At 34.1% G+C, this 115,590-nt stretch overlaps 1 protein-coding gene across 4 annotated transcripts; it reads right to left on the bottom strand.

The window, feature by feature from the left end:
- Positions 1-6,791: 6,791 nt before the first annotated feature.
- PPP1R21 (protein phosphatase 1 regulatory subunit 21) lies at positions 6,792-103,456 on the bottom strand. 4 transcript variants are annotated; one of them, XM_031950455.1, is made up of 24 exons: positions 102,650-103,455; positions 96,473-96,524; positions 96,063-96,136; positions 90,954-91,022; positions 82,558-82,704; positions 74,836-74,937; positions 63,374-63,538; positions 63,166-63,224; positions 62,615-62,709; positions 62,293-62,345; positions 61,626-61,775; positions 56,364-56,465; positions 56,184-56,272; positions 49,785-49,921; positions 48,880-48,972; positions 45,724-45,851; positions 43,086-43,238; positions 42,310-42,402; positions 37,901-38,149; positions 30,286-30,318; positions 27,650-27,766; positions 24,536-24,634; positions 20,368-20,496; positions 6,792-7,432 (listed from the first exon to the last, which is right to left on the bottom strand). In XM_031950455.1, exons 5-24 carry the CDS (start codon positions 82,690-82,692, stop codon positions 7,403-7,405), a joined length of 2,211 nt encoding a protein of 736 aa, XP_031806315.1. In that variant the 5' UTR covers positions 82,693-82,704; positions 90,954-91,022; positions 96,063-96,136; positions 96,473-96,524; positions 102,650-103,455; the 3' UTR covers positions 6,792-7,402. The 4 variants fall into 4 exon arrangements, 3 of the variants coding, with proteins under 3 accessions (XP_031806315.1, XP_031806313.1, XP_031806314.1); XR_004231696.1 differs by lacking the exons at positions 96,063-96,136; positions 96,473-96,524 and adding an exon at positions 11,477-11,583 and having other exon boundaries at positions 102,650-103,456; XM_031950453.1 differs by lacking the exons at positions 96,063-96,136; positions 96,473-96,524 and having other exon boundaries at positions 102,650-103,456.
- Between the last annotated feature and the right edge of the window lie 12,134 nt (positions 103,457-115,590).

Genomic DNA, 115,590 nt, shown 5'->3' with positions numbered 1-115,590 from the left:
AAAATCAAAGGTGACCCAAATGGCAAAATGGATTTCTAGAAAAAAGTGGTATCACTAAAAGAAACTAAGAAGTCAGGAGGAGCTGATGTGGCCAAGTGGATTGGGGATTGAGAGAAATGAGTTTGGTTTGAACATGAATTTTTTAATTGATTGCCTTCATTAAGCTAATCCTGTATCTAGCATTATGAAGGATGCAAAATAATAACACAGGATTCCTGCACTCATACAGAAACAAGACCAAAGAAACTAACTTAATGGTAATTTAGGACACAAACATGTTAGTGCTAAAAGAGCTCTTAATACTTAATCAAACATCTCACTTTTTAGGCTCAGATTGATGAGGTGACTGGTTCAGTCATAGATAAATTAGTTATAGAGTTGATAACTCGTGTTTCACCAACACCACCTTTAATACAATGTTCTTTTAAACCTATCGAGGTAAGTTCTCCAAACACAAATAGAATATATATATATAGATATATAAACCATTTGTACTTATATAATACTCTGCTGTAAAAAAAAACTTTCAGTATCATTTGATCCTCATAACACCCCAGGGAATTAAGAAGAGCAAGTATCATCACCATTCTGCAGATCATCCAATTAGCAAGCATTTATTGAGTATCCATTATGTACCCAGTTCTCTGCTAGGAGTATGGGAAAAAATAGCCCAGAGAATTCTATAAGTAGGATCTAGGCTTTTTTGTATTAGTAGTATTGCACTGATTAATTCTCCTTTAAAAGACTTATCTCCCTCCTCCATTTAGAAATTCCATCTGCTTCAGTATCCAGAACTCTAGTTTTATAATGATCTCTTCACTCAGACCATTTTTGTCTTAAGGCCAAAGGCATAGGATTCCTTCCCAAGCACTAGAACTCCTTTTCTTCTGCCCATACTACCCTACTCCATTCCCTATTTCCACACTGCACCTTTGCTCACAGTATTGTTTGGATGTTTCCTAAAACATATTATTCTAGCCCTGCCAGGGTGTAGTGATCAAAGTTCCAGCAGCCATAATATATTCCACATTACCTCCAAGGCCAAGTGTAGATATTAGAATTTTTGTTCCAGTACCTGGAGATACAGCTTTGTCATTAGAGAGAAAAGAGAGAGAGGAGAGAGAAGAGAGAAGAAGGAGGAGGAGAGAGAGAGGAGAGAGAAGAGAGAAGGAGGAGGAGGAGAGAGAGGGAGAGACAGAGAGAGGGAGGGAGAGAGGAGGGGAGAGAGAGGAGGGAAGAGGAAGGGAGAGGGAGAGAGGGAGAGGGGGAGAGGGAAGGAAGGGGGAGGGGGAGGGAGAGAGGGGAGGAAAAAGAGGGAGGGGGAGGGGAAAGAGGGGGAGGGAGAGGGGGGAGGAGGGAGGGGAAAAGAGAGAGGGGGAGGGGAGGGGGGAGAGCGGGGGAATGGGAGGAGAGGGGGGGAAAGAGGGGGAGAGAGGGAAAAAGAATTGGGAGTTAATCAGAGCCCTAATCACCAAGTAAGAACAGTTGATTTAGCAACTTTTTAAGGACTCAGTGTGGAGGGGTCATCAATAGAATTGGAAAGGAATAAAAGGGAAGAGGCAGTTACAGAGGAGAATGATGTGAAAAGGGAAAAAGAAGAGAAATGTGGAAGGAGGGAAAAAAGGACTGAGAAATAAGGAACAGAAAAACAGAAGGAAGGCAATGGCAGAGGAAGGTAAAAGTAGGAGAAAGAAGGTGCACTATTTGGTGTTAAGAATAAAATATGAAAGAAAAAGGGAGAAGGGCAGTTAGGTAGTGCAGTGCATAGAGCACCAGCTATGAAGTCAGGAAGACCAGAGTTCCTGAGTTCAAATCTGATCTCAGATATGTAACACTTCCTACCTGTGTGATCCTGGGCAAATCAATTAACCCCAATTGCCTCAAAAAAAAAAAAGGGGGGGGGGAGGATAAGAAGAGAAGAGGGCAGGAAAAAGGAAAATAGGGAAAATAAAATAATGGGGAAAAAGGGAGGAAAAGTAAGAAAAAGGTAGAAGTAGAGGAAATATAAAGAAGGAGAGGAATAAAAAAATGGGAGAACATGGAAAGTAAAAAAAAAGAGCAAGGCAAGGAGGGAGTGGAATACACGTTAATCCTTTGCTCTCAATTTTTTTTGCTGTTGACAAAATAATCTATAGCACAGATGGTGCAAAGAAAGCTTTCTCCACAATTTCATCATCAGACAAGTTTAAGGTGAAAAATTAATACCAGAAAATACCATTAATAATAGGGCTTTTTGTTATGAGTTAACTCATTCATTTAAATTTGAAGAAACAAAGACTAAATAAAGTCTCCTCTCAAGGTGTTTACATGTTACTAGGATATATAACGTGCAAATATGTAAATACAACTTAATTTGGTAAGAGATCATACAGTAATAACTGGAGATTAAGGAAGATCAGGAAAGATCTCTGTTGGAAGGAGATCTAGATCCCAGAAGGAGACTAAGAATTCATAAGAGACAGAAGTGAAAGGATTTGAACACATTCCAAGAATGGAAGAGAACCTATTCACAAGTATGGAGATGGAGTATTGGGTTTAAGGAAAATCAAGTTGGCAATCTGAAGTCCAATACATTGTTTATGTGAAGGGAAGTAATGTGAAATAAGTTTGAAAAGTAGGCTGGAGCCAGATTTGGATGGTTTTAAATGCCAAGCTGCGGAGTTTGGATTTTATCCCAGAGAACAGGGAACCATTGAAAATTCTTGAGCAAGAGTGATGGATTTATTTAAGAAGTCTTTGCAACAGATCAAGTAAGAGAAGGGAGGACACAAAGGATGCAAAGGTGATTCTGAAGTTGTAGTTCTAGATGACTGAAAGGTTGATGATACCCTTAAGAGAAACAGAGGATTTTACATTCATCTCTTTGTTGAGTGTAGTGCTTACAATCTAACAGGAGTCACAAGATAAGCACACATGGGAGAAAAATCAGAAATGTACTCTTTTGTTACATGTTTTTGATAAAATATTGGAAAACATAATTAAAACTTAATTTCTTGAGCCTTTTGCTTGTACAGTTTAAATTATCAATGCCATTTAAATATTCTGAGTTTACCTTTTAATTTTATCATCTCTGAAATAAACAGTATAGAGCTTAATCTATGCAACAGTTACCAAAATATTCTGGAAAAGTCACTAAGCATTTATTTGAGGGAAATAAATGAAACTAATTTTCTAAAGACTAGCCATTAGAAAATAGTTTATCTTTTGCAAGGACATATTCTCATTGCATGTGACTCAGCACTGCTTCAAAGGTCATTCCTTTCATAAACACAAGATTTATTTCCTACTACTTTAGTGCATATTTCTAAGAGACTTTCTGGCAAAGTCCTATTGTATCAAAATGTTGGTAAACAGCTTGGACTGGACTCAATAGCAAAGCCATTATAACCACTCATCACCAGCTGTGACCTAATTTTACTTAGCTTCCTGCATCCTGACCAATTTACAATAAACAAATAAAAAATGGAAGCCTTGTTCTGTGAGAAATCAGTCCAATGCAAGATTGAAATGAAATTAACTCCCTATATTATTTTGACACCTTAGCTTTCTCATTTGTAAAATGGGTTGGATTACATGATCTCCAAGATTACTTCCAACTTTAAAGTCTATGAAAAATCCACACAATATCTAGCTAGAAGAGATTTCTCTTTCCACTCAAATTCACACTATGTACCTTGTATGCTCAGCATTACACAGTAGGTGCTATATGAACATAAAAAAAAAAAAAAAATGCTAGATCACTGATCTTGCTTTCCAATTTGCATTATAATTGAAAAGACTGACAGATAAAACAATGAGTTATAAAACATAGGAAATTAAATAATTAAGCACAAGACTGTGGTACAGACCATAAGAAGTACGTGAGAAAAATATAGAAAACACTCAGGGATGGGGAGTCGGAGGAGGTTTCTTGAAGAAGTGAGATTCAATCTCATCTTACAAAAAAGAAATAGGATCTTTGTAGACAGAAAAAAGATGGGCAGGCTTAGGAGATGGGGAGGATAGTCTGTCTTTATGTACCTGGAAGGATGTCACATGAAAGTAGGATTGGATTTCTTTTGTGTGGCCCCAAAGGCAGAGTAATCATTTCAAGTTGAATAAAGGTAATTTTGGATGTGATATAATGAGGGAGGAGATCCTATAGAGTCTCCTTCAGAGTCCTCAGGCAAAGGCTAGATGACCACTAGATTATGATGTAGAACAGACTAGACCAGATGACCTCTGAAATTCCTCCTTCCACCTCCAATATTCTGTGATTTGCTAATGCAATAGAGTAAAGGGCCCAGAATCTGGAAGACTCATCTTCCTGAATTCAAATTTGGTCTCAGACATTTTAATTCCTTTTCAGGCTTGGGTTATTGATTATTTCAATTTCTATATAGGTATGTATAAAATGGCAAGAAGAAAAATCTCCCTAAAGTGGAAAACATAAACCACATAGTATCCTTCTGTGGTACTGGGTTAAATCATATTTTTAAGCTGACTCAAATTCAACAGCATTTTATTTCTATTAACAATCTCCTTACCACCAATCCTAGTTTCCTCTCAGTTATCACTTAAAATTTTGTATAAATTTAATAGGGGATCCTCCACATTGAAGATAGCAATGACAATGGGAATTTACTTATCTGGGAATTCCCTATCCCAAATCAAATCGGATCCAGTCCCCATTCCAACCACAAAGCGATTGATTTAGACAAGTTTTAAAAATGTACTAACTCTGGAAAGAGAAGTTACAGCTTTCAAGATCAATTTAAGAATGTAAAAATTATAAGATTATTTTAAAAAATTAAATTTCACTAAATGGAAGTAGTACAGTCTTGAATCCTAAAAAAAATTATTCTCTAAAGACTTGGAGAAATATGATAAAAGCACCAAGACAGTAGTATTCCATTAGGCACTATATTCATAAAAGGTCAGATAACAGGTGGCTTCAATTACATAAAAAAATCTGATAGAGAAAGAGAAAAAAAAGTTTCTGGCTAGGGACATTTTTAGCAATTACAGCATGTGATGCTAGCTAGTTTGAAGACAAGAAAGCCATCATTGCTAAACCAACTTTCTGCTGTTGGCCTCTAATTTTAGCAAACCCAAGTACTCTGGGAAATTTTATAGCAAATAAATAACAGCTGTCTCAAGACAAACATGTCAATTGAATATGATGATTTATAAAACACAATGAACACTCACCAGGCAAGCTGAATGACCTAATTGCCAGATGATCAATTAAATGCAACAAGCACTATGCTTTCTAAATGACCTTCTTGCCTGACCCAGTTGCAAAGTGTAAAGAGAACCACAATGAAAACACCATTCTTCCCCTGTGTTCTGTGCAGTAGCTTACTTCTGTATATGTCTTTGTCATTTGATCTACTCCCCCAAATGTATTCACTCAACAATAAATCATCCAACAAACATTTATTATGCGCCTACTGAGTGCAAGGCACTGTGGTAAGCACTGCAGGGGATACAAAGACATCTGAGACAGTCCCTGCCCCCAAGGAGCTTACACTCTGGTTGAGAAGACAAACATAAACAGATGAAAAGCGAAATAAAGCAAAACACAAATGGTTTGAGACAATAAACAATATCACAAAATGTTACATGTAAGCATATTCTTCAGCATTTGCTCAACAGATTGCCTATGACTCAAAGTTATACATGAATTGGGTGAAGTTATGATCTGTGCAGAATGAAAGCATCTCGTTAAGGTGCCTTTCTTGGGCTTACAGGGGGCCTCCTTTTGGCCACATTGTTGTATATTATTTTCTATGGAAAAACTGGAATTGGACTCAAGAGATGAGTTTGGTGCTCCCACTAAAGCAAAAGATAAAAAGCTACATGAGCTTGATATGGCAGGGGGGAATGCTAGATCTGTTCTGGTTTTTTCTAACTTATATCCTGCAAATGAAACAAGGACCTCCAGCAAGTCTCCATTTAGCAGATAATTAATTCTTCTTTCTTTTTTTTAAAAAAGTTCTAATTATGAAGAGAATAGCTTTTTAGGACTATCCACTCAAATTCTTTATTTCAGTGGTTCACATATGCTACAAGCAATACTAAAAGGCTCTGACTGCAAACTAATTTCCCAATTTGTAGCTAATCACTAAATTACTTAAAAATTAAAGGCAAAGTGGCAGTCACTTTAATGGCAAGGTTTCCCACTTAATCTCCTTAAAGTCTAAGGACATGGCTCTCCAACTGGGAACAGAAACTTCCTCTATTTTAGAACAAACTATTCCCAGAGAGGGGGTGCTGCTATGCCAGATGTTTTCTCAACCACTATCAACTATATTGCTACCTTTGCCTTCATATGCTTAAGTTACAGAAGAGTTGAAAGACTCTTCTCATTAATGTTCAGTTAGAAGAATCTAAAAAAAAAAAAAAAAATCATACCTTACTATCTAACGAGGAGGTTATAGTATTGTAGTTTTAAGATACACAAATGCTGGTCTGAGTTATTCAATTACAAGAATAGAAAGAAAGGTAAACAAACATAAACAACATTATGAAGGAAGCAATAGCAACAAAGTTTGTACATAGACTATACGTGGGAGAACTGGGGGATAACAAGAAGGAATGGAAAAGGACTTAGGAGCTTTGATTCAGGGCTGAGCTAAAAGAACATCTTTCATTGATCAAATTTCATCAATCTTTTTAAAAAAATTAACTGGAATACCTAATTCAAATGACACAAAGGTATCAGAAAGACATTTTAAGGATTTGATTTTGTCATATCCCAAAAGTTTTTAATTTCCATTATTAAACATACATTAGAAAGACAGATACAATTTGCTTTAAGTATGAATTTATTGACGTCAACTTCTATAAGCTAATCATCCTAATACAGAGAGTGATTCAGGAAACAGAGACAATAATAAACCCACAAGAACTAAGTTTGAATGGTCAAAAAAATAATGGAGAGGTCTCCATAAACAATCTGGAGACTGTTTTCAATTGTAGCAAGAAACAGTGAAAAGTTGCTAATTTAAACATTTTATCCAGAAACATACATCTATTGCACTGATACCAAATCTGTTGCCAAATAATTGAGTTTGAAAATATACAAAATCTTCTTTGTTCTTACATACTGAAATTAAAGCCTAATCTTAAAAAGTGCACAGTAAAAACAGCTTAAGGAAATTTCTACAAGATTCATGGTATTGTATATTGTTTTGTATTTTATTGTTGACATCAAATTCTATATTTACCTTACTGGTTACAAATACATTCTAATTTTTTCATAGCCATATACAGCATTGACTTGTAACTAGGTCCAATAATACTTCAGTTTTTTGAAAAGGCTGACTCCAGAAATGGACAAGGATTTTCAGCACCTGCAGTTCTGGGCAGCAGCAGCATCAGAAAGGACAGTCCCTTGACTGACCCAACTATTTGTAAACTATCGACTTTTGTTCTTTTTAGAATTGCCCTGTGTGAAGAAAAACATCAACAATTAGGAAAAAAAACTTAAAAGAAAATATATTTTATAGGTAGTAAACCAAGTTCTCACATTTCATTTTGCCAAGTATTTCCCCAAAGATTTTTGTTCCTGTCCTTCTTTTCTTCCCTCTCCTGACCTTTCTTCTACTACATCCTCTCCCTTCCCTCTTGTAGGAAACCATTCTCTTATAATTCTCCTGTTTTACTTTTGCATTTTAAAATATTACTTCTCTTTTACATAGTCCTTTTGCTTGATCACCTTCCAGCTTCTGTTCTATAAGTTTCTTCCTTCAAAGCTATGTCCTAGGCTTGCTTCTTTTTTCTCTCTGTACACTTTTTCTGGAGGAACACGTTATCTCCCATGGGTTCAATTAACATCATTTTGCAAATGATTCTCAAATCAAGTCCTCTCTCTCCTGAATTGCAATCTCATATAACCAACTTCCTGCTGGGCATCCAATAGACAATCCTAACATGCTAAGTTTGATTAACATGCCCAATATGGGATTCATCTCCCTAAAGAGAACACTTTTTTCAATTTCCCTGTTTCTGTGAAAAACACTATTCTTCTAGTCATGCAGATTCACAACCATAGAGGTAGTCACCCTTAACTCTTTCCTCTCCCTTACATTCTATACCAAGAAGATGCTAAATCTTGTTCCTTCTATCTCCACGTCTTTTGCACCAAATCCATTCTGTGCAATCACACTATCACACCCCACCAATGCAGGTAGGTACTTATCACCTCTTGCCTGAATTACTACCAAAGCCTATTAATTGGTCTCTTTACTTCTAGTCACTTTCCTTCCTATAATATATTCCATACAACTGCCAAAACAATCTTCAAATTTTTAGTGACTCCTTAAAAATTTTACAATAAAATACAAAACTCACACTGACATTTAAAGCCCTTCACATTTGGCTCCAACTAATCTTCCTAGACTTCCTTCACATTTCCCTTTCACCAATTCTTTGTTTCAGCCAAACCCAACTTCAGCTGTTTTCAGCTAAATCCAAATTTTGTTTATCTGCCTGGGAACTACCACCCATACATACTCATAATGCATTCATGTTGGCCTCCTAGAATCCTCAGTTTCCTTTAAAGCTGAACTCAAGTGATATCTTCTATAGGAAGCTTCTCTTGACTAATTGTCCTTACTGTTAGTCATCTAGATCTCCTCTCGGGTACCATCCAATTCTAAATCTATGATTTTCTGCTATGTTCCTCATTTGAATATAAGGTCTCTGAAGGCCGTGTCTGTTTCTTGTCTCCAAATCCCTTATATGTAGTAGGTATTTAGTAAAGATTTGTTGAATCAGATCTTATTCAGTCTCATTATTTCAATTACCTTTAAGTCTCCTAAATCTTAATTTCTAGCCCTGACCTGTCTTGTGTTTTCTAGATCTATATTTGTAACAGTCTATAGAACAGATTACATCTGATTCTATTATTAAGTCACCAACTGATTCCACTGGTTTCTGATTTTGAGCAGTAGAAATGACCAGTCCTCTGTATTTCAGAAATTTATTTTTGAAGCTGTGTAAAGCCTTGCCTAGACCATGCCATGTCCTAATTCACTATTCTCAAAGGCATTGCCCACTCTCTATCCCCTCCCCCAGTTTGTTGCAATGTATTTTTTACCTTATCTCGACATTTAGACCTTCTCCTTTCCAAGCTGAGCTGGAAAGGTATACCAAATCTTCCATGAAATCTAGGTGATACTGCAGATAACAGCGCTGGACCCAGAGTCAGGAAGACCTGAGTTTAAATCTAGTCTCAGACACTTACTAACTGTATAACTAAATAACTTTCTCTGCCAACATTTTCTCTCTATAAAACAGAGACCACAGTATCCAACTCCACAAGCTGCAATGAGGATCAAATCAGGCCATTTTTGTAAAGTACACTATAAACCTTAAAGCATTTTACAAATGCTAACTATTATAATAAGGAAGATATTATTAAAATCTTCCCTGGTCCCCTCAGTTAAAAATATTATCTTCCTTCTTAAATTTTTCTAGAATACTACCTAGATTTTTGCTTGGCCTTCATTAAATTCTACCTTGAATTATACACATATCATCCTCACAGGAAAGTTTTTTATTAGTTGAAATTAGGGTCTGTCATTTTTCATCTTTATAATCCTAGCAATACCACAGTACCTTGAACACAGAAGGAATCTAATAAATGTTTGTCCAAATGAATTTAATGTCTCATTGAGGTCTCAAAAATTCAGTATGTCCAAAACTAAACTCAAAATCTTTGTCTTAAAACTGCTTTTCTTTATTACTTTAACATTTCAGTTCATGTTACCACCATTCCCTTAGTTTTCCACATTTTCATCCTTAAAACTATATTTGATTCTTCTTATTTCTTTTCTTCTTCTAGTCTTCAACCAATCAGTTACCAAATCTTGTCAATTCAACCTGCCTAAAGGACATATCTCAGATCCACATCTTCTGCTCTATTCTTACTAATAATTACTCATCTAGATTTATCTTCATACCTCTAATTTCTCTACTCCTATCTAATTCATCCTTCATACTGATAATGAAATAATCTGTCTAATGTACAGATATAGAACAATTTTCACCACTTGTAAGATTCATATCAAATGGAAGAAAACAATCTTGTCAACTCTGATGGAGGATAGAAGGGAGAACCGAAAGACTGAAAAGAATTCTCCTTGATGAAACTCCTCCCTTCAATGTATATATGTAAATACTCTGCATCAAAGGTTTCCTGGCATACTAGAGAGTTCAGTAATTTGTCAAGATTCACAAAGTTATATGTATTTGCCAAAATTCACAAAGTCTTTATCTAAACACAGATCTTTCTAATTCCAAAAGCTAAATTTATCCATTATAGGACAAATACCTTTTACTTCAAAATGTATTTCCAGGTTGAAAAATATCTACCCAAGAAATGTTTGGTTCATTACCAATTCTTCTAAAACAATATCAATATGATATATAGATAGTCATGTCTTATCTCTGCTCAAAATACCTAAGAGTTGCATTCTACTACTTTCAAAGTTCAAATTGCAATATTTGACAATCAAAATCCTAAACAATCTGGAACTCATCTAGCATTCCAGCCTTATTTAATATTTCTTCTTCCTGATCCCTGAATATGTCCTAGAATTTTTTGTCTATGTCTCAGCTCACACTGACATAAGCTTAGGATGTTTTTCCTTTCCTGTATGATCATACATGAATTTCTGACCATACTTTGAATCCAACTCAAATATCAATCGTTAAATAAATATTTCCCTGATCCTTCCTTTGGATAAGTATCTTCCTCTTCAAACTTTATATAATAAAGATTATTTTACAACTCTAATGTAATTTTCATGTACAATCATTTTTTATCTTATCCTTCAAGTGGCCCATGAACTCCACTAGGCTTCACTTATCCACAGTTCGTTATCATTCCCAGGGCCTATACCCTATATACATTGTGTACTTAATATTTCCTAAATCTGAATATTGTGTAACCTTGATCAAGTTAATGTGACCTCTCCTCTGAGTTTGAGTTTTCCTATTTTATAAGGAAAAGGAAAAATTAATGATTTCTAAAGTCCTTTGTAGCTCTAAGTCTTTATATATCATAATTTAATAATTTGGCTTAAAAAAAAATTGGTGCTCCATTTGAAAATCAATTCTTATTCTCTTAAGTCACCTAACATTTCTTCTGCTTATTTCTGTATATTTCACTAATTCCTTCCTTCTCACTGCTTGGAATTTCCCTTGCCATTTCTGCCCAGTTATAATATGAGAAAACTACTGACTTGGCATTTACCAAAACCATATACATTTATTTTAATCTAAATTCAAAGGGGCTTCTTAAAGCTAGAGAAAAATCTTTTCACCAGCACTCTTTTTCTTGCTTAACTAGCTCAGCCCATTGTACTAATTCTGAATAATCACACATGTTTTTATTTGAAAGAGGGGAACCACTTTAATCATATTCCTACATTTAACCATTAAATATAAGTATTTAACAAAATCAATATAAGTGAGAAATGCATACAATACAAAGAACATGTTAATGGCAACCAGAAGTTCTTCAGGATGTTTATGTGGTATCCAACGATGAGAACATTGACTCAGTAATAGTCTGAAGCTTTACCTGACAAACTGAATTAATAACAAACAGGAAAAAATAGGTATCAAACAAAAGAGACAAATCAGTATGTAAAAAACTAAAATACAATTAATAATTTAGAAGGGGAATATATGGATGGATCAAGTTTTATCAACTACTGATGTTCGATGGTTTGAGAAACAGATTGAAAATTTTTTTATAAGGGTTCTAAGATTCACTTGAAAATACTCTACAAGAGGCAGCTAGATGGTGCAATGGATAGAGCACCCGCCCGTAAGTCAGGAAGACCTGAGTTCATATCTATTCTCAGATACTTGATATGTCCTAGCTGTGTGACCCTGGGAAAGTCACTTAACCCTCAAAATTGCCTCAATTTTGCCTCAAAAATTGCCTCAAAAAACAAACAAAAAAACAATTTTTTTCAGCTTGGGCAAAAGTGCCTTTCCTACCAATAAGGACAGATCAGTTTTTAAAGAATCTATTGTTATTCTTGTTATTACTTGTTAACCAAATAATGGGAGATGAAATAGGCCCTCTTAAAAATAGTGAATTGTTTCTGTGAGGAAACTCAAAAGCTAGGCTTCCATAATGTTAAGTTGATAGTTACCATCTGAACCACCAAAACTTTTGTTCCTTATCATTAATACATTCAATAAGATATTCCTACTCCAATTTTGAACCCAAGCTTGGTTTAAAAGACCTTACAGCAAATCAGATTTTACCATCATGCCGAAATAAACAAGAATCTACAAAATAGCAAACATTATTTATGGCAAAATAGCAAGATAAAGGCCAGCAAGGAGTTGTAGATGAATTAATTTCTCCATCTCATTAGGTAAACTTGTATTAATGACATAGCAAGAGAAAACCAAGGGCATGCTAAAAGATGAGATACTTGAAATATTATGCCTCAAATCCCAGTTTTCTGAAGTATCTATTGCCTCAGAAGCTATTAAAAAAAAAAAAATCACACTCGTTCAACTCATCACTTTGCATGATGCTTTCAGAGAAACATCCACAAAAACAGTCTCCATGAAAACCAAAGGCCAAGCAAATACCACAAAATTACAATGAAAAGCAAAATGTACAAAGTAAAAATTCTTACATACTGATAACATTGATTTCCAGAGAAGTCCTCCATTAATCAATCTATTGTAATCTAAAATTAGTAGTCCCATAACCTGTGGCTAGCAAATTACCATCTTCAACTCCTCCATCTTTGTGATTCAGAGTTGCAATCTACTAAGGTATATCTATCTATCTCTCTTTTGTAACCTCTTCCCAGCATGTGGTCTTCCCTTCCATTTAGCCCCTAAAATCTCAATCCTGAAATTTATTTTCTAAGATTTCTCCCTACCATTCTTTCCATCTTTTTCTGTACTCACAGAAATTTAACTTCCAAAAAACACTTCATCTGTTAGTGTTCTCTAGTGCTAGCTGATCCTTTCTTCATGTCCCTTAAGAATATTCCTTGCACTCCAGTTACTTATAATTCATGAGGATTCAGAAACCTCTTCCCCTTTGAGACTCACACAATCTGTCAACATGGCCCTGTCCAGACAGATCCTTGTGGCTGCTGTGTTTTGGCCCCAAGGACACTCACCCTCCTTCCTCAACGAGATGAGTGTCTGGCCCAGTATTCTCCTTCTCTACTACTGCCCTTTATTAGGGAGCCTTCATATTTGCTGTGATGGCCTGACAAACATGCTGTCTTTCACTTCATCAATGTCCTCATTATATCTTCACTCTCCCTCGGCTCCTCACAGAGGTAGCCTTAGTCCTTACCACCACTTCCAATTGATGCCATTATCATAAGCCTGAATGCTAAAATTCCCTTTTTTGGTCACAATCTCTTATCTTTTTCTCTCTTTCTCTGCCTTCACTGCTCCAAAACATAGTCTTCATTGTCACTGTCCCCAATTCAAATCCATCACTCCTCCTTTGGTCTCATTTTCTTTTCAGAGTCTTGATTGCAGAATAAAAAAGTATGACGAGAAGCCATCTTCCAATCATTACTCCCTAGACTCATTCTGTTCTCATTTTTTACATCCTGTCTTCACGTCTGGGTTCAGCCCTAATCATCACCTTCTCTGCTCCTATTGCTGAAGGAAATAATGCAGTCATGCCATCTGGACTCATGACAAGTTCATGTCACCCATTCTCAGATGGGCCTTCATATAATATAGCAATCCTTTTAGTTTTCCTGAATTGACTCAGGGTCACTCACAGCCATTATTCCAAACCTTCTCTCTCAATTTTTTACAGCTTTCTCAAGTTCCTTTACTGAGAAAAACCAAGGCCATCTGCTATCTCCCTCAGTCCCTTACACCATACTCCAAAACACTTCTACAGGTGTCTCCTTTTCCTTTCCTCCTTTGCCAATGTCAATCCCTCTGATTGTCTCCTAGGCTTCAGTCTCCCACTATCCCAGACACATTTTTATCTCCTCCAGAAATCTGTATTCATACATCATTTTCATCTTCAAATCTTTTCCTTTCTACTGGCTTCCTCCCCACAGTTCAGGAATGTTCAGATACTCACAATTTGTAAAAATCCATCTCTTCACACTATTGCACTCCATTCTTCTGTCACTCTAGGAGTCCTCTGCATCATGGGCTTCATTTCTTCTCCATCTACTCACTTCTACACCCTTTGCAATCTGATTTCCACCCATATCACTCTACGAAACTCACGTTCTCAAAAAAATATAGCTGCTAAATCTAAGGATCTTCCTCCCCCCCCCCCCCCCCCCCCCCCCAGTCCTTGCCCTCTTTACCATTTTTGATATTTCTGACCACTTCTTGTCCTGACTATGCTTTTCTCCCTTGGCTTCCATGGTATTGCTCTGGTTCTTCTACTGGCCTGACTCTTCCTCCTCTCAGTTTATTCTGCTGTTCATTCTTGTCTTACGAAGAGTATTTCTTACAGGTTTGTTCATATGTCTTCTTTCTTCAGTTTCTCTCCTGATTATTTCATCAGCTCCCATAGACTCACACATCTTCAGATCTGATCTTTGACCAGAATCCCAATCTTACACAATTAATAACTGACTAGAAATCTCTATCTGGACATCCCATCAGCATATCACATTCAACATGTCCTAGATAGAACTGATCATCTTTCTCTTCAAACTCTCCTCTTCCAAACTCCACTATTTCTATTACGGACATAAGCAGTCTCCAAGTCACCCAGGTTTAGAACATCCTCAGCTATTAGCTCTTCTTTACCTCCTCTCTTATATCCAAAATCCTACATATTCTACATAATTCTACATATAAGATAGCTCAGCCTTGCAAGCATTCCTAAACTAGATAGATCAAATCCTTAAGGGAAGGAGAGGAAGGGTGGTTTTTAGAAGGGTGAATTTTAAAAATACTGTTTAAGGTAGGAAGAAATGCTGCAATGGGAAAGGGGTGTGTGTGTGTGTGTGTGTTTGAATGAATTATGAACTATCCATTTAACAGTATATATCAGTCTGGACAACAGGTATTCTACATCTATGATCAATTTGATTTAACATGAATATTTAGGCTTAAATATTTTCAGTGATTATGACTAAATTTAAGAGGATTTGTAATGTTCTAGGGCTTGATGCAATCATCACAATGTCATCTGTAAAAAGATGCATCCTGAGGCTTTCATCAACTAAAGAGAATTCCTCTGTCATCTGACTATATCCTTAGGTATCTTCCCCACTGGTGGCAAACATATTTGGCAAGAATGCATCTCCCCATTTGCCACTTGATATTAATGACAACTTTTCTTGGTCAGATCTTTCACTGAATTTTAGATGTATAATGGGCCTGGCATATATTCAGAACATCTCTGAGGGCATCTTCTCATATGAAGAAAGATTTCCTTCATAAGAATCATGATGACATATCATAGAAGAACCTTGGAAACACTTTGGAAACAAAGAGTTACTCTGTAACTGATTCTGGTCAACTACCCACATGTTGCATAGGATGCTCTGACTGACTGCAGAAGCATTCAAAAAGTCATTTTTTCTCCAGCTAAACTGTATTGGTTTGAATATTTTGCTTGTGGCATCTGGTAAGAAACAATGCTGTACTGGGAAGTTTTTAATACCTTCTTAACCCCTCCTTCCTTCCCCCCCCCCCCCCAGATCATGTAGTTCCATGAAATTGGGCCTTGGTTCTTTGCCTGCTTCAGTATCTTCATTCTAGGTAAAGAAGGAAACATAGTATATATAGAGCACTAGCTTTGAATCTATAAGACTCATCTTCCCGAGTTTAAATCTGGCCTCAACCTTAACAGCTGTGTGACCCTGGGCAAGTCACTTAACCTTATTTGTCCCAGTTTTTCAAATGCAAAATGAGCTGGAGAAGGAAATGGCTAATCACTCCACTTATCTATGCCAAGAAAACTCCAAATGGCTTACTCAGGGATGGACATGACTAAAACAACTGAACAACAAAGGAAATTAATCTACACTCTTATCCTTGGGAATTTGGGGAGTTGAGGACCATAAACCTCCAGATCCCAGAGGAAGAATCGCAAGAGTCAAAATCTATTCTGAGTTTTATATTCAGTTCAGCATCAGTGCTACAAGGAACAAATAATGACCTTTCAGACCTAATTCAGTGGGAGTTAAGTATCATACAACAGTCATGTTCCATTTGGATATAAACTTGGTTTAAGACCAACATTATATACGAACTAAACTTATTCCAAACTCATTCTTCTCAGAGACCAAGGCATAGAGAGAATGTGCCTCCAAGGAATTAGAAAAATGTTTGTACTTTTGTAATTGCTATATCTTCAAAGTAAACATTTCTTAGAGAAAGCTAAGTGATATTAAGTAGTTAAATTAAAACTGAAGTGCTAGTGACTAGTGGCTAATAGTGAGGAATACAACTGTTGGGGGCTTCAAGACACTGTCTTTAGAAAAAAGATCCTCATCTATGCATGTGTTTTGAAAATAAAAAGCTTTATATATTAAAAAAAAAAAAAAATCCTCAAGCCTTTCAGAATATACTTAGAACCAAGATAGACAAATATAGTCAGCCTGGTTCTAGATTGATATGCCAATTGGTATGCCAGAGCATATTCACTATAAATGATTTTAATGTAAGTATGGAAAATAACTTCCCTTTTAGCTGGCAATTTGCTCCATTGAACTAAACTTATTTTCCTAGTCAAACACACTAAGCACATTGGGAACCTGTATTCCCAATATGTCTTGAATCAATTGTGGAGTATAAAGATATGGTCTACTGTAGAATACCAACTATGGAAACTGCCTATTAGTTTTTTGTAACTTTCTCATAAAGATTTTGTGTAAGGGGGAAAGACTAAAAATAAGTTCCTGAGATCTTTTTTTTTTTTTTTTTAATTGCCTTTTATTTACAGGTTATATGTATGGATAACTTTACAGCATTGACAATTGCCAAACCTGTTGTTCCAATTTTTCCCCTCCTTCCCCCCACCCCCTCCCCCAGATGGCAGGATGACCAGTAGATGTTAAATATATTAAAATATAAATTAAATACATAAAAAGTATACATGACCAAACCATTATTTTGCTGTACAAAAAGAATCAGACTCTGAAATGTTGTATAATTAGCCTGTGAAGGAAATCAAAAAATGCAGGTGGGCAAAAATATAGGGATTGGGAATTCAATGTAATGGTTTTTAATCATCTTCCAGAGTTCTTTCACTGGGCGTAGCTGGTTCAGTTCACTACTGCTCCATTGGAACTGATTTGGTTCATCTCATTGCTGAGGATGGCCAGGTCCATCAGAATTGGTCATCATATAGTATTGTTGCTGAAGTATATAATGACTGAGATCTTTTTTTTTCTTCATATCTTTGATATCTTCCTCCTCCTTTTCAGCTAACTTGAGAATTGTTGAAAACCTCAACAATTTTGTCACCTCCATCATGAACCAGCTCTGACCACCTTCAAGTCTACTTCAGCTGCTTTTTCTTTTTCTCAGCTATTTCCATCTCTTCTACAATAATAGTATTAATATAGTGCTTTCAAGTTTACCAAAGCATTTCACAAACATCATCTCATTTGTGTCTCACAACAACCTTGGAAGATAGGGATTGTCATTATCCCTGGGTTACTGATGAAGAAATTTAGGCTAGCAAAGACTAGATAATTTGAGGTCAAATTTGAATTCAAGTTTTCCGACATTAAGACCTAATGTCCTACTCACTGTGCCACCAGTTGCCTCTATTAGAACTAGCAGTACTATGATAATCAGGTCTTGTGTGGTAAGGTGCTCCTTCTAAGTAGGCTTCTTCCAATTTCCCTCAACACTAGGGCCTTTCTTCTCTACTAATTATCTTCAATTTATCTTTTGTTTATTTGTACACAATAATCTGTGAGTGGTCTCCTCCATTAGACTGGGAGCTCTTAGAGGGCAGGGACTATCTTTTGCCCTTCTTTGTATCCCCAGGGCATATAATACAGTAAGTGCTAATAAGTGTTGACTAATAAAAGTTTATCATAAAACTTCACAAATTTTGGGTTTTAGCCTGTTTGTTTTCCAAATTCATACTTAAATGTTCCAAGGATGTCTTTGCCTGATTGAATTTCTAACCAAGTTAAACTCCTTTTTTCCTCTCTAGTTTCTTACTGTTTTATGAGACAATACATTAAGTCTTTCTATTATGTTTTTCCTTTAAGGTTTAAAACTGAGATTCTGTTCTAAACTGCTCTTGGTTATAATATTGTTTTACAAGAATATCAAATATTGGTTGGCTAGTTTCTAATTTAAGAATTTAGTTTAAGAAATAGTGAATGGTGATATACATTCTTCCATTCATTTCTTATTTTTAACATCAAGTTTTCCTAAATCAATGACATTGGGCTTATTTTTACTGCATATGACACTTTCTTCTTGTTTTTGCTGTTCTTGTTTCATATTAATTGCTATCTACCCTCTATCATTAATATTTTGACTACACACAGCTGATGTAAAGAAGACTCATATCAATAATGAGTTTCCTCTCAAAATATAATCAATTTCCTTTCTGTGATGTTATTTGGTGCTCAGTATTTTCAGCACCTCCTAATTCTTTTTCAAATAAAGTCTTTACAATATGTAGATGGCAAGCTTCTCTACAGACCACAAATTATATTTTCTAATACATTTTTACTATGCTTATTTTTGCATTAAATCACCAACTACCAAAGTGTGTGTGTGTGTGTGTGTGTGTGTGTGTGTGTGTGTGTGTGTGTAGATGTAAATACATAACCTGACAATCTGGAGATTATTATCAAGTTCTTCATAGAATTTCCCTTCATCTTTTGTGACAGTGGCCTAAATATTTCAGGTTTTTAATGTTGCCACTTGCAAATAATTAACATGAGCCATGCAATTAAAAACTGAGTACCTGTCTCATGAAATGATTTTTCTTACTTTGGATAAACAATCAAATCAACTCTGCCAACTTTATTTGTTTCTCCAAGAAAGGCTTACGCAGTCTTTAGAGTGAATAGCAACTTCCTTTTATGTGCACAGATATGATCTTTTTTACTTATGTAAATGTATCATAAGACATTGACTTAACCTAAGCCTAAAGAATAAAAGATTTGTGAGAAATTCAAAGGATTTCCCTCTCATAATCAGGAAGCTAACCAAGGAACCCTTGCCCTAAACTGCAAAGAATTGTCATAAAAGCACCTCTTTTACAAAAACACACAAAAGCAGTATTTTAAGGGAAGTTATTTGACCTAAGTTACTCTGTATAGTTTGTCACCAGTGAAATAGCAAGCACATTATAAGAAATAAAGATGCTACTGTACAGGGCTTCAAAGTTCAGATCTTTCTGGCATAGAATTCCACAAAGAACTTAATACTCTACTTTTAGGCATATTTTATTAAATGAGACTTTGACTTTTATATTTAACTTAGCATTAAAATGCAAGAATAAATATTATATATAATAATCTATAGATTATATCATATACAAATACACAAACACACACACACATACACAGATAGAAACTAGACTTATGAATTCAAAGATAATAGGAACTCTCTGGATAAAGAACTCTGATTAGTTAATGAAAATGAGCACCTTCTCTGCAACTCACAGAGAGTTCTACTAGAGCAGGGCTTCTTAAACTTTTTCCACTCATGACCTCTTTTTGCCCCCAAAATTTTTCTTACTTTAGATAAACAATCAAATCAACTTTGCCAACTTCTTTATTTGTCTCTCCAAGAAAGGCTTACAAGCAGTCTTTAGAGTGAATAGCAACTTCCTTTTATGTGCACAGATATGATCTTTTCTACTTATGTAAATGTATTGTAAGACATTGGCTTAACCCAAGCCCAAAGAATAAAAGATTTGTGAGAAATTCAAAGGATTTCCCTCTCACAATCAGGAAGCTAACCAAGGAACCCTTGCCCTAAACTTCAAAGAACTGTCATAAAAGCACCTCTTTTATGAAAATGTTTGATTTATATACCTATTTTATATACAAGTATATAAAATAGGTATATAAATCAAACATTTGCTGATAATAAATCAGCAAATTTCGTGGCCTCTACATTCAGTTACAAGGCCTCTTATGTGATTGAAATCCATAGTTTAAGAAGCTAGGCTCTAGAGCAGTGACTCTAAAGTGACCTCTAGAACAGTTCCCTGCTAGGAATCACAGGCTAGTATATGTTGATGAAGGAAGTGAAGTCTGAGACCAGCCCTTGTTCACTATACTAAGTTCCCTTGCTTATTCCTATCCATAAGCAAGATGAGGCATTTATGCACACAAATGCATACATATTGGTACAAGGATCTTTTCTTTCTGAGAAGAAAAAACACACACCCCTTTTACATACCTTACTAGACATCTTTAGGGTATCAATTTCTTCCCTCTGTTTAGATAAGGTTTCATTCATACTGCAAAGATGGTCACTCATCATACTGAGTTGGTCCTCATAGCTCCTCTTAGTAGTGGTCAACTCATCCTAAACAGTGAAAGAAAAGAATCAAAAGTGATTCACTTTCCAAAGCTCAATAGTATTCTCTGCATTTAGTTACTTTGAAATTTTGGAGAGCAAACTGCCTGGTGATCATGCAAACTAAGGTATGCAGATGCTGTGAAAGCAAACAAGAGAAAATGTGTTAAAAGAATTTTTTTGTGGCTTTAAAAAATGTTTTAAATCTCTTTCAGCAAATCTAGAACTAGAACTAGAAGATGAGAACTAGAAACTAAGATGGCAGAAAATAGGCATAGATCCACACCTAACACCATATACCAAGATAAGGTCAAAATGGATGCATGATCTAGACATAAAGAATGATATTATAAGCAAATCAGAAGAACATAGGATAGTTTGCTTCTCAGATTTGTGGAGGAGGAAGGAATTTGTGACCAAAGAACTAGAGATCATTATTGCTCAAAAATAGATAATTTTGATTATATTAAGTTAAAAAGTTTTTGTACAAACAAAACTAATGGGAAGCAATAAACTGGGAAAACATTTTTATATCCAAAGGATCTGATAAAGGCCTCATTTTTAAAATATATAGAGAATTGATTCAAATTTATAGTAGTTCAAGCCATTCTCCAATTGATAAATGCTCAAAGGCCATGAACAATTTTCAGATGAAGAAAGTGAAACTATTTGTAGTCACATGAAAAGGTGCTCCAAATCACTATTGATCAGAGAAATGCAAATTAAGAAACTGAGGTACTTTCCAACCCACCTGCGATTCAAAATGAAGGTATAATGATGAGGTTGAGGATGGGGGAAAAACTATAATTGTTGGTGGAGGAAAGGATCCAACCCTGGAGAGCAATTTGGAACTATGTCAAAAGTTATCAAACCGTGCATACCCCTTTGATCCAGCAATGTTTCTACTGGGATTATATCCCAAAGAGACCTTAAAGGAGGGAACCACATTTGCAAAAACGTTTGTGGCAGCCCTCTTTGTAGTGGCAAGAAACTGGAAAGTAAATGGATACCCATCAGTAGAGGAAGGGCTAAACAAGTTATAGTATTGGAATACTATTGTTCTCTAAGAAACAACCAGCAGGATGATTTCAGAGTCTTGGAGAGACCTACATGAACTGATGCTGAGTGAAATGAGCAGAACCAGGAGATCATTATATACAGCAACAAGATTATACAATGATTAACTCTAATGGACATGGCTCTCTTCAACATTAAGATGATTCAAACCAGTTCCAATTGTTCAGTGATGAAGAGAGCCATCTACACCCAGAGAGAGAATCATGGGAAGAGAGTGTGGAATACCGCATAGCATTGTCACTCTATTGTTATTTGCTTGCATTTTGTTTTCTTTCTCAGTTTTTCTTTTTCTTCCTTCTTGATCTGATTTTTCTTGTGCAACAAGATAACTGTATAATTATATATACATACACTGGATCTAACATGTATTTCAACATATTTAACATGTATTAGACTTCCTGCCAGCTAGGGGAGCAGGTAGGAGGAAGAAGGGGAAAATTTGGAACAAAAAGTTTTGCAAGGATCAATGTTAAAAAATTACCCATGCATATGCTTTGTAAATAAAAAGCTTTAATTAAAAAAAGATATGTTTTTCTAAACAGGCCAATTTGAGGTGTCTCTCTCTGAAAACACCTCCATTATTCCCTTCTGCTTCCCTGATTCAAGACTACTTCCCTTATTACCTAATTTTTCCCTAGGAAATAGACCAAAAAGTAATTGGAAACTAAACAATCTCATCTTAAAGAATAATTGGGTGAAGCAGCAAATTATAGATACAATTAATAATTTCACCCAAGATAATGACAATGATGAGACGTCATACCAAAATTTATGGGATACAGCCAAAGAGGTAATAAGAGGGAATTTTATATCCTTAGAGGCTTACTTAAATAAAACAGAGAAAGAAAAGATTAATGAATTGGGCTTGCAACTAAAAAAACTAAAAAAAGACCAAATTAAAATCCCCCAATCAAATACTAAATTTGAAATTCTAAAATTAAAAGGAGAAATTAAAATATTGAAAGAAAAAACTATTGAACTAATTAATAAAACTAAGAGTTGGTTCTATGAAAAAGCAATAAAATAGATAAACCTTTGGTAAATCTGATTAGAAAAGGAGGGAGGAAAATGAAATTATAGTCTTAAAAATGAAAAAGGAGAACTTTCCACCAATGAAGAGGAAATTAGAGAAATAATAAGGAGTTATTTTGTCAACTTTATGCCAATAAATTTGATAACCTAAGGAAATGGATGACTATCCCAAAAATATAGACTTCCCAGACTAACAGAGGAGGAAGTAAATTGTTTGAATAGTCCCATTTCAGAAAAAGAAAAGAACAGGCAATTAAACAACTCCCTAAGAAAAAACCCCAGGACCAGATGGATTTATATGAATTTTACCAAACATTTAAAGAACAATTGGCCCCTAATGCTATAAAATTATTTGATAAAATAGGGAGGAAGGAGTCCTACCAAATTCCTTCTATGACAACATGGTACTGACACCTAAACCAGGTAGGTTGGAAAACAGAGAAAGAAAATTATAGACCAATCTCCCTAATGAATATTGATGCTAAAACTTAAATAAGATATTAGCAAAAGACTACAGAAAATCATCTCCAGGATAATACACTATGATCAAGTAGGATTTATACCAGGAAATGGGGTGGTTCAATATTAGGAAAACTATCAATATAATTGGCCATATTAACAACCAAATTAACAAAAACCATATGATCATCTCAATAGATGCAGAAAAGCATTTGAAAAATCCAACATCCATTCCTATTAAAACACTTGAGAGTATAGGAAAAATGGACTTTTCCTTAAAATAACCAGCATCTATTTAAAACCACGTAAGCATCATATGTAATGGAGACAAACTGCAGCCATTCCCAATAAGATCTGAGGAAATAAGGTTGCCCACTATCACCGCTATTATTTAATATTGTCTTAGAAACGCTTAGCTTTGGCAATAAGAGCTGAGAAAGAGATTAAAGGAATAAGAATAGGCAGAGGAAACCAAATTATCACTCTTGCCAATTTACATGATGGTATATTTAGAAAACCCCAGAGATTCTACTAAAAAGTTATTAGAATAATCCACAACTTTAGCAAAGTTGCTGGTTATAAAATAAACCCACATAAGTCATCAGCATTCTTATATATCACTAACAAAATCCAAAAGTCAGAGTTACAAAGAGAAATTCCATTTAAAGTAACTACTGATAATATAAAATATTTAGGAATCTATCTGCCAAGGGAAAATCAGAAACTTTATGAGCAAAATTACAGACCACTTTTCACACAAATTAAGTCTGATCTAACCAATTGGAAAAATATTAAATGCTCTTGAATAGGGCAAGCAAATATAATAAAGATGACAATATTACCTAAACTAATCTATTTATTTAGCGCTATACCAATCAGACTCCCTAATTTTTCCCTAGTCATAGTCTATTCTATAAACATTAAACTGTTTTCAATAAGAGAATTCCATTCAACAAATATTAATCACCTTCTAAATGCAAAACACATTAGCCTGGGTATTGAATAATATTTTCATTTTAATAGATGCTTACTGAAGACAAAGCTTTAATACAAATAAGAAAGCTAATAAATAGTAAGGACTTTAGATTTGGCTATTTTGAGGGAAACATTTTAGCAGGAGTGAACTTTCAGCAGAGGATACTGTTGATCAGGGAGGATGGGGAAGAAGAAAATGCACATTAATAGCACAGAATAATCCATTTGCCAACTCACCAAATATTTGTGTGGGGCAGAGAAACAAAGTCAAAGTGTAGCCTATTAGATATTGTTATAGTAAAATGTTATCAGAGGAACAAATAACACAATCTTAATTTTTATTTGAACATTATTTAATTCAAACCATCTGGAAATGAGTTACTAAATAAGTACTTTTTAAAGCACTGACTGTCACCATTCTTGATAACAAAAAAATTGATTTTTCTGCCCAAGAAAACCCAATAAAAATAGATTTAAATTACTTTATTAACATTTCTGAACTTACCTGCAGTCTGCTAATGTTCTGACTAGCTAATTTCATTTCTTCATTCAATGATTCTTTAGACTTTTCTGCTAAAGATAATCTTTTGGAGAGTGCTCGGCACTGTCAATTTAGAAAACATTATGTCAGCACAAGAAGAAAGGTTCTCTGTAATTCATTTCAACTTAAGGTAGAATTTGACAACAAAAATTCAAATGCAAAAGCTATTTTCAAATAAAGCTCAATTCATTCCATAAATATTACTACTCTGTGCCAGACACTGTGCTAAGCAGTAAGAATACAAAAAAAGGCAAAAGACATTCTTCTAGCTTCAAGGAGCTTACAATTTAATGGTAGAAGCAACATGCAAACAAATATATACACAGCAAGTTAGGCAAAGGATAAACAGGAAATAATTAACTGAGGAAGGCACCAGAAATCAGAGGGATTGGGGAAAGTCTTCCTATAGGAGGTGGGACTTTAGTTGGGACTTAATGGAAGCCAAGGAAGTCAGTAGTCAGAGTGAAGGAGAGAGAACTGTTCTGAAGCTGGGAAATGGACTGTTCATGGACCAGTCAGGTCAGGGACAATAAATTAAGGAGTGTATGTTAAGGAGCAATGTGTAAGAAGACTGGAAAGGTAAGAGGGGATTAGGTTATCAAGGATTTTGAATGACTAACAGAACATTATGTATTTTCCTGGAAGAGAAGGAAAAGTTTATCAACCAACTCAAATGGTAAAGTTGTTGGTGCCTTTGCCACTTCCAGGTAGTTACATATAACATCTGTGGTTTCTACTAATTACTCAGCATGTAGTATTTGTTGCTTATCATGACTGAACAAGGCAAGCAGATATATCCAGGACTATTATAAGTTTCTAATCATGTAAGATAGTGCATAAGACATTAAGTATTTTTTCTTTAATTTCTATTCAAATTACATGAGCAATGTTTTCAACAGTCCCATCATCTAATCAATTACATACATGAATATACACGTATATAAACATATACATATTATATACATGAAAAAGTGGTCATGACATTCAAGATGTCTATCCTTTTCTTTCAAAGCTTGAATTATATTTGTTTAAAAAAAGGAAATGGATATAAAATTCTAATATACTACTGCTTCAAACAGGCCACATTATTAAATGGCAAACTATAAATCTGGGTACAAAACTTAATTAACTTCCTTCCAAAATTTTCTGATAAAACCAAGGAAGCCAACAAAAAAATTCCATATGAACCACATTAAGATTCAGTATTGGTACCTAAATGTTCAGACTAATCATACTAACAAAAATCTATAAGAAGTCAATACTCTTTATAAAATAAGGCAACACTAGAGAAATTTCTAAAATGTTTATACTACAGCCATATTCAACTGTTAAAAAATGTTTTAGGAGTTCAAAAGAAAAAATTTCTACCCATTCAGTAAAAAGAAGTGAAGCTTCTTCCTCTATTCCACATTCTGAACAGTTTACTAGCTTAGTCACTATAGCTGTCATTTAAAATAGCAGGAAAAGAACAAAGCCAATCAACCCTTTTCCATAAGTACATATAATTCCTTCACTCCCGACTCCTCCACAATCCACTGACTTCTTAAGCAAAGGGTATACGAGCACAATTAAAGCAAAGTTCTACATATCTTTTCTTATCAATTGCTTTTAAAGCTTTAAAAAATACTACAAGATTAAATTCTATAACTTACAAATGACTTTAGATAGAAAAAAAATACAGCAAATGAATAGAGGATATGTGAAGAATTAAAAAAAAAATAGGAAGACCTCTATGAAGTGAAGCAAAGTGAAGAACCCAAAACTAAAATAAAAATATATAATGATCATAATATCTAAAGGCAACTTTTAAATGGCCAAACAAATGGACAATAATGATACTATCATATTAACATTAAACTATATCTCTTCTTTTTTTTAACAAACAGTAAGCTTCACAATAAACCCTGCTAAGTATATGATTCAATATAATTAATATACTTAATAAAAATAGTCAATAGGCATTTATTAAAAATCTAGTATGGGTAAGGTGCTATGATGTGAATACAACTAATGTACTTTAAATACTGCTTCCTAGTCAGGTCGTGCTTACATCAGTCCTGGATCCACTTCTCACTCTCCAGACTTTTCTACCTCAACTTCAACAGATTTATTCCAACCCCATTCTTTAGATCCCCTTCCTAGCTGCTTTTTATAAGCTACATTCCTCTCATTAGAATGTAAGCTCTTTAAAGGCAAGAGCTTGTCTTTTTTTTTTTTTCCTTTTTTTTACTTGTATCCACAGGGCAATTTAAGTATAGTGGACATTATTAGGCATCTGAGTTTGGAGACAGGTAATTCAAAGGGAAAGGGAAGGGCAAGAAAGAAGGCATGAAAGCAAAGCCCACTGCAGTTTGGATGCCACACTGCTTTTATACACATCTTCCAACTCCATTTCCCCAACTCCTCCCAACAAATGGCTAAAACTTCTATAAGTGGAGTGGAAAAGAGTAGTCATCTTTGGAAGTTAGAAATGAGATAGGCAAGAGAGGGTTTTTCAATTATCGTGTGTGTGTGTGTGTGTGTGTGTGTGTGTGTGAGATGTACACTTTTATTTTTGTTAAAAAGAAAGGAATTAAAACATTTTTCGGACTAGATTTTTCCTAATATTTCCCTGAATTATTATGTTAAATGTCCATAATTTCACATTTTTCATGGTTCCACATTTCTAGGTGTTTTCTTAGTTTTAATGGTAAATAAAAATGTAAGCTCCTTTTAAAGTGTTTTGATTTTGTTTTGAAAAGTCTACATAAATGTCCTATAAAAATCACTGCTAGTCTCTCCATTGTTATCCATCTATATATACTTTGTAATGCTAAGTTATTCACACTAAAATTGCAAAATGTTCATTGAAAAAGTTTAGGATATTTCAATCTCTAAATTCAAAACCAAAGATGGTCCCTAACTGAAGTACAGAATTAGCTTTTGGAATGTGAGACAGGCAGTACAAACTATGATATGACTAAGCCGTTGTAGAATATACAACTTCTGACTTTAATGTCTTGGTCATTAACTGTGTCTGAAAAAGCAAAATCCTATAAGACTTGGAAATAACAAAAGATCCAATCACGAGCAACTTACCTCAGCATGAAAATGCACCGATTTGCTATCAGCCAACTGAAGCTGAGATGTAAGCTCCACTATCCTTGCCATATAATGATTTTTTATTAAATCCTCACGGGATTCAACATCTGGAACCTGGAAGAAAAGGAACATTCTTAAAATAACTCAGTTTTAGTTTAGATAACTACATGCCAAATGACAAAAGAAAAAAGACATCCTATGTTCAGTGAAAGAAAGAAAACATATCTCTTCAATTTGCAATTGGGTTTAATACTCAGTAGCAAACCAGTTTCCCTACCCCTTAAAGAAACTTCAGCAATCCAATCAGAAAAGGAGAACAGACAAGCTAAACAAGCTTAAACTGTCCAGTGTCCATTATCCTGCTTCCTGTCTTGAAATATAATTGTAATCAAAGGCAAAGAAGCAAGAAAGCTGAATGTTTCAATAGGCTTTACCTGCTCCTAAGAAACTTATCAGAAAGAAATGTAGATTACCTTATTTAATCTTTATAAGCAATGTTCTTTTCAATTTGGAAAAACTTAGTATACTACAACACAATTAAATACTAACTCAAATTCCAAATTTTGATTGCTTATCTAACAAGACATATTTTGGCAATTTTTATTATAAGGCATTCATTCATTAACACAAAAATTAGCATAAAGTCTAGCCATGGTTCACACAATGCTGAAAAAAACTAAACATTTCAGATATAACCTTGAACAAAGAAAAGACAAATTATGCCCAAAGCACAAGAATCAGGATTAATTTACTTTATGTCATCATCAAATATTTATCACATGTTCACTGAATACAAGGCACTGTGCAAATGAGTCCAATTTTTACAAGATGAAAACTAATAACCCTTGTACAACAATTCAGCAGGGATTTGTGTGGAAAGAGTTCATTATTCAAGCTCATGCTATAGAGAGGGCCTCTGTGAAAAGTGAAGAAAAAGTTGTCACAATTCTATACTTATATGTGGGAATGAGGGGAAAGTGCCATGGATAAACCTGTTAGAGAAATGAGGCACAAAAAAAATCAAAAAATTTTAAAGTCAGACCTTAAATCAAATCCATGTCTAAAGAATAAATCTCTCTAATATACTTGATATCTACCTTCTGTCTGAATAACTCTAAGGACAGAAACACTACCTTTAAAGGAAATCAATGGATTACTGGACAATTGTTAGAAGTATTTTCTTATATGGAGCATGGAGATCATTTAGATTAACAAATATCAACAGAGGGGCAGCTAGTGGTGCAGTGGATTGAGCACCAGCCCTTAAGACAGGGGGGCCTAAATTCAAATTTAGTCGCAGACACTTAACACTTCCTACCTGTGTGACCAGGGGCAAGTCACTTAATCCCAATTGCCTTAGCAAGAAAAAAAAAAGAAAGAAAGAAATATCAACAGAAAGGGGTGTACTATTCTGAATTGTTCAAAACCCTGATAATTGTTCCTGTAGATAAATAACACTGCCACATCACATACATCCTGAAAAGGTTTTAATGGGACCATAAGAACCCTGTTTTAGGTCCCTAGAAAGTTTTCCCAGGCAATGAAAGGGCAAAAGAAAAATAAGAGCAGAATTCAAGATAAGAGTAAAGTATTTCTCACTAGGTAGGACACAGAAGATATGGAAGGAACCACTTTCTACAATATATTTGAAATGTTGAAAATGTTTCCAACTGGAGTAACCTCATCAATAAAATGAGATCAATGACTAGACACTAGGGTGTTTGTTTAATCACCAGGGTGACTATTTAATCACCCCTAAAATTACATTATCCTACTACTTATAGTATACTCTCCCATTTCATAAATTCATTCTACTGGAGTTTCAAAGGAAAAATCTCATATAGGTTTTCTCAAAATCTCAAAAGAAATACAATGTTCAGAAATACCTTAAAAGTTTTTCATATCCAACTAGTCATTTCTCCGTTCGGTAACCAAGAGTTTCATGGTTCATAATATCTAAAGCTGATAGATACAAATTTTTTGGTTTACTTAAAAACCAAGAAGCTGGTCAAAGTTTATCCTGAACAGCCTTGTTAACAGCATTCCAAGACTTTGTCAACATGAAATATATAATCAGTCTACTATTTTCATTGGAGAACAAAGACTGGTAGTAAAATGAAACGAAACACACATTTTAATGATAATTTCTAAGGATATGTCAAAATAAAAAATTCAAACATGTAGTAAATTCATTTGACCAGTGCACATTGGTTTAAACTCTTTGTATAATCCTGTCAAGAGACAATAAATATGTTGCCCATCAATGCCCTGAAAGATTTTATTGATTTTTCATTGTGAATTTCAAGTATTATGTACTAGAAAGAAATGAGCTGAATATAGTTCTTTGTCTCCATACCAAGCTTGTGAGTTTATGGAAGAGTCTGATTTGCTAAATTGCTAATTCAAATCACTTAACAAGATAATTTCAAACAGAGTTGTAATTTGTCACTGACAGTTAAAACTGAATTGAAAGGGGAAAACTCAAGGATCATCACTGAAAAAGAAAATTTGTTTTCCTTTTATAAGAATCTTCAATAAAAATGAAATGAGACGAAGATTGTGAATTTCAAGGAATTGATTTACATAAATGTGCTGCTGGATATTAGCTTAGAAAAATGTCAACTACACAGTACCTCACTGTCTGATGTCTTCACCAACATTCCAACCTAGAATACAAGAGAAGAAAAAAATCACTCAGAATAAGCTACAATTTTTTCATTAAGAATTCATTGCACAATACTTTGTATGAGTGGAATGTTTTCAATTTCAACTTGTGTTCAGAGTTTATTATTAGGCCTTAAGATTAGAATAAGATTCCATACATTGACATTTATTGCCATAACACACTCAGCAGGGAATAAACAGTGACTTTTAACTATCTATCAAAATGCTCTCAGTATAAGATTTTTCAAATGAAGTTATACTAAATTACTATTCATTTATAAGAAGGAAAAAAGGCAAGTTCAGTTTCTTAGCCCCCAAATCCTATCATTTTTTATATGCTTGCTATATCTAAAGAAAAGAAATAATAGGAATGTTTATTCTATAGTAATCATCATAGTAAACACTGGTGAACCAAAAACATCAGGAACAAAGTATCCAGACAACAGCTCATGATAAAGAACAGAAGAAAAAGGGCAGCAACAGTTTCATAGTATTCATTTGAAACCAATATAATACAGATATCAGTTTCTGTAAGATTTATATTAATAAAAATTTAAATGCAGTTTTAAACATATTAATGTTTCTTAATTCTGGTCTGGAAAGACTGATAATTTAAGATTTCAAAAGAAGACAGTTGCAATTACTGAATTAAGAGCATTCTTCATAATAGAAGTATGTATTTCGAATCTAAAGAAATTTCTGTAAATTAAAAAAAAATTATTTGTACAAGTAATGTACAAGACATTTACTGAAACAGTAGCTTCAATAAATTTTCTCTTTCAGTTAGAAAAATTTTACAGGAAGATATCAATTAATTTAGTCATATATTTTAAAATACATATTTGAATAGGGCTGTCATGGGCAAGTTATGTTTCTCTCTTTGCCCCTCCCAGCCCCTGCCAGCATTTCCTCCTCTTTCTCATCTTCCATTTGACTCTAGATTTGAAAAACACTCTTCAAAAGAGTGATATTTATATAAACTAAAATTAGACATGATAAATGGGATTACATTTTAAAATGCATTTTAATTCTAACAAACAATAATTGAGTAAAATAAAGGTTTGGAAAGGTCTACAAATTTTTTTCATCAACTGATATCTTTTACTATCATTACTGATAATAAATTATGCTGTGCTTTCAAAAAAACTGTAAATTTCACTAAGAGAAACAATTTAAAATATTTCTTTAGGTATATTCTATGGGGGGATAGATTATGAAATTTTATTTCCTCTGTCATCTTCCACCCCCCATCTTTTCTAATGTCTTTTCATTTGTATAGACTCCATGAGCTCAACATTAAAGCCTTCTTCTGTTCATATTAAAATGAAGAGCTCACATTAATCAACCTTTTATTTTAAACTAGACACAAACTTGCCTCCAGAAACAAAAAAATTTTTTAAAAAGTTTTCAAATGGCATGATGAACATTCATTTCCAATATATAAACATCTACTATAACTATCTATATGTAATAAATTATTATTCACATAATAATTATAAATTCAGATTAGGAAGCATTAAAAAAAGTAGAACAAAAAAGGGTCAGTTAGCTGGATCTGGGCCTCAATTTGCTCACTTGAAAAATGGGAATAACACCTTTACTACTTTCTGGCAGTGATATTTTGAGCTAAACTCTTTGTAGACCATTAAACAATATATATTATACCTATCTGTTCTCCAGAGGTATGGAATAAAAATTAGGAAAACAATCCCTACCTTAAACACCTATTATCTGAATGATAATTTATATCATGCTTCAAGTTGGCAAAATACTTTATAAATATTTATTTTTATCCTCACAATAACTATGACAGTTAGGTGCTTTTGTCATCTCCATTTTAGTTAGGTAATCAGATGAGAAAATTTAGGTAATCAAAGGTTAAATGACTATTAAAGCTGAAGCAACATTTGAACTCAGGTCTTCTGGACTCTAGGCTTAGCACTCTAATCACTACAACCTACTTTGCCTCAACTGAGAAAAGAATGAAATCCTAAGCAAACCTTAAAATACAATGTAAATGTTAGCAATTATAAATGGTATTATTCAAAAGGACTATATATCCTAGTCTTAAATGGAGCAACCCATTTAACCACCTGGATATCAAACCAGTTTATTGGTGAAAAAAAATATATGGGTCATAAATTCCAAATCCAGAAGAATTGGATGACATAGCTCCCAGCAAAAACTCTCTGACAAAAACTAGAGAGTAGACTGGCAGAAACTATACATGGACCATCATATTATATCATATAGGAAGATAAGCTCAAAATGAGTACATGATTTAGACATGAAGAGTAATATCATAAGCAAATTAGGAAAGCACAGAAGAAATTACCTGTCAGAAGCATAGACAGGATGAAACAGCTAGATGGTGTAGCATATAGAGCACTGGCTCTGAAGTCAGGAGTACCTGATTTCAAATCCAGGTCTTAGGCACTTAATTCTTACTAGCTGTATGGCCCTGGGCAAGTCACATAACCCCAACTGCTTCAACAAAAAAAAAAAAAAAAAAAAAAAATATATATATATATATATATATATATAGAGAGAGAGAGAGAGAGAGAGAGAGAGATAGATAGATAGATAGATTAGGGGATAAGTGCATGACCAAACAAGAGATAGAGGGTCACAGGAGGTATAGTGGATGTTTGATTAAATAAAATTAAAGTTTTTTGCCCAAACCAAAAACAATGAGGCTAAAATTAGAAGAAAAGCAGGAAACGGGAAATTTTTGTATCAAATTTACCAAGGAAAGCTTGCATTTCTCAAATACTTGGCTTGGAACTGAGCCAAATTTACAAAAAATAACAGCCAATTTTCAACTGATAGTCAAAAGATTGATAGGTAGTTTTCAGAGGAAGAAATCAAAACCATTAAGTCATATGAAAAAATACTCTAAATTACTAATAATGGAGAAATGTAGATTAAAACAACTTTAATATACTGCCTTATACACATCAGATTCGCTAAAGTAACAGATAAAGAAAATGACAAATGCTAGAAGGGATATATGAAAACAATTACATTAAGGTATTATTGGTAAATCTGTGAACTAATTCTACTGTTCTGGAAGACAATTTGTAAATACATCCAAAGGGCAATGATACTATGCGGACCCTTTGATTCAGCAATACCACTACTAGGCTTATATCCTAAGATTAAAAAAAAAAGAAAGAAAAGAAAAGGACCCATATACACAAAAATATTTATAGCAGCTCTTTTTGTGTTAGCAAAGAATTAGAAACTGAAGCGATGTCCATCAGTTGGGAAAATGGCTCTATAACATATCAATATAATACTGTGCTATAACAAATAATGACCAAAATAGTTTCAGAAAACCAGCAAAGATCTATATGAACTGAGGCAAAGTGAAGTATGAAAAATGGGAAAAATCTATACAGTAACAACAACGTTGTATGAAAAATCAACTGTGAAAGACTTATTAACTCTGATCAAAATGATCCACCACAACTCCAAAGAATTCATAATATAAAATGCTCTAAATAGAGAACTGATGAACTCATGGAGTAGTCTGAAACATGTTTTTCCTCCTTTCTTCATTTTTTTTTTCAGAACATAGCTATAATGTGAAATATGTCTTATATGATTGTACATGTACAGTCTTGCCTTCTCAATGAATGGAGTAGGCAAGGAAAGAAGGAATGTGAAAATAACAATTAAAATAAAGTTTAAATTTAAAAAAAAAAAAAAGGAAGATCTGAATATAAGGCCTGATTCTGACAGGTACACATACAGGTTTTGGCAAAGTGAAATTGTATGTACATGTATGTGTGTGTGTGTGTGTGTGTGTGTGTGTGAATGAATTTATGGGCACATGGTTAACATCTGTCAGAAGCAAGACTCAAATAAACACAGATCTTCCTGACTTGGCAGGCTTGCCCTTGATCTACTATGATACATTGCCTCTAATATGTGTTCAAAATAGATACATTATTATGATATATTATTAAATACTATATATTAATGATATATGTTAACATAATAATATATGCCACATTATTTATATATGTATCTGTTATACATGTTATGAGATATTATAAATCATTTCCACAGTTGAACTGAGTATGATTCCCACAACAATTGGGTGAATTTGTTACATTTGAGACCAGTATAATTAAGCAAAAAGATGATGACTTTCTTAGCTATTTATATAAAATTTATTTAATGATTTACAAGTATATCTACTACCTCAACAAAGTCAATTCTGATCCATCACTGTGGCATGGAGGTGCCCCTTTACTGTACAGATTTCAAATATTATTCTAACAAGAAGTGGTGGGGTTTTTTTTTGAGAACCAGTCTAAGAACAGAGAATACAGGCTCACCACCAGCAGGCTGACCATGGCAACTTAATAAATAAAGATAACTATAACATATCCCTGAGTTTTCTGCAACTCTCTTCTGCTTCCACAATGATGGTGGCAGAAAAAAGTGCAGAAGATGCTAAGAATTATGTAAGTTTAAATGAGCTCTAAACACAAATTTAAGTAGTTGCATTATAAATGTAAGATCCTTGTCCCAGTGACTAAATGACATGCTACAAGAAGGAATGAATCATATTAATCTTAACATTCTTTCTATAAATGAAACCAGAAGACATAAAGAATAAAGAGTAGGGAAATAGGATATCTCCCAGGTTCTCTAGGAGAGTCAGATAAAAGAATTGTATAGTTAGTTTCATTGTGCATTCAAAAGCAACAACAATATTATTTCATAGTAAATGTGATTATCTCTTGCTATACAGATGGATAAGCATTTGGAAAAAAAGACTTAAGAAAACAGTCATTGCTTATGAATTGATATTTGTGACCAAAAATGTGGAAATAAGGAAATTCTATAAAGAACTTGATTATACCTATACTAAATAAGAGATCCTTCACTTCTTTTATTTAATAACCAACTTTTATTTTTAAATGCATAAAATAAAACACAGGATTACAAAATAGTTATGTTGAAATCAAGTTACTAAAACATTAAGAAAATATGTTCACAAACCACAAGTTCTAATTAAATCAACCCCGGTTTTAATAAAATCAACATAAATTTTGATATTTTAATTCAATGCAAAGGGAAGGATAGAGAAAAATATGAACTAAAATGTTAGTTCTGGAATATTAAATTAAAATTAAATTAAATTAAAGCTAAATGCTTAGATTATATTGAAAATTTGCACTTACATATCACAAATAATTTCTTCAAGAAGAAAGTCAAAAAGCAACAAAGCAAACTCCAAATAACAACCAAAAAAAATTCACTTGCTTATACTTTAATAGACAGAAATTTACTAATACTAGTAAATTTGCCAAAATTACTAATTTAGGAATATTTCTGAATTGAGTCATCTGTGTACAATCAGGCAAATAGCATCTTAAAGATCAAAATCAAAACAAATCAGAATTAAATTCAGAAGATAACATGATATACAATAGAGCAAATGCCAACCCAATCTATTTAAGCAAACTATTAATATCAAAAATAGAACAAGTTTAAAAGAATTGACAACACAGATTTTTTTTCAGCATTTCCTGAAGATTAGCCAATATAAATCAATCACCACAATGAGAAGACTCAAAAAACCTAAAAAGTGTCTCATCCAACAAACACCTTATAGTTTATCTTTATGCTAAGCACGGAGATATGACAGTCAAATGCAGGTCTCATTTCAAAAACAAAAATCATTTGTAAAATCTTTACAGAGAATGATCCTGGAAGTTAATGAAGTAGCACTGCCTCATAAAACAGCAAAGAAGCAGTAGAGGAAAGCAAAGTTACAGAAAGTTTGATGAAAAAAAACAAGATAGAACTTTTTAAAATGCAAAAAGTTTTTTTTTAATTGTTCTAACAAACTCTTTCCTCCTTCAATGAAGTAAAGGCAGCAGACACCCCTATATATGTGAGTGTAGAAATATTACTAAAAAAATAAGTAACTAGTCTAGATCCAGTTTATCATCTGTGCTAAAGGTGAACATTTTGGAGGTAGAGAGGGAATGATTCTCAGAGCTGAAAAAGTCTAGGATATGACAAAGGTATAGAAAAAATCCTATACTTTATTAATATCAAAAATATAAGTGAGAAAATAACAATTGCCAAACCATAAATTTATCTTCACATTATGCAAATATTTAGGAGAATAATATGCACATGCATCAAGGAGAACAAGTAAATAGCCTAAATTAGATCACATCTTAACAACCTCTCACTATAGACTGTATTAGTTTCAGACTGAAAACTAAAGAAAACACAAGATACTACTCTATTTATTACTACAAAAAAAGCATTTGACCTTGTAGAGCCAAATATTCTCTTAAAGCCTCCCCCCCCAAAGGAGATGCTTTCTACACATATACTAAAACCATGTAAAATTCCTTAAAAGGAGTTAACTTTGTTCTGATTATCAAAAATCAAGCAACGCATAAAAATGGTAGGCATATATTTGTCAAAGGTATTTACTATCCTAATGGAAGAAGTATAGCAAGGGTCTCATTGCATATGGTAAGATGCTTCAGATACTCCTCTTTGGGAACAACATTATATTATAAAATCCTGACAGCATTTTATAAATGATATACATAATCACTCCAAAGAGTAATCTATATACAAGAGTACCTAACTATTTACACAGGAAAAACGAAGTGAATGAAGAATGCCTCTATAAATAATGCTATAAATGAAATACCACAGGATGAAAAGTCCATAGAGACCAACCATCAAGTACATATATCTTGAAAAGATGTTGTCTGTGGAGAATATTCTAGGGCCAGAATGAAAGAATCTAGACTTCCTTTGAGGAATTTCAGAACTTTTAATGAGTCACAAAATCCTACTTAAAACAAAAGCCAAGAAGTTTAAGAACAATAATTTTCCAGTGCTGATATTTGGCTGTAAGACATGGAATGACCACAATAACCAAGGAACTGAAGCTAAGAGTCACCCAAAAGGCAAAAAAGAGATGAAGACAAGACCACCATAATCAAAGAAAACTCATGCATCTAAAGTGTCATTAGGTCTATTATCAGAGAGATGCAGAACTAGAAAAGATGGTTGGGTCAAATATACTCAGGATAAACCAATGGAACGTCACATATCCCCCTGGTAGTCATTCAATATTAAGAGATGTCAAGATAGGCCTCTTAAATGTCAGCCTGCCTTTTCCATCTTCCCCTCAGTTCTGTAGAGATCTTATAGCCAGATATAAAAGAATATTTACAGCTTGCACAAATAGAGAATACCCTCATTGATGACATCACACAAAAACAACATCATAAAAATCTGGAAACTAAAGCTAAGAGGTGACTTGCCCCAGGCAGAATACATATTATGGTCTTCCTACTTCCCATCCTGCCCTCTGCCCACTACACCATGATGATGTCTTTCTGTTCCCCTTTGAAAAGCATTCTGATTAGTAGGTTGCATTCTGCAGGACAAATGGAGTTTTCCTTCAAGAACATGATGTATGTTGCATGAGTTTTTTATGTTTATCTTGGGAAGGCAGGCGGGACCTTTGTCACTGAGAATGAGAAGAACAAGGGAATCAAAGAATCAAAACAGAAGCAATAACCTTACCAGACTGGTACTCTGAACAGGTTCTTGCCAAGTCCTGTCAGATGGTTCTTCCTGATCTTGTACAGCGGCATTCACCATAACAGGATTTTCCTGGGTATTCTGAACCAGCTGGGCTCCACTGGCATTTTTCACCTTATCTGCCATTCTCTGGTTTTCCTTTTCTAACTTGATTTTGGCTAGCTGGGCTTCCAGCATCCAATGTTCCTTCTCCTGCTCCAGTTTGGCAATCTTCTCTAAACTCTGCTGGACCTTCAGAATTGAAAGATAATTACTAATTTGAATATGAAATGAAAACAAAACTGAAAGGTCTAGAGACTTTATGTGAGCAAATCAAAGCTACTTCAAAAGATACAAATATATTTAGAAAACTAATCGGACTTACTGGACAAACCATTGAAATAAATATAATTGCTTTTTTTTTTCAAACTGCTATTTAAATTTCTGCTTTTAATAGAAGTCTTTCCACTTATTTTTTCCAACTAATTTTTAAACCAGGTCACAAACCTTGAAACGTGAGTTCTAGCTAAGTTTGCTTTGTTATATGAAATGTAAAAGCCTAAAATATGGCTCAATAGTTGGCCTTATTGGCTATGCTATCCAAAATCCAAAAGAAAAGCAACAATTGCCTGTCTTACTGCTCTACAATACTATCTTTCCCAGAGCCCCAAAAGAACTGGAAAAAAAGCAATTTCTGAATTTTCTTTTTAAATGTCTAATTTTGAGTGATAAACAACAACTAAATTTATTATAGATTTAGGAATTACTTTTAAGAATTCTGGGAGGATTCTGGGAAGATGGTGGAATAGATTGGTAAATTTCAAGCTTTCCCAATTTCTCCCACAAATAGAAAACTGGTGAAAAATCAAGAAGACTTGGGGCAGAAAAGGGATCCTCCTAATACAACACAAGAAGATGCCAAGAAAGACCCCAGGCTAGAGATTCCAAGCTGCAAACACCTCCAGGCTAGCTCTGTAGAAACAGCAAGTGGGGTCCCCCTTAAGCTAGCTGTATGTGGCTGAACTCTCAGCAGGAACCACAGAGACTTTCACCTCACGGTCTGTTTGTGGAGTGGGAGATTGAGTCCAGAAAGACTCAGTAAATCTCTGCTGGTTGGGAACATCAGCCCCAGCTGTGCTGCTGAGACTCAGCCCTGGATGAGAAAGAACCAGCTCCTGGTGAGTACTGAGGCAGCAGGGTAGGGATGCTGCTGGCTGTGGGCACTTATGGAGGAGAGAGTTCTTAGTTTGGGGTTCCAGGTCAGAGGAGAAAGCTGGAAAAAGTTTGAGGGACTAATCCCCCATCCCAGGACTAAAGGTGCTTACACTAATATCTCTTATTTTTTTAAAAAAGTGAATTGCTTACATTAATATCTCTAATTTTTTTAAAAAAAGTGAATAGGTAAAGAAAAAACAACCTCACCATTGGAACATTATGGAAACAGGAAGACTAGGATTTCATCTTCAGAGGAGGAAAGAACTCAAAAAAAGAATTTAAAAATCAAATGACAGATATTGAGGAAAAAGTAAAAAGAAAAAGAAAAAGAAAAATCATCCAAGAAAAACAAAAAGATTATGAAAAAAAAAGTTAACCAACTGGAAAAGGAGGTAGTCTCAAAAATGAAAATAATTCTTTGAAAATTAGAATTGGGCCAGGGGAAGCCACCGAAACTATGAGAGATCAAGAAATAACAAAACAGATTATAAAGAATGGGAAATTTGAAACACTGAAAAACAGCACATGTGGAAAACAGATCAAGAAAAAAACAAGAATAATCGGAATGTCTGAAAGTTATGACCAAAAAAAAAAGAACTTTGATATAATAATGCAGGAAATAATCCAAGAAAATTGTCCTGGAATGATAAAACATGAGGGCAAAGTAGAAATAGAAAAAATCCACCCAATAACAATCTCAAAGATATCCTTTGTGAAAAACACATAGGAATATTATTGTCAAATTTTGAAATCCCCAAATCAAAGAGAAAATTTTGCAAGAAACAAGAAAAAACAATTCAAATACAATGGAGCTACAATTAGAATTGTACAAAACTTATCAGCAGCTACAATAAAAGACTACAGATCCTGGAATCCTATCTACTAACAATCAAAAGAACTAGGCCTGCAGTCAAAAATATCATATCCAGCAAAATTATCCATAATTTTCAATGAGAAAAAAATGGACCTTCAATGAACTTGCAGTTTGCAGAACTTTCTAACAATTAAAACCGAACTTAACAGAAAATTTAACATAAGAGTCAATATCAAAGATCAATTTTAAGGAATTTAACATTGACAAAATGTTTAAATATGGACAAAAAATTTTTTTATATATGTATATTATTTGCTTAAGATTCACATCAATAATAGGACAGCTCAAAAGAAAAACTAGCAGAATTAAGGTAAAAATAGTAATCATGTTATACAAATAAGGTGCAGAGGAAGACTAGACACAGACTCATTAGAGGGGGGAAGAAGGCTCCTAATTCTGAAAACTTACATCAGGAATGGATTCAATAGCTAACACTATATATACATACACACATGAAGGGCATAGCACCCTCTCAAAATTTATAAAGAAATAAGAGAGGAGGGATGGGTGGACAAAGAAGCAAAGGGTATGTGAAGAAGACAAGGGAGGGATCCATGGGTGGGGAGAAGGTTAAATAAGAGCAAGGTAAGTCAAGAGCAGAATTAAAGCAGTCAGCAGAAATAGGAAAGAGATGAATGTGCCTATGTGTGGGAGTATGTATGTATGTATATGTGTATATGTATGTATCTAAATATATTCTTTCTTAACTATAGCCTGCTTGAGGATGGAGGGGGGATGGAAAGGGGCAAAAAGGATAAAGTAAAAAAGACGCACAGCACAAAACAAAAGAACAATTTGCAAAGAAGTAAAGAAAAGATGGAAACTAATGAATATAATTTCTTCTACTAATATATATTTACTTTCCTGAACTCATATTTGTTGTTATATATTTTAATCCTCCCTGAAGGTCAGCTAGGCACATGATAATGTTCTTTTTTGTTTTGCTTTATTTTGTTTTGTATTCCTTTTCTGTTTTTCTTTTTTTCTTATTCTATTTTTTCAAATAAAATAAATTAAAAAGAAAATCCCTAAGACTTAGTAAATTGCATGACACATAGTGCTCAATAAGTGCATACTGACTTGGGGAAAAAAAATAGAAATAAACAAAGAATTCTACACTGTGGGGCAATTTAGATGATACAGTGGATAGAGTACTACCCTGAAGAAATGAGGATCTGATCTTCCTAGCTGTGTCCCTAGGCAAGTCACTTAGCCCCAATTGCCTTACAAAATAATAATAATAATTCTATCCTGTGTTGTTTGGGTCCAAAATTAATTCTGCTGCTTATTTTAAATCTGTTAATTGAATACAGCAATAAACAAAATTTAAATTGAAGGTTTTTGGGTAAAATGATGAATACTTATACAGTAGGTTATTCTATGTTGTATATTTTATTCTTTAATGGTAATCTGGCAGATATCACAAAACAAATACATTTGTGAAATATCTTAAATCAGTTTGTCTCTGGAACCACTTCAGTAATATTGACTAAAAAAAAAGTGACCAATTAAAGACAGAAAATGAAACAGTGTTCTCCTGAGTCAGGAGATGAAAATAATCCAAAATGTTTATAACCATGTTGCCTCACTACTTGAAAGTTATCTAGTTCTACAACCTACATAAAGTATCAATAATCAGGACTAAAGACTAAATAATGTCTTTAAAGTCATCAATTGAATCAAGATACTATTTAACATATTAAGCAATACTTTATGCCTATAACAATTTTTTAAATGGAATACAAAATGAAAACCAATAGACAGTATTGAGTAAAAAAAGTTCATTCCAGAAAAATGAATAATTCCTCTTTTTCTTCTCCATGAAATTGAAAACTATACTCAAACATACAATCATGAAAGAATGTAACAATTAGTATAAACTCAGAAGTTACATGAAAAAAATATTTTTTCTTTATTTGATTACCCTTCAGAAATGATCCTCCATGTTTAATAAAAATAACAATAACAATAATAGCAGCTAATAATTATATAATACCTACTCTGTGCCAGGTACTTATAATTATCTTATTTGATCCTCACAAAAACTCTCAGAGGTGGTACTGTTTTAAACTCTATTTTAGAAGAGGGGAAACTAAATGCAAACAGTGGTTAAGTGGCTTGCCCACAGCTAGTATAAGAACAAGAATTTGAACTCATGTCTTTTTTACCTCCAGGCCAACCACTCTGTCTACTAAGTGCCACCTATCTCCCTCTACATGCTTATAACATTAAACATGCCAGTTTGTCTATATACTCTTTTAAAAGGTCACTGTATGAAATCAATACTTTCATTTTCCTATCACTAATGTTAGAGGTTCCATACCTGTTGTGCAAGACCTTCTCTACTTTCCGTGGAACTCAAAAGGATACGACGATTGGCCAGAGCTTCTTCATAAGGCACCGACTCCAAACGGGGCTGCAATAAAGTCATCATCAACAAGTAAGGCCAGAGAGAGAAGTTGAGAAGCATTTTTTTTAGTCTCTCTCATGCTACATGTACAAACAGGGGTACTAAATGTTATATAATTTCAGGTCACCTATTCTGGGGTTGAGAATGTCAGGTACTTCTTGAAGTTAAAGGGGTTAATTTACTTGTTAAGACTTTGTCAAGTTGAATCCTGTCCTTATCCTGACCCACTGTCAAAAAGAAATATGTTGAATCTAAATGATATACAGCATAAGGATGTTCCTGAAACATTCTGAAATATATTCTTTTTTTCCCCTTTGATTTTAAGTAATAATCTGGTAGAAATGGTACTGATCTTGGAGTCTCAGGATCTGGGTTAGAATCTGAGGTCTAACACTTCCTAACTATAAGAATAGTAGCAAGTAATTTTAGTTTCTTTATCTGGAAAGGGCCATGGGGATGTGAAAAGAGCACTAGCTCTGGAGTTAGAGGAACTGAGTTTAAAATCCTGCCTCTCATACATAACTCCTGTGTGACTACAGGAAAATCACTAAAACTTCTTGCGCTTCAGTTTTCCTTGTTCTAAAATGAGAGGGTAGGACTAGATGGACTCTTTCAATGATAGACTAACAATAAAAGGAGCTCTAATAAAACTCTAGGCTGTGCCATCTGTCTCTGTGGTCTTCTCTAACCTTCTTCAAAGACTTCATATAAGCAGCAGCTTTTTGCTTGTACTGCAGCATACATTCTGCTGAGAGAGGACTGATGAATCCACTGGCCTCCTTAGGCCCATAGCTCAGTGAAGCAATGAAGTAGTCGACATTGCTGCTGAAGAAAGATGCGATCTAAACAAAGGATAACAAGAAGACAAATTGTGTTTTTAAAAAATATATCCAACATACAGCAACACCTTTCAAAGAAAAGCTAAAAAGTTGGTAGGAATGAAAATTAAATTTCATTATCCTGCCCCAAACCTCAAATGCATCAATTTGTGTTGAATGCCCATAGGCAGTAACTGATCAAAGAAAAAGGTAATTGTCCTAAATTCTGGGAACAGACATGTCATATGGTTGGTCATTTCCATTCTTCATGAAGTGACAGAATTCTGCTTTACCCAATGAATACCTGACTCCATTAATTTTAACTATTACCTTGAGACTCTTAATATTTGAACTTTCATCATTTAATTTTAACTTTAAAAAAAAAACACCTTCCAAAAGACGGCATCAAAAATATGTTAAAAGTTGTCAGCTCTACTTTGAAAGTTACTTTATATAGTTCAACTTAAGAATGACAAGTATAAAGTACAATTTTTTAAGAACATATACATATGAATAACTTTACTGCTTTGATCAAAGTCCACTACAAAATTTCTATGGTGAAAAAAAAAATGTTATATGTTCTTTTAAAAAAAAAGATTCCAACTTTCAAATGATGCAAAATTTTAGTGATGTTAAGTATAGAGACACATTTAACTTTTCTTTCTTTTTTTTTTGTGAATAGCTTTTTATTTTCAAAATAAATGGAAGTATAGTTTTCAACATTCACTCTTGCAAAACCCTGTGTTCCAAGTGTTTTTCCTTCCTTTCCTCCCTCCCCCTTCCCTCTAGACAGCATAACAATCCAATATGACATTTATGTTTTCAAAGGTGGTTATATTACAGAAAATCATTAACTATGCCATCTATTGTGCAGGCAGCCAGTGCAAAGATAAGAGTCTAAAAGTCAGGATATGTGTTGATTTTGGATAGCAATCAAATTATTTTTCCTAGAAATGGTTTTAAGTGAATTTTACATAAAATTACTTTCAAAAATTTATAGGAAGAGATGCACAGGAAAATAAACAGAACCTATGAAAGGATAACTAAGAGGATGCTGACCTTGGAGTAAATGAAAAACCAAGGACTCTTTTAGAAATGAGGAAACAAGACATCCCTCCTCCTCCATGGCAGAGAGGTGGGAGACTCCGAGAAAAGAATGCTACATACTTTGTCAGGGCTGGGAACTGTATTGGGTGTTTTTGCTTAATTATTTTTATTTCAAAGAAGGGATGGATATAGAGGTCTTTTTGAGAGATTTTTTTTTTCTTTTTCAGAAGGGTGTTTTGGCTTGGTTTCCTTTTTTTATAAGATCTTTGTACAAATTCTTTTTTGAATCCAAAAGGGTTTCCTTTCTAGAAATGGTTGTAATGGAAAGACAAAAGCCATTAATAATATGTATGTTAAAAATAAGGCTAAAATAAAGTTACTTCTGAGAAACTTATGATATAGTCTAGTAACGAAGAAGGCTTTCTAGCTCAGGAATCTAATATAAAATCTTAAAGAGCCCAATAATTGTTGTCTTCAACCATGGTCGTAAAGCATTATTTAGACCGAATTGCTAAGACATCTTAGTGGAGTTTAGAAAAAGTAAGCTTTATCAGATATATAGCATGATCTCAGGAAACTTTTTTTATCTAACATGTTCTATTTGTCAGAGAGTATTTTTTTTTTTGAAATCCAGTAATAGAAATTAGTGCCCATCTGTAAAATAATTTGTGAGTTTGCTGAAACAGTATAAGATTGAAATAATCTTTGTAATAACAATGCTATTCGAGCTTTACAACTCTATAACTTGACACAACCATTTTGAAACATGGATCACAACAGACTCTATTTTTTAATAATTTGACAAAAACAAAAGTAATTGCAAACACACAAACTGAGCTCTAATTATTCATAGATCAGAACAATGAAAAAAAAATTAAGAAGGTATAATTTGGTCAGACTTCATCAGTTAATCTTTTTTATTAACACGAAATTTATTATATGTTCAGTGATAGCAAATTTATTGAACTTAGGCTGTTTCCTATCCCCAAAGTTCTTTTATTCAATAAAAATTGGTCCATATGATTTTAGAGATAAAAGCCAGGTGGATATTAATCCAAACCTCTCATCTAACAGAAGAATCAACTGAGACACAAAGAGGTTAAGTGGTAGCTGCCAAAATAATAGTTGTAGTCCTCAGTACTTTACATGTGTTATGTCATTGGATCCTCACAAGAACCCTACAAGGTGGGTACTATTTTTATTACAACTTTACAGATAAGAAAACTGAAGGTAGGAGTGGTTAAGGAACTTGCCCAAGACCACACAGCTTTGTCTATGGCACAATTTCCAAAGATCCTCCTGTCTCTGCTGTACCACCTAAATGTCAGTATTATCATTCTATCACCTACATAGGAAAGAGAAGCAAGATTTGACCCAATTCTAATACTCTTTCCATAGTATTTTCCATAGTTTTTTAAAGAACTGAGTTTTATGTTAATTGAAATAAAATGGGGGAAATTACCTTTCCTGCTCCATTTGTTAATGCCACTACTGAAGACAGAATGCAGTCATTAGTTGTTATGAGCTTCTGAGTAGCTGTTGGAAGTTCATGTTCTATAGTAGCTTTCTGACTATAGTGCTTGGAAATATCTAAAAGAAATACCAAATTAAAAACTCACATTACTTCATATGACCTCTATACATTATGTTTATATGTGTGTGTGCATCATAGACAACAGCCTCCAAGACATTATATCCATTCTTTTATATTTACTTTTACAAATGGTAAGGAGGGTAGAGGAAAGGTAATAGTAAAACAAATCATCTACATCCTTGTTAATTGGTTTATCCAATTACAATTCCAACCTTGATGAATTTCTTAATTTATGTCACGAAAAAATCAAAGAATACTTGTCCAGAGATGCCATCTATTCTCTTGAGGCAATCTATCAGCAAGTATGGTTTCCTCCAGATGTAAGTTGGCCCTGAACTTCCACAACTAGTCAATGAGTTTCTTCCTGGCTGAAAACAGAATTTATCAAGTCCTAAGAAGAACTTAGACATCAACTAAATAAATAAAGTAGTAGACTGTTTATAGAAAAGCCACCTAGTCCCACTTTACTGAACTCCTTGCTAAATCTTAGTCAGGTGGCCACTTCATGTCTTACTGACAAGAAAAGATTAGCCACTGCAATCTTTAGTTTTAAATGCTATTGTCTCTAATCTAAGAACAATCTATTCTGATACCATTGGATGAAAATGTTGGAAAAAGAGGCTCATACATTTACGTGAACAGAAAAGTATAAAAAAAAAAATTTCTATAGAACATTAGAAACAGCAATATGGCACAATGCAAAGTGTGCAAACTAAATAGAAGAAACTCTGGCTTTGAATCCCACTTCTTTCATTTAGAAGTCTAAATGTGAGTCTTTTAACCTTTCAGACCTTCAGTTTCCACAACTGTAGAATGCAGATAAGAATATCAATGTAATGATCAGTTGAAATGCCCAAAGGAGCAGCCGGGTGGCATATCGGCTAGACCACCACCCTTGGAGTCAGGAGGACCTAAGCTCAAATTTGGTCTCAGACACTTGACATTACTAGCCATGTGACCTTAGCAAGTCACTTTGTCTTGCCCAACTGCCTCATCAAAAAACAAAAAGGAAAAAAGAAATTTATGTACAAATACTTTGTACATAAATGTAACAAAATGTTTATAATATAATAAAAGGTATTACATGTAGTAGCTGCTAGCATAATCATTATATGATTATTGAATAAAATTCTATACTGATATCCACAAAGTACAACAGTATCCAGGGAACAACCTCCCTCTCCTTGCCTCATGACCTTCCCCCCCACGAAAAAAAAAAAAAAAGTAGATTGTGGACAATTAATGGAAGAATATAGATAAAAAATTTTAATAAGTCATGTTAACTTTGTTATAATTAGGAAGAATGTAGGAGGCCATTATAAAACAACAAAAAAATTAAAATGTTGAAAATAAAATACAATTCTGTATATGTTTTCATTAGCATGCCTCTGATTAAATGAAAATTCAACTGAAATAGTATTTTTTACACAATCAACTTTCCATTCACTGAGAAAAGCATTTTCTTATGTGGCTAAGCTAAACTTAAATTCTTTTGTGTTTATTGAAATCCTACAAATCTGTAAGAATACATCTAGTTTTTGGCAGTCTCATGAAATCCCTAACATAATTGGCAAATAAGAATACATACAAAAAGGCTGCCATAGTTTTTACTGCAAACAATAATGCTACCATAGTATTACTACCATCATATCTACAGTTTCAATTATTTATGGCAATCAAATCCAGATGTCTTGATTATTTGGGTCTTTTCTTGACATAAATATACCAAAAAATAAGGCAACTCAGAAGTAAACTTTTTTTTAATGTCTAGTCATTTACTTATTTTCAATCTCCTAGAAAACTCAACATTAGCTAAGTTTAAACATAATATTTAAAATGCACAATATCATATGCTAAAGATAGTCTTTAACTTTTGTTACAATTAGAATACATAGTGTTGCAAATTTTGCTTTCACCCAAAAACTCTTCCTGCTAAATCTTAGCACAGGCATTTGATCAGAGTAAAACAAGGGGTAAGATTTGAGATAATACTAAGTGGTCTATTTACATAGTTTCTTTTTTTTTTTTTTTTCCTTTTGGAGGAACTCATAAAGAATACTCTGAGATCTCATCAAATCCTCATATTAAGGTTGGTTAAGAGATCAAAAAAAAAAAAAAGATTTTTTTTTTTTTTTTGGAGATCAAGTTACATTATCTTTAAGGCATGGAAAAATAACGCAAGAATTTAGGTGACTTCCCCATAATTTTTTCCCTCTCCTTCCTGCTTTCCTTTGATTATCTCTCTCGTCTTACATTAGTGCTTCGGATTACTCTAATATCAGAATAGCATATTTAGAATTTTTAAACTGTAACAACATACCTCTTCAGAATTTATAAGACCCTATACCAGTGCCAAGGCGAAGTTACCAGAACTTGGGATGTCTTGCAATGAGATTCTTACAAGGAGAGCAACATAAACAAAGAGCAATTACCTGGCCTTCTTATAATCCTGACTCTACAATATGAGATGGAAGATAAGGGTGAATATTCTATTCACATTCTGTATTCCCAACAAAGTAGTAACTGACTACTAAATAATCCAAAATAATCATTTTGGACTAGTTCTAGGAGTCCATAGTATAATACCCACTTGACAAAGAAAATAACAAATAAATAAATACCTTTTATGTCAAATAGGAACTTCCCAAATTCAAATTAAATTCTTACATAATAGAATATGTGATAAGATAAAAATTCAGAAGAATTTAAACCTTTGTTTTCTCAGATCTTTGGAATCTGGGGTTCAGTAAAAAGGGTTTTGTATTTTATACAAGATTGCAAAACTGACCACATGAAAAATATGAATACATATAAGTAAAATTCATACTCCTTTCCTAAATGTATTCAGTATTTCAGCATCTCAGTTTTAAAAACAAAACAGATGTTAAGAACAGAAGGACAATAAGCTGCACATTTAAATATAAGCCAAATGCTAATATAGATTTAATCTGGGATTTATAAGCATTGACAGCATCCTGACAGCAAGAATTTCAACGTTTCTTTGCATTTATTTTTGAACCTTACCTTTCATGACATCATGAAATTCTTGAAGAACTATAGCAATATGTGTTAAAACTGAATTATAGTTTGCCCGAAGTAGTCCATCTGGTTTTGTACCTGAAATATCAAAATCACAAATCTAAACATTTTTGCAATATATTCTCCCTGAAAATTTATATACAATCTATTATACCAATTAGTTTTAGAAAAGGGAAGATGGAATACCACAAAGCAATGTATGTGGTATACAGCAGGTGTTTACTGAAATCAATACACAAGCATTAAAGCATAAATCTTGATCATCAAAATATACATAATAAATTTTGTCTTTTTAAAGAGTACAGGAAGAATTTTAAAAAGGCTTCAAGTTGGATTTAGTACAAAGTATCCACTTAATAAATGATTGCTGCTTGGCTAAATGAATAAATCCTTGAGTCTCCGAGAATGCTGTGATGGTTAAGAAAGGAAGCAAATCATTAAAAGAAATCAAATCTTTCATATCCTTTTTCAAATGTGAATGTTTTAAAAGATTTATTTACCTCATAATCATTAGTACCTTCTAATACCTCTTTTTTCTGATTATATTCAATGACTATACACATTTTAGAATTTATTCAATATTACTCAATATACAGGAAAATTAAACATCCAAGCATAGGGAAGCTCTAAAGCTTTTGAGAAAACACCATAACTAACTATCCATTTCAATCATCAAGAAAAAAAAAAAGCTTTTAAATATAAGGCGCAGAAGGGAATAAATTATAATTATTCTACTAAAGATAATCTTATTCAGTAAAAAATTGATTTGAATTCCTAAAGCTTGTTCTCCTCCACTTAAGATATCAAAAGTCTTCATTCAACTTTTTTGTAAGGTCTAAGAAGAGTAAGTTGTTCCATTTGAACCAATAAGAGAGTCAAAACAAACTTACTTGGCAATGCAAGAAGAGCAATATAAGTCTGGAGCTTCTCAAACACAGCAGTCATCTTTTTCACATCACTGTATAATTCTAGATTTCTGGCTCTTAATGCAGATGTGCAAACAGAAGATTCACATTCTTCCTCCAAACTAGGAATAGGTAAATTTTTTAAAGTGAGCACCCTGAATGATTTTAAACTACCCATAGAAAGCTTTTATTACTACCTAGGTTCTGAAATAGTTATATATTGCTAAGTGGAAAATAAATGTCCTGAAATGATTACCCTTGGCTTCTGAGATTTAAAAGAAATAAGAGTTTAGTCTTATAAAGGTCTCCTTTTTTCCCAATGAAACACAAAATTACTGCTTACTCTTTTGCTGTAGCTACCAGTGAATCACTGAGACCAAGAATAAAAATATGTTTATGCGTGTGTGTGCATATGTGCGTACACACACACACACACACACACACATGTGGTACTCTCTTTTGAAGAGGTACTGGCTCTCCCTAACCCCCACAGTAATACTCTGGGATTAAAAAAAATCATTTCAAAGACAATTCCTACAAGGGAATCCATCAAAACAATAGTAGATACTATTGTTACATATACAAACTAGTACAAAGAAGCTCATTAAGAAACCAATATCAATGAAAAAAATAAGCATTTCACTATAAGTTATCACTACATCTTTCAAAAAAAATAGCAGTAGAAAAGAGTAAATCTGAATTCTTATATTAAAAATTAATTCCTAACATATAAGCTACAATTCAGTTTTAAAACTGAACAAGTTATCTGAAAAAAATTTACTTGGGGGAATGGAGGGAGAGTGGAACCTTTCAGCATAGCTAGAAAGCTCTGGAAATTATCATCGGAAAGACTTCTTAGGGATTCTCTCTATTTTTCCCCCTCATGACTTAATTGCATAACTTCATTTAAATTTCATATATACTCAATGCCTAGGACACACAAGTTTTTTTTTTTTTTTTTTTTTTTTTTGGTTTTGAGATTTGTTTTGTTTTTTGTTTTTGGCCACTTAACTCACTTGAACAAATATAGTAAAGGTTTACTTAAAATGATTAGTCCTATTAGATAAGTCTAAGAGTTTATGAAGGACATTCTAGGGGAAAAAAAAAAAAAAACACAACTCAGGAAAGGGCTTTTCCAGTCTGAAGTCCTTTTCAAGAGATTCTGAGGCAGATTTCTTCCAAGTATAAGCAAAGTAAATACATAACAAAATGGAAACAAAAGTACAATACTATGTTACTTTATACATATAAGTCAAATTTCAAAAGTTCTAAATTCCATTGTTTTCTATGTAAGTTCAAGTTTCCTGAAATGTTCTGGAAAAGGCAAGTATCAAACATGTATTTCTACTGAATCTTAGGACATTCAGACCAAAACAAGTTGTTTTATGGCTGCCATCACACCTGCTAGCTAATAAGCTTGCAAGATGGAGGCTCAGCCTGCATCTTGTTATGTATTGCATGTGATGATAAATCAAATATCACAGAATCTTTCAAAGACCTGTCACTGAAATTTCCAGAAAGATTCTAGTAATGGAAAAGAAATGACCTCTCAGGATCCCTACTTGGTTACTGAAATGTTGGCCAACCTCACAGAAACTGAAGCTTTAGGAGGAAATAGCTTTGTGTGACCAGTATTAACACAAAACACAGAAAATTTTTTTTAAAACCCATAACTCACAGAGGCCCAGAAACAGCTTATAGTATATTGACTACCACAGGTTCTTAAGACTACTTAGAATGATTCAGGTGGTCAGGAAATAATCACAGAAAAGTAAATGGGAGTACCTTTTGGTTTTGATCAATGCCTAACATTGGAACCCTATTGACAGTCATTAAAGTTCCTTGGACCAGCCTGCTTTATCGATGATTTGTCCACTGCTGTCATGCATCAGGAGAAAGGGTTTGGCTCAGCATATTACACAATATATTGCCACGATAGTGAAGGAAGATTCTGGATAGATGCAATGATTTCAAATTTAACATGTGCAGTTGGAAAGAAATGTGTAAGGGCCAAAATACCCACTAAGTTGCTCAGGAGGGATGGTCATTCTGAATTCTCAGAATAACTGTTTCCTAGCAAGCAAGATAAGGAAGAGGTCAACATTCCTCTTGGTGAAATAAGGAGCTGATCCAAAGACAATGACTTCCTTTTGTGACTTGATGGGCTTTGAAATTAGCTGAGATACACTTCTGTTCTCTGGGGATTTTTATGTTTTTTGAATCTCTTGTAAATCTATGGTATACATTATGTTTATATATATGTACGTATATATGCACATTCATGTACAAAAACATACAAGAATACTCTTTTTATATAAAAGTGATATAAAATATTGAGAATGGATAAATTTTAAATATTTTTTAAAGTGCCTGGAGTTTTCCTATATAGCTGTCATTTAAATTTTTAATGCTTACCTCAGACTATTGTTCATTCTTTTATATTTTTATTTCATGTTTGGATTTTTAAAAAATCTATGAGACTGTCTCTAAAATTCTGGCTACCATTTTATGCACACTCATTATTGCATATCTTTTTCTAGGTTATTCCTTATAGGGCTCATTCTTTTAGACATGAAAATCACTTGCTTTGATAAATCATACCATTTTGCCAAAACAAGTGATCTTATTTTAAGCTAGGTATATATTACAAAATACTTTATTTTTACTGAACAGAACTTATTAAATGCTGTCATATGTAAAACTTTGGTAGATGAAGAAATGTGCTACTATTGGCCTTCCTTACAGAAGAATTAAATCTCAACATAAATCAATGGGTGGCTTCTTTCTACTTCTAGCCCCCACTGCCCAAAGAGGGTTTTTCATTTTTAACAATTTATTTTAAGGAACAGCTCCTTTTAGATTTTATTTTAAATACCACTAAGTAAGTAACTACAGGGCCCAGTCCAGATGGACCAGAATATGAAGGAATGTTTTCTTAAAGGAAAACTATCTTTCAGCAGGCATACTCAAAACTGTCTTTGTTCAAATGCAATAGGTAGCTTATAAACTTTGAATATTTAAGAGAGCTCAATATTGTAAGAATGGGAAACAATGATGAGCAGGGTTTAGAATCATCTATGTCCAAAATGATATGTTGTCAACATAAACATCTAAGTTCCAATAAAGCAGATTATTCCTGCAATCAGAAAATGTGAATTTAGTGAATACCATGCAGAGATCCTAAGACAAAATGTAAATACAGTTTGAATTTTAAGTATCAGAGTTCCTATCTATTTCCTGATGCTAAGGTTAGATCTCCTCAAGAAGCTTGGGATCATCCTTTACTTTTAGTCCAGATCAATAAGAATGGAAGGTTTAAAAGACATGTATTCAAGGAAAGATAACTATTCAAAAAAGTATGCTTGAGAATGGGTGTATTGTCTAATATACATCACTAAGCATTTTTCCTAAGGACTAGGCAGTAGATTATTCTGCTGCTAGAAGTATCTCAAGTGTGGGCTGTATGCTATTCAAACTGCATAAAGTCCCAATTAATTTGATTCAACTTCTATAACATTTTAACTAGATTTCCCCTTTTAACAGGTATAGACAGCTCTTGCTGTGCATAACTGCTCCATTCCACAGACCTCTACATAAAGTGATTTTTAAATAATAAAAAAATCTGTGCGAGGACATGAGGGAGGGAAAAAAAGAAGGAAAGAACAGTATACTTGTAGAGGGCCTGGTGCACATTGGGGCTGGGAAGAGCAATGAGAGCAAGAGGACTGGAGTCATTCACTGAAGAGCCTGGCCAGAATCAAAAGGAAAACTATATGGGAAGGGGGAAACAGACAGATGGGGGCCACAGATGCTGGAAGGACAGGTAGCAAGTGGGGACCAGCAACAGGCATGGAGTGTCCAAGTGCAGAAGGATAGAAGACAGATACACAGGACTGGACAAGGAAGTGAGCTAGCTAAGGAGGGGCCTCAATCCACGCTCTGGTCTAACAGCAGTGGGGGTTCTCCTTGCATCCCTCTTTCTGCTTTCACTTAAAAGATTTTTCTTTGTTTTTAGTTTTTATTGGGATCTTTTTGAGGAGGTAAGGGCAAGCCCCAGGGTGCTAAGCTACAGGGCAGAAGCAGAGAGAGGGACCACAGTTCTGTACAGTAAAGTTAACAAAATTTTTGCCAGATTTGTATATGTTTTAAAGGGCCTAATTACTAAGTTTCATGATCTCCTTTTCTTGTACTCAGAAAAGGCAATAGTAATGTACAAAGCCTCACTCTAGTGACAAGAAAGACAGACAGACCAGTACTTAGTACTTAGTACTTAGTACTGTTAGGACAACTTCCCCTCTTATCTTGACATTCATATAACTCATGTTTTTCTTTCAAAAGTTCTTCTAATTTTCTTGCCTCTTAAGGAAATGGGAAGATGTAACCTTGTGTAATGTTAAATCTCACAGATGTTCTCCTTTGACATCAAAAGCCTTAAGCACAAAAGGAAGAAAAAATTGCCCTCTCCATTGCTACTACTACTACACTGTTAGGTTTCTATTTGCCCTCAGCATCTCTCAAAGATTAATCAAAAATGGAGAGAAAGCCCTTTGAAAAACAAGTTCAGCATATATAAGGGATACTGAACCCAACTCTGTGCAATGAGATTTTACCACTGAATAACAAAATGTATTTGTCAAAATACAATTTGAATACTAGCTAAATGCTAGAGTTTGAAATTGTTTATTTCTTTAAAAAAAATTGTGCAAGTTGTTAGAAAATCATACCTCAATGAAATTTAATTGAGAGAGGGGGAAGAAGTAGTAGAGGTCACAATTTCTTGATTCCAAAATATCTTCTTATAAGCATGACTTAAAGATCCATAGGTTATTTACAAGAAATTATTTTAACAAAAAAATTTAAGAATAACCTAGCCCTTACCCATTTTTTATTTAATTTAAAAACAAAAAATAGGTATGATTAGAGAATACTTACACTTTAAATTTACTATTTCTATCACGAATAATACAAAACTGAAGATCTTCCAACTAAAATTAGCTGCATTTTCTTACTATAGATAAGGAGAGCCACATTAAATATTTTTAAAATTTTATTTTGTAACATATGAACCATTGTTCCTCTTTCTATTATGCTCCAGCCTTGTTATTTCCTGGTGGTTACAATGACAAGACTTATAAATCTTAAGGTGAGGAGAAGAGCTAGGCAAATCAGAATTCACAATAATTTTTGACATAATCATTAACAGTGTTGGCACTAATAGGAACAAGGAAGCTGAGAAAGCTTATTGTTTTCACAAGGAAAAAAATTCAATATATCTTATGAAACTAATACCTTAATAATATTATTATAGCACAAAGTTTCAATTTTATTTTAGTTTTTCCCTTCCCTCCTCTTCCCCTGAAAGATTAAGCCCAAAGACACTATTTAGGAAGAACTATGATTTGCAAAAAAAAAAAAAGGAAAAGTGTGCCAACTCAGAATTTTATCTTTTTTAAAAGTTTTAGTCAGCAGGCAGGGCAAGCAAGTATCTTGTTTTTCACATTATTTTTCTTTCCTCCCCCAGAAATTTTAAAACTTACTATTAAAGACTTTTTATAACAATCTAAATAGATTAACATAGTTTGTAACTTACTCTTCACTATTAAAAATACTCTAAAAGTGGTACCATTTTAAATATTAGGATATCATATAAAATTTTTTTTTAAATTGTGCAAATTCTGACTAGTACCTACATGTAAACTCAAAGAATTACTATTTCACTATCATTACTAGCTTACAAAATTTATACCCAAAATGTCTATTTATAAATTCAAATTTTAAAATAGGGATTTACAAAAAATATTTTCATGTAAATTTCACATGAGGGCCTTGGCTTAATATTAATATGTCAGTATATCATATCTCAAAATACTAAAAATCAACAAAGAGAAATCATCCATTTTTCATAAATGCATTGTTTAGCATTGTTAGATAATTAGATAATTATCATGTATTTTCAATTTTTTTTTTTTCATGCATCACAATTCACTGAAAAGAACAACTGGAGAAATTATAATTCAAGACTTTGCATCAAGTTTACTCAGAATTTAAAATTATCTGGAGAATGAAATGACTTCATATCCTTGTCCTCAGTCACTCTCTAGTCTTAGTTTCCTCCTGGTAAAATGGGGATGTTTGAGCTAAATATCTCAAAAGATTGTTGTGAAGAAAGAATTCTATGGAATATAAAGCACTCTATAGATGGGAGGTATCACTGTTACTCAAGCCATGCTTCCTTCTTTTTCCTCAATAAAAATTCAAACCTGGAGTAGATCAAACAAGTTCGGATATGACACAAGATGAACATTTGTATTTCAATGATATTCTGAGAAGTTCAGGCTACAAGGAGGCAATTCATGAAGTTAACTGACCTCAAGGGAAAAGTACCTTTTTAACTGATAAGGAAGAATCTTCCTAAGAAAAGATACATAGCAGGTTAAATGTTCTGAAAAAGTTTTCAATTGCACAGTTGTTTCCTAGAAAAGAAAAATTATCACAGGGTTAATAGAATTATTTGCACAAAAAAAGAACTCCCATTTCCCAGAAATAATAAGTGGAAGGAAATACCAAGACTGTCACAGTATCTTCAGTAATACTCTCAAATAAGTGAAGCATTCCTTCCTCAAGAGGGCGAACATAGGATGCATTTTCATGAAGGTATTGTGAAAACTGCAGAGAAAAATAAAAGGCCTATGAGCTAAATTATTGAAAACAAAAATTGTCAACAAGGTCATGAGTAAACTTACTGGACTATATAACAAATACTTAAGATAGTTTTAATGAGGATAAATTACCTTGAAAGAAAATTCAGGCTTTAAATGAGAAGGGATTCCTCCCTTCCCCCCTCTGTATCTCCTGCTCTGGCTAGTTCTAAAATCTTTACTCTCTTTTCAAGGCAAGAATGGGCAACAGCAGGAAAAACACCAAGCGAAGCAGCTAGATATGTCTTTTACCGAAAAGGTCAAGATTTTACTGAAAAATGTTCTGCTTCAAGGAAATGAGTCGAGAGATTGGCTGACCTCTAACATCCCTTTTAATTCTGAGATGCTAGTACAATGAAAATTCACTGCAAGTTGGACTCTCAAACAGAACTCTACTCTTTCCTTACAGGTGCCACATAAACATGGAAAAAAGATTTGGGTGGGTAAACAATTAATTATTGTAACAGTGAGTCAAAGTACCGGCGTATCTCCCTTTTAATAAAAATAATAACAAGTGACTAATCTCATCAGTCTTTATTACATGCTATGTGCTATGTCAACTATATTCTGGAATTGACATTGTCAACAACATCCCCATTTTAACATTCAAAGAGAAAGTGTCTTAACAATAATAATGCAAACTCATACAGTACTTTGCAAAGCTTATGAATGTTTTCTCCAAACATCCCCGAGTAGATATTATTTTCTCAATTTACAGAGGAGAAAATAGTGCAGAGGATGAGGCCTCTTTACATGCTACCTTAATGTTTCTTTAATGATGTCAGGCATTTTTCTCGTATTTTGTTTTTAATTTAGACCTTATCTATGATTTCAAGAGTGAAGAGACTAAAGTTGTTAATGCTCTGGAAATTTCATCAACCAATTTAGTTTTATTTTTTTAATATTTTAAAAGGACAGTTAAATAAATTTTTAAAAGTTGCATAATCCAGGGCAGCGAGGCGGCACATTGGAAAGAGCACCAGCTCTGAAGTCAAGAGGATCTGAGTTCAAATCTGACATCAGACACTTTCTATACACTTCTATACATCTATACACTTTCTAGCTGCGTGACTTTGGGCAAGTGACTTAACTCCAATTGCCTCAGCAGAACAAACAAAAAAAAAAGTTGCATAATCCAATAAGTTGTCAGGAGTAGTAAAAGTCCAGAGTGAGTTTGGATTGACAAGGTAACTAATGATAACAAAAAGGATTGAAAAATTATTTTAAAAGTTGCATTGGGAAAATTATCAGAATGAAAGAAGAGATGTGCTGAGAAGATGGGGCTAAGATAATGGAAATAAAGGAAGTTCCCATTTTTTATTTTGCTTATTTTCTTGCTGAAGAGAATGACTTTTGGGCTGAAAACAACAAAACAAAAAAGCAAAAAGACATTACTAAACAAGATAAGGAGAGAGACCATTTAACTTCCCTTTGATAATTACAAGTCAAGGCTAAGATAAATTATATCCTATTATTATTGTGGATGTCACTGAAAAGTGGCATTGGTAACTGGAATAATAGGAAGTTACAAGAAGACAAATCAGGCTTGATATCAAGGGAAAAGTTCCTAAAAATCTGAACTTTCTCAAAGTAGAATGGGCTTGTCTTGAAGTTAGTGGACTTTTTGAAGCTCTTCAAACAAATGAAGCATGGCTTCTCCTCTGTTAGTATGTCAAATGTAGATTTTATTTACATACATATTGGGCTTTCCCAATCCTAGATTTCTGTGATTTTTACCTTGGATCATACTGTCTAAGGTAAAATCTTGTGAGGTAGCTAAGTGGCCTATAGTATAGGATACTGTAACAAAAGTTTTTCATAATTCTTATGTGTTGAATGCAAGCAAGCAATTGTTTGGTTCAAAAGTAAATATAATGTAGCAATAAGCTAAGTAACATTTTAAAAGTAGATGTTCAATCACATAACTGACCCATATTCTTGGGCTTCAGGTTACTATAAAATCACTAAAGTTTAGAGTCAGAAGAGACCTCAGGATTACCTGAAAAAAGTATTTTTCTCCTAGCAAATAATCATCTACTCTTCAATGAAAAAGCTTAAGTGAAGAAGCACTACCTCCTGATGTAGCTCATTCTATTTTTGAAGAACTCTAATTATTTCTAAAGAAATTATTCTTTACATCAATCCAAAATTTCCTCTTTACAATTCCCACCCACTGTTTCTAGTTCTGCCCTGGGGCAGCCAGTACCAATCTACCCCTTCTTCCACATGAATCTTTCAAATACTTTTAAATAGCTATCACTTCTCCTCTAAGGCTTCTTTCTCCAGGTCACTAGTAGTTCCTTAAACCAACACTCAAATAGTATGAATTTGAGACCTTTCATTATCCTAGTTAACCTTCCTTTGAAGGAATTGCAGCTTATTAATGTTCTTCTTAAAATATGTCACCCAGAAATAAAGACAGGAGTTCAAATATAGTTTAGCAATTTCTGAATTTGATGAGACTTTTAAAAGCTCCTAATTCCTGGATACAAGGTACTTCTCAAGACTGCTGGAAGTCATATTAACTTTCTTGGCTACCATTATCTCACTACTAGTCTCATAATGAGATTACAATCCACTAAAACCTCCAGATTATTTTCAATTGCTAAAAAACCATTAATTCTACCTTAAACTTGGGTTAAAAAAAAAAAATCAACTTCATAAGCAGAACAAGGAGAACACTGTAAAAAGCAACACTGTGTAATGATCACCTGTGATAAATTTAGCTCTTCTCAGTGATCCTAGACAATTCCAAAGGAACCATAATGGAAAAAGTTATCTACCCACATCCAGAGAAAGAACTATGGAAACTAAATGCAGATCAAAGCATACTATTTTCACTTTATTTTTGTTTTTTCTTATGTTTTTTTCCCCCTTTATTCGGATTCTTCTTTCACAACATGACTAAAGTCAAAATGTTTAACATGATTATACATGCAACAGTGAGTTGCATGTATAACCTTTATCATATCATATCAGATATCATAACCTTTATCAGATTGCTGTCTTGAGAGGGAAGGAAAAAAATCTGAAGCTCAAAATCTTTTTTTTTAATTGAAGCTTTTTATTTTCAAAACATATGTAAGGATAATTTTCCAACACTGACCCTTGCAAAACTTTTTGTTCCAATTCCCCCCCCTTATCCCCTCCCCTAGATAGCAAGTAATCCAATATATGTTAAATATGGTAAAAATATATGCTAAATACAATATATGCATACATATTTATACAATTATCTTGTTTTACAAGAAAAATGAGATCAAAAAGGAAAAAATGAGAAAGAAAATAAAATTCAAGCAAACAACAAAAGAAATGAAAATTCTATGTTGTGATCCACACTAAGTTCCCACAGTCCTCTCTCTGGGTATAGATGGCTCTCTTCATCACAAGATCATTGGAACTAGCCTCAATCATCTCATTATTGAGAAGATGCAGGTCCATTAGAATTAACCATAGTTTAAACTTGTTGCCATGGAAAATCATCTCCTGGTTCTGCTCACTTCACTTAGCATCAGTTCATGCAAGTCTCTCCAGGCCTCTCTGAAATCATCCTGTTGATCATTTATTATAGAACAGTAATACTCCATAGCATTCATATATCATAACTTATTCAGCCATTCTCCAACTGATAGCCATCCACTCTGTTTCCATTTCCTTGCCCCTACAAAAAGGGCTGCCACAAACATTTTTGCACATGTGGGTCCTTTTTCCTCCTTTAAGATCTCTTTGGGATATAAGCTCAGTAGGAGCATTTCTGGGTCAAAGAATGTGCATAGTTTGATAACACTTTAGGCATAGTCCCAAGTTATTTTCCAGAATGACTGGATCCTTATTAAATTTAATCTCATTATATTCAGACCAATATTCAAGTCCAACAGAAATTTTTGGAATCCTGTGTCCCAATGAGTTAATTTTCCCCATCCCCTTTTTGTGCTACCCACAAATTTGAAAAACATGCCACTTAAGCCTTTATACAACTCATTGTTTACAATATGTCAAACCCAAATCCCTGAAATCCACTAGAGTTGATGCAGGAACAATTAGAACCTGCTGACCTAAATTTTTCCAGGTCCCAGATGTCTAGACCTCCCTGATTGTAACATTAGAGACAAAAAACCAAATGTGCTTAAGTAGGATCAAACCTACTATCAAACCCTCCCTTATCAAAGAACTAAGCTACCCTAACACAGAGTATGAGGATAGACTTAGAAGACTCAGTGAGACCTTAATTTAGTAGTACACTATATCACTGAAAATGACTTTTACAAAACTAGACTTTTTCCTATCATGGCCTAAGAGTTACTGTGCCTGTGCCTGGGACTAGTGACATTCCTAACTGTAACTCTTCTCTGATTTTTCAGTCCCACTTTAAAGATACCACTTATGAGCTTAGTTTGTAGAAAAACGGACATTGATCCCAGATCTCCTGTTTTTTTTCAATGCTTCCTTGAGCGTTTCTAGTTGAACCCTAAAACATATCAAGAATTTAAAATGGCCTATCAAAAATAAAATGGTACCTAAACGAGTCAAGATTCTTTATAATCTGGTCCTAATATGTATTTCTGGACATATCAGCCATGGTTCCTATAAGTTACTTACAAATAAGCTGGACTAATCATTGTCTCTTTTACCTCACCTCTTCCCAATTCCCACCCTCCCCAAACACACTCTTTGCACACTAATCCCCAATTTTTTTGCCTACTTGTTTTCTCTTTGCCTACCAAAATCCTAACAATTCTTTCAAAGTAAGCTGAACTGAGACATCTACCATAATTTGTCAACTACTCCCATCCAATGAGCATTCTTTTCCTTTGGACTCATCATATTTTTTCATACCATTCTTAAATAACAAACCATGAACTACTTTGTGATATCTCTCACATTTAATTCTGTACTGTTATTTAACTAGACATGTTTATGGCTTGTCATCCAACTAGAAGGTAAGCTTTGTCAAACCTACCCCACATCCTCCAAGCACCTAGCACCATGACTATATATAAAAGACACTTAATAAATGTTCATAAACTGAATATACTTGTTTCAGTTCAATGTGTTAAATATTAAAAGTGTCAGATGAATAAAATTTTTTGTTCATACCAAAGTGAAAAAAAATATTGAGAAAATTTACCTTCTGATTTAATGGCGATATAGTATCAATGGCAGAATCAATGGGAAAAATTTGGACTCTCTGTTCTGTGTAGGTATGAAAGTTCAGAAGAGCTGTCACAAGATCCTGAATAAAAGCCAAGGCCTGCCCAGCAATATCCCGCATCTTCAGCTTTAAAATTGTAAATACACAATTAAAAATGGGGCAAATGAATGCAACTGGCAAACTACTATCTCATAATATTTCTGAAGTTGTTTCTCCTTTTAAAGCCATCTCAATATTTCTAAGTAAAAAATTACTTAATTTAAACTAAAGTCTCCCATCTCAACCTTTAATATCCATGCCTAACTAATATGAGAGACGGGAAAAACTGGCAAATACATCTCTTTCAATTAATAAAAATAATTTGCAACACAGATGACTTACTAAGTCTAAAATGTTAGATTAGCCAACTAGAAGCGCCAGACGGTATGCTTAAAGAATTAGTGAACTTCAGGATATACCAGATACAAAAAATATTTTAAATGGGCCTTTTCCTGATGGTTGCCAACAATAACAGTGTACAAATTTCATAAGCAAAAACAAGTTAAATCTTCTGGTTGAATGACCCTTCAATAAGATCAATCAATTCTTTGGTCTTTTTAAAAGAATGATCACTAAAAAAGAAAAAATGTAACTAGAAGATTACCTGATGTCTCCTATTGTGTAGTGGAACATTCAGAGCATTATACTGACTAAATCCTAGAAGACAAAGAGAGTTACACAGAGCATGTGAGATTTACATTTACATAAAACAACAGAGAATCATTTTAACCCTAAAATCAGTACTGTTCTACAATATAAGAGAACTTAAAGTCACCAATATCTACTTTGTGATCGGATATAAAGTTGCACTTTTGGACACAAAAAAAAGAGCAAAAATGGTCACATAAGTCTTCTATTCACATAAATAAGAACCATTCAGTCTGACATATCCCAACAGTGAATGAGAAAAATTACATAATACCTACTTGTGTCATTAAAAGGGACTTTTTCATTGATGATAGACAAGGATTCCTCTAATCTACTTGACAAATCCTCATGAAGGTTATTTAACTGAAGTTGACTGTAAAAAGGAAAAAAAATCCTTAACATTTTAAATCAAATTCTAAGCCAAATATTTATATACATCAACTGCAAGTTACTTCATTTTCAGATTACCATAGCCAAGACTCAGTTCTGTGTCAACTTCACAGATCACCTGCAGGACACTTCTGATTCAAGTCACTTAAAATAGGAACTAATATAATCCTGACAGTGCAGGTGATGGTGCTATACCTATAAAATTTTGAAACTATGAAGACAAAACACAAAGTATAACCTCAAGCAAGATACCAGGATGTGGAGAACAAATTGCTTAAGATTACAAAATTATAGCTATAAGAGATACATTAGAAGTTAGTTAATGCAAATGAAACACAGAGACAGTAAATGATCTGTCCGTATGTAGCTAGTTAATAGCAAAGCCAAGACAACAGAAAGCAAGTCTTCTGAATCTGACATTCAACACCCTTAAACATACCATTCTTCTGTTCGAAGTCGACAATCCTTGGCCTCCTTTTCTAGTGTTTGTGATTTTACCTGAATTTTAAAAAAAGAAAAGCCAAAAATCCTCATTTTGTAAATAAAAGCACATGAGCGGTACTTCAGATAAGACTCTCATTTTAAATAACATCCTGTTTTTCAAAAGCACACAGGAGGAGACATTTTTAACAAAGAGAAAAGCTTACTTCTAATTTGGCCTTGTCATTTTGCAGTTTTTCTATGGTTTCCATGTACTTTCTTGTTAAACCATCTACAACTGCTTGATGCTGTGCTGCTTCTGTCTCCAATGTCTCCAGTCTACTTCTCAGTTCTGCCTCCATGTGTTTATGTTGTTCATCAGCCTCAAAAAACTGAGAAGAAAGAGCCATTATTCTATCATCAAGAATATCTTTGTCTCCTCTCAATTAGATTCTGGATGCCAGGGAATCTCACTGGTTAAGTGCTAACTTTCTACTACACTATACTCTAATACAAACACAAATAAACCTTTTTTCAAATTATTCTATAAAGTGTCTGTGGTGTTTTTTCTTCTGGTAAAAGTCAATTCAAATAGATAGCAAAACATTAGCCACAAAATACTGAATTATAAGTACTAGAACCAAGTTCAAATACAATTTTTAATTATGCAAAATAAAGATCTAATTTTATAAAATAAATATTTTCGAAAACAAATAATTAATTCTTGTGCCTTTTTTTTATTATTTGCTGAGGCAATTGGGGTTAAGTGACTTGCCCAGGGTCACACAGCTAGGAAGTATTAAGTGTCTGAGGCCAGATTTGAACTCAGATCCTCCTGACTTCAGGGCTGCTGCTCTATCCACTATGCCACCTAGCTGACCCAAAGAATTAATTTTTCACACAAAAATCTTCCCTTCATCATTTATGTAGAACCAAAGCATGCTATATATTATGATTTGGCATACTGCAATTTAAAGAAAGTTAGAACAATTTCATTAATGAATATGGATGCAAAAATTCTAAATAAATACTAGCTAGGAGACTACAATAATACATCACAAGTATTATATATTGTGATTAAATAGGATTCATACCAAGAATGCAAGGATGATTTAACAGAAGGGAAACTATTAACATAATTGATTATCTCAATAAAAAAGTAACAAAAATCATTATGATTGTGCCAAATGATGCAGAAAAAGCTTCTGATGAAATACAACTCATTCCTATTAAACAAATTTGAAAATATAGTCATAAATGGATTTTTCCTTAAAAGAAGCAGCATCTACCTAAAACCATCAGCAAACATTATTTGTGATGGAGAAAAGCTGGAACTCCTTCCTAATAAAATCTGGAGTGAAACAAGGGTGCCCATTATTAACAATATTATTCAATATTATATTAGAAATGTTAACAAGAGCAGTAAGAGAAGAAAAAGAAATTGAAGGAATAAAAGAATTGGTAATGAGGTAATAAAAACCATTCTTTTTTGCAAATAATAATGACATGATAAACTTGAAAAATACCAGAGATGTAACTAAAGTTAGTGGGACAATAGCAAAATAGCAGGATATAAAAGAAGCACATATAAAACCATCAATATTTCTATATATTACTAACAAAACTCTGCAAGAAGAGATTTAAGGTAATTATACACCACATTAAATATCTGGGAGCATATCTGCAAAGACAAACCCAGGAACTAAATACTTTTTTATACAAGTCAGGTTTAAATTGGAGAAACATTAATTGTTTGTGGGTAGGCAGATCCAATAAAATAAAAATGACAATTCTACCTAAACTAATCCTTCTTATATAATGCCATCCCAATTAAATTAGCAAAAAAATTATTTTATAAATCTAGAAAAAACAACAAAAAAATTTCATTGCAAAGAACAAAAGGTCAAGCTATCAAAGGAATTAATGAAAAAAATGTAAAGGAAGTAGGTTTATTTAGTAGTACCATATCTTAAACTATATTATAAAGTAGTAATTATCAAAAAAATCTAGTACTGGCTAAGAGACACAAAGATCAATCAGTAGAACAGAGAAGACATACAATATACTGTGTTTGGAAAATGTAAAGATTTAAGCGTTAGGGATAAAAATTCAACTACTTGGCAAAAAAAAAAAAATGATGGAAAAGCTTTTGGAACAAAAAAAATCATTATTTAATAAAAATTGTTGGGAAAACTGGAAAACAATATGGCAGAAACTAGGTATAAACCAACATCTCATACTGTATAACAAGAAAAGGTCAAAATGGGGACATGATTTTGACTTAACGGTTGATGCAATTAGCAAATTAAGAAAGCATGGAATAGTTTATCTGTCAGATTTATGGATAAGGAAGGAATTCAGGAACAAAAAGAAGATGTAAAAAGTATTAAAAATGTAAAATAGATAATTCTGATTACACAAAAATAAAAAGATTTCCACAAATTAGGAGAGCAAGAGATAACTGACCTATTAGATTTTTGGAGGAGGGAAAAATTTATGACCAAATAAGAACTAAAGAACATTATGAAAGACAAAATGGACAACTTTGATTGCATTAAATTAATGTTTTTGCACAAACAAAACAAACAGAAACAAGATTAAAAGGGAAGTACAAAGTTGGGGAATATATCTTTTCAGACGGTGTTTCTGATAAAGGTCTAATTTCTAAAATATATAAAGAATTGTGTCAAATTTATAAGAATATATGTCCTTCCCCAATTGACACAAGGTCAAAGAATATGAACAATTTTCAGATGATGAAATTAAAGCCATCTATCATCTGAATCACTATTGATTAGAAAAATGCAAATTAAAACAACTCTTTAGATACTACTTCACACCTCTCAAACTGAGTAAAATGACAGGAAAAGGTAATGATAGATGTTGGAGGTGGTGTGGGAAAATTGGGACACACGTATTGTTGGTGAAGTTGTGAAATGATCCAACCACTCTGAAGACCAATCTAGAACTATGCCCAAAGAGCTATAAAATTGTGCATACCCTTTGATTCAGCAGTGCCACTATTGGGCCTGTCTCCTAAGGAAATAATAAAGGAGGGAAAAGGACTACATGTGCAAAAATGTGTGTAACAGATCTGTGTGATAACAAAGAACTGGAAAATGAGTAGATGCCTATCAACTGAGGAATGGCTAAATAAAATGGGGTATATGAAGGTAATGGAATATTATTGTTCTATAAAAAATAATTAACAAGCTGATTTTAGAAAGGCCTGGAAATATTTGCACAAACTCATGCTGAGTGAAATAAACATTGTACACAAAAAACAGGAAGAAAGTGTGATGATCAACTATGAAAAATTTGGTTCTCCTCAGAGGTTCAGTGATCCAAAGCAATCCTAATAGACTTTGAACAGCAAATGCCATCTGCATCCAAAAAAAACCTATGGAGATTGAATGAAAACCAACACATGTTATGTCCTTTTTTCTTTTTTTTTTCTCTCTCATGGTTTTTGTTCTGATTTTTCTCTCCCACCACTATTCATAAAGCAATGCACATTAAAAACAAATAAACTAGGGGGAAAAAAAATCAAAAATTTTGCATAAAAAAAACCAGTGCAACCAAAATTATAAGGAAAGCAGAAAATGGGGGAGGAAAGAAGAATTTGCAATAAGTTATCTCTGATAAAAGCCTCATTTCTCAAATTTATAGAGAACTAGGTCAAACTTATAAAAATGTAATTCATTCCCCCACTGATAAACGATCAAAGGATATGAACAGGCAGCTTTCAGACAAAGAAATCAAAATTACTAGGTAAAGGATAAAATCCTCTAAATCAAAAATGATTAGAGAAATGAAAATTAAAACAACCCTGAATTACCACCTCACACTTATCAGATATCATACCTATCACATCTATTATTTTGGCTAATAAGACAAAAAAGAAAAATACCAGATGTTGGAGAGGATGTAGGAAAGCTGGGACACTGATGCACTACTAGTTGAATTGTGAACTGGAGAACAATTTAAAACTAGATACAAAGGGCTATAAAACTATGCATACCCTTAGATCCAGCAATAGCACTGCTAGGTCTATAACCCAAAGATATTGTCAAAAAAGGGGAAAAGATATATTTATAACATATTTGTATTTATTAAATATATTAATTAAATTCATAATTTAATTAAATCAATTTATTTCAATTAATTTAATATTTAAATTAATTTATTAATTTGCTATTTTATTTATTTATAAATATTTAATAATTAATGTAATATTTGAATTAATAAGTTTAATTTAATTACATATATTATGTAAAAATATTTATATTTTTGCAATTTTTGCAAAGGCTAAGAACTAGAAATCAAAGGGATGCCCATCAAGTGGGGAATGGATAAACTAGCTGTGATATATGACTGCAATAGAATATTATTCTGCTATAAAAAATGTCAAACAGGATCATTTCAGAAAAAACCTGTAAAGACTTATATGAATTGATACATTGTGAAATGAACAGAATCAGGAGAATGTTATACATGGTAAATGCAATTATATTCAATAAAGAATTGTGAATGTCTTAGCTATTCTCAACAAGACAATGAACCAAGACAATTCCAAAGTACAAATGATGAAGCATACTATCTGCCTCCAGGGAAAGAACTGATATTGACTGACTACAGACTGAAGCATGCTAATTTTTTTTGCACTTTTTTCTTTCATTCAAATCTTCTTGTACAAAATAACTAATATGGAAGTATTTTACACTTTAAAAAATTGTTGAGAAAACTAGAAAGCAGTCTGACAGAAATTAAACCAATGTCTTACACCATTTACCAAGATAAGGTAAAAATAGATACATGACCTAAATATAAATGAAGATCTCACAGAAGCATATGGAATATATTTCTTAGATTTATAAACAGAAAAATTTAAGAATAGACAAATAGAGAGCATTATGAGACATAAAATGAGTAATTTTGATTAATTAAATTAAAAAGGGGTTGTAAAAATAAAACAAATGTAGCCAAGACTAGAAGGAAAGTAGAAAATTGGGGGTGGGAGATTTTATAGTTTCTTAGATAAACATCTCAAATCTCAAATATGTAGAAAACTTTGTTAAATTTATAAGAAAATAAATCATTTCCCCAATTGATAAATTTCAAAGAATCTGAACAAGGCAGTTTTCCAATAAAGAAAGCAAAACTACATAGTCATATTTAAAAATACTATAAATCATTATTGATTAGAGAAAAGCAAATTAAGACAACTTTGAGATGTCATCTCACATCAACCAGATTAGTTAAAATGATAGAAGGGGGAAATGATAAATGTTGGAAAGGCTGTGGAAAAATTGGGACTCTAATACACTGTTGATGGAACTGTGATGTTATCTAACCATTTTGGAGAACAATCTGGAATTATGCCCCAAGATTTATAAAACTGTATACATACCCTTTGTTCTAGCAATACCACTATTTGGTCTATTTCCCAAGGTGATCAAAGAAAAAATTTCTATGTTCTAAAACATTAATAGCAGTTCATTTTGTGATGACAAAAAAATACACTACAGGTCTTTGTTCACAAAAAATACCTTAAAATTTAATACAGGCCAAACAAGGTGGCTCAAGATGATTGCCAGGTCCCCTATGCCTGTATTTCAATACACACAAGAAAAAACAAAACCTTGAAATTAGCACCAGACCAAATAATGACCAAAAATTCAAATTAGAAACTATAGTAAGTGACTTCTAAGAAACTGCACAAAAAGTCAGAAAACCACGGGAAACAGACAGGGGTATTGCCAATGTTAGAGCAAACATGCCAACATTCCCCCATCTCAAACAGAAAAAGGCCAAAACATGGAGCTTGTAGGAGCCTGTACAAGGAGGCAGTCCCTCTCCAAAGCTCCAGGGAGATCAAAAAGTCCCAGGATAGGAACTCTGTAAACCTTGGGGACTGCAGCATTTAGATCAAGAACACCTAGGCACCCAAAGACCCCAGGGTCCCCAATATTCTTTATTCTTTAAGATTTCATGAATATAGGCCATTTTCTGTACTTAAAATACTATGGTTCATAAAAGAATCAAACACTCTTAGAATTGAGCTGGAAGAGGCCTCAATGGCCTCTAACTCTCTAGAGCAGGGGTCCTCAAACTATGCCCGCAGGCCAGATGCGGCAGCTGAGGACGTTTATCCCCCTCACCCAGGGCTATGAAGTTTCTTTATTTAAAGGCCCACAAAACAAAGTTTTTGTTTTTACTATAGTCTGGCCCTCCAACAGTCTGAGGGACAGTGAACTGGCCCCCTGTTTACAAAGTTTGAGGACCCCTGCTCTAGAGATTGTCAACTTGGGGCCTATACATTTATTTTAAAATTATGCACATAATTTTAAATTAAGTTAAAATATAGTTATGTACAACACATATTAATAATGTTTCATTAAATAATATATACTTTATATATGTGTGTATAATTATTTCAATACAATTGATTTTCTTTGTAAATTCTATGTGTTTTATGCACTTAAAAACATTATTAAAATAACACACGATTCTGGGAAAAAAATAAAAAAAGAAGTCATGGAGGGTCCAGAAAATTCAATGCTCTGAAACTCACACATCAAGCACAGCTTAACCTTAGGAAATGGAGGTCAGCTTAGAAACCCAAAATACTAAACTGAGACTACTCTCGGCAAACACCACATTCAAAAAGCATGAAAGAAAGAAGCTTGAACCTGGCATGAGCCCTACTTCAGAAGTTAACGCCAGAGAAATAAGTAAATCTAGTAACAACAATGACAACAGCAGCAGCAGCAAAAAGAACTAGCATTTGATAAGCACCTATGATGTGCCAGGATCTTGGTTAAATGTTTTATAAATATGATGTCATTTCATCTTCACAATATCCCTGAGGTATATGTGCTATGCTTTACCCATGAGAAAACTTAAGCACAGAAGTTAAATGACTTGCTCAAGGTCACACAGCTAGTGTCTGAAGGCAGATGTGAACTCAGACCTTGCTGACTCCATGCATAGCAATGCATTATTGTCACCAGCTGTTTCAAACAAGACACTAACCAGCACTGAAAAATGTTGTGGGGGCAGCTAGGTGATGCAGTGGACAGAGCACCAGCCCTGAAGTCAGGAGGACTTCCTGTGAACTCAGGCCTGAGTTCAAATCCGGCCGCAGACACCTAACACTTCCTAGCTGTGTGACCTTGAGCAAGTCACTTAACCCAAAATGCCCCAGCAAAAATACATTAAAAAATAATGTTGTGGATTTATCTCCTCCCCCAAAGAAAAAGATAGTAATAATTCTGAAACAACTATAAAAGGGGAAAAAAAGTATTTCCTATAAAGACTACATGAATACCTAGAAGAAACAAATGAAATAAAATAGGAGTTTTTGAAGAAAAAATTAGCAGCATAGAAGGAAAAAAGTTAAATTTGCCTAAATAAGAGATACTTTTAAAGTTTAAAAAAACCAAGCAGGAATCAATTCTATAAGACAGAAAGAAATATTAAAACAAAAGCACAAGATTAAAAAAATAGAATAAAATATTCGATACAAAAACAACTGACCTGAAAAACAGGCCTAGATCACATAAGAACTATTGTACTCCCTAAAAATGATTTTCTTAAAGCCTAAACTTCATTTCAAGAAATCACAACTATTCAAGTCTATCAGAGCCAAAGGACAAAACGAAGATAGAAGAAAAAGTATTAAGAATGACATAGATAATCCAAACTTCCCACATTAAAAAAAAATACTTCAAGATTTCATACAGGTACTATATGAATATGGCTATAAAACATTTATACAAATAAAGGCAAATGCAAATAACTGAAAATGAATTGCTTAGGAATAGCCCAAGTTAATATTATTAAAATGACAATGATAATTAAAGTATTGTGCTTATTCAATGCAATACTAATAAAACTATCAAAGCATTATTTTATAGAAAAATGAGAAAAATTCATTTGGAAGAACAAAATGTCAGGAATCTCTTTTTTTTTTTTTTTTTTTTTTTTTTTTAATTTAATAGCCTTTAATTTACAGGATATATACATGGGTAACTTTACAGCATTAACAATTGCCAAACCTCTTGTTCCAATTTTTCACCTCTTACCCCCCCCCCACCCCCTCCCCTAAATGGCAGGATGACCAGTAGATGTTAAATATATTAAAATATAGCTTAGATACACAATAAGTATACATGACCAAAACATTATTTTGCTGTAAAATGTCAGGAATCTCAAAGAAAATAATGAAAATATGGGAAGAGATTCTATTAGTAACATCACAAAAAACTATATTATAAAGAAATAATTAACAAAACAAGTTGGTATTGATTAGGAAAGATATCAATTGATCAGGAAAGATTAAGTACACAACATAAGGAGGCAAATAAACAAAGTAGCCTCATGTGTGAAATGTCCAAAGATGCCCAACAACTTGAGGTAAAAAAACTCAGTATTTGACAAAAACCACCAGGAAAAATGGAAAATAGTTCAGAAGAAATTAAGTACAGATCAATATCTCACACAGTACATCATATAGTAAGTTTTAAATGGATATATTATTTAGGTATTATAAGACATATATATATATACATATGATATATATGATATATTACTTATTAAAGAAGCCATTAAAAATAAATTTCCTGTCAAATCTAAGACAGAATTCATGACCCAAAAAGGAATAAACTATATCACAGAAAGAAAAATTTTAAGGTTTTTGTAGAAGCAAAACCAATGAAGCTAAAATTAGAGGGGAAAAGATAAATGTGGGGAAAATATTTGCAGCAAATATCTCTAAGAAGGATCCCATGTAAGAAGATACATTAGGAATTGACCAAAATTTGTTTTTAAAAAATTATGCCCCCTCTGATAAATTATCAAAAAATATCAATTGGCTGTTTTCTAAGGAAAAAATCTAAGTTATAGTCAAAAGAAAAGACATTCCAAACTACTTAAAGAAACACAAATTAAAACAACTTTGAGGTTCCATCTGATTAACAAATCTCCAAAGAAATAATGAAAAATATAGGAAGAGAACCTATTAGTACCATCACAAAAACTATTATTATAAAGAAATAATCATCAAAACAAGTTGGTATTCATTAAGAAATATAAAGAGAGAAATCAGTGAAAAAGATTAGATATATAACATAAGGAAGCAAAGTTGGCAAAAAAAAGAAAGTTACAAATATGGAAGTGATTACAGAGAAATAGGTATAGTAATGTACTACTGATGTAGAGCAGCAGTTTTTCAGCTGTTTTGGAAAACAATTAGGAACTATGTTCAAAAAAAGTTACTAAACAGCGCATACTTTTGACTCAGATACCATTCCTTAATGGTAGCTTATATCCAAAGATATCAAAGAAAAAAAGATAATTTTACTCAATATTTATAGCAGCTTTTTTTTTATGACAACAAAGAATTGGAAACTAAGAGGGTGTCCATCAACTGGGACAGCTAAATAAGAAATGGTAAAGGTGAATGGTTTCAGATAGTTTCAGAAAAATCAGGAAAGACTTTGTATGAATCAAAGCAGAATGAAGCTATTATAATCAGACAATGCATATAATAATAACACCATAAAGACAACTTAAACTGACAATAATTAATAATTAACAAATTTACTGAACTATTTCCTCTTCATAAAGCACTTCAAGTAGAGAAATCATAAATAAGGTCACACCTGACAGATTTTATGAAAAACAGAAGAAAATCTTGTAATATTACAACATTCCAAAAGAAACAAAAAATACAGGGTTATAACCAAGAATAATCTTCCCTATAATATGCATATAACTCTAGGGAAGCACAGGAGTAGAGATGGGGAGAGGGGAAGGAACTTTAATGGAATAAAAACTAAAGTATTTATGAGGAAATGACCAAAGTTTACTAGGAACTACAAAATAAAAAGCCTAAAAAAAGATAAATTTAATTGAAGAAATGAAAGCTATTAAGTATGATGAAATTCTAACATTCTAATAGAAGAAGAAACAAGTATTTAAAGTTTTTTAAGTATTTAAGAAAAAGAAAGGATGTAGGTTCAATTATGGAATTTCAAAAGGAGAAAGGAAAAGGAGGTTAAAAAGAATATATTAGTGTAGAATGGAGGAAGCAAGGAGTGACACTTGCTATTTCTTAAAATGGTATATAACAAGAATACACAAACATGGAGGAAAGAACGGGGAAGAAGCAGACACTGGATGAATCTCACTCGTTATCTGAAATGGACAAATAAAGGTCAAACACACATGTAGAGTTTGGTGTAGAAATAAATCCAACTCAAGAGGGAAACAACTGGGGATTAGGGCATAGCTAAAAAAGGAAAATTAGTCTTAAGCAAAACAAAGGGAAAAAAATTAATCTAAAGTAGATTGGTTCTCTAAAGGAGAATGACTAAACAAACTGTGATATGTCCCTTGCAGAGATGGGAGATCCACAAATGTTGCATATTATACATTAGGCTTTTTTGACATAGTAGATTACGGTGATTTTTTCCTCTAATTGCTTTTTGTCTTTAAAGAGAATATTTGTTATATGGGATGGCTATTTGAGAGGAAGGAAGGCAATCAAGGCAAAATAAGGTGATATTTAAAAAAAAAAGATAATAATGTATTTAACAATTTTTCTTAAAACTGTGGTATATAAATAAAATGGAACATTATTCTAACCTTGTTGTTCATCTTTCATGTTCTAAGAGGACTAATGACATCATGGTGTTGGGGTCAATGCACAATTTGTGCAACTGTGGTTGAGCAGTCTAATGTTAGTTTAGAAGGTTCCATCACCAGTTGGGCACAAATAGTCCATTTGAATATTTGGGATGGAGATGTCTCTAGAATTGCTCATCTTATAGTTTTTCTATGTGTTACTGTGATTCTACTTTGCTTATGGAATATAGAGCCTTCTTTGATACAAAAGCATGCCATGCTGGGTGATCTTATGCCACCATCTCCTAGATCTCATAAATGATACTAAAGCTGTTCAGACACACCTTGAGAAAGTCTTTGTATTGCTTATTCAGCCCTCTGTGTGAGTGCCTACCTTATGTGAACTCTGTAAAATAAGTCTTTAAATTTAAAAAGAGTTTATCTATTCTGACTTAAGAAATGAAAAAAAGATATGAATTCAGAGTATCCTGGGTAATCTGAACTGATACAGAATGAAGGGAGCAGAATCAGAAGAACAAATTACACAACAATAACATTATAATGAAAAACTGAAATGCTTAGTTTGATCACTGCAATGTACAATCCCCATCTCTAGGAGAATTATGATGAATGAAGCAATTTACCCACTTCCTGATAGAGAGGTAATACACTAAAAGTACAGATAAATATATAAAATTTTAGAATTAGCCACTGTATGCTTAGCTATGCATACTTAATATTTTTTGTTTTCTCTTTCAGCTTTTTAATTGGGAGAAAGGTCTCTTTTAGGGGAGAGAATGGCAATAGGGATTAAAAAAGAGAGACAAAAACAGATCATTAAAATTTCTTTTTAAATACATAGAAGCAAAAAGAAAGAAGTTCAGGAGGAAGCACAAAATAATACATAGAATTTACTATATGGCTTTTTAATTTAAAGTGTTTAAAATGCAATCCTCTTTTGCATTATGCTATATCTTTGGAAATACTCTTCTAGTATTCAAATTCAGATCAAACAATCAAATTAATTTTTAAAAATTCAAAAGAGGAAACATTTACTTACTTGTATATGCAATCGTTCATTCTCTTCTATCTTCTTTTGAAGGTCTTCATCAAAGACACTTTTCTGCTCTTGACTCAACTGAGAGGAAGATTCTCCACTTTTCTGATGGAAAGAATAAATCATGTTTATATAACATTCATCTTTTAGAGAAAAATCCTAGACAGTTCTTTGAGATGAGAAGTATTTGATTTGAATTGGTGAAAAGAATTTATACACCAACTTTCCTATGCCAATGAAATTACAGGTCTAGATAAGCAACAGCTTAGAGTTGTTTAGCACCTTAAAAGTTTAAAAAATGTTTTCCTCATAATTTTGGGAGACTGGCAATGAAAATATTAAAGGGACCCCATGACTTGTCCATGGCCACATACACGATAAATTCAGCATTGAGAAAGGAGCTTCCCCAAGAAACAAGTAACTCCCTTAATCACATTCTCAGAGATGAACTCATCCATCTGTCTTATTCTCATTTCTAAAGCTCTTCAATTCAAGGGAGTTGCAGGGTTCTGGCATAGCTCTTTTAAAAGCTCTACAATTAGTTTTTAGTTCCTTCTTGATTTTTTTTTTTTACTCAGCAAATGATCCAAAAATGAGCACTTGTTTCTCCTTAATACAAGGACCTGAGATACCAAAAGAGACTTGACCTAATAGTGATATTATCCTTTTGGCATCTACTCTGTACTTCTCTGTCTCTCACTTCATCTCATTTCCTCATCCTGTTTAAAATTAAAAATACTTAAAAAAAGCTAATAACACAAAAGTTCCTCAAAAGTAAAGATTAGATAGATATGAACAAAATCCATATTTTACATGGAATAAGGAGATGCTCAATAAACTGCCAGCCTATGATGCCACAACGAGTTTTGCCAAATGATTCATCTAAAGATTAGTGAGGGGTGAGATATAAAAAGAATTTTCATGGGAAAATTTAAGAATTACTACTCTGAATTTTTTGTCCAATAAGATATAACAGATTCAATTCTATTTTGTCTTCTCTGAAATTTCCAATCACAGCAGTCTCTTCTACAAAAACCACAAGAAATTCTCCCTTATACTTTATTAACAAAAGCAATCATGTACTTGTTAAATAACATTGACAAGAAAGACTTTCAGAAGTTTTTTCTCCCATATATGATATTTTAATTACAAATATAAACAGTCAAGTGAAGAAACATTGATAAACTACAAGTGATATCTTCTGCAAAAGCTAGTGCTATCAATCAATATTTTTTTTGCTTAATAATATTTTACTTTGTTCCAATTACATGTAAAAAGTTTTTAACATTCATTTTTGTAAAGTTTTGAGTTCCAGATTTTTCTCTCACTCCTTCTTCCCTGCCTCCTCCCCAAAATAACAATCTGTATACATATTTAATCATGTTAAATATATTTTCAAATTAGTCATGTTATGAAAGAAAGATCAGAACAAAAGAGAAAGCCATGAGAAAGAAAAAAAGTGAAAATAATATGCTTTGATTTGCATTCAGATTTCATAGTTCTTTCCTTGGATGTGGTTCATGGGTCTTTTTGAATTGTCTTGTATCATTGCATTGCTGAGAAAATCTAAGTCTACCATAACTGATCACTATATAATGTTGCTATTACTATGTACCATGTCCTCCTGGTTCTGCTTATTTCACTCAGCAACAGTTCATGTAAGTCTTGCCAAGTTTTTCTGAAATTTGCCTACTCACCATTTCTTACAGAATACTAGTATTTCATTACATTGATATATATCACGACTTATTCAGCCATTCCCCCAGTGATGGGCATCCCTTAAATTTCCAATTTTTTGGAAATATATTTGCTATATTTTTATACATATGGATCCTTTTCCCTTTTTTATGATTTCTTTCAGATACAGACATAGTGATGGTATTGTTATATCAAAGGGTATGCCCTTCTAACCCAGCAGCGCCATTACTGGGTCTGTTTCCTAGGGTAATCATAAAGGAGGGAAAAGGTCCCACGTGTGCAAAAATGTTTGGAGCAGCTCTTTTTATGGTAGCAAAGAATTGGAAAAAGAGTAGATGTCTCAATTGGGGAATGGCTGAACAAGTTGTGGTTCATGAAGGTAATAGAATATTATTGTTCTTTAAAAAAAATGATGAACAAGCTGATTATAGCAAGACCAGGAAAGATTTATATGAACTGACACTGAGCAAAATAAACAGAACCAGGAATACATTGTACACAATAACAGCAAGAATGTTCTATGATCAACTATGAAAGGCTTGGCTCTTCTCGTAGTTCAGTGATCTAAAGCAATCCCAATAGACTTTGGACAAAAAATGCCATCTGCAACCCAGAAAAACAACTAAGAAGACTAAATGTAAATCAACACATGCTATGTTTAATTCTTTTTTGTTTGATTTTTTTTTTTATCTCTCCCGTGGTTTTTCCCTTTTGCTCTGATTTTTCTCTCCCAACATAATTCATAAAACAATGTGCACTAAAAATAAATTTTAAAAAAAGTTATGCATCATGTTATAATCCTTTGACTAGAGTTCCAAAATGCTCTACAGAATAGTTATAGCGTTCACAACTCCACCAATAATACATTTGTATTCCAATTTTCCCACATCTCCAACATTTGTCATTTTCCTTTTCTGTGATATTAACCACTCCAACAGATGTAAGGTGATAACTCAGAGTTGTTTTCATTTACTTATCTCTAATCAATAGTGATTTTGAGCATTTTTTTACATGACTATAAATAGCTTTAATTTCTTCATCTGAAAACTGCCTGTTCATATCCTTTGATCATTTATTATTAACTGAAGAATGGTTTGTAGTCTTACAAATTCAATTTGGTTCTCAATATATTTTTAAAATAAGGCCTTTATCAAAACACTGGAAAAATTGTTTCCAACTTTCTGCTTTCCTGCTAATCTTGATTGCATTGGTTTTGTTTATGCAAAACTTTTTAATTTGATATAATCAAAACCATCCATTTTGAATTTCATAACGTTCTGCTGTTTGGTCATAAATTCTACCATTCTCCATAGAGAGATCTGACAGGTAAACTATTTCATGCCCTCTTAATTTGTTTATGGTAACACCCTTTATGTCTAAATCATGTACCCATTTCACACTAATTTTGGTATATGGTGTGAGTTGTTAGTCAATGCCTCGTTTCTGCCATACTATTTTCTAGTTTTCTCAGTTTTTGTCAAAAAGTGAGTTCTTACCCCAAAAGCCGGAGTCTTTGGGTTTATCAAATGATAGATTACTATAATCACTGACAACTGTGTCTTATGTACCTACCTATTCCACTGATCCAACAACTTATTTTTTAGCCAGTACCAAATAGTTCTGAAGATTACTGCTTTTTAATATAGTTTTAGATCTGATACAGCTAGGTATAGGAAATGTTTTTTTCAATAAACATTTATTATATTTAATTGTAAACTGCACTTTACAGACACTGTACTTAGCATTAGGATACAAAAAGAGGTAAAAGACAAGCCCTGGCTTTAAGGAATCCAAATTCTAATGGAGGACACTACCAACAGAAATGTACAAACAAGCTTTGTACAGAATGAATAAGAGATAATTAACAGAGGAAAGGTATTTGAACGAAAAGAGATGGAGAAGACTTCCTGTAGAATAGAGCTTCTTAAACTTTTTCTATTTGCAATCCCTTTTTTTACGTGACACCAGTTACAGTTATATAAAATAGATATACAAATCAAACATTTAATTATAATAAATCATAATTTTATAACCCCCACATTCAGTTATGAGGCCTGATAGTAGATCACAAACCGCAATTTAAGAAGCTGAACTGTAGAAGGTAGGATTATACATACTTAGGACTTAAAGGAAGCCAGAGAGATCAGTAAATGGACCAGAGGAAGGAGAACATTCTAGGCATGGGGTACAGTCAAAAGAAAATGCCTTGGCCTAGAGCCAAGAGTGCTTTGTTTGTGGAATAGCCAGGAGCTAGTGTCACTAGATCAAAGAATAAAAATTAGACTGGAAAGGTAGGAGGGGGTTGGGTTATAGAGAGTTTTGAATACAACATTTTATATTTGATCCTAGAGGCAAAAGAAGCCACTGAAGAAAACTGAGGAAGGTATGAGGGAGGTGACATGATCAGATCTGTACTTTAAGAAAATCACTTTGTGGTTTACTGGAGGATGGACTGTATATACCATTCTAAAAAGAGCTTCTAAAAAAAAAAAACAACTCTGAAGTTAAATGAAGTCAATACTTCTGAAACAAAGGGTAAAATGAATCCAAAAGGATATTTAATTTTAGTCCTTCCCAGTTTAGTCTTAGGCACTATAGTCCCAGAATCTTAAATGCTGGCCTTTAACCCATATAGAAGCTGATTACTGCTCTTCACATAACAGATTGTAATTATGATCAGAATTCAGAGCATCAAAAACTACCTCCAAAATAGCAAGTATTTACAGAATTCTTGTTCTCCTTCATCTGACTGAGAAATATAGCTATCAAGAAAAAAATATATATGTAGATAGCTACAATCCCCAAAAGAGCTACAAAGATAGATACCCTGGAACAACAACAACAACAAAAAAAGAAAAAACACTCCCAACTATCTAAGGCAAGAAGGGGATCTCAAAGTAGAGAAAGCCAAAATTCCTATTGCAAGGTAGACTCTGCTTCAGCTTCATACATAGACAAAAATTATTAAAAGCCTAAGCTAAAAAGTCCTTGAGTCCTCCCAAAAAAGGAACATACAAAGTCTGCTATCTTGCCTTATAAACAAAAAGCCTAAAAAGTAATTTCAAATGAACTAAAAAAAAGGGAAGAAATTGGTGATTAATTTCTATTTTTATAAATATTTAGAGATGAATTCAGAATTGAGTAGAGTTGGAGAGATGTGAGAAACCATTCAGTGGATGGCAGTCGAGACAAAATCCTTGAAGTACATGCAACATACAGGCAAGATCCAGAAGGAATTTGCCCAAAAATTCTGGGATATGTCATGTTTCTTGCCTAAAGCAAAGTGCATTACCCTGGGTATGACTTTTTCCCACATTCATCATAATAAAGTATTGATTTAATTGGTACTGCTTCTTCACACTGATATAAAATTTTACAGAGATTATGGAAGACTGATGACTTTGTAATCAGGGAACAAGGATTCCAATCCAAGAGACACAAAACTAGTCCCAACCTCTCTGTGCCTCAATTTTTTCATTTGTAAAATGAAGGGATTGGGTGGGATGACCTTCACTGAATCCAACAGATCTAAATGTGAAACTATGATACGACATACCACCTATACTTTGAAAATATCAAAATCATGATTTCATCAGCATATAATGCACCTGGTAAACACAATAGGTGATGATCCTTTCTTCCCTGTAAAAAGGTACCCAAGATGATGAACAGTTAGGCAGTTTGTCCAAGGTCCCACAGTTACCATGTCTCAGCATTGTCTTATGATTTACAAGGTGGCTTCCCATCTAATAGGCTCAGTCCCTCTCCAATTAAAAATTAGATTTGTAAAATAAGCAATTTCTGAATCATAAGATCTTTTAAGAATATTGGACTATCTACATAAAGCATCAAGAAAACTGTCATCCTGTATAAAACTTAAAAAGAAAAAACCACCAAAATTTTCAACTAAGGAAGAGTTCATTTGCAGTAAAGAAACCAAGCTGGTTTGCCAATGACTTGTTTAGGAATACATGTTTAAAAACTGTGTCAACATCTTTAAATATCTGTGGTAGGGGCATGGTCCAATTATTCCCTCCACTTAAACATAAGCAGTGGTGATACCTTTAAATGAGTTACAGAGTCAACACTGCTTTTTAATAGTAGCTATACACTGTTGCTATTAGTTACTATTAGGGATGGGATTGTAATTTCATTGATAAAGACAATTATCAGGTGAGGAAATTCCCTTTAGAAATTCTAATACTTTCCCTCACACATCAAATATGTGTCAAAACTTAGTTATTCCTGGCTTTAAAATTGGTTCTTTATCTACTATACCATACTATCTCTGTCAAATATTATTACCCATTGTTACTCCAGATAATATTCATAATAGCAAGAGTTGGGGCAGCTAGTTGGTGTAGTGGATAAAGTACCAGCCCTGAAATCAGGAGGACCTGAGTTCAAATCTAGCCAAAGACATTTATTATATCCTGGCTGAGTGACCCTGGACAAGTCACTTAACTCTAATTGCCTTAGCAAAAAAAACAACAGCAGCAGCAGCAGCAGCAAGAGCTGTTACTATTATTTAAAACTCTTGAATTATAAGGCCTATGAAGTACTTCCTTCATATCAACCCTTTGTAGAATGTAGTATAACATAGTATAAGTACCCCAATTTGATCAATGAGGAAACTGAGGCTCAGAAATATTGAGTCATTTGTTCAGCTTAACAACTAACAATTTTTGTATCAATAACCGTTAAAAAAATTGGTCTAGAATTTTCTTTGTTTTGTCTCTCCCTGGTTTGGGTATAAGCACCATATTTGTGTCGTAAAAGGAATAAATGATATGGATCATACACTATGACCAGGCAGAATTTATATCAGGAATGCAGGGCTGTTTCAATTATCACCATAATTGACCATATCAATAACAAAAACCAACAAAAATCATAAAATTATATCAATAGATGCAGAAAAAGTTTTTAGCAAAATATAACAATTTATGAAAAACATTATAGAGAACATAGGAATATATTGAGCTTACCTTAAAAGGTTAAGTAATATTTATCTAAATATTATCTACACCATCAATAAACATTACCTATAATGGAGACAAGCCTTTCCAATATACTCAAAAGAGAACATTCCCTGCCTCCAGGAAAAAAACTGATACTGACTGAATATAGATTGAAAAATACTGTTTTTCACTTTTTTTTTCTTTCATTTTTTATATGTGTGCCTGTACAAAATGACTAACATGGAAATGTTTCCCATAATTCTCATACTGTATACACCCTCCTGCATGAATACCCCCTCCTCATTCACATAAGACTCTAGATATTCCTAGAGCCTTTAGTTCTCTCTCAAATTCAAACAATATCTGATTGCTTACTGTCACAAAGGGATGAAGGAAAGAAAAGGACAGAATTTGCAACTCAAAACTTTACATAAAAATGCTAAAAAACTGGAGGGGGGGAATTTTTTTTAAAAAACAACTTACAAATAATTAGTATCAAAATAAGAAAAGGGTGAATTTACCATCAATGAAGAGGAAATTAAAGCAACAATTAGGAGTTATTTTGTCCAATTGTATGCCAATAAATCTGACAACCTAAGTAAAATGGATGAATATTTACAAAAATACAGATTGTCCAAATTAACAGGAGAGGAAATAAAAACAACTAACAAAAGTCAGATCCAGAATTCAAACCCAAATCTTCCTGTCTAGAAAGCTGATGGTCTTTTCATTATACTACATGATAAAATATCTATAGTTATAAGCAACATGAAATTATTTAGTTTTTCCCAGATACTAATGCAATTGTGGGTTTGACCATATACTTGGGGCCTAAGAAAAGCTCAAAATCTTGATTTTTTCCCACTTCTATAAACAAATATTGGTGCAAATGTATGTTCAGATGAACTCGAAGTACATCCATTTTTTGGTAAAAATTTGATTTATTGACCCAAGAATCCAAGAACAAATGGCACTTGTGTGGAAAGACTGATGAAGATTTTGTAGACTTCTACAATTTGATATCTAACTGGCAAGATGGTGTTCAGTTATTTTTATTTGAGCCTACCTTATTTTTCTTGCCTCGGAGTTCACTCAAAGCAAGTTCATCCTGAAGTAGTTCAACCCTCTTGGCAAGCTGCAGATTGCGAAATGTCAAACTATCCATTTCTTGCTGTAGTTTTCTCAATGACTGATCCTTCATTTTTAGTTGTTCCTGCATTAATATGAAAAATAGACCAATGCTCAGAATGCAGCCTTCAGGCTTAGAAATAATGAGTTTTTTTGTTGTTTGTGCTAAATTACATCAAAAACAAATGCAAGTCCTTACCTCTGGAAACTTTGAGATATATGTTAACTGAGTTAGGTTCTCAAATATAAAGCTCAAATACAGATAATACGTTATTTGATAGGCTAAAAACTAATTTCTAGTCAAATTGCATAAATCCTTTCATTAAATGCAAGCCACAATACTAGGAGAGATGCAAAAGATAAAGTAAAACATGATTTCTGCCTTAATGGAATTTACAGCCAATCAAATACTAAATAAAACATAAATACATAAGAGGGGTTCAAATTCTTATGAGTACACCAGCCCTGAAGTCAGGAGGACCTAAGTTCAAATCTGGGCTCAGACACTTAACACTTCCTGGTTGTGTGACCCTAACCAAATCACTTAATCCCAATTGCCTCAGCCAAAACAAAAAAAAAAACAAATTTACAAATTCTTATGAGAGATACAAGGGAGGAATAATTATTTAACAACTGGAAGTAAATGGGAAATATTTTATCCAAAATTTACTAGCTGCATGACTATGAAAAGTCCCTTTCACCCTCAGTTTGTTCCTCAGTAAAATGGGAAAAATACTAGTATCTACTTCATAAAGGTTTTTCAAGAAGTAAATGAGATAACATGTAAAACATTTTATAAAGTTAATTATTTTTATTACTAAGAAAGAAATGAATATGGGTAGACCAACTATAAGGACATTTCAGAAATAAAAAAATAGCATGACCAAAAACAAAGTGCAGAAAACCACAGGATTAAGGGTAGCCTAGTTTTGCTCAATGCAAATATACAGAGAACAGCAATGTCAAATAAAACCTAAGAATTGAGAATAGCATCAGGTAATGAACAATCTTGAAAGTTATACTAAGGAATCTGAACTTTATTAGGTAGCTATTAGAGAACCACTGAGAGAGATTTTTAAACAACATAAAATAACTAGATCTATACATATGAAAGGTTAATCTGAAAGGGAGAAAGGCCTCTGAGCAGCTTATTACAATAGTTGAAGCAAGTGGTAAAGATAGCCTAAACAACAGCAATGGCCATATGACTAGAATATAAAATAAACCTTTCCTAAAGAAAAAAAAAAGTGATGCATGAAGCTATGAGAATGAATGGGCATATAAAGAAAGACCACATAGAATAAAAGTTCTTAACTTGGAGTCAGTGACTTTGCTTTTCTTTTTTATTCTAATAATTGTTACAATACAACTGGTTTCCTATGAATCTTAAATATTTAAAGCATAATTTGGAGAAGCAGCTCATGGACTTCATCAGCCTGCCAACATGGTATATGACCTAGATTAGTACAGTACCTGGAACATGGTAGGTACTTAATAAATGTTTGGTGATTAACTGACTATAGAGAGAAGAAAGAACAGAGCCAGGAACAAAAACAGGGAACAAAACCAAACAGTATTCACAATCGAGAAAGGGGAATGAGCAAAAAAACAATGGTAATTAGAGGGAGGATTTTTAAAGAGAGATTCCTTCTTAACTATATTTAATGTCCCAGTAAGTTTTTAGAAGAACCTTACATTCTTTTAAGTTCAATGGTGGCTAATCACAGAAAAAGTTTCTTTGATATTTAAATACTTCATATATTCTTTTAAGGAAAATCAATCAAGTACCCTTAATTAAGACACAATTACACCTGAATTACAAAAAGAAAAAGTAATACTTTGAACAGAACTAAAATGAGGTACAATACCTTTATAATTAATAATGAAAGTGGGTTTTATTTAATTCATCAAAATACAGGGTTACCAGTAAACTCCACTGTTCATATCAGGACTCAAAATTTTGGAGGAATAAATTGTAATTAGCATATCAAATTGCCAGTCTAAGTATTATATGAAAAAAGTAACAGATTGACAATCAAGAAACCCAAGTTCTAGTTCTGACTATCTAGTCTGAACTAATAGAAACTTAAGCAAATAAGCCATCTTTTCTCCCCAAACAAGTTTCTTCATTGGTAAAAACACAGAGGTTACATTAAATAATTTCAAAGGCTATTTTCAGTTTTGGAATTCTTAAGGTACTAATTATGTTGTCTATATTTAAATTTTTCTTAAGTGACTGATTACAGAACTCTCCAATAGGTTAAACTATTCCCTTGAAAATTTTTTCCTACACCTGTATGTGCAAGAATGTTTGTGGCAGCCCTCTTTGTAGCGGCCAGAACCTGGAAACTGAGTAGATGCCCATCAACTGGAGAATGGTTGGGTAAACTGTGGTTTATGAATATTATGGAATATTATTCTTCTATAAGAAATGACCAGCAGGATGATTTCAGAAAAGCCTGGAGAGAGTTACATGAACTGATGCTAAGTGAAATGAGCAGGACCAGGAGATCATTTTATGCTTCAACAACAATACTATATGATGATCAATTCTGATGGACGTGGCCCTCTTCAACAATGAGATAAACCAAATCAGTTCCAATAGAGTAGTAATGAACTGAACCAGCTACACCCAGCAAAAGAATTCTGGGAGATGACTATGAACTACTACATAAAATTCCCAATCCCTCTATTTTTGTCTGCCTGCATTTTTGATTTTCTTCACAGGCTAATTGTACACTATTTCAAAGTTCAATTCTTTTTGTACAGCAAAATAAGTTTTTAGATATGTATACTTATATTGTATTTAACTTATACTGCAAGATATTTAACATGTATTGGTCAACCTGCCACCTGGGGGAAGGGGTGGGGGGAAGAAGGGGAAAAGTTGGAACAAAAGATTTTGCAATTGTCAATGCTGAAAAAATACCCATGCACATAATCTTGTATAATAATTTTTAAAAAAAGAAATTTTTTTCCTACTCATTTGCTTTTTTTTCACTAATAGTTACAAGACAAATTTTTGCTTGGTCCCAATAATCACCATTTGAATAATTTTACTAGTAAACTCTACTACTGTCTAAAGAAGCAAACCTATTCAAATAAAGTCTCTTGTGTAACCTTTCAAATAAGCTAAGATGACAGAAAAAGATGATAAATGTTATAGGGGATGTGGGAAAATTGGGACACTAATACATTGTTGCTGGAGTTGTGAACTGATCCAACCATTCTAAAGAGCAATTTGGAACGATGCTCAAAGAGTTATATAATTGTGCATACCCTTGGATCCTACTGGGCTTATATCACAAAGAGAACACAAAAGAGGGAAAAGGCCCCACATGTGCAAAAATGTTTGTGGCAGCCCTTTTTGTAATTGCAAAGAGCTGGAAATTAAGTGGATGCCCATCAATTGGAGAATGGCTGAATAAATTATGGCATATGAATGTGATGGAATATTATTGTTCTATAAGAAACGATCAGCAGGATGCTTTCAGAAAGTCCTGGAGAGACTTACATGAACTGATGCTGAGTGAAGTGAGTAGAACCAAGAGAACATTGTACACGGCAACAACAAAATTAAGTGATGATCAACTGGTTGGACTTGGCTCTTTTCAACAATGAAGTGATTCTATAGACTTGTAATGGAGAGAGTCATTTGTATCCAGAGAGAGGTCTATTGGAATGTGTATTACAACAGGATTTTCATCTTTCTTGTTTGCTTGCTTGTCTTTTCTTACTCATTTTTCCCCTTTTGATCTGATTTTTCATGTGCAGCATGACAAATGTAAAAATATATTTAGAAGAATTGTACATGTTTAACATATATCGGATTAGTTGATGTCTAGAGGAAAGGAAAGGTGGGGAAGGAGGGAGAAAAATATGAAACACAAGGTTTTGGAAGGATGAATGCTGAAAATTATCTTTGCATGTATTTTGAAAAATAAAAAGCCACCATTATTAAAAACAAAACAAAAACCCTTGTATAACAGAATAAGCCAAACTCTTGTTTTGAATCTTTTCCAAGAGGCTCTGCAATGTTCTGAAGTTTGATAAGTTTGATCTAACCATTCACAAGAAAAATCAAATGGATGAAGAATACCTATTCTCTAGATAACAAATTGCATTGAGATCAAAAGCCTGCAGAGTCTATCGAGATATGTAGATAAAAAGATAGACAGATATGTACATGTTAGACAGATACTGAAGAGAGAGAATGAGTCAGGATTAGAATTAAACATTAGGAAAATGGGCAAAAGCTCTTTTAATTATACCCAACTTTTCCATGAAACAAAAGCCCATCTTTTTAAACTAGCCAAGCACTTGACTGAACCTTATTGCATCCAGCCATCATGCCGCCAGTCCCCAAATAGGATATGAGGGCTTAGTAAATGTAAATATATTGCTAAATGCCCTTTTATCAATCTCATACTCTGCCACTATGGCAGCCACTAAAGTTAGTACAGTGGATAGAGTATAGGGCTCAGAGTTAGAAAGACTCATCTTGAATTCAAATCCAGCCTCAGACATAAAACCATGCATATTCCCCATTCCACTCTACTCTCCCCTTGTGTCCTCTAGAACATATATTTTTTTCCTAATAGTCCTTTACATCAAATCTTTTCTCACACTGTTCTTATTTCCTTGCAAACATGGAAAACCTGGCTCTTCCCAGAAATGACATCCCTAGCCATCTTCTCAAATCCCAGAGGTACTTTCACTTTTGCCCCTTACTGGGCCAACATGGGGAGTAACATGCTCTTTGCTTCTATTTTCTCATCTTCCAGTTACATCTCAGCTCCTTACAATATGAACTGTCTCCACCCCTTACCTAAAACAGTCTAAATTCAGTGTTTCCCAATGCTAAGTAGGGTCAAATCCAATGATCTTTTTTCTCAATACTTATTATTCTAGCTCTCTCTGCTACATCTGATACTGCTGACCACTTCCATCTGTTGTGCCCCCATCTGCTGTCTAATCTCCTCCATGAGTTTTGTGATGATGCTTTGCAAAAAAAGCATCTTCTACTCAATTTTCTCAGTATCCTTTGTAAGATCATCACCCATACCACTTTCTTTTCATGGATATATCCCAGAATTCTGAGCTCTTTCCTTTTCTCTCTTTATACTATTTTGGAGACCTCATCAGTTCCCTTAAAATCCATTAACCTCTCTATGCAAAAGACTCCCAAATCTATATACCCAGCCATCATTTTTTTTTCTTGAGCTCCAGTCTCACATTTCTAACAGCCTGCTGAGACACTACCTGAATGAGTCATAGGTTTCTCAAATTCAACATTTCCAGAACTAAGTTTACTGTGTTTTCCAACCTCTACCCCCAAAATCCATCTCCCTTCTTAATTTCCATATTTCTGAAAGGATTCCAACATTCTTTTAATCACCCTGGTTCACAACTCTAGGATTCCTCCTTAACTCTTCCCTCTCTTCATTTGCCATACCTTATTAAATCTACCTCTTCAGCCTCCATGCACTTCTTTCCATTCTTACTATAATCACCCTAATTCAGGACCTCATTATCTCTTGTCTGGTAACTTAGTATCACAGTAACTTAGTATTTGGTCTCCTTGCTTTGAGCTTTTCCTCTTTCCAATCTAACTGCCACAAGGCTGCTAAGCTGATTATCTTAAAGTGCAGGCATAATAATCATTCTCCTGCTCAAGAACCTTCTGTGGTTCTCTACTGCTTCTATAATAAAATACAAAATGGCATTTTGACAGTCTAGCACCAGTCTTTCCAGCCTTTTTTTATTCTCTGTGTATGACACTTCACCTCTTATCTCTGTCTTTGCACATATTGGCTCCCAAACTTAGAATGTTGTCCCTTTTCACCTTGGCCTCTTAAGAGATTTAGTTCTAGCACCACCTCCTTCAAGAAGGCTTTCTTTCCTAATTCCTACAGATGTTAATACCCACCTTCCCCAAATCCCCACATCAAAAATATTTGGTATTTATTTTGTATGTATCCTATCATTAACTGTGAGCACACTGTGTGACAAAAGGAAAACAAGCTCCTTGACTAAAGGAGCTATTTCATTTCCATCTCTGCAAATACTGCTAGCACAGTGCCTATCATAGTCAGTGCTTAATAAATACTGACTGACCTAAAGCTATAAAAAGTATCAATAAAAAAATACATAAAAATAAAGAAATGCTACAAAGAAGGACTGCAAATAAAAAATTTGTCCCAAAAAAGTGTCCGAAAAAAAATAATGTCTACAAGTGGATAACAAAAGGATAATGCAAAGACAGATCAGTTGCTACACCAGTTTAATAGCAATGTCAGGAGAAAGTGAGGAAAGTACCCAGTATGTAGATAAAATGGCCCTCCCCATTCCAGGGATAATTAAGAGAAGAAATAGACAAGAACCACACAATAAGAGGGGCCTGGATTTGTTTCAATCTATACGAATGATGGGTCCTTCCCTCCACAGTGATTTCAAAATCCATGAGTTTAAGAGGTAACATTGCAATTTTCCCAATCTGACAATTTTGTTAAGATGTCACCAGCTACAGTTACAAAGCTGTGCAATAAAAATTAATCTCCTTATAAGCCCGAAATTAAAATAGCTATCATTTCCAAGTGGCATACAAATTAGTCACATAATAGTGATAGAAGTAGAAGCTGCAAAAACAATTAACATTTATATGTCTACCATGTGTCAAGCACTGCACAATGTACTTTACTGTTATCTTATTTGATCCTCACAGCAACCCTGGGAGGGAAACACCATTATTATGCCCAATTTACAGTTGAGAAAACTGACACAAATAAGTTTAGATGACTTGCTTAGGGTAACACAACTGGTAAGTATCTGAGGCAGGATTTGGATTCAGGTTCTCCTGCCTCCAGGCTTGGCACTCTATCACTGAGCCACTTGCTACCTCAAATAAGTGATTAAAGTGATGACATAACTAAAGTTTAGCTCCTCCAACTAACCATTAACTATCAGAAGACAGGCACCTGGCTAATGAATATAATCAGTAACTTCTATTTAAAGATTCAAAAATAAATAAGCCCAGGTTAGATATTAAATATCAGAATAAGTAACACCACCACCAACCCCCCCCCCCAAAAAAAAAGGGAAGTTTCTTTCTTTAGAAGTTTTCACATTTGTTTAGAATACACAAGGGTGGCTTTCTATTGTTTAGGCTGAAAAACACTGACTAACATTTCTTCAGAAAAAAAGCCCATCTAAACTGTCTGTTACAGCACAGAAAGATCAAGAGAGGCCCCTCATCCCTGAAGACACAGGTAAGACTGGCAGTGTCACTCTCTACAGGTATAGGACTCTTCCTTTCTGACCAGAATTGGGATTCCTAGAGCAAACTAGAGCGAGGGAAGCACCATTTGGAATGTCGCACTGACAGAAAAGTCTTGAGAAAAGCTGGAGCATTCCTTGACAAGTTAATTGGGCAGAGGAGCTGAGAACTTTGCCCTGGAGACGACTAAGAAGAGTAAGTAAACTGAAAAATAATCTAAGAGATTCCAAAGAGGGAACTCATTTCTATCCCTTCTGTGTGTGTTCTATTTTTGTTCAGAAATAATGATAACAATTAACTAGCATACATACAGAGAGCCCAATATCACACAACTAGTAAGTATCAAAAGCAAAATTTGGATTCAAGCCTTCCTGACTCCAGCCCCAGCTCAGATCTCTACCTTCACTTAGCTACCCCCTGAAACAATATGCATTAGAGGCTTGAGAGTGACTCTAAATTCAGACATTTACCCATCAATCTGAACAAGTCATTTAAACTTCTGAGTCTCAGTTTCCTAATCTATAAAATTGATAAAATAATCTGGGGTTGCTCTGGGGAAAGCACTCTGTAAATCCAAAAATATCAATAAAAATAATTTAAGTGAAGAATTTCTCACATCTAAATGTGGTATTAGATTTTTGCATGATTCAATCTAAAGGCAAGAAAAGAGGTTATTGACTTACCAGATTTCTTTTTGCCATCTAAATATGTCTTGAATAGTTTGATAACAAAATCATGAAATTACTTTTGAATAAAAATTTGTTTCCTCTAAATACACCTACATGTGTAAATGTTTTAAGATATAGGAGAATAGTATTATATAAAAAAAAGCATTTTTAATCATTCTTAGTCAAAATAATCAAAGCATATAACACTCAAAAACCACATTGATTATCAAAGAGAAAATTAAAGCATAAAAGATTAAGGCCCTTGCTCATGTTTTGTTTTGAATCAGTGGCAAAGCTGGGCCTTTAACCTAGTAGCCCTTATTCAGTAGCCTAAATTAAATACTATCAAATTCTGTCTAACTTCAAATATAAAACACAAGTCTCTCATACCTTTAAAGCAGCAGAATTTGCTTGTTCATCCACAACACCCTTTTTTAGGACCTGGTTCTGTGCTCGAAGCTGAAAATATAAAAAGTATTCATTAATTTTCAATGCACATATGTACAAAAATAATTTATAATTTGTTTCGATAGTGTTTCTAAGAGAAACTAAATATTGGATCTTACAAAATGCAATACTTAATGCAAATATATATTACTGTAAAAAAACCTCAATGCATTTATTAGTTTCATTTTAATTCTGACAAACCAATTTTCATTTTCTTCAAAGTTCTTAGTTAACCAACTCTTCAATTTTATGCTTGGGGCTTCTATTGTACAGTGAACAAATTATGACATTGTAATAAAGCACCCCAAAGAAGATGTATTACTATATCCACAAATCTAATTGCCCATACACACTGATAAATATTTACTGAGTGTTTACTATTTCTAAGATAATAAGTTTGACTGGGCATCACAGGAGTTGGAAGGCACCTTAGAGATACCACAAATGCGGTAATTCAAGGAGTCAGGGAGACAGGATCTATACTGATAATTAACAACACACAACAGTACTTAAAAAAAAAAAAAAAAAAGTATTTACAATGAGTGCTCCAAGAGTTCAGAAGAAAAAGAAATCAATATAGACTGAATGGAATAGTCATGGAAAAGATAGAAATTGAGCTGACAATGTAAACAATAAGAGCGGCAATAGAAGGGCATTCACCACAATCAGAGAACATGAACAAAGACAATGTGTTTTATCTAGTTTAGCTGAGGCACAGAAATTAAGTACTTAGAACTGAGAAATGAATATTATTAGAATTCTGGGAAATCAAAGCAGGTCCTTTTCTGAGGAATTGAAAACTTAAAAGAATAGCCATTCATTCCTAAGTCAAACTGTCCAGTTTGACATCTGGAAAACAAAGAATAGAAATGCTTCTTTGTTGCCAAAAAGGACCAAAAAAATCTTAAAATGCTGAATACTGTAGTTGAAACTCCACAGAAAAATAGATAAAGTGATAGAATAAGGGGAATTAAGCAGGATCTTGAAAGAATAGACTAAAAGAATATAGTGACTTCTGGCTATTAAAAAAAAAATACATTTGTGTTGTGTCGTCCATGTTAGTTCAAGACTGAATGACTGCATCTGTATATAACTATCTGAGACTGAAAGAATATAAAGAAATAAAAATCTCCAGTAATCTAAGTGAAAGTCTAAACTGAAAAATCAAAATATAACTAGGTCTAAACTTCATATTCAAAAAGAACTGAAACTTGATTTTAAAAATACTTTTCCACTTGCCCAAAATTCAATCAACCAATCAGTATTTACTTAATATTTATTTTGTACAAAACACTTATAATACCTTTGAGAGAATACAAAGAAAAGTAAAACAGGGAACTTGCCCACAAGAAGTTTGTAAAGATGCATGGAGAAATGAGCCCAAGACAAGGAACTAGCTCTCAGAAATTAAAGTCTGAAGACATGCAAGAACAATTTTTTATTCCAATGGAATAGAAAAGAAGGTTAAAATGATCAATGCATATGGGATGTACATGGAAATCAACCGCCAAATTGGGCTTTTTAAAAAACATTTATAAAAGATGGGGCAAGTAACAAAAAGGGAATATAAAGCATGGCAAGGTCTAACAACAGCAACAATACTAATAGCAACTAGTACTTATATAGCATTTTAAGATGTACAAAGTGATTTACAAGTATTATCTCATTTGATACTCACAAAACCTCTAGAAAGTAGACGCTATTATTATTATGCCCATTTTATGCATAAGGGAATTGAGGCAGACTGAGATTAAGTGAGTGATTCAAGTTCACACAGCTAATAAGTATCTGAGGCTGAATTTGGAAGAGATATTCTTGACTCTAGGGCTTTGAATCTCAGCTGCCATGAGCAGCTGCAATTGAGAAAGTTCTGGGATTCAGAAATACTGAAGTTCAGAATGAATTAAGGCTGGCATTAAATTGTAAGGACAAAATATATATGAGGAAAAAATAAGGATCAAGAGAAATATAGGCCCACAACTCTTAAAATGAAAAAAAAAAAAAAATACAAATTTCTTAACTCTTAATTTGTTTTTTCTGCCACGAGGAATGATGACTATACCAGAAGAAATATAATGAAAGCTCGCAGGGACATGTAATCTAAGATAAAATAAGAAGATAATAAGGGCGATTTGCTGGCGTGGGTGATTTTAGATCATCAGGTTCAAATTAAAGACATCCTAACAGCCTAAAAACAATCTGACAAATGTGATTCCTGAACCACCATCAAGGGACATAAAGACATAGTGAACATAGGTCATAACACAGCACTAGAAAAGGATAAATATTGTTCTGATTTAAAGAGAGAGAGAGAAAAAGATGGAGGGGGGAAGGAGGAAAATAGGGGGAGGGAAGAAGGGAAGTAAACAGAGAGAGGAAAAAGAGGAAAGAAGGGAAGGAATAAGGGAGGGAGAGAGAAAAGAAATGGACAATGCAAAACTCAAGAGTGAGCTTAATTTTGTCACATTTTATGAAGAACCCTGACAAGCTGAAGAACACCCAAGAGGAAAATTTGGATGATAAACCATATTACATAAACAAGAATTAGCTGAAGAAATTAGGGATATTTAATCTAGAGGCGGGGAAAAAGGAGGGACATAATAACTATCTTCAAGTATCTAGAAAGATGTGTTGAGTATGAGAAGACAAACAGATTCAATGAGTGAAAGGTGAAAAGGAGATTTATATTTAATGTAAGGAAACCTTCCTATCAACAGTTATATAAATGTGGAATGAACTGCAATAGAAGGTGGTAAACCACACCTCATTCTCCATAATGTAGTTCTCCAAGAGAAGAATGGATAACAATTTGACAGGAATATATTAGAAGAAATTCTTGTTCATGTGTAGTTTCATATATAGTTCATATATAAGAAGCTTTCAAAGTTCTTTCCATAGATCCTAAGATTCTATGAGATAGCCTAATATCATAATCAGTGCAATAAAACATGATCATTTGTTACACAAGCAAACATTAAAAAAAAACAAAACTTTTTTTCAGTGTTTATGGATTCAATTTAACCATGTGATGCCCATTTATAATATACTACATCAAGAACTAACTATAGCTGGTGGGCCATATCCAGTCCACTGCCTGTTTTCCTACGGACTGTGAACTAAGATAAAGATAATTATTCTTAGTTCATTAGCTATACAAAAACAGAAAGCACAACAAATCTGGCCCATAAGCTATAGTTTATCAACCCCTGAATTAGAATTATATTACTATGGAAAATATAGAGAATAAAGTCCTTTAACATAAATTTCTTCTAAATAATGTCAGTGGGGCAACTAGATGGCACACTGGACAGAATACTGGCAATGAAATCAAGAGTTCAAATCCTGCCTCAGACACTTACTGTGTGATCCTGAGCATACTACTTAATCCTGTTGTCTCCAAAAAACAAAAACAAAAAAAACAAAAAATGTATCACCATTAACACTAGTCTGAGGTGCCTCCATTTCCTCATCTGTAAAATGAAGGACTTCAAGCATGATTTCTAGGAACCTTACAACTTTTCATCTTATGTTCACAATATGTTTTCTTGCTACCTTTCAATTCATTTTACTCCCTTCTAGAAATTCTACAATCTAGCTATCCTCTGCCTACTTGTCATTCCTCAAACATAACACTCCCATCTCCCAACTCAATACATTGGTACAGGCATTGTACTGTACAAAGAATACTTTCATCCTCTACTCCCGTTAACTTTGGCTTCCCTTAAAACTCAGCTGAAATTTCATATTCTACAAAGGCATTCTGTATCCCATCCTCCCTTCATCTCAATGCTAGTGCCTTCCCTCTGAGATTATCTTCTGATTACAATGTATAAATCTTGAATATACATAGTTATTCACACCTCCTCTTGCTCCAAGAGAGAGGAGGAACCCTGTTTTTGCCTTTCTTTGTAACTCTGGCACTTAGCAGAATGCCTGCCACAAAGAAGCACTTACCAATTTCTTGTTGACTGGAATGACCAACCAAACAAAGGTTCACACATCTCTATTACCCGTGCATCAAGAATATCACCAACTCTGAAAACCAAATCTGTAATATGCTTCTGGCTTTTCACCTGCTTCTTTTTGAAAAACTGATTAGTTCTGGTCCCATTATTTTCCTATCACTTTCCTCAAATGAGATAAATTGCATAATTCCAAATAGAAAGCAGGGATATTTCCAAACTATGCTGCTGCCTCTTCAGCAGAGAAATATTCCTTTACAAGTTTTTTGTTTGTTTCAGGACACTCATCATTGACCAGATGTCCGTGAGTTGTTTTTCCATGAACAGCAATGAACTATTATTCTGAGATATTCACTAACTCTCTCACAGACTTTCTTTCATCAACAAAATTCCAGAAAATCTCATCTTTAGAAGAAACCTGAGAAGTCACTTTGTACAATCTATGTTGGTAAAAGAATTCCCTCTTCCAACACCCATGAAAAATTTAAGCATCCAGCTTTCCCTTAAATATTTCGAATAAGTATGAACACAACTTATAGCACCCCTCAATTTCTATACAGTGCTAATTAAAAAAAAAAGATTCTCTCTCTAGTGAATTTCAATTTCTCTCATTTTAACTTCTACCCATTTCTCCTAGTTCTTCCCTTTGAGGAAAAGCAGAACAGAACAAGTCAATTCCCTCTTCCATATAATATTCCTTCAGATAGCTGAAGGCAACTTTCATGTACCGTCACAAATTTTTTTCTTGGGTAAAACATTCCCAGCCCTTCAATTCATGCTCATATGATATTTATGACAGGACCTATCAGGGAATTCATTATGAAGCAGTGACTTTTTTGACATCTTCTTCAACAAGCAAAGCCAGGCCCTCATCCATTTACCCCTACAGAAATTTAAGATATCATCCACTTGGTGTTTCTTTTAGGTAATCCTCATTTCTGAATTTTGAAGGTATCAGATGATATCATTGATGAAATATAAGTTATCAACCAACTCTGAACTCAGAAACAAGCAGTGTAAGGCACCTGCTAACATTTGAAAAAATTCAGATATTCTTTTTCCAATGAGTAGGGTCTGGGGAAACTCTCACCTTGTCTTCCAGTCTTAGCCACTGATGAAGATAGTCTATCCTTAACTTATCACTTCAGGGGATAAGATCGTCAACTGGGTAAAAGAAAATCAATTAAAATAATTTCAATAACCATATCTGAACTATGGAATAGGGTTCTAATGAATTCTGGCTTGATTACTTGGACTTGAAGTATTCTTACTTCAAGACTCTTAAAGAAATCAGAATATTCAAGGTAGTGATTAGAGGAACATCTAACTAACTCATTCAGTCTCAAACAGACCCAAGGCCAGAATGTAGGTTAGACTGGAGGCCACTTTAAGATATCAGGAAGGCTAGATATTACAGACCACTCCTTGTAGAAGAGTGGAAAAGGCAATAGAATAGGAGTCAGGAAATGTGGGGTTGGGCCCCAACTCTACTACATTTACCTGTGCAGCCTTGGGCAAATCATTTAACCTCGTGGGACCTCAGTTTCCTCATCTGTAAAAATGAAAAAGAGCATCATGTAGTGTAAAGAGCACTGAATCTGCCATCAAAAGACCTGGGTTTGGATCTTCTGGCTCTGCTTCTTACTATTTGTCTGACCTTTCTCAATCTCAGTTTCCTATTTGTAAAATGAAAGAAATAGATGAGACAATCTTTAAAAAAAAAAAAAAATCTTCTAAAAATATAATCCTATGAAAGTCATATCTCTCCCATAAACTAATTATATGTATCACTTAACCCTGTGCCTTCAATTCCTTCAGCTATAAAATTATGAAATGGATCAAATGGTCTCGAGTTGTTTATTCATTTGTTTTTCAACTGAAATTCTATTAAGTCTCTCAGTGTCTGGAAAGGAAAAAAAAAAAAAGTATCCTAACTCTAACTTTACTTCCCAAAGAGCAACTATCCTGTAAATCTTAAGTTAAAGGAAGTCTTCCCAAAGACAAATTTAAGAAACAATACTACAAAGTGGAAGAAAAATAAACTCTTGGAGAAAAACTGAAGTTCAAATTCCCTAATATTTTTCCCTGCTCTAAAGACTTTTTAAAAGAGGCACCTTATTCTAAATGCAAACATAATAGTGCCTATATACACCAGCTAGTCCTTAATCTAGGTACAAAACAATACATCCCAAAAACTTTTTGGAATAACACCAGTGGGTCCCAGTTGAAATCCAAAAATTCCAGCAAAAGAGTAGACTGAACTGAGGATCCACAACTGATTTAACAAAAAGAAAACGATAGAGGATTTCTGCTGCAATGGAAGTAGAAGAAATCAATGGACTGGACTACAAAACCAAGTGAAGCTAATAGTATTTATTCTTGGAACTACTACGAGAGTTTCCAATATTGAGCAAGGAATCTCCCGTTCTGGTGTCAGACCAGAAAACTCTTCTGAAATTATATTTTTGAAATTTATCAACTCTTTCCTAAATGGCCAAACAAATGACAGTTTCCTCAGTCATAATTTTCCCTGATCTCTCTTATAGCATAGGATTTTGACTACCCCTTTTCCTATAAACACTCCTTCCCTTGTCTTACAAGACACAACACTATACAGAGTTTCTTTTTAGTACTGTGATCAATTGTGTGTGTGTCTTCTTGGTTAGCTTATCCCCATACTATGGAATAACTCAAAGTTTAATCTTTGACCCCAATGGTCTGTTTTTATATTCTCTTTCCTGAGAAACTAATTATTCTCACAATTACAACTATTATCTTTACAAAGATGACACCCAAATTATTACCTTAGTTATGACTTTTTATTCCCAGACATATATCCAACTGCATACTGGATATTTTCACTTAGTTATCCTCCCCTCACTTCAAGTGACTTAAATGGTCTCAGAAATAGCAACACCTCAGATCACCAGTCCTACTTCTAACCTAGCTCTCAATACCATCAGGGGAAATAACTCCATTTCAACTATGACAAACACCAATCACTGCCACCAATGAACAAATAAGGCCAAGAGCCAGAGAAACAGTAGCCCTCTTGAGACCACTAGCCCTGCTTCCAGCGTAGACCCTCTAGTCATAGTCCAAGAAAGAAAGCTGACAGATGAGAAAGCCTGCCATCTCTGCTAACACCAACCTACAGTCAACTACCCAACCAACTACCACTGACATGCAGATTAAGTGCCAAAGCCACAGTCAGAGAATTACTCCCCATACCTCACACAAACCCCTACAGCCACAGGCTAGAAAAGTAATTATTTCTGTGGGTGCAGCAGCCCCAATCTACTGAAAAGTAAAGCTACTAATTGCCACTGTTGATTTTATTAGAAACCAATATGATTTTATCAAAAGAAGTGGCATTAAATAAGATGAATTGCCATCTGCTTTATTCATACATTCAAGGATCATAGGCCCTTTTATATGGTTTATATGCTTTATATGGATAAACCACAGCTGAAATCTCAGACTATGTTATCTCCATCATTAGAATATGAATTCCTCAAGACCAGTGACTATCTGACTTATCTGTATTCCTAGTACTTTACACATTGCTTTAGTGTTTATTTTTTTCCTTTTGTTCATGCATTCATCTTATGTGCTAGGAAACACTCAACATGTCAAACTCAACACCTTCCCCTTCCAAAAGTAGTTTCCCTTCTCCTCTCCTGACATCTCCAGATGTTAGTGCCCTATTTAACATAGTCTTGGGCATAGGAAATATTATAAATGCTTACAACCTTACCCTTCCTGCCCACATCAAAAATAAACTTGTATTTAATTTGTATATACTTATGTATAAAAATGTTGCCTCCCCTAAGAGAATGGAGGTTCCTTGAGGGGAGAGACAGTTTAATATTTGGCACATCCTCAGTGTCCAGCAACGCCTGGCACATAAGTACTTAAGAAATGCTTTCTGATCAACCTCCTTACTTTTTTCAGTATCACTATCAAACCTCAGGATCATCTCTGAATTCTCCCTTATCTCCAAAAATCTAATTAAATACACAGGCTTGTCTTTACTCCTACAATATCCCTTTGTTCTAATTCCCATTTACAACACCCTAGTCTAGGATGTTAGAAATGGGAATACCTTCTTATCCTCCTCCAGGATTATTCATGCAATACCCTTTTCTCACTGTTCTTTCTGCTTTCATTGTTCTCTATCTAATATATCTATATAACACATAACTATCAGTTTAACCTTTCTGAAATACCACTGTCATTATTGTCACTTTTCTGTTCCAAAACCTATTAATCCCCAAAGTCCATAGGCTAAAATTCAAACTCCTTAGACTTGAATAAAGTTTTGATAATCCTACATAATGCTAATAAGAGTAAATTTTGTAAAGTTTTGATCATATTGCTTTCCCATTCAAAACTTTCACTTGCTTATAGAATATAATCCAAACAACTCAAATGGTATTCCAGATTCTTTCTTACTTTTCTATTCTAGAAAAAGAAAAGTATGCAATTTCCTACAATTCCCTATCATATACTTTCCATTCAAGACATGCTAACCCTAAAATATGCCCTGTACTTTTCTCTGTTCCTTTGTTGCTCACTATTCCTTTCAACTTTTCCCTTCTTTCTCAAAATTCTATCCATTTTTCATGAGCCTGCCCAAATTCCATTTTCTCCATTATCTTCCCCATACTCACAACTGGAGTAAATTCTTCCTTTTCTAAATTCCCACAGGATTTTTGTAAATAACTCCTTCATGTCTCGTCACATCCTACAAAGTATTAGTTATGTACATTTATGTACATATATCATATCTCCATCAGGTTTTAATTAATGTGAGAAAGAGAGGGGGATAGTCTTCATTTTTGTAACCCCCAAAGGACAAGAGCAAAGCATGTGCAAAAAACAAGCATAAATTAAAGTTTGTTATATGACAGACCTTATTTTCCAATATTCCTCACCAGTCAGTCAACATTTATTAAGCACTTACTATGTTCCACACGCTGGGGATAAAAAGAAAGACACATACACAGTGCCAGCTATCTCAGTTCACATCCCAATAAAAAAGACAATATACAAATAACTATGTAAATATAAGATACATGCAGTGTAAATGAAAGCTAGTTTCAGAGAAAAGGCACTAGCAATGAAGGGAGAGGACTGGAAAACTTCTTTTGCAGGAGGTGAGATTTAAGCAAGGTGAATTTTAAAGCAATTCAGCAAAATCAAAAAACAGAAGGAAAAAAAGCATTTGGGGCATGAGGGACAGCCAGTGAAAAGAGTCACTGAGTTGGGCGATGGGGTGTCATGTGGTATAGGAGTAGCAAGGAGGCCAATGTATCCGAGGATCACAAAGTTCACGGAAAGGAATAAAGTTTAAAAATACCAGCAAAGTAGGAAGGCCAAATTGTGAATCTTCCTAATCTAATAAGGCTCAGACAATCATAATGTTCCAGTTCCTTACCCAAACAATATGCAATGTCATCTCCTCTAACAAATCCTATCCAACTTTTAAATTCAGCTATAAGATCCCATCATGACTTTCCCAAACTAATAAGCTTCACTCTTCCTCCTCTATATACCTAAGCAATTACCTTCTATGTTAGTATTAATCATCCCCTGCCTTGAAGTTTAACTTTTTAATGTACATGTTTTGTCTATTTGATGAGGCTGAAGCTCAAGGGACATGCCATGTATTTCTCTCTCGGTGTCTAGTACTGTACAAGCCAGAAAACGTTTTAATATAGTCAGTTTTGTACCAAGTAGAAATTCAATATATGTAAGTGGTGTGTCTATAAAGTAATGAAACTTTACTATGGTTGGTTGACTATGGATACTTTGTTTTTAAGATTCCAACCTTTAAACTTATTTTATATCTTTTCCTATGCACTTGTTCCATGACTGAAAAAGGGACTTTTGGAACTCCTTCAGAGCAAGTTTATCAACCCAAAAAGTTAAGTCAATCTCATGACTCTATGCAAGCCTTGGGAATTAATATTATTTCATTGTCATTTGCTTAAGTAATAAAAATGGAATTATCTAGTTTTGTAATGTGTCAGGTAATGATGTGAGAGGAATGCTGGACACGATGTCAGAAAGACGAGTTCAAATCCAGCCATATACAAGTTTCCCTCACATTTACAAGTTTCATGACCCTGGACAATTCACTTAATCACTGTTGTTTCCTCAGTTTTATATTGGGGACAAGAACAACACCTAACTCTCAGGGTAGTTCTGAAAATTAAATGAAATAATATTTGTAAAGTACCTGGCTCCACATAGAAGGCTTGTTCCCACTCACTTACACATGTTTTTCATTCAGGCCACAAAAAGTTTTTGAATTTCTCAAAAATACAAAACACAGAAATTTGCCACTATTTAAGATGCTATAAGATGCAGAATTGAAGGGGATGTTAAAAGAAAAATCATTTGTTCAAACTCCTTCATATTATTAAGAATCTGAAGCTCAGGACATGTGTAACTTGTCCTGGGGCACAAAGGTAGTTGAAAAACTAGAATTGGAATCTGGGTATTTTGACTAATCCAAATCCAGGGCGCCTCCACTATACTACAACTGTCTGGTATTCAAAAGAATTATGGCAGTTCCCAAAAATGTTTCAGCAATAACAGTATTACCCAAAAAAAAAAAAAAAAAAAAAAAAAAAAAAAAAGTAAGGCCCTTCGGGATTGATTACTTTGAAGGAGACAAAAATCAGACGAGTTCTGAAGTCTTAATTATAGAATGTCAAGAGCTAGAAGGTACCTTGGAGAACACCTCATCCAACCAGTAAGTATACTTTGTTTAAAAATGGGTTGCTTTGCCTTACGGCTTTTATAGTTATTAGACAACTGAATCAACCACAAGACAACCTTGGTCTCTAGTTTCTTGGGACTCCAAAAAAAGAAAGAAATGCCTCTGTGTCTCATTCCCAGCACAAATGGGAAAGCTCGAACCAGGGGAAGCTATAGTTTCAATCCCCCTTAGGTAGCCTCAAGGTTCCATTACACACACTCCTCTGAAATAATACAGATAAAGGTCTCTAGACATAAAAGGGAACACCCCTGCACTGCGCCCGTTAAAACAATTGGCGGGGCGGTGAGCAGGGCTCCCATTTAATTCATTCCACAAGTGTTCCGGCATCCCGGGGGATAAAAAGCTAGCTCCCGAGCCCCCGGGAGATTTCGGGACCCACGAGAAGATAAGGCCCGCATCTTCTCTCAATGTAGCCAGTACTTCCACGCCCAAGAAATTAAAAAGGTTTCTTGAGGGGAAAGGGATGACCACGAGCATCCGGATGTCAGGGCAAGCGCCGACTCATCCTTTTGGGAAGGGGAGGGCGATCCTCGCCAATGTCGGCCTGGGTAAACCGAGGCAAAGGGCAGGGAAAGGCAATCCACCCGTCCTCCACGCCAAACCCTCGGGGACAGAACCCAGGACCTGCGGACGAGGAGGCGCCAAACTCTGGCTCCATCCCAGCATCCCAAGGAGCCCCGGACCCCGCCCAGCACCCCTACTCTTAGCCCTAGACTGCAGGTGCACAGGGCGTCGCGGGGATGGGGGCCGCTGCGGGAGCATCAGCCCGCCCGCCCCTTCTCCCGGGAAGCAGCCCTCGCCGCTACCATGGCAACGGGAGGCAGCGGGGCCTTCCCCCACCCCACCCCCGGTCGCCGTCCCGGGGGGTTAGGGCGAGGGCTGGCTACCTTCGAGTACTCCTGAGCCAGCTTCTGGTACTTCCCCTGCAGGTCCGCCGTGGCCATCGCGCCCCCTGCACCGTCCAGGCCGGGCTGCCCGGCCGCAGTCCCGTCCCCTCCACCCCTAACCCCCGGAGGTTCTCGCCAGCTCGGCTCCGCCAGCGCCCTCCCTCGGCACCGGGCTGTGGGCAGGTACCCGCCGCCGCCTCAGCCGCTGCCGCCGCGGAACCTCCACTTCCGGGTTCGCCCGAAGGGAGAAAGGCGGGGAGAGAGCCACAGAGGGAAGGGAGGTGGAGAGAGGGCGGGCGAACGTCGAAGGGGCAGCCGCGGAGCCCCGCCCCTCCACGCTGGGGGACGCCAGTGCGCAGCCTCACCACCACTAGCTCCACGAGGCTCCTCCTTGGGAGACCCAGGGGGCGCCATTTTGACGCACGGCCCAAGATGGTGTCAAAGGCGATGGGGGGGAGAAGGGGGAGGCGTGGAGCTGGCAGAACCGGAAAAAGCGTATGGGGGAGAGGGGAGGGGAAAAGGAGGAGCGGAAGGAGGAGTAAGCGAGACACTGGGTGAACTCATCCATCCGCTCTGCGGTCTCCATGGCAACAGCCTGGTAACTCTAAGGACGCCTGTCCTCTCTAGAGACGGAGCTCTATGTCCCGCGATACATCCCGTCTCTGGCGCGGCTCTCCCCCGTCAGCCTTTCGAACCTCCACAACCAGAAACAGAGAACCTCGCCACCGTGCTCTTAGGGTCTCTGCCTGGCGTCTGTGCCCACGTACGTTACGCGTTGTCTCCCTCGTTAGACGGCGAGCTCCTGGGAGCTAACTGTTCTTGCGCAGAATGAGCGCGTAATGAATATGTATTAACTGCCTCCCTCCTCCCTCAGGACGTTTCTCCGAAAAGGAGCGGGGGAGGGGAGAGTATAATAGAATTAGGGGAAGAAGGGCAGATCCCATCCGAAGCCATCTCGCTTCGTTCGCAGCCGGAGGTGCCACTGCAGAACACGTAGGCGTAATGAAAGCAAAAACGGTCGTGTCTGAAATCTTTCGGGGTCTTTTTGCTGCAATTAATTACATCACCATCCATATCATTGCCTCGCACCCCCCCTCCCCCCACCGCGGTCGACCACTTCAGGGTAGAGGGAGAGAGTTGGTTAATATGGGCCAAGCATTGAAAAAGCAACTATAAAAAGAGATAGTGATTTCGAGGAGGTTGTAACCTAATGGAGGAAGATACATAAAAGCTTAAAAGGGGAAGGGGCGCTGCTGCAGCAGCGTAGGGCAGCCAGGGAGCGAAGGTACCCAGCGCAGGAAAACAAAGAAGTCCTGAAAAGTGCATTAGGGTTTCCAGATCTTCCTCCTGAAAAAGGAATCAAAGGAGGCTGATGTAGGTTCGTGGGCCGAAATGGTACCGCCAATGGAAGAGGTTTCTTGGGATGGGTTTGAGAACCCCAAGGATTGCATTTGGATGGGACATGACTGGTATATATTACCTTCCTTTCCTTCCTTCCTTGCCAAAAACAAAAATCAGGCCTCAATAAAGTCAACCTTTCTTTTTGGCAATCTGCTCCCAAAATTTTCAGTTTTCAATGTTTTTTTTTCTGTAGCAAAAAAATGTGGAGTTGAGATGGTGAGGTGAGCCCTACTATGGAGACAGTCCTGGATCTCACCAAAGGCATGTAATGTTAAAAGTCACTTTTAATGGGGTGACCAGTTCCTCCATTTGTCCTATTTCGTATTCTGCCTTAAGGTTATGACCATCCCCTCTTAATGGTTGAGATAAAGGTGTTATAGACATTCCTTAATGTCATTAGAATATCAGTAACCTCCATCTACGAGGCTATCCCCTCCTAGGTCTCTGCATTATGTCCTTGTTAATGTTATTCCATAAAAGGCTCCCTGCCCTGATACTCAAGGTTAGACCCTTTGAGATGATAGTCTGGTCTAGCCCTGGGATCCATTGGTCCCAGTGTTTCTCTCCATTTAATAAACTACTGAATTGGTCTCTAATCTCTGTCCTGCTCAGTTTCTTTTAACATTACAGGCAAAAGTTTCTGAAGTCTGTAGAGTAACAAGTTATATTGTTGGGATTCAAGAGGGACCCTCAAAATGTTGGGGTTCTATTCTTGTTGAGGTCTACATTTGGGGTACCTAAACGAAATTAGGGTTTAGTTAAGGTCTAGTGGCAGGTTTGGGGTACAGGGAGTCAAACAGAGCTACCCTGCAACCCCCTTGGATTCGGCGCAAGTACACAGTGGTAAATGAGGTCTAGTAGCAGAGAGTCCCGGATAAAAGCATTTCTTAGCCCGAGAGCTAGATTGATAAAAGAGGTTTATTACTGAGTTTAGAAGTAGGAGATAGGTGAAGGTAGAGATAAGGAGAGCACTGGACAGAGGGTCCAGTGGACAGAGGGTCCTCAAATGGCTGCAATGTTTGGAATCTCTGCCGAGAGAGGTTCCCAGCATGGCCCTTTTTATAGTAGAAGACTTAGCTCAAGGGGCTTTTGAGTGTAGCCCCAAAGTTGGCTCAGATCCTGATGGGGCTGGGACAGGTCCGGATCTTCTGTTGGAATTTAAAGGGACCAGGATTTGTGAGTCAAAGGGTAATTTACATTAACTAGGAGGGGGTAGGAATCTAGAAAGGAATCTTTCCCACATCATTCTGGTGTCACACAAGGGACCTCAAAAGCATTTGCAAGCTCAGATCCATCTCTAAATCAAGGGACAAGGTTTAATACAATTGTAATGCTAATTAAAACAGGCTAAATTCCAAAAGAAGGTAGTAAAAAGCTAAGATCAAGAAAGTAAATTTATAGGGAAAACTTAGAGAAATCAGGTGCTTCATGTCACTGACAGGCTAATTTTATAGCTCAGAAGTGTGTGTGGGGAGTCTGGTTCTGACTGTGCACAGATGCAGTACCCACAGTAGTCTGAGCAAAGTTTACAGGAGCCTTCCAGAGGTGTATTTTTAGGCCTGAAACACTGGGTCAAGTAGCAGCATCCAATTTTGTTCTGAACCTGCATTAACTTTAAGCATCTCGTTGTTGTTGCTCATCAATCTCAGAAACCCATTATTACTGACCAACAGGCTGGTATCAGACAGCCAGCAATATTTGTGGGCTCAGCATCCTGGCCATGTAAACTAAAACAAGATAGCCTAAGGAAAGAAATACATCATTTCTAATTACATCATTCTCAAGGCCTCGGGCTATTGCTACATGCTTCCTAGAGACTGTACCACACCAACATGATGGAAACTGCCAGCTCTTCTCACATCTTCCTAAAGTCTTTTCATTCAGCAACCTGAAATGGGGCTGCCTTCTTCCATCTTCTTTCCAAAGCTGGAAGCCAACTCAAGGCTTCAGGCCCACTTAGAAAATTCTAAAGGGGAATCTTACAAGGTGAACCCCAACTTGAAGAGACCCCTTCCAAAGGAGGACCAGCTAAGAACGAAGTTCTTGCCTCTCACCAACTCTACCCACCTTTTATGCAAATCAAGTCCTTCATCTCCATCAATAAGGAGAGAAATCTTATACCAATGGATTTGGAGATAGGGGTTATATTTTTAAGTGTTTAAGACTGATGCTGATAGTTGGTGTGGAAGCAAAAGCAAGGTTATTGATTGTTGAGTTACAGCAATGTCAAAAAGTAAGATTAGGGCGTAGTTTCTAGCAGAGTGTTTCAGAGATTTTTCTTCGGATTTCTTTGTACTAACTAGTCAAGATTTTTTTTTTTAATTCTCTTGGATGAAGGAATAAATGGCAATTAAATATGATTATTAATTTTGTAGGTGGCTCAAAACTAGGAGGTATAACCAAAAATCACAATAAGGTTACAAAAAATATCTCTACAGATTACAAGGATTGACCAAATCAAATAAGATGAAATTTAATAGAGATATACAGAAAGTTCTTTATTAGTGGTAAAGAAAATCATTGCATAAGTAATGTCATTTTTACAAAGTGATTCTCTAGACACAAAGCTTACTACAGAAAACTACCTATTAAAAAAGTCACATAATTTTTTGTTATGTACCATTTTAAAGGAGATGACATTTTCCAAAAAAAAAAAATCAAGTTACTTATTTTCTTATAAATCTTATAATATATAATATAATATAATATAATATAATATAATAAATCTTATGAATCTTGATCTTATAAATAAATGGGTAGTCATCAACAAAATCATCTTTGTGTTTCCAAATCCCTAAAGCTGGGACCTCTACAGAATTAGCATCTTCTGTGATTTCTAAACTCATCTTATAAACATATAAAACAACTACTCATTTTGTTTTTCATGGTTTAAGTGAAAAAAGATCTGAGGGTTTTAGTGGACTGAAAGTTCAACTGAAGAAAATAATCGACTGTTTTGAGGGGTTTTAACCCATGATTTCATTTGAGTGGAGACTTCAAATACACATTGACAACTACTCTATAATTCATATCATTAGAGAATTGTCTGGGACACTAAGAGTTCAAATCACTTGCCCAAGACATAGTATGTCTCAGAATTGGGACTTAAATCTAGTTCTTCCTAATTTAGGAGGCAACTCTCTACCCACCATACCTAATGCCAGTATGAAATGGTAGCCAAAAAAAAAAAAAAAAAAAAAAAAAACCCTAATGTAATATTACTCTTAATTAAATGAACCATAATGAAAAGTTTTAAGATTATGAAATATGATAATGGATGGAAGGAATTCTTATTGTCTTTGTAAGAGTAGAAGGTTTGAGGAAAATATGATAGGTATGTTCAAGTATCTAAAGAACTATTTCAGGAAAAAAGGTGTTAGAATTGTTCTGCTTGACGCCAAAGGATAGATCTAGGAACAACAAGTAGGGTTGTTTTTTTTTAATAGACTTTAATGAAAGAAAAACATTCTAACAATTAGAAATACCAAAACAAACAAACAAACAGGCTACTTCTGGAAAGCAATGGGTTTTCCTTCACTGGAGGAAAATTGTTAGTTATCATTAATATAACATTAATACATTTCTTTTACAGACTTAGATTTTACTAATACAATAATTGCCCCTTTTCACCTATATCTCTTAATATCCCTAATTTTCTTCAGATCTTCAAATAGTATCTTCCACATGGGGTTTTTCCTGATTTTTCACCCACAATCACTCCTCCAGCTGCTAATGCATATACATTTCTGTATAGATAGGTAGATATACATATATATATTCAATATTTTGCATATCAGTATTTTACATCTCCTTAAAATATGCATATGCTGTTTTTCTCTAGAAAATAGTACCTATAAATATTTTAAAACATTCATTTTATGTGATGCATTTAATCTATAGAGATTATATATTATATATTATAATCCTTTATAGAGGGTGTTAAATTCATATATTAAAGTACTACTACAGAAATAAATCTACCACAACACAAAAATTATAGAAGTAAAAATCTAGGTTTTATTTTGTTAAGCACAGGCTTAGGATTTTAAAATAATAATAATAATAATAATTCTAAACAAAGATGAGGATTCCAAAGAGGCTTTTTATAAACAAAATTATGTCAGAGTGCAGGAGAAATAATTTTTTTCATATTATAATTTTGTCCATTCTTTTCAGTTACAAAAGTTGCTTAAAAGACAAATTCATAATCCCATTCTTCCTTCAATGTCATAAAAGTTGAAAAAACTTAATTAAACAGAGTTATAATCTCATACATTTCCTAAGGAAACAAATCTAGTTAAACAGACTCTATTGGTAAACTGAGTCAGGTTGCAGATTAAACTTCATTTAGAGGTTTCACGATGGGCTGATTAAAAGGAAAAGTTTACATATCAGAGAATTCTTCTTAAAATAAGATTAAATCAAATTATTTCAGGAAGCCTTGGGTCTTTTGGCTTCTTATCTGAGGAATGTTGGAGACCTTAAGGAAATTTTCCAACCATGATTGGTTTCAGCCAGCTCAATAATCTTCTAACTAGGAGAAACAACTTTGGTCCCCCAACATCAAATAATAGAAATTACTAAAAGGAAATTAAGAACCCATAATTCTTATTACAAGGGTATATTTCTTTGTCTGGGAATTCAAGGATCTTTTGCAATAACTCTGTGGTCTAGTCCACAAATTGAGAACTACTTATCCTAGTCATTTTACAGATGTGGAAAATGAAGCATAGAAGTAGGATTCTTCTTTTTCTGCCACAACTCAGCCATCTCTTGCCCTGTAAAATTCATTCAGTCAAAAACTATTTAAATCATGGTGGCTATTTCTTAAAGAGTTCAGTCCCTGGCTTACTGTCTTCTTCTCTCCAACCCTTGCCTTTATAACAGGAGATTTCAAGGTCTATATTGATCCTCCCTTAAACACTAGAACCTTAATTCCTCAGCTTCCTGAATTCCGGAAACTTTATCTTTGCCATATACAGAGACAGTTACACCCATAATCTCACAATCATTCACATGTGTTCCAGTTCCACAATCCAAAATTCTGATATTCCTCAATCTGATAATATTTTATCATTCCTTATCCCTCTAAATCTAAGAGTTGAACCCCGTATACTAAACCATAGCCACCCCCTCCCTTCCTTGCCATTAGGACTGGAAGAAAATTGAGTTTAGAAAAGAGGCAAGGAAAAACCCTGAAGCTCTGACCATCGTGTCATAAACTCCAGGTGCATTATCTCAATCCTTGCTAGGATAATTCCCCCTCCTTTTGAGTATTGCCCCATACCTCAATGTCTCCTGTCCTGTCAGGATTAAATTGTGATCCTTTCTTGGAATTATGGCTTGTCCATCCTTCCAGTGTCCTTGTCCCCTTTATCTGCATTTGTTTCCCCTATAAGACTGTATACTCAGTTTGCAAACCCTAATTAGCTAAAACTTTATATAAACTCTCTGCCTCAGTTTACCTGTACTGAATGCTTTGGACAAGAAGATTAAAAAGAAAAACAATCTCGACTTGCCTCAGTTTCTCTGGTATTACACTAACCCCTCCTAAACTTATTTTCACCTTATCCTGACCTTCAATCTTTATTTCTCAGTACTTTCTCTCAAATTATTTCCCCAGTTCTGGCTTTACTTCCTTCCCTTATCAATATCTACCCTATAGTTAATTGGCCAGTGAATCATCAAACATTAAGTGTGTACTAGATATTAGACACTATACTAAACTCTGAGATACAAAAAAAGTCAAAAATAGTTCCTTTTCTCTTATGTGAGAACTGGATGGGAATTTATTTAGTTTCCACAGTTATGAAAATTAAATTGGAGAAATGAAACGTACATTGGAAAATTGAAACCCACAAGGACATTAAAGAATAATCAGGATTGGAGATATAAATTTGAATGGGAGTCCCCTAGACTCAGTCCTTCCCGTCTTCAAGTAATCATCCTTCATAAAAATGAAGAATGTGAGCTTCTTGGGGGCAGATACTGGCTTTTTGATAAGAAAAAGACAAGGAGGGATTAGAAAACTGAAGATGTGACTAACAGGAAGAGCTGAAAGAATCAAAGTAAGAACTGCTGTAGTTACATTTTTCTTAAAATTGTGTATATTATATGACTTATAAGAAAAAATGGTAACCTGGAAAGGATCTTGATTGATCAAGATTTAGAAGGAAGAAATAGGGCTAACTAAAACCCCATAAAAAGGCTTGACCTAGCTTCTGTAGGTGTATTCCTATTCTACAGAATTGGGGTGTACCCATTCTTGCAAGAATGTAAAAGAAATCTTTCCTGTATATATCAGTGTCTTTCTTACAGAAGGAAATCACATTCTAATGAAAGAAGCAATATGTAAATATCTAGGGATTACTAAACAAACAATAAGCATCCCTATGGCAGCATATCGACTTAGAAAACTATACATATATTATATATATTAATATTGTCTATGTTATAATTATGTTATCCAATATTTTTATTTATTTTGTTAAATATTCCCCAATTACATTTTAATCTGGTTCTTATGCATTTAATACTTCCGTTGTAGACAACTCTCTTAGACCATAAATTACTGAGAAATTGTTGACCTTCATTAGCATATGGACTTTCCTCCTCTGGGTGTTCCTTACATAAAAGAAATATCAGATACAGTCCTTATGCCTATATTTTAGAGCAATAAGTATTCCTTGATTCCCATTTATACAATATTGCATTTCCTCCTGACTTCAAAATTGAATAAAATAGTTATATAATATTTAATATTGTATGTAATATATATGTAATATAATGTTGTATGTAAATATATGTATTTAATATGTAGTTGACTTCTCACTTTTTCATTTCAGTCTTAAAGATAAATTAGTATGGTTCTGTTATGGAATAATTTCATGGTATAAAGAGAAAAACAACAATAGGGAGTCGGAAGACTTGGATTTGAGGGTTGCTCTGCTATCATAGGAAATAAATATTTTTGAGATGTCATTTTTACCTTTTGATCCCATTTTCCTCATCTTTAAATGGGGTGGTTGGAGTAGATGTTCTCTCAGATCTCGAGAATGAAATCTTTCCTTTTATGAATATCAACCATTTTCAATTGGGAATAGGTAACAACAAGTGTTAAGCAAGAGAGAAAAATGTTGAGTTTGATTATAACATGTTTTTTTTCTATAATGATTTCAATCATGCTGCAGAATTTGTAGCACTCAACCATGAAATGAAAAAAGTTGCCAAACATAACCTTCCTCATCATAATTTCAAAGGCCAGATATAGGAATGATATCATCAGCACAATGCCTAATGGTGCATAACTTTAACAGTACCAGAGGGTTTTCAATTTTGAGGGTTCTAACTCTATAAAAAGAAAAAAAAATGACTATAGATTACTATTAGTAATCTCATACATTTGTATCAGGATGTCTGTAAAGGTTGGTTATAAGGTGAAAAGAAAGTTAACCACTCTCTTTTGAGTGTTTCTATCCCTCTTGGAATGTAGATGGCCCTGGTATTTTCCAGCCACATTATTACTCCTCTTATTGTCTACCCCCTAATCTTTATGCACTGCCCATTAGCTCTACCGTATAAGAGGAACTCTTGTGGAAGAATACCGTAGGGAGCCAGGCAGTTTACCTTCTGCAGTAAATTTTCTCATAGGGGAAAATGCAACTAATCCCTTGCCTCAGCCCTAGCTATGTCCCATGTTACCATAAAGGATGGAGATGGTTCCCTAGGGCACTGGACATGGTTTAATACTGGTCAAAGTGTCTCTGCCTTTCTCCCATCTATTATAGTCTCTTAATCTGCCATCGTTTGAATTTCCCATCTATCTTCCTTGCTCAAAGCAAAGCCCAAACTGCCTGGCCTGTTATGGAAGTACTTAGAGCAATACCCACAAGGTCACAGAGCCAGTATATGTAAGAGACAGCAATTAAATCCAGGGCTTCCTAATTCCAAGGCTGTCTTATTATCCAGAGGATGACTCTATGATATTCAAAATTTAAAAGGCCAGACTACTCACTGCAATAAGCTTTCTCATTTCTCCTCCTCAAACAATTTTATCCTCTCCCTCTCCTTTAAAACAAGAGGAAAATAAACTAGTACTTTCTAGAGATAAGTAGTTAAGTGGAGCAGTTGGTAAAAAAAAAAAAAAAAAAAGCTAGACTGAATCTAGAAGTCCTGAATTCTAATTTCCTCAGATGCTTTCAACCTGTGTGACTCACTTATCTCTGTTTCCTCATATATAAAATGAAGCCAATAATAATGTCTAATTTACAGGCTATTGTAAAGCTTGAATAAAATAACTTATTACATTACTTCATAAATCATAAAGGCATTTTTATTTTTATTTATTTACCAGAGGCAATTATGGCCCGTTTTTTAGTCCATATATAGCCCTAAAAATATTTCTTTTGTCCACAGAAACTCGTCTCCAAATGCTCCACTGCACTATATATTGGTATGGCCTAATTATGAGCAATTGTCTTTATTTCTATACAAAGAATTTTATAGTTGAATTATATATATAATATAGTTGAATATAGTTTCTATGTATATTTTGGTAGGTAAATATCTAAGTATTTTATATCTTCTGCAGTTATTTTGAATATAATTTTTTTTTTCTATCTCTTCCTTCTTGGTTTTTTGGGCAGCAGGCAGCAAGATAAAACAATATACAGAATGTTGAATCTGGAGTCAGGAAAACCTGAGGTCAAACCACATAATCCTAAATAGGTTATTTATCCACTGCCTGCCTCAGGTTCTTCATCTATAAGATGATGATAATAAAAGCATCTACCTCAGGGGTGCTATGAGGATCAAATGATATAATATATATGAAACACTTTATAACTATATATACCTATGCATACATATAGATATACTACCTATTGTTATTATATAAAATGCTGATGATTTATGTGAGTTTATTTCATATTTTTTGCAATTTTACTGGTTATTGTTTCAAATACTTTTTAGTTTACTCTTTAGAGTTCTCTAGATTATATGTCATCTGCTAAAAATTAAGTTTTGTTTCTTCCTTTGATATGCTTATTCTTTCAATTTCTTTTTCATGTCTGACTGCTATAGCTAGCATTTCTAAAATTAGATCAAACAAGAGGGGTGATAGTGGACATCCTTATTTTAACCTTGATTTCATTGAAAAGTTCTTTAGCCTTTCTCCATTATATATAATATTGACTCTTATTTTTGGTTAAATACCACTCAACATAGAAAAGCAAAATATATTCAGTTCCATGCTTATTAGCATTTTTAACAGAAGTGAGTGTAAAATTTTGTCAAAAAGCTTTTTCTGGAATATTAGTATAATTACTTTTGTTATTAACATCAGTTATTATGTTTAAAGTGTTTCTTATGTTGAATATCCTGTATTCTAAATTTAAATCCAACCTGGCCATGATATACAATCTCTTAAATATGTTGTTGTTAACATTTTATTTAAAAGGTTTTTATAAATGTTCATTAGGAATAGTGGACTATAGCTTTCTTTTTCAGCTTTGTCTCTCCTGGTTTAGGCTATCTCGGGGCCATATTTGTAAGGAGTTTGGTAAGATGCCTTCTTTTCTTATTTTTGCAATTTATATAATATTAGAATTAGTTATTCTTTGAATGATTGATAGAATTTAGTTATAAATCCACTTGGTCTGGGGGTTATTTTCTTTGGGAGTTCATTTATGGCTTGTTCAATTTCTTTTTCTAATAGTGGGTTATTTAAATAATCTATTTCTATTCAGAGTTTTTTATATTTTTTGTAAATACATATCTATTTAACATGTTAACAGTTTTGTTATCATATAATTGGCCAAAAAAAATTTTGGGGTTTCATTTATTTCCTCTCCAGCATAATGTGAATTCTCCTCTTTTCACTTTTATGCCAACAATTTGGTTTTCTACTATCTTTTTAAAAATCAGACTAGTTATTTTTCTATTGTATATTTTGTTTAATCTCAAAATCTTGTCAGGTCAATCAGCCAGTCCATAAAGATTTATTAAGCTTCTATTATGTACTGTGCTAAACATTGAAGATATAGAAAAAGACAAAAAAAAAAAAAAAATCTTCCATGGAGCACACAGTCTAATAAAGGAAACAATTTAAGGACAAATGTACAAACAAGATATATGGATATAGATGGATATAGGCAGAGAGCTAGATACCTAGACAGATAGATATAGGTATAGATGATAAATTGGAAATAGTCAACAGAACAAAAAAACTGTTTCATTTTTATCATTGTATCTCTGAGGACTGGCATAACATCTGATACCCAGTAGATGGTAAATATTCACAAACATGAACTGTTGATTTCCTATTTCTTATATTAGTATAATAATTAGAGATGTTTTGTGAAACATAATTATTATGAAACTTCAGAGTAAAATGATACTTCTGTGGGTTTAAATTCCAACCCTCTGCCTAATACATGTATCTTTCTTTCCACTCTAATAAGTAATCAACTGCTCTGCTTACAACTCTTATATTATGGAACTCTTTTTTTTTTTTTTTTTTGAAGGATAGTAACACTAAGATAGTAACTTATTATTGTACATAAGGATAGTAACTTTATTATAAAGTTTTCCTTTTTATTAAGAACTACTTATACTTTCTACTGATTAGTTCCAGATCTTCTCTCTGAAGCCACATAGAAGAAATCTAATTTTTCTTCCTAATATCTGAAAATATCTGAGTATTTTCAAATATCTGAAAATTTCTATCTGGAATGAGAGAACAGGATGTAGATGATAATTTAGCCACTTTTTTTGCCATTTACTTGACAAATCTCTGAATCTCTCTAGTCTTCAGCTCTTCCTCCTACATGTAAAATGTAAGAGTTGGACTAAAGGATCAAGATTTTTTTTTTCATCTTCGATCATCATTATTTTTACTTGTGAAAAATATCTGAATCCCTGCAAAAATAAGACATATAATAATTTTGCACTTCCCTTTTGCAAAGAGGAACTAAGTAGAGTGAGTATTTAAAAAAAACAAACAGCTTTTACATTCAAACATTTTATGGTGATGATATTTCCTAATCCTAACTGCTTTTTAGATTTTTTTTTCATCATCAGTAAAACAAAAGAAAATCCTGACTTAAGGAACTGACGAGCTAATTTAATGCATACCACAATACAGAAAGCATTTAGAGTTTTTAAAACTAGCCTCTCTTTTCTTATCAGTCAAGAAACCATCTCTGACTGCTGTTTTTCTTTCCAAACTGGGTTATCTTATTTTTTTGTTCATCAAAAATTTCACATGCCCTAGGCTTAGACCAACAACTCACAACCTATCCCAAGATATGGTCAAAATGGGTACATGATTTAGATATAAAAGGAGATACTATAAGCCAAGTAGGAGAACAAGGAATAGTTTATCTGTCATATTTATGAGAAGGGAAGAGTTATAGCCAAATAAGAAAACATTATGAAATGCAAAATGGATAATTTTGATTATATTAAATTAAAGAAGTTTTGCACAAAGTCAATGCAGCCAAGATGAGAATGGAAGCAGAAAACTGGGAAACAATTTTTAT

This window comes from Sarcophilus harrisii, chromosome 2 (genome assembly GCF_902635505.1).
Source record: "Sarcophilus harrisii chromosome 2, mSarHar1.11, whole genome shotgun sequence".
In the NCBI taxonomy this organism is placed as follows: Eukaryota; Metazoa; Chordata; class Mammalia; order Dasyuromorphia; family Dasyuridae; genus Sarcophilus; species Sarcophilus harrisii.
Note: the sequence above shows the minus strand (reverse complement) of the source record. Positions and strands in the feature narration are given on the sequence as shown.

What these genes read in the sequence shown, in the direction of transcription:
- PPP1R21 (XM_031950453.1), bottom strand. Translation starts at nt 102,706, where the DNA reads ATGGCCACGGCGGACCTGCAGGGGAAGTACCAGAAGCTGGCTCAGGAG. An exon ending in ATGAACGATTGCATATACAA is followed by an intron (nt 63,539 to 74,835) that starts GTAAGTAAATGT and finishes CTTTCTTCTCAG; the next exon opens with TTTTTTGAGGCTGATGAACA. An exon ending in ATGACAAGGCCAAATTAGAA is followed by an intron (nt 63,225 to 63,373) that starts GTAAGCTTTTCT and finishes TTTAAAATTCAG; the next exon opens with GTAAAATCACAAACACTAGA.